The sequence below is a fragment of the Triturus cristatus genome, chromosome 2_2 (assembly GCF_964204655.1).
Source record: "Triturus cristatus chromosome 2_2, aTriCri1.1, whole genome shotgun sequence".
NCBI classification, from domain to species: Eukaryota; Metazoa; Chordata; class Amphibia; order Caudata; family Salamandridae; genus Triturus; species Triturus cristatus.
This window is the reverse complement of record NC_140582.1, coordinates 218,127,592-218,271,770: the sequence shown is the minus strand read 5'-3', so window position 1 is coordinate 218,271,770 and position 144,179 is coordinate 218,127,592. Positions and strand designations below refer to the sequence as shown.

At 46.9% G+C, this 144,179-nt stretch overlaps 1 protein-coding gene across 1 annotated transcript; it reads right to left on the bottom strand.

The window, feature by feature from the left end:
• Positions 1-45,417: 45,417 nt before the first annotated feature.
• Positions 45,418-118,506, bottom strand: LOC146862065 (uncharacterized). The gene is made up of 5 exons (XM_085643216.1): positions 118,400-118,506; positions 73,628-73,675; positions 60,996-61,049; positions 45,909-45,989; positions 45,418-45,551 (listed from the first exon to the last, which is right to left on the bottom strand). The coding sequence occupies exons 1-5, from the start codon at positions 118,452-118,454 to the stop codon at positions 45,460-45,462; spliced, it is 330 nt and encodes a 109-aa protein (XP_085499342.1). The 5' UTR covers positions 118,455-118,506; the 3' UTR covers positions 45,418-45,459.
• Between the last annotated feature and the right edge of the window lie 25,673 nt (positions 118,507-144,179).

Below are 144,179 nucleotides of genomic sequence, written 5' to 3'. Positions count from 1 at the left end.
TACAATAACCTATCTTTCACATTCAGCGCTGGACCATTAGACTAAGTTCACTCGTGACACCTGTGAGTGTGAATACAAATCGTGTAGAGCTGAGCCAGAGACTCAGTTTACTTAGAAACAATCAAAATGATGACAACACTGTCAGTATTAAATTACTTGTTTAAGCATCCAATTCTATTTCCTTGTAAATTTTTTTATAGATATACTAAGTACTAACCAACATTTTATGGGGTAAGAAAAGAGTAGAAGCATCATTAATATCAAATTAAATGGAAATGGTATGAGGGTTAATTTTCCAATCTTGGAACGGTACCATTGCGCTGTCGTAATCAAACAGCAGTTAATATGGCATGCCTCGCATCCAATTGACAAGACTCCACATGGCACTTTTACTGATGCCCGAACTTGTGGAAGCCTTTTTGTAGTTTTGCCGACCAGTATTTGCACACAGGGTGCAAATACTGATCCCTTGGTAAAATATATCTAAGTCCAAATACCGCTTTTTTTCTTTCAGTGAATAGATGCAAACTTTGGATTGAATTTTCAATAATTGTCAAGAAAATCAGAACAAGTGCAGCCAAAAGACTGATTCTGATCACCCTTGGTGCCCCTATTATTAGTGTTAACTTCAGATGACTGACATATTTTTGTATAAAAGCTGAATATATGATAGAGAATGACTGTAGCCCCTATCAAGCAACAGATACAGCCTATTACCCACCTTTTCTCCATCTTGTTCCTTCACCCAGAGGACTTTTTTGAATGGAATACACAAAGTTGCCCACCAGAGATGAGCGCCTGCGTCTACCTAGTGACATGCAGGCAACTGCCTCCGCAGTGCATTCTGGTAAAAGTGTAATGCATGCACAGCATCTTATCTGAGGAGTGAAAATGTGCTCCTGTCTAAATGGTTGGTGTTCAGCTGGCAAATACTAAGGGGCTTATTTATGAGCCCCTTGCGCCGTCGGTACGTCACATTGCGTGACGCACCAGCGGCGCAACCTGCTACGTGAAATTTACAAGCGAATGTAAAGCCACCCTGCGTGGCTTTACATGTGCTTGTAAATATCGCTCCATGTCACACAACCCGTTGCGTGTTAGTGGTGTGACATGGATGTTTCTGTGGGTGTTTCCACGCAACACCCATGTCCACTGATGCATTCCCAGATTTACGAGCAATTGTAAACCTGAAAATGTGTCAGAACGCTACGCCACTCCCAAGGAGGGCGTAGCGAGACGCAACGAGGAGAATGTTTTTCATTTCTCCTTGTTTTTTCCTCTTTTAAGGCGTGATGAATTCTACAGCACGCATTCAAAGAGGAAATCGCCTCAAGTGATTTTTGTTGTGCAGGAAGGTGCCCCTCCCTGCACAAAAACAATCTCACCACGAAGCAGGCATCCTTGCACCACAGCGCAAGGGTGCCTGCGCATGGCAGCAGTTTGTGCGCCAGCGCAGAGAAAGGCACAGAGATGCGACATATTGCTGTAAATATGTCTCATCCCTGTGCCTCAAAACTAACGCAGCGTGGTGCAGCAAATTAATTTGAGGCACCGCAGTGCGTTCGTTTCTCATTAAATAAGCCCCTAAGTATAAAAGCTGGAGCAGATAGCTCCCTTTGCAAAGTGAAGACCTCTTTTTGCTCAGCCTGTAAGACATTGGGCTGTTGGTTGGCTGGAGTGGCAGCCCTGTACAAGCAGCAACCACAGTCCTTGTCAGGGTGAGGCACAAGCCAACCCCAAATTAACTTGTGCACAACTCTCTAGTAGCTTGGCACAGAGCAGTCAGGCTTAACTTAGAGGCAACATGTAAAGTATTTGTGCAACACTTCAAACAGTAATACAGTGAAAAACACCACACAAAAGGGACCCCACACCAAGTTAGAAAAATGTATCCTTCTTTAATAAATAAAACAAGACCAAAACGACAAAAATCCAATTAGTAAAACTGGGGATATGCAATTTCAAATATTGTAGTGATAATAGCGCCAAAAAGCACAAAGCGCTAACTGTGTATATCTGGCCCCGCTAGCCCACAACAAAGTCACAATTTCAGGCCTGCTGGTCCTTGTAGCAGGCCGACTACAAGAACTCAGGCCCGCTGAACAGAGTACCTTAAATCTCAGTTTGCCGAGCGTTGTGAGCATCTGCATCAAAGATGCGTCACGCAGCCAAAGCGATGCATTGGTACCGAGGTGTGGCGAGGCTGCAATGCAAGGGCTTTTGTCATCATTGAGCATCCTGTTGATGGGGCTTGCGATGCGAAATCTGATGTCAAGGATACGGTACACAGTCGGGTGATGCATTGGTTCCGAGGTGCTGTGAGAGTGCAATGCGGGGTCTGATATCAACATCGAGGCTGCTGTCGAAGAGGGATTGGAGGGCTGCACTGAGGATGCGATGCAGAGGTGATGTGGGGCTTTGCGATGGGTCCAATTCCATGAAGCAGTGGCAATGCATCGGTTCTGCTTGGGTTTGCGCTGTGCAACAGATCCAGAGGGGCTGGCAGAGCACCTTAGGCCCACTTCCAAGGGTAAAGGACTGGGGTGGCACCACTTGGCAGGATAGACTCACAGATGCCAGAGCCAAGGTGCAGGTGTAAGGTTGTTGGAAGCCTGTTATGTTCCTGAGGCTTCAGATCATGACAACTAGTTCTTAGAGTCACTGTGGGTTCAGGGTTCAGCGATGCAGGTCCAGTCCTTCTCACCCAGGCAAACTGGCAGCAGGTCCGCACAGCCGGGCATTGGCCATCCTCTGGTGCTTCCTGAACATGGAGCTGCCTGCTCCCAATTTCCTCCAGTCTAAGACTAAGCTTGATACCTGCTGAGCCTCAGCTGGCCTACACTGCTGCTGACTTTACCTGTGGGGAAGCCCTCAGCCAGCCCAAAAATGTTTTATACTGTGTATGAACATACATGGAGACACTGAGCTCCAAGAAGCCTTTTGTTGCTTCTTAAAAGATCAGAAATCAGCATCCAGTGCAGGCGAGCTAAATGATGATCCGGCTTAGGGTGAACACTTCCTCCATTTGCCCACATTTAGTTTTTCACCTTTGTAGGACCCCGTCACTTGTACCTTGCTCGGTACCTATTGATTTTCGCCTGGCATCGCATTGAATGCAGGCCCACTAGTACCTCAGTGGCCTGGGTGTTATAAATGTGTCTATGAGTCACAGCAGCTTCTTCCCGCAGCCTACTTTACTGAGCAGGTGTAAGAAACTGGCTCTATATATACTGCATCAAGGTGAGGTACAGTGTGTATAGAGTCCAAGGGTCTCCAGAGGTTTGGCAGAGGTTAAAGTTAGAACAAACCTTACTCTTTAAAGTGGTAGCTTGGTCGAGCAGTAAGGCAGTATCAGAGGACAGTGTTAAGCATTTGATGTACACACTCAGTCAGCAAATGAATTCACACACTCAAGAACTGAACTCTAGGCCAATTGATTTGTATACAAAAATATTCTGTTGTTTTATTTCTAGAACCAAGCAAGCTTGGTACAGGTAAGCATATAATTACTTTGCAGTCGTAAATTACTTGTATGTACACAGTTCAAAATTGCAGTATGACTTGTACTGGTTTTGGTTACAGTTTTAAGTGAGCAGTTTTGCAACACATTGCAGGTATAATACATTCAAATGAATGGGCTTTTAAGTAAAATGCAGATAATTACTTTTCAGATTACTTTTGCTAATACAGGATTGGAACCTGGATTCAGCCCTGGGACATTTCCTGAAAACAGTTGAGTAAATGCGTTTTAGTTAGAGGTACGATTTTTAAAGAATATTATTGTATTTCAAAAGTTGACACAAAAACATTTTCACATAGAATCACCAATGTTATCCTATGGGAGAAAATTCACTTAGTAGGTAAGTTACTTTTGTGTTACTTATGTAATCCAGTGCTGGACTCCAAGATTCAGCACTGGGACATCTTCTTAAAACAGGTAAGTAATTACGTTTTTTTAGTTTGTACGATTTTTAAAGGATATTCTTGTATTTCAAAAGTTGACAGAAACTTTTTCACAGAGGACCCCCAATGTTATCCTATGGAAGGAAATTCAATTCACAGGTAAGTTACTTTTTAGTTACTTTTCTTACTCAGTGTTGGACACCTGGGTTCAGCACTGGGACCTTTCCTGCAAACAGTTGAGATAATTCGGTTAGGTTATTTGTGCGATTTTTAAAGAATATTCTTGGTTTTCAAAAGTCGACACTTAGAAACTTTTTGGGAGACAAGGTGTCAATGTTATCCTATGAGGAAAAACAGGTTATCGGTTTCGAGGTAAGTATTCGGTCTTTGAAGTTAGGGTTCTGGGGCAAGACTCAGGGGTCTCCCAGGGTCAGTGATGCACTGTTGTTGCACCCCCAGTGGCAGTAGTGTGGCCGGGTGCAGAGTGTTGAGGCCCATTGTTATCCTATGGAGGATAGGGGGGCTCTGGTTGGTGGCTGCTGGCAAGCAGGCCACGGGGTTGAGGGAGCAGAGCTCCTAGGGTTAAGCTCAGGGCAAGTTGGGGACCAAGTTAGCACCAATGGGGCACCCTCAGCGGCACTAGGGCGGCCGGGTACAGGATGCTGTTTTAAGGTCGGGTGCCCTGTTGTTTTCAAAGGGGATTTTCGGTTTTGGTTTTCAGCTGCAGGCTCGGTCCAGGAAGACATCCGGGAGGAACCAACAGCTGGGCAGGTAAGTTGGAGGGCTCGGGGATGTAGGTGCACCTCGGGTTCTTTTCTCCAGGGTGCAGGGCGGCTGGATGCAGGGGTGTCTTTTGAGGTCAGATTTCACCTTACCGGGCCACTCCCGGTTGTGGGGGGTCTCTGTGCAGAGGCTGCAGGCGACGTCGGGGAGTCCTGGAGGGGTCAACCCATGGTGAACTCGGACTCTGGAGCACTGGGGGACCTCGCTGGGACCGGTGGGCCACTCGGACTCGGGCCGTATGCGAGGGGTGCAGTGGTAGTTCCAGGCGTCGAGTTTCTTTGTCCTCAGCAGGCTCAGAGTCTGTTTTCGGGGTTTCTTTTGAACAGGGCTGCTGTTCACAGGAGATGCAGTCTTCTTTTTAAGGCAGTCAGTCCTCCCAGGGGTTCTGGAGGTCGCTAGCTGCAGGACAAGGTCGCTAGCCGCAGGATCTCTGGAAACTGCAGACAGGCCGGTAGGGCTGGGGCCAAGTCAGTTGTTCTCTGCAGTCTCCTCTGCTGGGCGTCTTCTTTCATCCTTTTTCTTCTTAGGTTGCGGGAATCTGCCTTCTTGGTTCAGGGCTGCCCCCTAAATACTGTATTTAGGGGCGTTTTAGGGTCTTGAGGTCAGTAGCCAATGGGCTACTGACCTTAGGGTGACGACACCCTTGGTATGCTCACCCCACGTGGGAGAGTGGGCACAATCCCTAGTCCTGATTGGGGAGTGCCTGCCATTATGGTGAGCACTGGAGAGGGGGCATCACCTCATCTGCCCCACCTGAGGGGTGGATTGGCAGAGGTGGGCACACTTCCTGGGCTGGCTAGTTGTTCCCGCCCATCTTCCCGCCGAAAGGGAGGGGAGACAGGGAGGGGGCCTGCTCCTGCTAGCAGGGTAGGCTAGGGGTCGCATTACAAAGGCTGCAAGGCCTTTGAAGCTGCCCTGCCACAGATGGCTCTTCTTGGCCTGGGGGAGGTGTGAACACACCCGCCCAGGAAAGGCTTTGTTTCTGGCCTCAGGGAGCAAAGGCTTCCACCCAAGGGGTCCAGAAACATGTCTCGTGGTGGCAGGCTGGTGTGTACCAGTCAGGGAACCCACCAGAGGCTGGTCGTTTTTTAGGGGGCATCTCTGAGATGCCCTCTGTGTGCATTTTTCATTACATTCCACACTGGCATCAGTGTGGGTTTAATGGGCTGAGAAGTTTGATACCAAACTTCTCAGTTTTCAGTGTAGCCATTATGGTGCTGTGGAGTTCGTAATGACAAGCTCCCAGCACCATATACTATTAATGGCAGCACTGCACTTACAATGCCTAAGAATGGGCTTAGACACTGTAGGGGTACAGGGCTCATGCACCTGTGCCCTCACCACTGGCATAGGGCACCCAGCTAGAGGGGTGACTGATCTATGCCAGGGCAGTGGGTTGTAGGCATGGCACACAGGGATCTGTGCCATGTCGACTCTTTACTTTGTTCTGCACCAAAACACGCCGCCTGCAAAGGCAGTATGTGTGTGTAAAGGTACAGGGCCTCTAAAGGTGGCACAATAAGTGCTTCAGCTCTTAGAGGTCTTCCCTGGTCACAGTGCCCTGGGTACCTGTGGTACCATTTACCAGGGGCTGAGCTGTGGCCAGAGATGCCAATTGGGTTAGTTTTGGGGAAAGAACACAGGCCCTGGGAACCTGATTGGCAGGGACCCTGGGCACACCAAGAAAAAGTGTATCAGTGGTCTGGCAAAAAGTTGGGGGGTTACTGCAACAGAAACCCACTTTCCTACAGAGGGTTCTAGTCTCTGGCTGACTTGCCCACTAGCCACATCCCAAAGTTTGAAGAGCCCCAGCATGGTTTTGGTATGTGCCCATTGTGTCAGACGGCCCACACTGCAATTTCCATTGAGGGCAGAGCCCTGTCTTCTCCATTTCAGTACCAAGATCTGTTCTTTCTGATGTGGAGCCTTTGGCTGGGTCTCTTCAGCACATACGCGTCAGAGGCTATTCATGTGTAATGGTATCATAGAAACTTTATTTTCTTTGTAAATATTTTTATTGGCATTTCTTATCATGTATAAAACGTTCACATGTACAATTACAGAATGTGATATCAAAGCAATTACAATGTATATATGTATATAATATCTGTCCATTTGGGCAGTGGGCCCTATATGAAATGTACACCACCCGTGCGGAAAATGAGCTATGAGTCGAACCATGCATTCCAGCAATACAATTTCTATGCGGTGTGTGAGGCACATAGCGCAAACATTACGGCTCTACCCAGTCCAACGTTTGAATGTGCCCATGTCGTACCTATCTCCGATCCCTGAGGCCAGTCTTGACAGCCAAAGGCCAGGTATCTGTGGTCTAAGCTAATGTAACCTATGTCTGTATGCCTTTGCAAGAAGAAAACATTAAAATAAACGTAAATAAGCAAGAGCAAAACCAATCCTGTCGGTCACTGTCTCTATTACTACTATGCTGCATGCAGGAGGGGGAATTTTCGGTCATCATCTTTGGCCTGGTCTGGTGGAGTCACCCATCTGCTGTCGGGGTCGAGCCCAGTCAAGATTGATATCAATCAGCTATATCTACAGTGGATGGGGAGGTGGGGAGGGGGAACAGAAGGGAGGGGGGCCAAGGGGGGGCAAGCAACCCGAGAGCGCTTCCTCAAGAGGTGGACGTCAGTCAAGGAGAGCGAGCGGCTGGGGACAGCCTGGGTCCAGGTCAGGAATCAAGTCGACACGCCCCCTGCATTCACCTGCCCCCTCACTGTACATTCTCATGAGGTCCACTATGTTAATGGTATCATAGAAACTTAACATAGAACAGTGAGATAAAGCTTGTTTCTGGGGCAAATAACCTAAAACCGCAAACACCCAGAAGCTTGAGTTTACCATGACAGAATTATGTCATCTTTCCCCTCTGCTTGCACCCTTCATATTATGTATTATTTACTTCTTTTTTTATTAGATTTTTATATATTGCTACATGTCGCTTGGGCCACTTCAGGCACTGGAACAAAAAGAATAAAAACAGACGTGGAAGAATCTGAATGCTGCAGGAATATAGTCCAGCCAAATTTGTTGGGTGGGCCTACTTCTGACATTCTTATCTCTCTCCCATGCTGGAACTGAGATTAGTTAATTGCCTGAAAGGTCTGTTTTTAGGAGATACATGAATTAAGGTAATTAGGTCCCTGAACTACCTGGGATCTTCTGCAATACTCCGGGGCATATTTATGTAGGTTTTGCATCGCCCTTCGCCACGTAAGGGGGTGCAAGGGTGATGCAAAACCTAAGTAGGATTTATCAAACCATGCAAGGCCACCTTGTGTGGCCCTGCATGGCTAGATAAATCCAGAGTAACGCAACTCAGGGCAAATCACTGCGTTGCGTTACTCTGCTCTGAGAAGGCGTTCCATGGGTTGAGGGTGGGTGTTCCCACACATCCACCCATGGATTTGATGCATTTCCAGATTTACCGATACTGGCAATCCTGGGATTGCTGCAAATTGCTATGCCTTTCCAGGTGAGAATATATCTTTATTTCTCCTCGTTACTTCCTCTTTGTATGTGTGCTGCAGACGGTGTGTTGAAAGAGGAAAACAATCCTGCTTACAATGCAGGCACATTTGCACCATTGTGCAAGGGAGCCCACATTGGCACTAGGTCGCACAATGTGTGTCAGCACTGGGAAAAGACAGGCATGCTCTGTATTATGTTATATAAGGCTAATTCCTGCCCGTTTCTCATTCGCGCAGCACAGCAAGGTGAGTTGCTGCACTGCGTGATTTTTTCATAACTATGAGCCACTATTTCTTGCATGGACCTTGATGCATGAAATGAATCTAGAAAGAATGCAGATTCCTGACTTGAGCATAATGTCGAGACTGTTTCTGAAGATAGCTAGGACCTTTGCCCCAATATGCTTTGTGCCCAATGCAAAGTGTTTTGATTGTGAATTGAACTGGAGGCACTGCACAGCTTTCATGGCTGGCTTAATAAGGTCACATGGACATATTTATGAAGTGCAGGCAAGCTCTGGCTGTCTTAATTTTTCACTCTTTGCAAAATTATGTTTTTGGGAAAACCAGTGTAGACCACGTTACAGCAGTCCAACCAATACCGAACTGGAACTTGAGTTAACTCAATTTGGTAATTATACTTCCAGAGCTAAAGGACTTTCTGGGGATGGAGAGTTGGAAGTTAGTTTGTAGACCCTTAACAAAATCATTAGTTTGTATAATGCTGTTCATGTCTAAATCTAAAAGATTAGTGGAATGGCCAAATGTGGGTGGCTCTCATTTTACTGCTCCTATGAGTAGGGCTTCATTCTTTGTTGGGTTTAAAGGCAACTTTACTTCATTCAAAATTAACCACAAACACCCGTTGACTGCTCTTAGAGAAGCCTGGGTCAAAGATCTGGGGGACATAGATGACGAGGACTGGCAGGAGGCGCTTCAGAGCCCTAGAGAGGTTGCCATGCACTCACCTAGTGCAGCTCAAGATCCTTCAGCACACTCACCTTTATTCTTGGGGTAGGGCACTCACGGCGTTGTGTGTAAGAGGATGAGGGGAGGAGGGGACCTTTATGCACATACTGTGGGGCTGTCCTGAGGTGTCCCGATACTGGCGGGACGTCATGGAGATTATGTCAGAGGTGGTGGAAAGCCTGTTCCACTAGAACCAACATGGCTTTCATTAATGATTCGAGGTGATGCGGACTGCTCCAGATACGTGGGACTCTGTCGGCGGGTGTGGCGAAGCGTAATATTGCCAGGAGTTGGGGTCACCTTCACCCCTGCAGGTAGAGGAGTGAAACGAGATCTTGATTGGTGCCAGAGGGCTGAAGAGACCGTGTACAAAAGTAGGGGATGTGTGATAAAATGGGAAAAAGTGTGACTATTGTGGCGAAGGTATAGAGGGCTGGGAGCGGGGAACTAGTGGTGTGACGGGAGATAGCACACCTACCCGATTTATTCATGAATGTGTTGTCCCTGATTTTCTGTGTTCGATAACTGATGTACTTCTGGCAATGCTTTTGTATGGTATGGTCTCTCGAGCTTTGTTAATAAATAAAAAAAGATAAAAAATTAACCACAAACAAAGCACTCCCCTATTCTAGCCTGCTTGTCCATGCTATGCTATACACAGATGTGAATCTGGGTGTGGTCTGCCTACATTTGTAAAGATGATCTAATACTAAAGCCAGAGGGAGAAGAGTGGAGGTGAAGGGGAGGACCCCTGAGGAATTCCGCCATACACTTTAAGAGAGGATGATATAGATGTTGCCAATTGGGCTTTTTAACTTTGCTTGTGCAGGACAGATCAAATTCACTCTAGGATAGTCCCTAATAATCTAGCCCACTCCTTCAGTGTATTCAATAGAATGATATGGCCTGCTGTACTGAAGGCAACTGATTGGGTGACTTGAAGGCCTCATCTGAAATTATTTAGCTTTAAATCTGTGCCACTGAGAAGTTTTGAAGCCAGATTGCTGATCGATTTGAGTGAGGTTCTGCTTCACATATTCTCAAAATAGTCTGTACAAAATGTTGCTATGGTAGGGGAAGCTTAGCTGCCGCTCCTCCGATATGGCAGAGGAGCGCCCACCCCCCTCCCCCCCAACCCCCCCGCCAGCTGCCTCAAAACAACAGGAAAATACAAATAAAACAATAACAAACACATTTTATTATCATTTCCTTTCCTAGTGAGTCTTTGGGGGTGTGGCCATGGGGGGTGACAGAAGGAGTTGTTAAAGATTGCAGAAATTGCTGTTAGCCTGAGCGAAAAGCCATTTTGTTCCTGGCTGCCATTTTAGTTAGCCATGTGCTTTCTCCCTCTTCCAGAGCCTTGCACATGCTCAGAAAGACCTGTAGCTGCCAGAATACACCTGCCTTAGACTGTAACTGTAAGGCTGTTCTAACTGATGTCAGCAACTCATTACTACTCCTACTTGTTGACTGTGCATTTTCTGTATGACCATCTATGTGTATAACTCTTCTCATGTGCACTTGTACCGCCTCCTTTTGAGCCCCTGTGTAGTTATAAAAGGCCCTTGTTCTCTGCACTCCTTAGACTGTCTCCTACAGTGGCCTGAGGGTACTGTATGCCGCAGTCTCCCTCAAGTGAGGTTAATAAATATTTCTCTTTGATATTACAGCTTCCGTGCCAATCTCTTCTTTGTTGGTTTAAAGGACCAGGTGTATCAGTGAACCCCTAAAAAGGTTTTTATTTCTGCAAATGGCGCCCGAACGTGGACCTCATCGGAGAAGCGGCTATCCAAGGGAGTGGTCTTGACAAGAGACAGGAATCTACTGAGAAGGACAGGACAGGAATCTATTGAGGAGGTACCCTGTGCATGGATTCTTTGTCTTTGCAGACCAATGTGGTTCTGTTTTCCCTGCTCTGGTCCTCTAGGTGTTAGCCGCTCCCGACAGACCTTATTTGGCGTGAGTATTCTGAAATGACCGTTAGGTCACTCAGAACTTGGCAGTGAGAGGTTGGAGATTTGTGCTTGGTAAGGTCGTCGACATTTGTTTGCTTGTTTGGCCAACATTTTGACTTGTTTGGAAATATGCAAATTGCAATTTGTATAGGCAGGTAATGAGAAACTTTGAAAACTTGAACGGCACACTTTGAGTTAAGTGATACTTTGTGTATAATATTGTATATCTTACAATATTCTTGGCATGCCTGTTTCAAGCGCACTTCGTAGAATGTGCTGCTTTCTTGGAGGTACCAATGTGAATCTTGAAAGTACTCAGCTCACTCCCCCCAGAGGGGATACCTAAGTAGGTTTAGGTATATTAAAAAATTGTATTTCTTCCCTGGTGACTAGTACCCCATGGAACTAAATATGTACATAAAAAAGGATCCTGGTCTGTGCACTTAGTAACATTCATAAGTGGTGATATGCAGAGCGCTTTTTGAGTGTTCTGCCAGCCAAAACTGGCAAGTTTGGTGTATTTTGGCTTCTTGAACATGGAACAGTCTTTGGGCTGTTTTGGTGCAGTCTTTTAAACTACTTTTGAGAAGCTTTTCTTGTAAATATGTCTTACAATTAGTACTTACAAATGGTTTGGTTTGAGCACAGTCTGTGGGCTGTCTCTTGTTCTTGTCCTAAGTGTTGATTTGTGGGTTGATTGTGTGTTTGAATGTCTATGTGGTTTGTGGTTTGACATCAGTGGTACTTGCGTGAGTAAGTAGCGATTGCGCTCTTTGTGTAAGAATGGCTAGCCTTAAGCGTGCTGTATTGTGTGTTCTGAGTGAATGACCCCCTTCTGAAAATGTCTGGAATGAGCTCAATGTGTTTTTTGTCATCATTTTGTTATGCAAATTTCATTGAAAGAATTACATTAAAAATTCCAGAAATGAATTATGTAACATATGCTAAATAGCTGCACGCTATCATTAAAATTGAAAGAGTAAGAAACTATACATGTGTGCAAATTGCCACAATGCTAAAGATAAATTAGAGTTCACATTCAATAGGAATAAAATAGGCTTCATAGAAAGGAAGAAAAAACAAAATTGTGTGCTTTACACACCTAGGACTCAATATAAAATGTTACAGCATTCTCCTTAGATACATTGTATTAGATATTAATAGGAATTCACATTATCTGAGTAATTAGTTGCTGGTTAAATAAAAGCGCATCTTTTGTAGAAACATTGAGAACGATAGATTTTGATTGGCTTGCAATGCCTGAGTTTTAAAATAGACTGTGACCGTGCTTACATTTCCTGCACCAGAAAAAGAACTTTCCTTTTTCTTTTTGTCCTCATCTCACCATTTCAGCCTCTGCGGATCCTATAAGCCGCTATAACGATCTGTGGGCCTCCCGGCTTACCACATTCGCTTGGTCCCCCGACCGATCCCTTTTTCATAAGGGAGCTTGGTGTAATCATTGGACCAGTTATATTAGTCTTAAGTTACGACCCCAACTCATAAGTGGATGCCAGATGTTAGATGGCTTATCCTCTGCAGTTTCATATCCCAGTCGGGCCATAGCAAACGTAACTTTAAGCCAGTCCTCCCTTTTCGGTGATTGGGGGTCTTTCCATTTCTTACAAATCTCTCTCCGAGCTAATAGAACCAAATATAGTAATAGACCTCTATGTGTCTGTGAAACTGCTTGACAAATAATACCGTCATCTCCAAAGAAAACAAATGGCATGTTAACAACAATATTGATCTTAAAAATATCTCGGAGAGAGTCACCAACCTCCTTCCAGAAGATTTCCAGTTCCGGACACTCAAAAAAGACATGTAGATCGCTAGCCAAAGTTAGCAGGCATCTCGGGCACTTAGGAGGGGGGGCTGAGACAAACTTGGCTATCTTTGCTGGGGTATAATACAGTCTGTTAATAACAAAAAAAATATTCTTTTTTAAACTAGCAGGTTTAACATGCTTATATAATACCTTCAAAGAGGGCTCTCTCTTTTTTCAGATCTTTACAAAGAGGATTTGGCACCACCCTTGAGCTCTATACAATTATGGCTGAGCAATAAATTGTTGCCCTCTCTGTCAGAGGAGAGTAGGAACAGGTTAGATGCTCCATTTACTCTGGAGGAAATAACCAAGCAAATTAAAAAATCTAAGAACAAAAAAGCGGCAGGTCCGGATTCACTTACGAGTGAAGTGTATAAACACGTTGCAGAAGAGCTGATCCCTGTATTGGGTACTATTTTTAACTCAGTTTACTGTCCTATGGGCAGGGTCCCTGAGTCTTGGTAACAGGCAACAATCTTTCTGATCTTGAAACCAGGCAAGGACCCTTTAAAAGCGGACTCATATCGTCCAATCTCCCTGCTGAATGCCGATTATAAGATTTTTATGAGCATATTAGCGGGGAGATTGGCGAAGTTGGTCCCAAAGTTGGTCCATACAGATCAGAAGGGTTTTGTTGCAGGAACCAGGAGCAGACACAACTGTTAATAGGTAACATCGACTTGGCCATTCAGAGAACCGATCCTTTGGCTGTAGTTGCCTTGGACGCGGCTAGGGCATCTGACAGAGTCTGCTGGGTGTACCTTTGGGAAGTATTGGAGACAATGGGATTTGGACCCATTTTTATCCAAACACTACGGAATTGTTATCAGGGAGCTTCAGCTCGGATCCTTCTAAATGGATTATTGACTTCAAGTTTTAATATTCAGAGGGGAACCAGGCAGGGATGTCCGATGTCGCCTCTTTTATTTAATATCTATATAGAACCACTGGCACAAGCCATTAGGTTGGATGATTCAATCTATCCCTTTAGGTCTGAACATTATAGCTGTAAGATAGCCTTGTATGCTGACGACCTAATACTATATACAAGCGATCCCGAGGTGGCTATTCCCAGGGTAGGGGCGCTTTTGACTGGTTTCGGAGCCCTGTCTGGTTATTCAGTCAATAGATCAAAGACAGAAGTAATGTGTTGGAATCTAGATCGATGGACAGGAACAGTTAGTACAGAATTTAGATACTTAGGGATTTATATTGTTAAAGCTTTGGAAATGATTCCCCAGATAAATCTCAACAGGGTTACCAAAGAAATAGATCGCCTCTTTAGTCGATGGAGGAATCTTCCCTTAACCATTTACGGGAAAATCAATTTAGTAAAGATGCTCATTCTCCCTAAGATTTCCTATCTATTTTCTACTATACCTCTTACTTTTTCAAATAAGAGTATTAGTAAGGTGCAGAGTATGCAGACTCAGTAAAAGGGGGTTGGCCCTTCCCGATATTAGACTGTATGCGGTAGCTTTCCAGTTTAAAAGCATCCGGAAGCTACTCATGAAACCAGAGGAGTCAGACTGGGGCAGGCTGCTGGGGGAGATGGTGAGAGCTGAAGGAGGGGAAGGGGGCCAGGCTTTTTTATATAAGTTTGGTGCTCCAAAATTCTTTAAGCGAATTCGCCTGGAGGTTTTGAGGGCAGCCTTGGAGTTGTGGTATAAGGTCAGACTTAGATGGGGGATAGGATATTATTCTGACCTTGCCCCCATTTGGGATACGCCCGGAACACCGGGCTGCCTCAGAGACAGTTTGGCATCTCCTATGAAGAGGGCCGGTATTAACACCTGGTCTGAGCTGGCAGACTTCGAGGGGATTCACCCCTGGGAATATCTGAGAACTAGGATTGGAGCTGGATTTTCTAGATTTAAATATCTGCAGTTAGTGTCCTGGTTCAATGCAGAAAAAGGGGAAGTTAGAGGAAACTTGGAAGTTGAAAGGTTGTGTCAATCTCTCCACCCATTGAGGAAGAAAATCTCAATATGGTATAATCATTTATTAGAAGCGGAAGATCTGGAGATTCCTTCTTCAGAGATGGTGTGGACCCAAACCTCCCTTGGTCCCTCAATAGAATCCCTTTTTGAAAAAGAGCTTTCAAACAGCTGTGTTTAAACTATCTCACTGAGAAGAAGCTGTCTGACACAACAAACAGAGATTAAAACTTTTTCAGAACATTACAATATATAGAAAAGGTTTTTTTCCTGAGAAAGGTGTAGAAATTGACGCCTGCTGGTCAGAGTACAGCTGAGTCAATAACACATGGCTATTCCTGGTCACAAGCCACAAGGAAAAATGCTGGGTCAACTAGATCTTAAGTTAGTGCAAACATGGTATAAAGGCGTGCATTAAAGACTGCTGATTTTAAAAGTTAAAAAAGACAGTTTCATTATTTTGGATAACAGAGAAAAAGATTAAAGGAAGGGATTTTCTTTCTTATTGCCTTTTTAATAAGCACATCTGTGGTTCGGATGTTAAATGATAACTGTCCTTTTAAAAGTGGCGCAGGCAAATTCATGTTTCAGTAAAACTTCTGTGCTTGGAGTTATAAAAAAATGCATTTAAAGGCAAACGGAAAGGAATGAGGCGTGTTTTTCATATGTTGAAACATCAAAAGGGTTGGTGATAATTATTTAAAAAAAAAAAATGTGACTATATGAAAAAAGAAATTATTAAAAATAATTGCACTAAATTTGTTTTTCTTTGTAATGTCTAATAATCATACTGTAAAAAATATATAGCTCCTAGCATCAAAGTTTAAATTTGAAAAGTGCTTTACAACAATGGGGGGAGTAAAATGTAAACTTTCACTTTACACAGGCGTCTAAAAACTCATTTTTTAAGGGTGTACCATATACATTTCTGATCCCCCACCCCTGGGATATCTAGGGAACACCCTGGGTGTCCCTAATATGCTAAAACATTGTAGGTTATCCAGTTTTAAGTGCCCCTAGCACCAAAGTCGAATTTGGGCAAAATTTACTTTTTAAAAGCAGTTCTGCCACTCAGGGCAGTTTTCAAACTGATCTCAGGCTTCAGTAATGCACACATGCAAGTATAGAACAAGCAGCTGACCTCTAAACTGCTAGACAGCACACCACACACTGCACACAAATGAAAAGAAGTATAAAGAAACCAGCAGAAGTTATTATCCTACCTTTAAAATTGATAAACCACAGGTACGGAACAGGACTGCCTTTCAGCTGTGATTCTTCAGAGTTGCTTTGAATTGGAAAGACCGCATGGAATAGCCTTATTGACAGGGGACAACAGGTTTAGAAACTGACCAGCCCAACTTAACGTGAAATTTCCACGCAGGGAGCCACTGTGACAGTCCTTATTCTCACATTGTAGGGTAAAGCACTACAGATCTGTTTTTGGTAACATTAGCTACAGGAAATATTGTATATTCTGTTAGGAGCACATGGGGATATCACTGTTTTCTTGAGACATAATACAAGTGTAGGAGATATGCAGGTTGGGTTTATCCTATTGAATAACATTATCAAGGGATAGCAGCGTTTGTAGGTCATATGCAGAGAATAGCTCTGCCATGTATATAGCACTAATGCTTTTAGTTTAAAGATTACTGTGCAAGGGCTACAATAAGGAGGCAATGAAATGCAGTATGCATTCATGCACCCTCATGTTACACTAGTACAATTGCTAAAGGAATTGGTAGTTGGTTATTAATGTTTTCTAGCTAGTTCAATGTGCTATTTACCTCCTACAAGTTTGTTTGTGCCCAGCTGCCAAACATAGGGGTAGATAGTGTAGACAGAAGTTAACTTGTTTCAGGTTTCCTACTGTCGAAATGGGGGAATGGAGGTTAGCTCCTGGGCAAATTAAGGGTAAGCAAATTTATGTTTTCTCTCTCTTTTTCTCACTCTCTTTTGAGCCTGTCTAAGCTGTCTACAAAACGGCCATGATAATTTTTAATTGGCTACTCAGTAATACTGTTTTAAAATTGTTAGCATAAATAAAATGAAGAAAAAAAATATGCCATGTTACTGCTCATCCTGTCTAATGAAATTATGAAAGGATGAGTAGTCTAGATTGCTGTTCCCTTATTTGACCTTTAAGGGGAAACTATATGTTATTCTCATGCTACATACAGTTTTGCAAGGGCATTGTTAGTCTTTTATTAGTTAGTCTGTGTAATTGAGCTGACAGCCCTTATTAGAGCTGGTGAATAGGGTTTTTATTGTAACTTATGTTTATCTGCTGCTCAGCCAGAATGAGTGTGGCGTGGAATGTTGGATGGATGGAATGTTGGATGTCTGTGAGTGTCAGTTGGGTATGGGCTGAGCAGCAGGACAGTTGCTCCTGGTGGGGTTTCCTCATTTATACATGTAACAACTTAATAAAAGAACCTAACTAATTTACGCTAGAAGCCCAGAACTTCATTTGGATTACAACATTTCGGCGACGATTTAGAAGAAGAATCCACGTGTGCCACCTAAAGGAACTTAAAGAAAAAAGTGAAACTTGACTGAAACAGAAAAGAGATGTCCAAGCTTGTTGGAAAACTGAAACCTGACAGGTACAGAAAATAGAAGCCAAGGAAACCACAAGGTAAAATACTTTTTACGGAAATTAAAAGTATGTGTGTAACGCTGTCTGGCACCCAAACCCCACCAGTGACCCTGCCATCGGTCGCCCTAAAAACCCATGTGTGCCAGATCTTGTTGTGTTAATCTAGGACAAATTACAAGTTACAGCGTTAATGGTATTATGCTAATCGGGGGCATAGATCGAGCCCCGTTGTGGAGAACTCACCATGTATCAGTGTGAGACACTGTAATGATACACACCTTAAGAAGTGTGTTCGGGAGCAGTGATCGAGCCCCGGTGTAACTGTTGAGACCTACTGTTCAAAAAAAAAAAAGTCTCTGGTGTGAAGTGCTGACCACGTAATGGTGTAGGGTACTGTGGGATTACACACTGTGAAATATGATGATCGGGGTCAAAGATCGGGCCCCGGTGTGAAGTGTTGACAATGCAGTGTGAGGTGATTGATAACCACACCTTGAATCGGGGGCAAGGATCAGGTCCCAGTGTGAGGTGACCATGAGGAGTGTTGTTCGGGGGCAGAGATCGGGCTCCGGTGTCGGCTGATGGAATTTGTTTGAGACGATTTTAAATCCTTTAATTGGCAAAGATGAAATGATACTATGATTCCTGCTCTGTCGTAATTAAGACTAAAGGCGGTGACTGTTTTTGGACAATTTAGTTAAGCTTTCTGGCGATTCACACAGTATTATTATTTTTTTTTTAAATGATGACAGTTTAAACTCGTTGCAACGATTTCAGCTCGTGCTCACCCACCTTTGAATCAGCGCGAGCCCGGTATTCTCTTCAAGCATTGTTCTTCAACTTTCATGTTTTAATACATGTACGTGCTGACAACCACCCGGCTTTGCGTAATGATTGTGCTGTCATCTTGTTATTGCCTGAAGCACACAAAACTTAATAGTGTTATTCGTTTTTATGTGTCCTCCGTGCTGCACCCCTTGCATTAGTCTTCATTACTCAATGGTATTTTCAGTAAGACTTCGTTTGTAACCTAATAGAACAGTCAGACAACAAGAAAGACAGTGATTATTATTGTTATTATTATTATTTTTTTTCGTGTAACATGCAACAGTATTTGTGAATGACTATCATTTTTCTCAGCGTGCCTACAATTTATTGTTATTTTTTCAATGTGTTTGGAGATCTTCGTTTAACCTTTCTGCCGATGTATGCTAACCACATTATAGTTATGGGCAATAGGGTTTATTGAAAGTCGCTAGTACATTGCTGTGTGAACATGGTCAGCACGCCTGATGCAACGAGAATGGTGACTGAGAGCATGTTTAAAAAAAAAAGGGAAAAAAGGGGCATAGACCCAGAAGAAGTTGAAACAGGACAGCGGTCCCAGTATTGGAAACTGGTCTGAGAGACCATTTTGGAGACAATTTCCTCGAATTTGAAACACAGCGAAGAGCTAAAAAAAAAAACGGGGCAAAAGCCCGTGTTAGGGACAAAGGTCCCAGAACTTGATCCACAACAGGGACAAGGATCCCAGAAGCAAAAGATTGTTGTGTATGAGTTGGTGTGAGTTGTTAGGCCACTCATTGGTTCGAGTTGTGTATGAGATGGCTGTGTTTTGGTTAAGTCACTCATTACTAAGTATTGGTTGTTGATTGATAGTATGTGAATAAGTCACCCATTGACTTAGTGCTTGAATTTGAACCACAACGGAGAGCCATGTCCCATAATTGGAATTGGGGAGGGACACAGGTCCTAGAATTTTGAAACACTGTTAATGCTGTGTACGAAGTGGTTGTTAACTGTTGGGCCACTCATCGGTTTGAGTCGTGTATGAGATGGCTGTGTTCTGTTAAGTCACTTATTTTTAGGTCTCGCCTGGCGAACGCAGCGCGAAGCGCTGCTGTCGCCAGCGAGACCTATTGTTGCTGATTTGCCTCGGAAGTGGGACAGGAGATGGGCACGCGCAGGCTCTTGGCGGATTTGAGTTGGTGTACGCGCTTACAGCCACGCGGCGTGCACATTTCCTGTCCCCCTTCCCTCGCAAGTCAGCATGCAGTTTCACTTTCGTGAACATTCACTCGTTAAAAACGCAGCATTTGTTGGTGGACGCATGATTTACTGGCTTTCTCGTTAACGAACAACAACAGTATGCACACGTAAAATATGCGCTCAGTAGCTTTTCCTATGCGTGTACGACTAGCTTTCTCAGTACAAATAGCGATGATGTAATATTAGCATGCGGTAGGCTATGGCGCATTCGTAAACACGTGCTACTGGCTTTCTCTGTAAACAAACACCAAAGATACTACGCGCCAGTTTTGTTAAATAAACTTCGCAAAAAAGCACACAGTACCTTAATGCCCTTTAAGTTTGCAAACAAGGTGCTCCAAGTATATTCGCGCAGTATTATTTACTATTTATAAAAGTTGCCTACTAATCTATTTCTCCCTCTTTATAAACATACACAATGCTACTTCGGTACAGTTTATCACATGTAACATTTCACTTTTGCAGGAAAAACAACATATTTATATAATGCTCTACTACTACTTATCAGTTCCAGCCCAAGTATTAGAAACTCATACTATCGCAATAGATTACAAAAGGAAATACAGGCAGACCGTATTTTCGTATCCGTGCCTACCAACAGTCACTCTTCTACAACTAGAGATATTATCCAACCATCACAACCATATACAAAACAATACAATACTTAGTTAAAGCATACCACACATTGCATGCCGTTTATTATATATTTTAAAATAATCCGCTATTAAGCCTGTTCGCAATACATAAAATACCTTTTTAGACTTTACAGACTAAAAAAAGACTAACACTGTTTACACCGTTGATATACTAAATGTCACTATTAATTATACTGAATAGGTCGCCTCTAAAACGTCCTAATAAAAATACGCTAGGAATGTATAACAATTAAATGCCACAAACTAGACATTCATACATTAATATTGAAAAGCTTACACTTTTGGCGCCATTAAAATATTAATCTCCCAGCTGCTCTGCTCCTCGCAGACTGGTAACATACCACATTGTGCACGTGTATGGCATCGTTAGCAAAACGCCATGACCAGAACTGTGAACGAGCACGGAAGCCAAGTACTAGCACGTTCGTTTTTTTTTCCGCAGCATGCGTCTAGCAGTGTTGCGCAACTTTATCAGTAGACGATAACACACACACACTGCATTGGCATAACACATCTTAGCAGCCATCACAGTAAGATGGGGCACTTACGCTATAGAAATTTGTTGTGGGAGCAAAAAATAAGGCTGCGCCTACAAAGGAGCGTCAACAGTATTTGCTGATAAAAAATTGCTCCTATACGTACAGTCTCACCAAGTTTCCGTTTAAATAAATTATGTACACATGCCAAAGAACATCTAAAAGCCTACACGTCTTCTGTACCTTTATGTGTCACCCCTACAATAGTGCACTTCAACATCCCTCGCAGCTGTCACACTACGAAGAAGCACTGTTGCTATTGCTACCTATTACTTTAAGTCCAGGGAGACAAGCCATACCTTTTTTTTTTTTAAAAAACCTTTATTTTAAATCAGTGACACAGCTATTCAGCCGACAACCCGGAGGTCCGGCAGCTTTAGAGACTCAACACATGCTTGCGTCCACATTTTACTGACAGGAGAGTCAAAGGTTCTGTTTTGAATAAACATAAATCCAACCCTAAACACAAACAAGGCGATAAGTACCATAAGCACCAAAAGAGGTTCCCATCAGGGGGGACGAGCCCCATTCCGTCCAACAGACACAGGTCTATAGTAAGGGAAAGGAGGGAAAGGCAGAGACTCAAGAAAACAAACACATATCAGCAAGAAATTCAAAGCCAGAAAGAAAGCTAAGGGGAAAGCTGCTCCTCAGGCGGGTCCGGGTCTGGGGGCAGGCATATGTCCCCTCTGTACTGGTTCCATTGCCCCCATACAGAGTGCCATTTCCGAGGGCGCCCTCGAGCACAATAAGCTGTCTTCTCCCTAAACATGCTCCAGTCCATGTTTTCCATCCACGCTGTCAATGTAGGAGGCCTATTGGAGCCCCACAGCCGAGCAATATCGCGCTTGGCTACCATGTTCCCTAGGGTCACCCACTGAGTCTGTGCCGCGTTGTGGTCAGTAGGACTCCAGACATTCAGGAGACAACATCGCGCCTCAGGCTGCATGACAATTCCCGTCACCTCCCCCATCACCTCGTGGACTCGCCTCCAAAACTCCATAATCGCACCGCATTCCCAAATAATATGTAGGAAGGTACCCACCATACCACAGCCTCTCTTACATAAGCCCTCCTCAGAGAAACCCATGTGGACCAACCTGGGCCCCGTCACATAGACCCTATGGAGTATTTTAAGCTGCACCAGCCGCAGGCGCGCGGGGATAGCGACCTCTTTGGGAGAAGAAACTGCATACTGCCAATCCTCATCATCTAGTTCAAGGCCATCCCTGGTCCATTGATCGCGCAACCCTAGAAGAATATCCGCCCGAACATTAATAAGTTTCTTATAAATGAGCGAAATCGTGCTCTCTGGCATATGACCATCCAGGATCCGGTCCTCCAACGGAGAGGACTCGGGCACCTTCTCCCCTTCTACAAGGACTGACCGCAAGGCGTGGCGCACTTGAGCATATCGGAAGAACTCCGTGCTCCCCAGCTCGTATTCCTTCTGCAACTCCTCGAATGACTTTATCCTACCCTTAACCAAAAGGTCTCCAACCCTAGATATGCCGATCAGGTCCCATTTCTCGAACCCTTTTGTATGCCAAAGCTTCCCCAGAATATCGGAGTCAAACAGAGGGGTGGCAAGGGTAAGCTTACCCTTCCAGCCCAGCGAGTCCGTCGCCACCTTCCATACATGAACGGCCACTCTGGTGGGCCCTGTAAGGGTAAAGTCCGACGACTTCGAGTACAACGCTCTGTGGTAATTACCCCCACGGAGCAACCATCGGTCCATGGCGAAGCCGGGGCTCAGCGCCGGACCATATACACCATGGTTAATCGCGCTCAACTGGGTGGCCCAGTAATAACGTCGAATGTCTGGAAGCGCGATACCACCGTCGTACCACGGAAGCGTCAACTTAGCGATCGCTATACGCGGACGCCCGTCCCACAAGAGCGCGCGCTGGTGGCTCTCGACCTCACGGAAATAGCTGGCCGGGACCAAGTCAAGGGTATTCTGCAGAGCATAGAGGAAACGGGGAAGGGACATCATTTTGAACAGTGCGGCACGGCCAAGGAGGGAAAGCGGCAATCGCCGCCAGCCCGCCACATCCCGCCGCAGACGCGCCAAGGGAGGGAGAAAATTCTTCTCGTAGCGCAAAATGGGGTCGGTGGAAATATAGATCTCCAAATACAAAAAGCCCTGCTGGGCTATCTGGATCGAGCAGTTGCGGGGGACAGGCGGGACATCCCCACACAGGACATACAAGTATGACTTCCCCCAATTAATGACTAGGCCCGAGTTTCTACCGAAAGATGTCAAGACGTCACAAACCACTATCAGAGATTTCTTGGGCGAGGCAAGGTATAGCAGAATATCATCGGCGTAGAGTGAAATACGGTCTTCGTGGTCAGGCGACCAACGAATCCCACGTATATCCGGGTGCCACCGTATCCACGCCGCCAACGGCTCAAGAGCAAGGGCGAACAGCAACGGCGACAGGGGACAACCCTGCCGGGTGCCTCTCCCGAGCTCGAACGGTGCCGAAGCCCGCCCGTTCACCACGACGCTTGCAAGAGGCCCCTCATAGAGCAGCCTCACCCATCCCACAAATCCAGGCCCGAAGCCGAACTTGGCTAGCACATCCCACAGGTATGCCCACTCCACCGTGTCAAAGGCCATCGTGGCATCGAGGGACGCTACAATAGCCGGCTCTCGCATCGTGCCCGTCCTAGCAATCACTCCATGGAGGCGTCTAAGATTTAGTGCAGTGTTACGGTGCGGGATAAAGCCCGACTGATCCGGGTGGATCAAGTCGCCAAGCACCCGGACCAGGCGGTTAGCGAGAATCTTTGCAAGGATTTTCGGCTCGGCGTTAAGAAGTGAGATCGGCCGATAGGAGCCACACTTATCCCGGGGCTTTCCGTCTTTATGTATTACCACAATCGTCGCCAGCCGTTGATCGAGCGGAAGAAACCCATTCCCCCGCTCCTCCACGAACATGGCGCGCAGGTGAGGAGCCAACTTATCCGAACAAAGCTTGTACAGCTCTATCGGCAGACCATTTGGGCCCGAAGCCTTACCGGAGCGCAACGCACGGATAGCACCCGCCACTTCGTCTACAGTGATATCACCATCGAGGTCCTCCCTATCAATGGCAGAAAGGCAGGGCAGAGCGATGTCACGCAGAAGATCACACGAGTCCTCAGTCGGCCTATCCGAGACCGAGGTGTATACCGTACGAAAGTAGTCCGAGAAACACCGAACTATACCGTCGGGATCAGTGACAACCTCTCCCCCATCCGTCAACAACTCCGGCACCACACGATTAACACGCTCCTTTTTATCCAGCCATGCCAGCAATTTCCCGGCCTTATCACCAACGTCATACAATCGACCCTGCTGCTCACTGTTGAGGGTCTTGGCGGCGTTTGTCACCAGATCCCTATATTCCAATTGCTTCAGACTCAAATTATGCAGTGTGGACGTCGCAACATCCCCCTCCAAGGCCACCTCTAAAGCCGCTATCTCGTCCTCTACTTGTATCACCTCGGCGTCTCTCCGCCGCTTGGCGGCCACTACCAAGGCCAAGGCCTCCCCTCGCAGTACAGTCTTAGAAGCTTCCCACAAGGACACCGCGGATTCAACTGAGCCCTGATTATCTCGAAAATAGTGGTCAACTGTCTTCAGCAACGCGCTGCGCAGCTTGGGGTCACGAAAGTACCAGGGGTTAATGGGAGCCACCCTGCCCCCCACCACCCGGCCAATGTCCAGACGGGCCCACACCGGTGAATGATCAGATATGCCCCGTGCCATGTGCCTAGCCTCAGATACCAAAGAGGCGTGTGCCGCCAGAGTGAGCAAATAATCAATCCGAGAGAGACTCCCGTGGGCCCCGGAATGAAAAGTATATTGTCTCTGAGTGGGGTGCCGCAGCCTCCAACAATCTACCAGACCAAAAGTATCAATAAAGTCGGGAAGCCACTTCTGAGCACCCCCGGTGTCTCTGGGCGGGTACCTGTCGAGCATTCCAGAACCAACCGCATTGAAGTCTCCTCCCACCACTAGCATCCCTTCGGGGAGTTCCAACAAGGCCTTGCCCAGATCAGCAAACGTGGAGGCCTGCAGGGCAGGAGGGACATAAACAGAAACCAATACCAACGTTCTGCCCTCCCACCTCCCCGCCACGGCCACAAAGCGCCCCCTATCATCAGCAATGGTGGAGTCAACCTCAAATGGTAGGGAAGCTCTGACAAGTATGCCCGCACCCCTGGATCCCGAGGAAAACCCTGAGTGAGCAATGAATTTATAGCCCTTTCTGTTAAGTGCATAACACATATTCCCTATAAGGTGGGTCTCCTGCAGGAGGACCACATCTGGCGAGGTACGTTTAAAAAATTGCAGGACTATCCCCCGTTTAATACGATCCCCTAAGCCATTAACATTCCAGCTAATTATGTTTAAGCCCCTATCCCCCATCCCTGAACACAAAGAGACCTCCCCCCCCCCCCCCCGGAGAACCACAATCGGACAATTCTGACAGTCATTGGTACGCCTTGCAAGAAAAAAACAACAACCCCAAACAACAACCCCAACATCCTGAATCCCCCCCCACCCTGCACCCCTGCGTCAGCTTACAAAGCCCCCCCAACTTGCAGTGTGCCTGTCGCCCTATCAAAAACAAATCTACAAAAAGTACCCCAAGGGAGGAAAGAGCCCCTATCTTCCCCCCGACGCCCTCCCATTACTGCAATAAGGTGCGAGTCACTGTCCGGGGCTGAATCAAAACAGGCCGACACCGGAGGTATCACTTCTGTCCATCACGGTCGCCTTCCGCCCCATCCACGCTGTCCCGGCCGGGCTGTCGCCGAGGGAGTGCATCCAACCAGTCCCCTGCCATGTCCGGTGATTCGAAGAAGAAAGTCCGATCCTCATATACCACACACAGCCTGGCGGGGAAAAGCATGGCATACTTCAGGTCCATATCCCTGAGCCGCCGCTTCACCCCCAGGAAACTTTGCCTCTGTTTCTGCACCATCTGGGTGAAGTCAGGGTAAAAGCTCACAGAGGCATTCTGAAAAGGCACCGGGCCTGTCACCCTCGATGCTTGCAGGATAGCGTCCCGATCTCGAAAATGGAAGATCCGGGCGACAATCGGCCGCGAGGGTCTCCCACCTTAGGCCGTCCGCCAGGCACTCGGTGAGCCCGCTCCACCGCAAAAAACTTGCCGAGGCCCTTAGGCGCAAGATGATTCACCACCAAGTCCTCGACGAGTAAATCCACAGAGAGCTCCTCTGAAGTTTCCGGGACCCCAATAATGCGCACATTGTTGCGCCGGGCCCGACCTTCAAAGTCTTCGAGCCGGCGGGCGGAGAGGTCATTCGCGGTCCGTAACTTGCGAACCTCGGCCTGAAGCTCCGAGACATCGTCCGCGAGGCCAGTGGTCTGGAGGTCCAGGGACTTGACCCGCTCGTTGGTTTTGCCCAGATCCGCGCGAATCAAGTTGACATCAACCAAGATCATATCCACCTTGTGCGCCAGGGTCTCGAACTGCCGGCCAATCGAAGATTGCATCCCATCTATCGCCCCCTTGATATCCTGCAATGATAACTCCGAGGCCGGGGATGAATCGGCCTTCTGTGCTTCCAGCGACTGTCCCGATCCACCAGGCGACCCCTTCTGCCGGGCATAACGATCCATATTATTGGATTGGGTATAGCCGCCTCGCCTGGTAGTCTTAGACTTCGACCTGTCCGCCTCTGATTTGGTCGACATCTCGAATAGCAGGACGGTCAGTCGCAAAAGGACGTCCCTCACTCCGCTAGAGGAAACAGGGTCAACTAGGACTTCAGCAGCTAGTCAGGACCGTGTGGAGGTCTTCCAGACAATAGAGGGCCTGCACGGAGCACTCCCCACCCTGAGCAAACAAAGGGCGGGAAAGTGAAAGTGCAGCGGCGTCCGTCCGTCAGTTCACTCCTCCCAAGGCCGTTGTTGTTCAATTAGTGGCCGGGCATCCTGCCACCGCAAGCTCCTGGCATCCTTCGGGGGTAGGCCGCAATCTTCCGCCGCGCACAACTCCGGTCCCCGGTGGGCGATCTTAGCCCGGATAACGTCAGTCGCCCCAGCTGTGACTCATCTGCAGGATGCCGTGCATGAAAATCAGGATTTAGGCCAGGATGATTGCAGGAGGGCGCGAGGGTAGCGGGAGCTCAAGGCTCACGCGGCCATCTTGGTCAAGCGCTAGGCTCCTCCTCCTTCGCCATACCTTTTGTTAATGAAATGTTGCTCCCATGCGCACAGTCTCTCCAACTGCCGTTTAATTAAATAATGCCCACACAACAAAAACCCTTTCAGCCATCACAGTAGGAGGGGACTCTTACACTATAGAAACCCGTTCTCAAAGCCGGAAAAAAAACCTGCGCCTACGAAGGAGCGTTGTTAGTTTTATAAGATGCCCTAATAAATCAAAAGTAATTCATGGCATTTAATTGGACACCGTGAATAAACAGAGCACATTCTATTTTATTTAATAAGCCGCTGTAAAAAATATTGCCGTGGCTCAAGCAGCTTGAGGAGTGACTCCTTTACAAAATATTAAAAGAGCGTACAGGTTGCTTTAGAGACCCTGAACCTCTTTCAAAGCTACATTAAGGAGAGATAACCAATATGCAGCATAAAAGCTGCAAGTGGGGGGCTCTCTCCACTAACCTTTAACCAGTCAGACATAAAACTGCAAAGTTTCACTAACCTCACAGAAGAAGCGCCCTCTAGTCTGTGTCAAAGCCAAGCCCCGTATTACTGACTTCTTTATCTCTGTGAGCTACAGTTACATATTTACAATTAAATCTAGGGGGTAATACTTTGCTAGCACCCCGCGCGATTGGCCGAGCAGAGCCGATGCAAGCACGCGGCCGGCGCCATAATTATAAGCAGTGCTCAGCCTCCCGTGGCAGCCTCCTTTGCAATGCAATAGGTCTTGCATTTGCGAGAGTTGGAGCTATTGGCATTGTAAATGACAATGCCTTTTATTTATGCGTTTGAAAACCTGCAAGCGGTGCCTAAACAAGCACTTATAGTCCTTGCTTATGAGAAGCAAGGCTGGCAGTCTCCTTTACTGCAAGCCTTGCTTCTCGTAAGCAAGGACTATGCATACAAAGTGCATGTTTATGCGCCGCTTGCAGGTTTTCAAACGCATAAATAAAAGGCATTGTCATTTACAATGCCAATAGCTCCAACTCTCGCAAATGCGAGACCTATTGCATTGCAAATGCTTGTTAGGTATTGTTTGTTGTATAATGTGGGTGAATGTGACACCCATTGTCTTAGTGTTTGAGTTTTGGGTAAGTGAGAGTAGTAGTTTTATTGGATGTGTGTGTAGAAGTGTTATGAGGGTGATCGTTTACTGACCTGCGGTGCGCACGTTGTTTCCTGATATATATATATATATTGTTTTAAGGTTTGTTCCCTGTATGTTGCTCGGCGTACCGGTCTGGCCAACTGGTGTGATCTATGCCATATGGGTTTTGGTGTATGATGTAGGATGGTGGTTTAATTCAGGAAGTGATGTGATACTTTGGTCAGAATGGAATGTTGTGTTAAATCTTCAGGATAGTTTCCGTGCGAGTTGTGATGTAGTATGGTGTGAAAGAATGTTCTTTTAATTATTCACTGTATGCGAGATGAGGTGTAGTTTGGTGTGATAGGATGTTTCTTTTATGTGAGTTTGATGAGATGTGGTATGGTGTGACAGGTTGTGATGTGAGATGTTTATATTGTATTGCATTTTTTTTATTATTAGTGCATTGTATTCAATTTCTTGACTATATGTTATTTGCCATATTGTCATTATTTTAATTGTTTCATCTAATCTATTTCACAATGCATTTATTCCCCGTAAAGAAGGGAGATATGTTGTAACTTATGTTTATCTGCTGCTCAGCCAGAATGAGTGTGGCATGGAATGTTGGATGTCTGTGAGTGTCAGTTGGGTATGGGCTGAGCAGCAGGACTGTTGCTCCTGGTGGGGTTTCCTCATTTATACATGTAACAACTTAATAAAAGAACCTAACTAATTTACGCTAGAAGTCCAGAACTTCATTTGGATTACAACAGTTTTTTCCTTTGAAAATGATGTTGCATATTCTAGATCATGAAAAGTAGAATGCAGGAAAGACGCCCATGTGATCCTCAGCAAACATTTTTGAAGGAAAATATTGTTTTATAGGAGTTTGTTTGTTACAACATGTTCTGTTGGAGAAATTTATGTACCCACACAGCTGGATTATTTTCATTGCAATTGAATGCAGCCGAGCTGGGGAGGGGCCTTATACAGCAGAAACACCCACACTGTTTTCTGCAAAATATTTCAAAGCAGAACTATTTTGTTAGTGTTAAATGAAGATAGGTGTAAAAACGAAATGGCCAAAAAAAGTCAAGATTTTCACAATGAAATGGAAAAGCAAACAACTTTGCAAACTTTGAAATTTTACAGTTTATTTTGTCCTTTGCAAAAGTTTCAAAAGCAATGTCTGTCCCCGAGCGCACCCTCAGTTTTCGTCATTCTCTCTAGTCTTCCCAAGCTCGTAGACAGGCAAATTATTTCCGGTTCGGCACGAGCCGATGGACGAAACTGAAAGGTGAGGGCTCGGTGTTAAAGATGGTAAACGCTCTGCGAATCGGTGTACAACTAATGTTTCATTTTTTGCAATGATAGTCAGAGCCCCAATTTAATTAAATTACTAATGTCAAATCATTAATGGACCCGCTTCTCCTTTGGTGCGTCCCTCCTCTCAGATTAATGGCTGGGAACCTCGCCATAAATAAAAATCTATCATTTTAAAAGTCACTCCATAACGAGGCTGCTCTTTACTTAATGAACTGTGAGATTTCAGACAACCCCGACCTGCTGTATACAATACCCACTGATCACTCAGGAGAGAAGAGATCTCCTGGGCTGGTTCAACCTTGCGGGGCTACATGATGGTCCAGCTTCACTGGCCCAGCTCGATTCGGGTCTCAATATTTGACTGTGTCTAACTGTTGTACTGCTCTGCGCATACTCCTACATTTACTAGTAAACCAGGAGTTAGCCCCAATTTATCAGAGCGGACAAACTTCATTTGCAGGAGGTGAGCCTGTCTTTTGTTTGCGGTTTCTCCTTGTTTCTACAGGCACCACTTTCACGTGGGAAACAGGCACATTTCTACTAATGAAACCTGCACTGAGAAAAGAGTGGAGCAAATTAATTTGGAGAAATTTCACTGACCTTTTCCTAAAGGAATGGAACAAACAGGCTACACAGCAAGAATTCTTAAAGTAAGCATTGGCAAAGTCAATAGGTCAGGGTTTAATATGTTAGCACACTGGAATCTAGTTAAGACAGGATCATCAGCTCCTAACCAAGCACTCCAACCCAATCTCGCGGAAGAAATCTGGTGCAGTTACTTTAAAGATCTGTATGCCTCTAACGCACCAATAGCGAATAAACCCTCCCCTTGCTCCTATGCCCGCCTACTTACCATTCCGGGGCCGGCTGAGATGTGCACCCTCAGTGAGGTTAGAGTGGCTCTTAGCAAAGTATTGCCTAATAAAGCCCCCGGCTTAGATAAGATCCCAGGAGACCTTTTCAAAAGCGAACCTGATATCTGGGTCCCATATCTCTATGGCCTTTTTAATGCAATCTTAGGTGGAATGCCGTTACCATCTACATGGGCCGGAGCCGAGATAATACCAATCCACAAAAAGGGCTCCCCACTCGATCCGGCTAATTATAGGCCTATTAGCCTAATCGATGTAGCTCAGAAGATCTTCGCTCGCATCCTCTTAGGGAGACTCCAGACCTGGATGGTGGATTCTAACATTTTGACTCCTCTACAAGTGGGCTTTAGAGCCAAGATGTCAACTGTGGACCAATTGTTTAGGCTGCAAATGATCCACTTGAAAACTATTATTCTAGAAGGGGGCAGTCTTTATCTCACGTTCGTTGATTTAAAGTCTGCCTTCGATATGGTGGACCGAAGTCAGCTTTGGGAGCTATTAAAGGAGATGGGAGTACCCCTGTATCTTTGCGACCTACTAGAGCGACTCCACAAAGACACCTTTGCCAGGGTCAGGTTCGGATTAAAGGGAGAACTCACGCACCCATTTGGGGTTGAAAAGGGAGTAAGGCAGGGGTCTGTCCTAGCCCCAACCCTTTTTGCCCTATTTTTAAATGGGCTCGTTGAGGATATTCTGGCCCTAAGAGACATAGATGCCCCCAAGTTGGCAGGTAGGAAAATTCCTGCATTAATGTTTGCAGACGACACCTTGCTCCTCTCCAGGACTCCCATGGGGATGGGAAGAGTCCTGGACGGTTTTGCATCCTTTTGCAGGAAAAGGAATTTAGTTATTAATGTAAGTAAAACTAAATATATGGTGTTCCATGCAGATACCACTAACCATCCTACCCCTAAACTGCACGGCCAGCCGTTAGAACGGGTCACTACATTTGATTATCTGGGCTAGAACCTTAATAATAAAATGACCTGGGGCCCCCAGATCTCTAAAGTAAATTTAAAACTTGTCCAACTAACCGGGGGCATCTCTAAGATGCTCAAAAATAGCCACCAAAAATTGATCAGCCCACTTGTAGAGATCTATAAAACCCAGGCCAGGGGTGTTGCAGCTTATGGAGCAGAATTATGGGGCCATACCCCCTCCCAGATTTTAGTTAAGTCAGAAAACAATTTTTTTAGAAACATATTTGCACTCCCAATGAGTACTCCTATGCAGCCACTTAGGATGGACTTAGGCATCCAACCGATTACGGATATGGTTGCCTCTAGACCAGTAATGTATTGGCGCCGCCTATGGAGTACTCCTGAATTGATACATTTTCAGGAGGAATTGAAGTCTATTTTGTTGATCCCAATGGCAGGTGCCATCCCTTGGCTAGCTTACATAAAGAAATTACTAAGGGAGATAGGGAGAGAAGACCTCTGGCTCTCTCCTGAGCATGCATGCCTTTCTCTTTCAAAGAGATCTTTGGCAAAAATTCTGGAGGAACGAAACCTGACCCACCTTGTTCAATCTGCTTCTACAGCAAATTTGACCTCTGCTTTTCTTGAGGTCAAAATTAGCTACAAATTTGAGCCTGTAATAGATTTGATCTATCTAGTTATGGCCAAGAAACTCTTTCTACAATTTAGGCATGGCTCCCTCCCGCTCTTTTCGAGAACAAATAAGCGGCCTGGTTCAGTTTGGCAACCCTGCCCTGGTTGTGGTGCTTCTGAAGAAACTGAGGCACACGTTATTTTTTTGTGTCCGGCATACATAACACCACGCAGAATATGGATAATCCAACTAGCTAAGAATATAGGGGCTAGACATTGTATGGAACTTCATAGGTTGCTAAAGTATGACACTTCCCCTTTATATGTTACTGTGATTGCCAAATTTGTCTTCTCAATGTGGCTAATTAGAAGAAAATTGTTACCCCACTAAGGCAACTTGGGTGTTATTACTCTTATTTTATTAACCGTTCTTATCCTATGTAATGATGAACGTGTTTTATTGACTAATGTTTTACTGATTTTAATAACTGTTGATATTATATCATGTCTTTTTATGTACTTTTATGGATAAAAGCCGAAATAAAGTTTTCTGACTGAATGACTGACATTAGAGTGAGACACACAGGAGGATGCCAGCTGGACGGGGTAGGGAGTTATTCATTCAGCTCAATGCATGCACTCCAGTGGAGGTGGAAGGATACAAGCAAACCGCAAATGTCATTAGGTGGGATAGATGAGAGGTTGATAATTCACAGAGCTGACCCACGGCATGATTGACAAAGTCTCAAACCAGTGGCTGAAAGAGGTAGACCCAATGCTCACTCTGAGGGCCTAATTTACTAGATTTTGGTGGAAGGCAGCACTGCAAGGTATCTTGCTGCGCTGCCCTGCGTCAAAATCAGAGTGCAGGAATGCACTGTATACATGAGATGTAGTGCATTCCTGTTCTTTCCCACAGTGCTGGTGCAGTATGGGCTGCCATGCACCAACACAGGCACCCGTCCGTGCACCATGGTGCAGGGGTGCCTGCGTTGCGCGGCTGATTGATTTTGTGCAGGAAGGGACACCTTTCTCCACAAAATCAAACAATTGATTCTGCAGCAGACATAGTAAGAGGAAACAAGCATTGGCATAGCCAATAGGTCTCGCTTTCTGACCTTATAAGTGTTTAGTTATCCAGCACATTATCCCCGGTGCAACAACATCAACTGTTGCATGGCTAAACACTTATAAGGTCCCAAAGGCGAGACCTATTGGCTATGCCAATGCTTGTTTTATTTTGCCGTTCCACGACCACTATGCCAGCCCCCAGCCCCCAGCCCCCCCGCCTGCCTGGCCAATTGGCGACATTACCGGCCGCCACTGGGAAGATTGAGTCTGAGAAATAATTTGACAGAACTTCGGGCCTACCATAGAAGCTCTTTAGGAAGGAGTGCTGATTTCATTTTTCAGGGAGTTGGGGAAACTGTAATAATTATGGGCTGATTGTAAGTCAAGTGGAATATATCTCCATCATACTACATCATCCAAGTTGACCAGGTGCGTATTCTCACCAGGGAACCCCAACTCTGTGTTTCTCCGACATTCCTCCTGTTCAAAAGAGGAGGAATTTCTATTCCGAAATGTGTATGGAATCAAGACAAAACATGTAAAAAAAGGGCACAGTAGTTTCATGACCCTCCTGTTAGTCCCTATGCTGGAACAAAAAAAAATATATTTGCATGCTGCAGGGGTTGTAATACTGCTTGGAAAAGGCAATTGCTGTCCTGATATTCTCTTCCCCCTGCACCATCCAACTTGCAATCGGACCCTTAGAAGTGAAGTGTTTTTTTTTTGTTGAAACGTTTTTTTATTGTTTTCCAAATCAACAACTCAACAAACATCCCCCTGCCTCCACCCGTCCAGGAAGTACCACATATATATCATCAAGACCAATTATCCAGGAGAAGGAACAACCTTCCCACCCAGTCCCCTACCCCCCCCCTCCCCCACCCCACGTCAGTGTGCCCCCGTCCCCTACCCCTCTTCCGATGTGCCCCTCCTCCCTAATAAATAAGATACAGGAGCCCAACCTCTCCCTAAGCAAACAGAGCCTTCCCTCATGCCGAGCCAAGGTGCTGGCGGCCAGGGTCCACCGCTACTCCCCTTCTACTCCCCGCTACCTCCTGCCTGTCAGATGTGCTCTCCTCTTCCCCAGCATCAGACATCAACCCCTGAAGGTCCACCACCAATGCTTCCCATGCCCGGGCCGTCGCTAGCGCCTTCTCATCATCCCTCCGAAGGGCCAATTGCACCCGGAGCGTACCCTCAGCCTCCGCCCATCGCGCCAACGCCGCCCTCCATCGCAGGAAGCTAGGCCCCCCCCGGGATTTCCAGTGCATGGTCAGTTCCCTCTTGGCCATTATCAACCCCAGATCATAAAACTTGCTAGTAACCTTCGTACGGCGAGTGTGGGGAAACCAAAGCAACAAACACGCCCCCATGTCCGGGGCAATGGAGCGGTCCGTCACCTGGTTCAAACAATCCACAACATCACCCCAGTAGTCACCTAACTGCGTGCAGGACCAAAACATGTGCCGGAAAGTCCGCGCCCTCTCCCCCACACTGCGGACACTGAGAGTGTACCCCCCGAAATATCGCAAGATCTTGGCCGGCGTCAGATACGCCCTGTGCAACGTAAAAAACTGGACCAACTGAAACCGGGCATTCCTCGTTCCCTTCCAGGCCCTCCGTACCAGCGTGGACCACGTGGACTCGGGGATCGCCTTCTCAAGGTCCGTTTCCCACTTCTCCCTCAGGGCGCCCAGAGGGTGCAATCCCTCCATCGACAGCCGGCGATAGAGGCAAGTAATGGCCCTGGTCGTCCCCGCCGCCATCACTACATACTGGCAACCCACGGCGGTCTGCGGCTCCGAAAGCCCCATATTCCAATGTTTCTGAAGGATCACCACAAGGGCCGCATGAAGCAGGAAGTCCCCTCGCGGGAGCCCATAAGAGTCATGCAAGTCCTGGAAAGGCAACAGCACTCCCTCTCTAAATAAGTCTCCCACCATCTGCACACCCAGCTCCTCCCAAACCGCTAGCCCAGACCAATCTCCCCCATGCGGGAACGCCGCTTAGAAGTGAAGTGTTGATTATGTTTTTAAAATCTGCTGCAAGTTTTGGGAGACTATTTTTGATGAAAGCAGTTCGTCCTGGATGTTCTAGGAGGTTCAAGGCACTGATTTTCTTGGCTAGATTTCTCACTTCTTCCTTCATCGTGGGTTTAAAGGATGAGGCAGATGATTGGAGAGGACGGAGAAGATGGGGAGGAATAGACTAGTCAGGTGACGCTGATTTGTTGTTAATGGAGGAGTCACAAATATTTGAATTATTGGACTTGCACTTCAAGAAGTCTAGCAGATTTTTGCAAACTGTGTGGGCTAGCTTTCAACACAACATGGTTGGATACTGCTTGAAAGATGATAACAATTTCCCTTGTCTGGTCTAAGCCTCAATTATATGTTTAGTAAAGTGAACCTTATGTGCAATATTAAAAGGGCTTGTGGACCACTAAGTAGAAAGTATTTTTTGGTGGGTGGATTGCAATTCCCTGTGTTCTCAAATAATTATAAACAACACACCATTTGCTGTCAGTTAGCGATTGCAGACAGAATAGTGGTGATGCACTGATGCCATCTGGAACCCAGGGACATCTCCTAGATATGGAAGTGCTAAGAGAGGAGGTTAAAGAGAAGCTGTTTTTGGATTATGTCTATTAAAGGTGACTCTCACCTTCGGTTGGTGCAAAAGCCTTTTATTCAAAGCAACACTGGTGACAAGGGTGGGATATTTTTACACATTAATTGAGTATAAAGGATGATTTGCAGAAGGGAAGGTGTATTTGGGGATCAAAGTTGACAACATTGTGGGCTGACCTCACCACAGAGAATTGAGGGTGTACCTTGATCCTAACACAGACAACCAAGTATGTATATGCAAAGCAGTGGCGTAACGAAACTTGTGGGGGCCCCCCATGCTATGGACCAGTAAGGAGCTCATAGGCCCGTTCACCATGCCGGGGGAGACCTCCTGGAGCTCGGGCCCTCCGTACCCTTGAGGCTGTGGGGAGTATTGTTACGCCACTGCTCGAACCAGGCTCCAGCAGGAAACTTGGCTCTAGCTCAATTTTTAGACCTCTTAGACTCTGGACCCAAAACAATCTGAGATTTAATGTGGCTTCTAAGATTTATTGTTGCTTCTGCCAGCAGCCACGATGTAGCTCCACGTGCAATTAGGTGATTTGCACATGGCTAGGTACAAACGGAGGTGGCATGGTGAGCAAAAGAATGATGGGTTGGAGTGCTACCCCAAACGATTGCAAATTGTAGCATTCCTTCCATCACCTTTTTTGTTTTTGATGTACTGCCCTAAGTGGCACGGTTTTGCCCAGACGTAGGTCCCATGCTCACTGTGTCACTGGAACCAAGCTATACCCAACTGATGAGCACATAACTAGTGGAAACCGGTCCTGGGTTGCTTGTGTACCAGTTCAGGGAGGACCTGGCCTGTCAGTTCGGGCTGGCCTGTTCCCATAAGGATCAGGGTCCTGACTGATTTGCATATGGCTGGGTCCAAACTGAGGTGGCTGGTCAGCAAAAGAACTATGGCTTAGGATGCTACCTCGAGCGACTGCCAGTAGTTAAACAAATTGCAAGCATTCCTTCCATCACCTTTTGTGTGCTTGATTTAACTTTTATGTTTGACAAAGAATTAAAGACACAGTAATGACGTTAAATGTAAAACAAAATAGGCAATACCCATCTAGCAGCTGAATGAAACCAGAAACCTGGGATCAATCATGACTTCCCTGCTACTCCAAATTGTGTGATCCTAGGAAAATATTTTACTTTACGAAGCCTTCTTTTTCTTCATTATTACATATGAGAGCACCTTCAAGTGTCTGAGTTTAGAATATGCTCTGTACAAAATAATATAAATCAAGGAATATAGGGTACAGGTGATAATTGACTTGCCTCATAGTTTACTTGTGGCATTATCATCAAGAGGAGGGTGGCATGAATGTTTTTTAGTTCATCACTTTTTTAATTTTTTTATATTCAACTTTTTATTAAATTTAAAGGACCATCCATCACATTACACAGCTGTTCGCCTACAACCTTAATGGCCGGCAGCAAAAGTCAGAACATTCAAAGGCAGCTACTGTGAAACAATGAGGATCGTCTACCCCCCACATCGCAGGCCCAGGTATAAGTGTCAATCACTAAGGCATCTCTCCGCCCACCAGGCTGTGTGCCCTGCTTGATCCCATGTCGGAGACGCCAGTTGAACCAAGTGTGGCGTTGCCAAATTGGCTACTGCTTAGTAGAGGTCATCAGGCAAGACTAGCGGGGTACCTGTAGATCTATTCATTTCGTCCCATGGCTAGGTTGGGAATGCTGTTATACGAGTTTAAGTAACATACATTACAGTCGCATCTGACATTGCGTCCCAACTATCGACAGTAGCCCACGTGGGCTGCGTATGAGTGACCCACTTGCATTTCCTCAACCAGACGTTATTAGGAGTGGGCCTTTTTGAGCTATTTATATCATCCAATACTTGTTCTATATATATTCACTAGCAGTTATGCAGGACTTACAGTGTCTTGTGAGACACAACAACCAGCAGGCAGTGCATAATATAACGAAGATGGGGGGAGGGCATAACCACTCTGCGATGATGCAACATTGCTGTAGTATCTATCCACTCTATCCTAAGTCGTAGTTTAACAAGAAAAACAACCAACCAATAGGTAGGGGGTGAGGGCGGGAGGAAAGGAGGGGGACATTAGGGAGGGGTAGACCGACTTGGCGGGGGGGCAAGGAATTGTAAGTCGCCACAACCGCTATCTAGTTCCCTTTTTCAAACCCAGAGGCACTCCCCCGAGAGAACCCGTGTTTACATGATGCAGCAAGGGATAGTGACCCTGGTCTGTTCGGCTAGAGTTAGCGGCTCCCTGACAGTGATAGTGATTGCTCTGTGGATCTCCAAAACCCCCCCGGATCAGTATGGCACACCACATCATCAAATGACTTTAAGGCCCGGAGCCGCGGCGGTTGCAATCTAGCATGCTCCAGCCTCCCCAGATGGTCTACCAGAGGATTCCATAGTTTCCGAAACTTAGTGTCTCGGAATTGAAGGCATGCCGTGAGCAGCTCCATTGCCACCACATGCCACAAACGGGTGAACCACACATTTACAGAGGGTGTCTCTGCCTTCTTCCAATACAGTGCCACCGTTAGCTTTGCCGCACCCAGCATGTGAAGGCTTAGGTGCCAATCCCGGCCCGTCATAGCTCGCAGAGCCGCTGGTCTAAGGCCCAAAAGGATCGTAAGCGGGTCCTCCGGTAAGGGATACCCCAAAGTTCATCACTTTTAATAAATACGATGCACTAAGGTGAAACACTTTTGCACGTTAAAGAAACACACTGATTTTGAATTTTGGAGACACTTTAGCATTCATATTTGAACATATTCTTTTAATGTTTTATTTAGTGATTTCAACATTTAATGTAACAAAACATTAAACATATCCCAGGACAATGCATTGCACTATAGTAGAGAAAGAATTCAGTAGAGAATATAAGCAGCTGATCAGGTTGGCGAAGCAGACAATAGCAGTCTGAAAAAGTCACAGCCAAGCAGACCAACGCCACAGTACCCTGGCAGACACAATAGCACATTAATGTAAGTCTGGCGCCGAAATTCTGTCCGGGCACCTATTGACCTCAGCTGAGGCATTGAAGTTCAGTCTGGACCCTGCTTCTGCTAATGATCGCAGCGCACAACAAGTGTAGTGCCAGTAGGTATTCACGCAGGATATTCCATATGTCTCATGGCCTGCTCGCAAGTGGGAGCAGGACGTAATAAGTGTCTGGTTTTTCCATACAGTGTGATAGGTCGCATAGCCACGTTTTTACAGTGGATGCTGTTTCTTCCCCTATTTCCAGGCAACCTTCCTCTTTGCCATCAACGGCGCAAAAGACGCATACCTGCGTGCCGTCCGTTGTATATTTATTGTGCATTGCATTAGGGCTAGTTTGGGGGGTGGTTTCGCTTCCAGGTCAATCATTTCGGATAGAGCCTGGAATATCTTAGTCTAGTAATTAGCTATGGGCGGGCATAGACATTCACTACCACTACAAGGAATTCGTCCGCAGCCCCCAAGCAAGCAGTTTAAGTGGTACACCCGGTACAGAAACTTATTGGGGCAGATTTACAAGCCCTGTGCGCCACTTTTGCGCCGCCGTTGCGTCACTTTTGTGACACAGCGACGGCGCAAAGCTAGCGCCATGCTGCGACAGATTTACAATGAGAGGCATCTAGGGAGATGCGTCACGTTGTAAAGCCCTGCGCCACATTAAACCTGCGTCAGGTTTAATGTATGCAGGGTGGGCGTTACGTCGGAAAAAGCCTCGGAAAAGTGACGCAGTGAAATCTACGAGATTTCACGCAGTCACTTTTCCGACGCTGGTGCGTCGAATCCTTACGCCTGCTTCAAGCAGGCGTAAGGCGTGACGCACCATGTTAGGGATAGGGCAGGTTGGAACAGTGCTGGAGTAGCGTCGCGCTTGCGACACAACTTCAGCACTGCGCCAACCTTACGCCAGCAGATGTGTCACGCATCTGCTTGTCCTTGCGCCATGATGCACCGCATTGTAAATGCGGCACATCTGCAGTGGCGCAAGGACAAACTTGCGTGACGCATCTTCCCTGGCGCATCCCTGCTGATTTGCAGGGATGCGCCAGGGAACGTAAATCTGCCCCGTTGTGTATAAGACGGAGCCGTCCGTTGGGGCTAAGGCTCTAGCCTGCATTAACAGAATATCCATTCCTAATTGCATAGTTGTACATATCTGTTGCGTGATTTCTTTGCCAAATATTTTAAGAGCTCGGCTCGTGCATAGGGTTTTAGGGCAAACCCAGACCATTAGCTCGCTTGGCTCTCCCTGGTAACCTGTTTGCTTCCTCACCTTTACGACAGTGCAACTGGACTGATAAGGAAGGGGAGAGTGGGGATTGCAGGGGCCTAGAATGTGAAAGAAAAACAAAGCCACTTCAATCCTCAAATGGTTTTAGAAAACACTCTGAATGGGGCTGACTGTCAGGTCTCAGCTTCAGCCCACTCCAGTCCGTGGCAACGTAAGAATCCTGTGTGCCTGTCTACTGAACCTGCAGCAGTCCGGGCGGTGGCACACGAAAAGGTGGGGTGAGGGGAGGTGAGGCCAGCAAGACCAAATAGAATCCTTTGAGCGCAACGCCCATTCGGCTGATAGGTTTTTAAGTGCCCTGGGTCAGGTGTCGTGAGTGGCATAACACATAGCTGCCAAAGTTTCCGATTGCTATGTGTGACATTTGTATAATTTCAGTGCAATTATGAGTGACATTTCAACAACTATGAGTGACACCTTCTCGCGAGCAAAATCAAGCAATGAAGATGAGGGAAACATACATACATGTATCAGAAATTGCACTCATTTGAGGAATGAGAAACTCTAAGAAGATCTTAAAACGACTGCAAAGCACCAGAAATGGAACGGCACTTAGGTGTGAATGTGCGAGGTGCCCTGCTTCTAAGCACCTCCCGTCACTGACCCCACAGAACCTCCAGCCCTCTGCCTCCATGCCTCTCACAATCCTAAGGGAACACCTGGGTTGCAGGCACAGAGAGCAGGTGCAGCCTCTTACTACAGGTGTAAATGTGTGAGGCGCTCTGCTTCTTAGCACCTAACACCAATGATCCATGGCCCTCTCCAGCCCTCCTTGAGTTCTGAGGCACTCTCTCCACCCTACCATGCCTCGTGGATGCCGCTGCAGACAGGCATGGACATTGATTGGGCAACAAGTAGCACTAAGCAGCTGAGGTACACAGGTCACTCACGGCAGGCAGCATTATTCTAAAAAACGACCCCTCGACTCAGTGACACCAAAAATAATTACAACATACCCCCTGCACAGATCACACCGCAGCAGGGCTTTCACATAAATCTACACAATGCTGTGCTGATGACGCTGCTGAAAGTAATGTGTTATGTGAGACTGATTGTCGACCGGTCGGGTCCGTCACCACTGAACAGAAGCACTGCAAATCACGTCAACCTTTACATTGATGCATTACCTCCATTTCATTGAAACATGCTCACACAGCTCCCTTAGTTTAGTATCAACTGAACTGCAACTGACGGAATTGGATATGCACATTTGACTGTTGTGGTCCATGGATTTCACTTCAGTTTTGTGAACTCAGTATTCGCTTGAACCGGTGTGGCCCAATTAAAATGATTTAGTAAATGCTGTGTGACTTCAACGTACTTATGTCACCAACTGAGGGATCGCTCCACTCCGGGACTCCTCAAAAATTGTATGTAACTAACACTGCAGCCAGACAGATTAGGATCAGAATATAAAAGTGACGGGCACTGGGTAAATGCAGAGCTGAATTTCTGTGCATTCTTGATGGTTTGAGCGTGGGGTCGTGTAAGGACACAGCAGCAAGGACTGCCATGCTAAGAACCTAGAAAGAGTCCACTGAAGATCCCCGGGCATGGCATGAGAAGAGCCCGAGTGGGGGCCTTACTGTTTTACCTGAGGGACCAGCATATTCTGTGCTCACAGTGAACAATGATTGCCGGCACACAGGGCCGGAGATGAGTGAGTCCTCGGACTCTGTGGCCCTGTGTCTTCTCAAGGCACAAGAAGAGGTGTGTGGGGCAAGCCCTGGAGCATATGTGTGTGAGAGAGAGAGAGAGAGAGAGAGAGAGAGAGAGAGAGAGAGAGAGAGAAAAATGTAAGGGCAGGGAAGCAGCCTGACATCGGACACAGTGCAGCACTAGTGCCAGGCTCAGGTCGTGATGATTCCAACACCTGCCCCCCGTGATAATCATTTCCTTTTAAAATGCCGCTAGCCTTAGTCCAGGCTGACTGTCCCTGTTGTGAGTTCTGATGGGCCTGGCCGCCGGCTAATGAACGAACCTTACTGTTCAGTGAGTGTGACAGATGACTCCTACTCGCACTGTGACTGACATTAACTCAAACAAGTTGTAAAACGGCATATTACGAAAAATGAAGACTTCAGACCTGGCGCACAAAATTCCATTTCCCCAGCCGAAAGGTTAGTGAGAAAAATTGATTAATCCTGTTCCTAGAACTGGAACCATTTCCTTGGGGCCAGGCGGTCAACTCCTCTTATACTTTTTCACTGTATATGGTTTTCAGATTAACTTGGTTGGTACGCTAAATAATTAATACACAGCTTTGATTTTTTTTAGTACACTACTTACCCAGGACAAACATTGAAGAGAGTGAAAAATATCAGCACAGTAAGGAGACAGGAGGCGTGCGGGAAAGGAGAGACTGAGTCCCACGACGTTCACTCCACTGCACTCTGCCTCAGCCGGGCTCGGCAAAATCACATTCACAGCAAGCGGTGGCCATCATAAGCCCCACAGCATGGGGGGCCCTGCAAGCAGACAGCAGCTATGAGATAGTTGAGCGCCACCCGCCAACCAGTAAGTGCCCACGGTGACGGCCTTCCTCTCAAACTTCTCACGGTGCTCTGGCAGCAGGAGGACATGACGTCCCACACAGCTCCATCCGACAAATCGAATCAAACAACCTAACTGGGCCCAGCCCTGGAGTCATGATGTCTGACTCGTGGCCTCACAGCGCCAGGCGGGGAATCTTCACATAAATAAGATACATTGTGTTGTTGCACTAAATGACTATGAGCCTGCCGGCAGCACCTTAGCTTAGCTGGAAGCCCCCAAGCCTGCAGAGCAGCATGCACACACCACAGGTTGCGCACTGCTACCTGATACTTGGCAGGGCTGATAAAAAAACGTAAGTGCCCCCCACCCCCCTGCAGGAATCAGATATGCTGCTCACACTCACTTCAGTAGGGGCTGAGGGGCCCCTCCAGTATTGGTACGCATGGGGGCCCCCTGCACCGCGGGGGCTGCGGGGGCCTTTGTTACACCCCTGATGCAAAGTTGTTATGGATGTCAGCACCTCGCAGCCCCCCCCTCGTTTTCTTTGTGGCGCTGCTCAGTGCGCCTACAAGAGGGCGACCTCAAGGATTCAGCTACTGATTTGTGCCCCCAGACTCATGCTAAGGTGCAAACTGTGCTGAGCAACTAGTTGGGTGTGTCTGCATTTAAAGGGCAGTGTTGTGCAAGAAGGCACTGTGGCCTGAAACATTTTGTGGCTCCATGTTCAGTGGTCAAGTTCTGCCCTGCCACACTCCAGAGGAAGAAACTTCAGCAAGGAAGCTATCTTAGGTGTGGCCAAGAGTTGCTCCCTGCCTTGTACCAGTGAAAGAGTCTTCAATAAGGCAGAATGCCTGGCTATAAAAGAAAACTGCATCTGCTGGAAGTTGTCAGTTGTTAGGAATCCCAGCCAGTGGTAGGCATCTTACTTGCTCACCTGAACCTGCTCCTGCATTTCTTCAGAAGACTGGAAAGATAGGACATCGGAAGCTTTATTTAAAAGGAAAAGCGCTCAGGAAGAGTGGTATGTGGATTTTCATAGACTTTGGCATTTTCTAAAGTTTTGGCAGATCCTCCACACCCTTATTCCAGGAAAACATTGGCTACATGCATGGTTCTTAACTTTTGGGGACAGTTTCTTGAGACAAAGAAATACATTGCTTTGAGATAAAGGATTTGGCGTCTTCATGTTTCTTTGTTTTGGAGAGAATTTTAAACCGCATTTTTTACTTGATAGCCAGTGAAGGAACCGGCTCTTAGCAACCCAAAAGACTTTTGATGATCATATACTTAATGCCCTAAATGTTTTAGGAAGTCATTTAAAAGAGGTCAAAGGTGAACACTAATGTCATTGTTATTAAAGTAATACATTTGAAGATTGCAAGTGTTATGACAGGAGTGTGTATTAACATTGTTGTTAATTTAAAGGGTCTCAACTCCGAAACAACAACTCACCTCTCCTACTCTCAGCATTCTTACTGGAGGGTTCAGCTCTCCTCTTCCTCTCATCCAGTAGGTTAAGGACCTTAGTCGTCTGAGGTAGGAGAATTTACTTACCTTATTAGAGCCGTTAGATGTATACTGATAGCAATCTTGAATATCTAAGTCTAACCTCTCTCCAACTATTGCAGGTGCAATTCCCTGTAGTCACCTTCCTAACCCATCCCCCTTCGCCTTGTTGTGGTTTGCCTTTGAGTTCATCTGTGGCTACCACATCAAGGGAAGGGCAGTGCCAGGTACTAATCTGCTCTAGCGTAAGTATACCAGGGTCAAGAAAACAGTTTGTGAAGATTTTCCTAAACAATGTGTTTTGTCCCAAACTAGGATGTTTGAAGTACTATGTACATAAAATCAAAATTTTAAAAACAGCAAAAAACTTGGTAACAAAATTTTGAAGGATACTCTTGAATGTGCAGAAAGATGTGAAACAAAAATTGTCAAGGCTGTGTGAGGAAGGAACAGTAGTACCAGTAGAGGCAACAGAGTGGCTAGCTCCTGTACTTGTAGCTCGAAAGGCAAGTGGGAACATAAGACTGTGTGTAGATCTCAGGAGGTTAAATAGAGAAGTTGTAGTAGACAAGTTTGATAGAAATGTTCTCTATGGTGTCAGAAGCTAGAAATTATGCCAGTCTTGACCTAGCATCTGCATACCATCACATTAGTTGACAGAAACACATTGGCCCAAAGGTTTCCTGTGACTCCTATGGAAAATGCCTTTACGATGAGCCTTCACTTCCACCAGGAGGGTTGATGAGTTTCAAGCTGTGAACAAATAGTACTATATCTTTCATGATAACAAGATTCTACTATGTACTGTTTCCGATCTTAAAGTACAATACTACCCTGATCCTCAGTCTAGTGATCTCATGTCTTACCCTAAAAGAACAAAATCTGTCAGACACTGAGCCTATAGTTTTAATAATTAAAGTTTTCTTCCATTTGGCAGAGCAAAGCGGTCTCTATTTGTTACTGCGCCTCAGAGAGATAAGTACGCTCTCTAGTATTTCATGCTTGTTTAATTTTTTGCCGTCAGAGTTTCATTTTGTCCTTTATTCTGCTACCTAATCATCCTGTAATTCCCCCTTCTTAAGACACTTAATAATGTTCATTAATGTTTTGAAGACTTAAACAAAACAAACAGACAAATATCGCTTGTTCAAACCCCTGCTGGATCCAGCGACAAGACGTAACTCACAACACTGTTATTCTATTAGAAAACAAATCTGCACTGCATCCCTATAATTGATGGCTGTCACATCTAATTAACAACAAACCAAACAGAGGTGTAGCTATCATCAGGGTAGCCCACTGTAGCAGAATCATGCCTGCCTTTTTCATAGTGAAACAAAGGTCAGAGGGGCCTAATTTATTTTCTGTTTAGGAGCGTATTGACAACCTTGCTTCCCTCTGACAGCAAAAAAACACTGGCTCTTATTACCAGACTTCACATGTGCCCATGTTGTTGCTTCAGCAGATGGCAGCATAATCTATAGTATTAAAGGTTGGCTGTTCATTTTATTGATATTTTATATGAAAATATTACAGGCACTTGTACATACTTTTCAAGGAATTGCACACCATCTCCTTCAAAAAAGTCATGCCTTAAAATATTATACATAGGTTAACAAGAGTTGGTCTGAAGTGCACTACACAGTTGACATTGTGTTTATTTACATGTTGTTGAGTTCGGATTATGGCAAATACAAAAGCAAGGGCAATGTTGTTGTTTTCTAGAAACGCCCGTCAATGTTGAAGCATTTGGTAGTACAATTTCCAAAGCGAAGTACACAGCGCACCTCTGAGACTTTTCTTTTCATTACACCTGCACAATGAAGACAACAAAACAGGTTTAACCTTACTCAACCAGGTTCTGCTTGTGTCATCACAGAACAGAAGCGCTTACATTTTCCAAACGATATCAAAACATGGCATGTTACATGTAGCCAATTAAGTGTAACACCAAGCCTGCTAGATATTTTTGCAGGCCTGTGTCAAAAACGTGATACAGGATCCCAGTAGGTGTTTCTTCCATTTTTGTTAGGTGACATGAGCATCTGATTCCAAATAAAGAAAAACATGTGTCCTCAATGAAAAGACAAAACTAGACAGCACCGAAATTTAACACACTCAAGTAATATAGTCAATTAAGCAGTGAAAGTAGAATATTTGCAGTTCTTACTTGCTCGTTGAGAGCCAGTCTTAGTGATAAGGATTTTTGTACATCTGTCCAATTCAGGAAAACATCCTTTGCTTACACATTCTGTGGAGAAAAAAAGATCAGAATGATGCAATTATCATTTAGATGTGCTGTATTTGGGGCTGTTTCCCTGAAAGGCATGGCAAACAGGTAAAGCTCTTGAAATAAACAAAGCCTTGTGCCAAAACCATCAACATACACCAAAATTATAAACCGGTCATGTGACATGCAACATTGAGCATCCAAAGCTAAGATAACTGTTTTTGCCTTTCCTTATATATCTGTGGCTGTATATTTGTAATGGATAGCCCTCCGCCATGGTCTGGGAGTGCCCGCCTCTAGTGGGCGCCTGGATCCAGGTAATGGAGCATATCTTTCCAGTGATTGATGTACAGCTTCCTCTGGAGCCACTATTTTGTCTATTGGGGATCACTAAACGTATGAAACGCTATAAGTATTACTTGAAAATGGCGGACTTAGCATTAGCATTTTGTTTTAAGTTTTAAAAGATGAGTTTTTTGAAAATATAACACGATAGAACATCAAAGTATCAAGTAACATGACATTGCAATCTATTACAAAAAGTAGTATCAATAGCATATAGGCAGGTAATCATACAAGAAAAGAAAACTTTATGGCCGGAATAAAAAAGAGTGAACCGACTAATAGCTATGTTTTGGTAAGCAGCTCAGCCGCCTGAAGTCTCGGTATAGCTTAGGGTAACATATAAATGGGCAATTGCAGAGGCAAGTGCTATATCGTCTGCCTACAATGGGTGTGGGGCTGCGGGCAGCATCAAGCTCTGGGACACATATAGGCTGAAGCTCTTTGACAAATTGCATCCCTCTTCCCCCGATACGTTCCCATCTTTGTCTGTTCAGGGGGCTGTTGATCTCAAGTACCTATCCCTGGCCGTACTTTCCTTCCCTCTTGAGATGTAACTGCTGAACTGTTGCGTGCACTAGGGTGCTGCTCTCCATACACAAAACAAAATAAAATCCCTCACCATCCCCAAAACGGCTCCTGAACGCTGTTAAAGTGTACTCTGTTTCCTGTAACCTAACTACTCTCTCTATGCCAATAGAGAGATACCTCCTGCCTACTAGCTAGTGTTATGTTTGTTCTTGTTGAAGACATTGTTAAACCAATGCGCACGCTTCGATCATCAGATCAAAACTGATCGCTGTTCCGCCAACAAAAAAAGCCCACTGGGGTTGTCGAAGCTTTACCTTCTGTGCCCCAAAGGCCTGGAATGAGCTCCCATTCCACCTGAGAAATGCAAAGAATCTGTTAAGCTTCAGAAAAGACTTGAAGACCTTGCTTTTTGATAAATAATCCCGTCTGCCCTGTTCTTGTCTAGAGAGAAGTGTTTCAGCAGCAGGACACCTTCGGGTAATCGTGCGCTTTAAAAATCTCCTTAACATAACATAACATAACATTGCTGATGTATAATGGTATTAGCTCCTTATATAAGGTTCGGATGTATCAGCTGATATATGGAACCCCAATTATTATAGTTCTCATAGACCCTTGCTTTCTTGTAAAGGTGGTTTGATTACATTCATCCTTCGATTCTCGCACCTGTTGCAGCCTATTATGTGTCTGTTTGTACCTTGCACATATCAATACAGAGATTTTTTTTTTTAATGGATAGCCCTCTGCCTGGATAAAGTAAAGGAACAGCAGTTCAAAATGTAAAGGCTAATTTATTGACGTGTGGTAGATGTTGATGGTGAAGATGTTCACACGTACACATTATATATCTTGATGAATAATCTGGTTTTATAAGAATTTTTATGTGCTTTTTTATACAGAGTTTAGAAGAGGTATGAAGGAAAGCATTTCCATACTCCGATATTGTGAGACCTCACTCAGGGAAAGCAATTGCAGCCGGATTCACATATGGCAGAGAAAACCAGTTGGGATTTTTCTGCCAAAGGATTACTCCTGCATTCAGAGCACATATCTGACTTCGTTAGAGTTTACAAAACATTCCAGGGGTACAATAGTTGTAGCACTCCTGGGTGCTCCTAAGACTAAAATGTGCAAATGCGGAATTTCCACCCCATATAAATTTCCACATACAGACGTTTGATAGAAATATGGGTTAAACCGTTTTAGGCCCTGATTACATGCTGTACAGTGCGGAATTCCAGTCTGCAGTTCTGCTCTGTACAATTGTAAGTCGGCACATGTTCGAGCACCGGTAATTCTAGCGCCTAAAATATCCTTTTTGGAAAGGGCTGCATTGCAGTCGGGGACCAGGGGCGTAACATAGGCACCTGCAGCCGCTGAGGCGCAGGAGGGGGGCAACCCTTCAGGGATCCCCAAACCCTTTAGTGGTGCTGTCGCCTCTCCCCCCTCATGGTCAATGAATATCTGTGAAATATGGGAGACTGAGGGGCCCCTGTTCACGCTCTGCAGGAGGGCCCATAATTTCATGTTCCGCCACTGCTGGAACCCATTTTCCAGCCCCTACCTGACCGTCGGACAAGGCATGTGTGGGACAGGCAGTGCTCCCCCCTCTCAGGCAACATCTTCTCTTGTCCTTTCCTGCCTTCACCTTTGACACTGGTAGAAGTTCGTAGGCAGGGAGTTTCAGAGTAGAAGTCCCTGCGTAGCCAGTGTAAGCAATGCCAAGCACTTTCCCCCGAAATTAGGGGCATATTATCAAGAAACGGCATTAAAATTATCGCCGCTTTAGCGGCAGAAAACTTCCTCTAAAGCGGCGATAATGGGCTTGATAATATGCCCTTGAGAATTCCCATAGAAGCCCATGTTCTGGTGTTCTTGGAATTCTCTGCGGCATATAATCAAGCCCATTATCGCCGCTTTAGCGGAAGTTTTCTGTCGCTAAAGCGGCGATAATTTTAACGCCGTGCTTGATAATATGCCCCTTAGATGGTGCAAGCAAACGGTAGAGCTCAATTTCCAAGTCTGTAGTGCTATTTGGCTACTCAGTGAAGCATATATTAGGGGAGAGGGTGTGGTGTAACGACCAGAGCTGCCGACTTCGGAGCTGGGAATCCAGGTTGAAGTCTCGGCGTCGGCTCAACATCCTGCGATTCTAGGCAAATCACGCAATCTTGCCATGGCCAAGGACAGCGCCTAGAGACTCTCACGGGTTATTAGCTGCGCTATACAAATCCAAGTATTTTTATTATATTAGTTGCATGAAGACAAGCACTGCTTGTAGAAATGTGGACTCCCACTAGACTGCGTGGTGTGGTGGACCTTCTAAACTCAGGGCAGGAGAGAAAGACAGGGGGTGATATATAATCTCTGAAGGGGGGACCAAAACTGGGACCCAGTGAAGTTCTTAGTGAGCTGGACTGGGAATAATATATTTGGAACAATGACACGCAGGTGAAATCTTTTTTTTATTTTTACTTGTTTTTTTATTAGAAGTGGTATAGCCCACATCAGGACATCGTTGTACACATGCTGGTATCACAAAGAAGAAAGTATCACCGTCTACTACAGCCTTCAGTCAAAAGAAAAGCAATTGGAAGATTTACCCGCACCACTGAAATTTTGCCACATTCTCCTCTTTCTTCTGTTTGACAGCTCAACCCTCTGTGGCCGTGAGTGTGTGTCAGGCTGGTAATGCCACCAGTGACAGATTGGATGGCTCTTTAGGCCTCACACTTTGGAACTTGTTGTGTAACAGGTCTGTATATTGCCATACCAAGAAGCAACACCATCTGGGAATCTTTCATGAAAAGTGTTGCATCGCTAGTTGAAAACAGCGATGCAACACTTTTCAAAGCACCCTCTTTGCGACACCATGGATGCGCCATATTTACAGTACGGCGCTTCATGTCGCGAGGATTGACCAGATATGTCAGGAATCCTGACGTATCTGGTGGTGCAGTAATGACGCATTGCTGCGGTGTGACGCAAAACAGACACAACTCCAGCAATGTGGGCGAGTCCCATGTAAAAGGGCCTTACGTCTGCTGTGAAGCAGGCGTAAGGATTTGACGTAGTGAACTCGTAGAAGTGGCGCAATTAAATCTCATAGATTTCACTGCGCCCAATGACTACTATGTCTTTGTGCTCTTTCCCAGAGCTTTCGATGGAGGAGTTTAATAAAATTGTGGCGAAAGTCAAATCTGGCTCTCCTAGTGATCCTCTTCGGCCTGCCCAATTTAGAGATTCAGCATTACTTTGTCTTCCTCCCCTGCGTGATCTTGTCAATCTATCTTTGACGTCTGGTTCTGTCCCTGCTAGCTGGAAACAGGCTCAGGTGATGCCTATTTTGAAAAAACCTGCCCTGGATCCATTAAAGCTGGAGAACTATCGCCCTCTATCTCTGCTCCCATGGGTCGCAAAACTGACTGAGGTTCATGTTAATGCCATTTTATCTAATCATCTTCATTGCGCTCACATTTTGGACCCCTCGCAGAATGGCTTTCGACCCGGCCATAGTACTGAGACTGCGTTGCTCTTTATGGTTGAGCACCTGCGTACTCTGGTCGACTCGGGTCAAACGGCGGCACTGGTGCTTCTCGATCTCAGTGCCGCTTTCGACACCGTCTCCCACGCCATTCTAATACACCGTCTGGGTGAGGCTGGTGTCGATAACGTGGCACTCGAGTGGTTTCGATCGTTTTTATCTGGTCGCATGTTTAGGGTTGTTACCCCTCCTTTTCAGTCTCAACCCTATCCTATCACTCAGGGTGTGCCGCAAGGGTGAGCTCTGAGCCCCACACTTTTCAATTTCTATGTGCAGCCGCTGGCTGCTGTCGCCAAGAGTTGGAACCTGACTATGGTGTCCTATGCTGACGACACGCAGCTGGCGGTTGCATTAAGTGGGGCGTCTGACCTTGAGGTTGCTGAGTTCCGCGAGGGACTGAGCTCAGTGGCCCGTTGGATGACAGATAATTGCCTGCAATTGAACGCTAAAAAAAACGAAGTGCTGATTGTCGGCAAGCAGAGTCATCTATGGGGTGATCATTGGTGGCCACCCGAGCTTGGTTCAACTCCTCTTCCTGTCACCGAGGTTAAGAACCTTGGGGTCTGGTTGGACTACAAACTCAGTTTTGCCTGTCATACCAAGAAAACCGCTGCCACGTGTTTTGGGATTCTACGTAGGCTCAGACCTATCTTTAAATTCTTTGATGCTCCAACCAGACAGCTTATTGTTCAAGCTACGATTTTGTCTAGTTTGGACTATGCGAGCTCTCTTTTGTTGGGGGCTAATTTGGCGGAACTTTCTAGACTTCAACGCGTTCAAAATGCTGCCGCCAGGGCTCTGGTGGGCTTACCGCGATTTTGCTCGGCCAAAAATACCATTGTCAAACTTCATTGGCTCCCTGTCGCTCAGAGGATTAAGTTTAAATCTCTGTGCCTTGTGTTTAAAATTCTGAAGCACTCTTCTCCTCAGATTCTGGAGCACTTTATTCTGCCTTATGTTCCCTCGCGCTCTATAAGATCCTCGGGTCTTCACTTGGTCACAGTCCAGCGCTTTAAGAGAGCTAGGTCTGGCGGCCGCTCCTTTAGAGTACTTGCTGCCGGGCTCTGGAACTCTCTTCCTGTCCATGTCCGTGCAATTAATGAACTTTTTGCCTTTAGGAAGGCTGTTAAAACCTTCCTTTTTCCTCTGGATTCTTAGTGCTGCTGTGTTCTTGTCTGTGGTATTACTTGTGTCCGGTATTTTGTCCTTTATAGCACCGGGACGCCCCTTTGCTGGGGCAGCTGTGCGCTTTATAAATCCGGATAACATAACATAACATAACATAACTTCTGTGAGCCCTTTTTTTTTTAACGGAGGAATGCCCAGCCTGTATTCATTATACCTGACGCAGGGGTGCCTAGATGCGTCACTTTGTAAATATGGCACAGTTTGGCAAATTTTTTACGCTGTCGCAGCACCACAAAAAGTGACGCAACAGCGGTGTAATGCCATCATAAATAAGGGCTTGTTTCCAGTACAAATAAGACCAGTCTTACATAGAACCTCACCAAGTGTTAGCAAATGACTGGAAGCAGAGCTTTTGATTGGCAGGGACAGACTAGCTACTCTTTCTGATGTACACCTTTTCTGGGTACACATCTTTCTAAGGTATTTGTGCGCTGTGACACATTTTTGTCATTCATTCATTAAACCACAGATCATACATTGTGGTTAGCCTGCAAAAGAGATCCAATGAGAAGGTAGTAGAAGCCTCTGAGGACAGAAGACCGTGAGCCCTTAAATTGTTTGGTGAGAAAGTGTGGCCTGAAAGAACTGCTTGAAGCTCAGCTGACAAAGACACACAAGGCTATATTAACAAGCATTTGCAATGCAATAGGTCTCGTATTTTCAAGAGTTTAAGCTATTGGCATTGTAAATGTCAATGCATTTTATCTATCTGTTGAGAAAATGAACATAGAAATAAAAGGCATTGTAATTTAGAATGCCAATAGCTTAAACTCTCGACCTCGACCTCAGTGAGGTGGTGGGGGCAGGCAAGTGGGAGGGGTGAGATGGTGTTGGGCATGGCACAGGAGATCCGGGAGTACGGAGTACTAGCCAATGGTAGCCGCATGCCTTTATGTGCAAAATGCACGCCTCCCCACTCCAGGCATGTGGCTGCCATCGGCTAGTACTCAGATAAAAAAAAGATGGAGAGCGCTATAGGGAAAGAGGACCACTGTGGCAAAGTAAACTAGCATTGGCATAGCCAATAGGTCTCGCCTTTGGGACCTTAGAAGTGTTTAGCCCTGCAACAGTTGATGTTGTTGCACCAAGGATATTGTGCTGCATAACTAAATACTTATAAGGTCCTAAAAGCAAGACCTACTGCTATGCCAATGCTTGTTCAATCAATGTTTGTAGGATCTGAACAGCAGCAGCAGCACCGCCCCCTCCTGTCAGAGCCGAGCGCAGGAACAACAGAGCACATGGCTGGCAGCACACAATGAGCCGCGTGCACACATGTTAACCTCTGGAGCACGCACGGCGAAGGGCAGTGCACGAGCACATGTGCGTCTGTTCAAATGAGGATGGGGTGCTTATAATTTACTCAGCCACCTCGCTGTTTTTAAAGAGACAGACTAAAACGTTTTTTAGACTAGGCACACTGCCTTTTAAATAAGGTCGGTTGATATGCGTGTTCGAGGACACATTTTTGACACGTGGTAACTTTCTCGAGAGTAGGTGCATCTTAAAGCCGCAAAGATATATCAAGTTATTGCTGATTGGGCATATTGTTTACTTGCTGCAAACGTCCTTGTTGGTATGAAGTATTTGTTCCTTTTTTTCCGATTCCTAATAGGTTGTTTTGTATTTGTTATCTTATTTCTTGCTTTCTTGTACCCTTGCTGATCCCTTTGGGGCAACTCTGCGCTGAATAAAATCCGCAAAATAAACATTATTGAGCGTGGGTTCTAACACATCCGCCAAAATTCACTTGTTCTTTGCAAAGCGTTGTTTTGCTTTTAGGGAGGGGGGAGACTGTGTGTCAGTGGGCTGTCGCGCGAACCACAGAGGTAGTAAATGAAACAGGCAGTTAGTTGCCTTACTTTCTTTAACTTTCATTCCGAGAATGGAGCAAATGTTCTGTTTCTCGCTCACACCCATGTGTCAACTCTCAGCAAGCAAAACTATACATATAAAGAATACTATGTTCAGTTATAAAAAATAAAAATAAAAAGTTGAAGGCAAGGCCGAGCCCGAGACAGAAGTTGGTAAACACATGACGCCTTCCCGGCCAGGAATGCCAGCGATGCAGACAAAGAGCCCTGCGCACCTTAAAGTTAACGAAATTTGTCACCGACCCCCAGATGTTCTCCTAGCACACAATGAATGCTCGGCAGCTTCCTGGCATTGTAACCAGCCTCAAACCCACTCCCTGGCACTCAAACACAACTCACCTTGCCTAGCTTTCATCCTGCTCCGGACTTCAAAACTTTTCCCGGTCGGAAGGAACATAGAAACAGCGCGGACAAAGTTTAACTCACTGGAATGCGCCTGGCTTTGAAGAGGTTTCGTGCAGGCTTGTGGCGGAGCAGCAGGTGCCCTCTGCCAGGTCTCTGGGGTGCCCTGCTGTCGGTGCCCTGCTGTCGGTGCCTGCTGCACGGCAGTGGCGGGTCTCCTCTCAGGGCATCACATGTTGCGAGCAGCACCCCTCGGTCTCAGCCAGAATCTCTACCACTGTTCCCCTGGCTGTCAAAGGGTGGCACCGGTCTGGGGGCACATGGACATGCAGCAGCGCGCACACACCAGCCCCGGAGAGACGCCGCAGCTCCAGACTCCGGGGTTGCTTTATTTTGTTTCCCTCTTGTTTGACAGCTGCCCTCTACTTCGCCTCCTTTCCCTGGCACGGTGAAACCGGATGAGTGCGCCCACCCCATGGAGGAGGGGAGAGCGCAGACAAGAAAGCAGAGGATGTTTCAGGCAGAAATGCAAAGAAGAAAAAAAAAAAAAGCTCTTTAAACCAGTAACAATGTTACAAGCGCGGCCGAAACGGACCGCGCTTGTGCAATTGAAGCTGCCCGCGATAACAATAAACAAGCATTGGCCGCTAAAGCACTTAATGAGCCATGACGGCTGGTAGATAAGAAAGGCAGATGGCGGCTGGAGCCAAAGCTATGGAGAAGGGAGTGGGGAGTGGGAGCTGAGGAGCCATTAGATGCCAGCTGTGCATGTGCATGTGATCGTGCACTCAAGCTTTAGGCCAGCCAAAAGACTGTGGGTAGCACTTTGAAAATCCCACTTACAAAATATCTCGCACAGAGCAGCGCAAGCGCTAGCTCAGACGAGACCTAAAAAAGCATGCAAAGATTTGGTATTCCAGCAGGCATCTCACATTACTCTTAGATCCAGTAATCAGGAGAAAATGTATGGGATACACGGCCAACCACTGGAATAGCAATGCCATTCTACAGAGAATAATGGAGGAAGAGACTTCCTACAAAAGTGTAAGTTACTACAGAAGTGTAAGTTACTACAGAAGTGTAAGTTACTACAGGAGTGGTTTGTGAATGCTGAAAAGCAATAAACATACTCAAAAGTGTACGTTTCTACAAAAGTGCAGTTTGTGAATAGCACTTTGTAGTCAGTTTTGTAGTACTACTTCAATACTAGAAAACGTGCTACAAAGTGCAGTTTGTAAATCAGATCCTTTGTCAGGAACTTTGGGGTCATAACTGATCCTGATCTTTATCAGGCTGCCCACATTTCTAGCGTATCTGAAGCATATGTCTTCATCTTTGAGTTGCTAGGCATGTGGCAGTCTATTTAAACTTTGCTGTTAGTAATGTATTTCCTCACTTGCTCCTTGCACTTCAGCAACTCTCTCTACCAGGGCCTGTCTGAACAGGCATTGGATCAGCTGTGCCTGTCAGATATTTTTGATGGGTCAGGTGGAAAATGTCATGCCCTTACCACATGTCACAAACACCTAGCTCTAAGCCAAAAACAAGCATTTGCAAAGCCAATTGGTCTGCTTGTAATGAATGTGCTTTGTATCAAGTGCTGCAACTGTGGATGAAGTTAGTGAAACATCAGAATACAATTTTATAATTTTAATAACGTACAACATGTAAGCATAGCCATAAGAACACATCAATTCTTTTGGGAATAAATGGTCCCATGATTTCCAGTGTTTCTGGGAATTACCATGTTTTCCTCCTAAGTGCTCCCCTGCTATAGGACATTGTGCAGTATCTCCTGTCAAGCAGCTCCTTTCGACGTCTAGACACATGGCTCACATTAGTCACCTAAAGTGACAACAATATGCAAAACCCCAGATGTACACAGTTTACTACCAGATTGGGCCTAGAAGCATCAAACAAGAAGGGTATGGACAGATATTCCTTCACCATAGGCTGAATTGGGGCCCCATTGGAGGGCTGGGGCCCCCCTGGAGGGCTGCCTTCACCCCCTGCGCTGCACAGACCTTTGTGGTGAAAACATGAGGAAGCTTTATGATGGGACAAAGTATAGTTTTTATGTTGTACTCTTATAAATGATGTTATGCAGTTTTTTCTTACACTCACATGACGGTATGCTCTACATGTAGTGCTGTGCACTGCTCTGTCAGCTTACAGTCTGCTGTGATATGTTATTCTGTGCTGGGCTATGTTATGGTGTTTTCTGTTATGTTGTGACACGACATGCTATGATGTGTTATGGTTTGTTAGGTTGGGTTCTGCATTGATATGCTGTGGTATGTAATGTTGTATTGTGTTATGTTTACCATGATGTGCTCTGCTGTGTTATATCATTATATTTAGGGTGTGTTGGGTGCTATACTGTGTATTCCAAAAGGGTATTTAATTTTATTCTGTGTCATGTGTTGCTATGCTGTGTTATGTTAGGGTGTTTTATTTTGTACTGTTCACTGCTATGTTGTAGTCGGCTATGTTGTATCATGCTGTGCTGTGTGTTACGATATTATGTTGTGTCATATTGTGTTTTGCTGTGTGATGTTAGGGCATATTATGGCGGATTTTGTTGTGCTACATTGTGTTGTGTTATGTTGTGTCACCGTGTCAGCCAATTAAATATATCAAAGGCCTTCAGTAGTTTTTCATTACAGGCTACACGTCAAATCTCACCTACAGTCTAACAAAATGATTACTTGATGCTACATCACCAAAACCTAAAGGAAACACAAGTGAGATTCCATAACCATAATCAAAATTCTATGGTCTTGTTTGACAGCTCTTCCAAGCAACAGCAAAGCATGAAATCCACATGAAAGACAATGGGTTCTGGAGACTGAGCCAAAGTCCACACATCTTCCTCCCTTTGTACTTAAAAAAAAAGATTTGAGGACATGATGTTTTCTTGAGAGCTAAAGCTGCTTGTAGCTGGACCTAAAGAAATGTCATAGGGGAAACAGGAAGCATAGCAGCTCCAGCATCTGGTATCATCTTGTGGTTTTAGCCAGGTTAGCTGCCTCGTCGTTAATAAACAGGGAAGGTTTGCTTCAAAATATATACAGAGAAGTTACAGAATGAGAGCAGAGCCCTGGAAATGTGCAAGGCCTCTGAATGAATGCTGTTTCATCCAGGCCAGAAACCATATTGCAGGTTGTGAAGGAGGCCACTGGCTGCAAGGTGGGGAAAAAGGGGGCTGGTTTAGAGAGTGGTGGACAAGGTACTGTCTCACAAATGCGATGGAGTACCTTGTCAGCCAAACCCTCAGTCTGCCCGCCTCATTTAGTAACAGACAGGCCGTAGCTTTCTGTCAACAGATCTCCCATTGGCCATGCAACAGAAAGCTTCCTCCGACAACCCAATGAAATTGGGCGTGTTGGAGGAAGGCATTTCCCTGACTTTCCAATTTAGGGTGTATGGTGTGTTGTCTTTTTTTCTCTCCCTCAAAGAGACAGAAAAAAATAATATTGACTCCCCACACCCTGGAAAAAAATGCCCAGGTGTGAGGGTAATTTGGGGCATATTTACAAGAAAAGTGATGGAAGTCGGTCTTAGCCTTCTTGGCTTAACCCCTTCGCTGCTGCGGACATTCCGCTGCAGCGCTGGGGGGGGCAGGGGGGCAGCGCGGCGGGCCTGTGCTCATGACGGAGCCGCTCCGTCATGAGCCACAGTTGAGCTGTGCTCATGACGGAACGGTTCCGTCATGACTCCGCCCATTTGCGTTGTCCCCTCGCACAGGCGGGGAAACAGCGCCGCGCAGGCGGAGCGGCCGCCAACAGGATTGTCATGACGGAACCGTTCCGTCATGAGCACACGCCAACCGTGGCTCATGACGGAACGGTTCCGTCATGAGCAGGGAAGGGGTTAATGCACTGCTCTTCCACTTTTGAAATGCAGGCCTGCACCGTATTTACAACAATACGGTGCAGCCCTGCATTTCATCCTGCGCTGGCGCTAATTACAGCTGCATAGCGCTAATGCAGGCACCCTTGCACCATAGTGCAAGGGTGCCTGCGTTGAGGGAATGATTGTTGGTGTGCAGGAAGGTGCCCCTTCCTGCACATAAACAATCATGCATGGCGTTTTGCTTTTTTTGTTATTTTTTATTTAGAAGATTTTATTGTTTCATTTGCATTCATACAATTGTCTACAATTGGCGATTACAATACTCAATACAGTTGTTTTGTCTAGTGCTACATATATCTCATAAATCGTGCGATGGTTCTGGCAATACAGACAATGCATCATCTTCAGAGGTCCCCTTGTAAAATAAATCTTGCCAAATTTTCCACTATTTACAGAAACATAGATAATAATATAGCGATATTGCGCCTCGCTCACGAGTATGATACTAACTTACAACCTTAATGTTGGGGGGATATCGTCCACACTGTGTGTAAAAAACCTGCTTCAGGGTAATGACAACGTTGACAATCAGCTGAATCCCTAAGGCCATATCGACATAGTCTCTCGGGTGTATAGTAGACGCGGTTAAAGTATTTAAAGTGTATGAGTCTAGGCCTGACATTAAGGGAGATTTCACTAGTTTTCGCGCAGCAATATTGCCATGTTTCACCGTCTATGTGACCCCAAGTTTTCGCTGCCAATCTACTCTTGCGCGACACATAGGAGGGTGCTTAGTTCCTGCGCATGTGCATAAAGCCTGGGCACCAATCTTTTTGGGATATCCAGGCGGATCAGAAGGGACAGAGCAGGGATTTCCAAAGGTTCCCTCTATTCGTCACTTAGAAGCTGCTTTAACGCACTACGTACTCGAAAATATTGAAATTTAGTTGGAGGTGTCTGCTCAGGGAGTTCTTGAGTGGCGGTGTCCCATCTCTTTATGATCCCTTGCTGGAAGAGATCCCCCATTTTGTAAATGCCTAAGGTGTGTAGCGCTTTGATAACAGCCTTTTCCTTACCAACTACAAACCATGAGCACCACTCTAATAGGATATGGGAGGAATACAGTAGTGAACCTGCTTGTTGTGTCAAAACTCTGTGCCACACTTGTGTAGTAGGACGTAGCAAGCCAAGTGTGCTATGCTGTCTGTTTGATTCTCTAAAGATAGTCTGGGTCAGAGTATGTGGCAGAGCTGCAGCCCGTTCCACCTGCAAATGTGGTAAATTGTGTGGCCCTTGTAGCCAATAGTGGGCACGTGAACATGACGCTGCATTATAGTACTGTTCTAAGTCCGGGGCGTTTAGGCCTCCCATATCGTAAGGACTTGCCATTTAACCCTAGGTTGTTTCCCTGCCCAAGCCAATTTAATCATTAACGAACGGAGGTTGTTAAAAAAGGATTGTGGCAAAGACATAGGGATGTTTAAAAAGAGAAACAAGAATCGAGGCAAAACTAACATTTTCATTGGAGCTATCCTTCCTGTTACTGATAGTGGTAACTTGATCCATCATTCTATGTCATTTTCTGATTTATGAATAGCTTGTCCGTAATTTTCCAACATTACAACAGTGGGATCGGTGTGGATCATAATGCCTAGGTATCAGGTAGGTTCTGTCTTCCATTGCAGGGGGAACTCCAGTTCTGGCGGTGTAGTCACCAGGGACGTGGGGAAAATGATAGATTTGCTCCAATTAATCCGGAGGCTGGCTAGAGCTCCAAACTGGACCACTTCTGTCATAATCAAGGCCAGGTTAGTCTTGGGCTCATGCACAAATAGCAACGTGTCATCGGCGTAAGTGGAAATAATAAACTGAAGTCCAGGAAATCGTAAACCCCTTTGCGCATGGTACTCCCTCAAGGCACATGCCAGGGGTTCCGCTACTATGACATATAATAGGGGGGATAGGGGACATCCCTGAGAGTACCACGCTCTAAGTTAAAGGGAGCGGGGATATGGTTATTTACTCGTACTCTGGCAGGCGGAGCATTGTAAAGTAACGCTACTAGGAGTAAGAACATTTTGCTGTTTTTATGTGTGCTGCACAATGCAGCACACATAGAAACCGCAAAAATGATGAGAAACAAAGCATTTCTCCTTGTTGCGCCATATTAAGACCAAGGGGCATATTTACAAGCCCTTATCGCCACAGGAACCTCACTTTTTTCGACATTCCTGTGGCGATAAGGGCTTTGTCTTATTTACAAGGCAGCGTTAAGCCACTTAACGTGGCTTAACACTGCCTCGTAAATAAGGCCCCCTTTCACTCTATGCTTAGCGTGAAAGGGGAGGGCAATGGGTGTTGCTGTGGGCGTTCCACCGCAACACCCATTGATTTTGATGCTGCCCCATATTTACTAGAGTGGTGTAAATATGGGGCAGCGCTAAAACAAAGACCAGGGAAAACCTGGTTTTACCCTGGCAAAACGAGGAGAAATGTTTAATTTCTCCTTGTTTTTGCGTTGTGCAGCACACATCGAAACAGCAAAACGCCAATGATTGTTTATGTGCAGGAAGGTGTCCCCTGCTGCATATCAATAAACATTTAAAAAAATGACGTTTTGCAACTTCTATGTGTGCAGCACACATAGGAGTTACAAAATGCCATTTAAAGATTGTTTATGTGTAGAAAGGGACACCTTCCTGCACATAAACAATCTCCCCCTGCAACGCAGGCACACCCTTGCACTATGGTGCAAGGGTGCCTGCATTGGCGCTAGGCAGCTACATTTAGCGCCAGCCCTGGGGGAAACGCAGGGTTGCACCATATTCTTGTAAATATGATGCAGCCCTGCGTTTCTGAAGTGACCGAGCATGTTGTTAGCCTTCTTGGCTTAACAACACGCTTCGCCACTTTACTAGTAAATATGCCCCAAAGTCTGCAGCTTCATCTGAGGAACTTAGACAGGCTTCTTTAGAGGGCATTGGAATACCCCTTATTTTGCAGTGATGCATGGACAGAGATCGGTTGGCCTCAGTATATGCATAAATGGATAACTCTACCAAGACTGGGCACATCACAGTGTAGCCTTCTTCTTGACACAATAAGCTTTATGTGGTAAATGGTGAAAATGTTAGTGCTTTGTAATTTTGTGATTACGGTGCTAACATTTGAGGGCCAGACTACAGCATCTGTCTGGAGTTAAAAAATATCATAAGAGGAATATCAATATTCAGCCCATGAAGTCCGGCTGTTCCTGCTGATACCAGAAAATGCCTATATTAATAAATCAACAAGAAATTGAAAATGAAATATTAATAGAATTCAGAGAAGTGAAATGTAAAAAGAACTTACTATGCCTCAACTCCTCTTCACTGTTCAGCAGTACAGATTTCTTGGTAAAGAATGCTGCATATAAAAGAGCAAAGAATTGTTGAGAAAATATCAAAGGCATATTTTCTTTGAAAAGGCAATTTAGTATAACATGTGAGCGTTCTTTAGAAGATTCATAATTCCGACGTATGGCAATGCACCAGGCGAGTCAAGTAGAAAGAACTGTTCAGTGCACATCCAAACACCATACCTCTTGGACACAGTTTGGAGAACCACAAAAAATAAAATCAACCCAAGCATGACCACCCAACCTTAGTTTCAGCAGCCTTCTACCTCCTAAAAGTCTCTGTTAGTTGTTCACTGAATATTTGGCAGATTTAGGGTTTCCAACACAGAGTTGTGAAGATGTGACAGCTGAAGGTTCGGTTTATAAACATATGCTTCATTCATTAGGAGCTGGCATTTTGCAACCTTAGCTCACGCTTATATATTTTCCCATGTGTTACCTTGAGCCAGGTGAAATGCAGTGCACTGGTGTCAAGTTAGATCAACATTTTTGGATGATGAGCCAACATTTAGACCAACAAGTGAAGAATCTAATTTTAACATGCATCAGGGAGTGCAGCTATTTCTGCCAATTTACACTGGCATCATTGTGATCTCTTTGTTCCAGTCCATTCTGTGATGTACCTAATCCATTAAAAGGCATCTGTATTCATGCTAAATGTTGCCAAAACTTCTCATTTGAATTGTTTAATAGATATTGCAATGTATATTAAGCATGGGCATTCCCTACAATTTTTAAAACTTTCATTCTTGATTTCTTTTTTAAAACTGTTGCCACAATATTCAATTCATCCATGGTGCTTGTGCCATGAGGGAAGAATGGATCATCCAGCGAAGGGCAGGTTAGGACAGAAGCTATCCCAGAGGCAGGCCCAGAAAACCTACCTTTTAGCCCTACCCCCACATAGATGGGCTGGCCTAGTATGGGGTAAGGAATGGTTGGTCAGCAAGTGCTCTGGACTGCATCCCATCCCAGCAGGAGGTGTATTAGAGAAATATCTGAATCCGATGAAGACCTTAACATCTTTCAGATAGAGAAAATCCTTAGCACTACGAGTGATCCTGGCATCTTCAACACGGTCACCTAGCAAGCTCATTTTGACAACAAAGAGCTTGTGGCCATCTGGAGTTGGTCATTTTTTATCTCTATCTTAATTCTGTCTGCAAGAGGCTAAGGGCGCAGGGTCAGAGTATTCCACCTGGATTGACACAGAGTAGGTACACAGTCACATTGACTGATACACACTGACAAACACATGCAGCACTCTAGATATTGGGCTCCACCCAAACAACCTATAAATCAACAAATATCCTCATGCTACCAACTACTGTCTACAATGCACAGGCTCCTATTCATGATGAAGTCCTCAGAACCTGGGTGAGAAGTTAGCAAACCAAATGATGGTTGGAGGCAGACCATATAATATGCATAATATATCATAACTGTAGGAATGGATTTAAACAGGGGTGTATCCTGAAACCACTAGTTTTTGCAGTTTATATTAAAGTTTCCTTGTAGTTTTGAAAGAGGTTACAATGATGCCACCTAAACTAGATTAGATTACAGTACAGGTACTTTGCTATGCCATGGCATTCTAAATAAAGATCAAACATAACTAGGATTACATTGTGCAGTAAAGATATGCCATGTACTATGGGGTTAATTACTTGATAATGAATGTGGGAAAAGCTTAAGTTATGGCAAAAAGGAGAATGTACACAACATGTATTTATAAAGTCAAACATTCTCCCTTTGGATGCTCAATTACACATACACGACCTCATGCACTCATTCAAACACCTCCTTTTCGTATCATATTTGATAACACCCCAAATCCCACTCAAGTTCAGTGCGACGATTGTGTGAAATTGGTAGGATCTTTAATGTTGTATCCACCAGCAAATAATTACAGTTAAATCATATCATTTAGCAGCACATGCAACAGTTACATTGTGTCAATGCATAATCCCCCTAATACATTTTGTCTAAAACATTGAATGTTGGCACATAATATACAGTACTTTAACATACAATCATCAATTAAAAACAATGTCAAAGCAAATTACAATTACAAATTAAACATTAAAAATGGGAGAACATACAGACAACAGCATGAGTCTTTATAAAAGCTAATCTATTCCAATCATTTTTCTGGATGCCTGATCATCCATATTATCATCTATTGCAAACTGGTGTTTACCAGATTTAGGACTAATCGATACGTCAACGCGTTTCAGTGGTTAAAAAAAGACAGGACCACCTTCTTCAGGACACATGACTCTCTTCCACATACAAGACATAAAATTGGGCATCAGCTGTGTAAGGAATAGACCCAAAATTACAGCAAGAAAACAGAAATTTTATTATATATGCATAATAAATAACCTCCATCCCACTGGCGATCTGTACAATCTAACCAAACCAAGGCATCACGAAATTAAATACAGGGGTCACCATAAAAAATACTTGTGGAACACAAGCATGCTCCCATTTGCAATACAGGCCCACCAATCATCCTTCGTCAAGGCCTGTTGTCAACCATCTCCATCCGTATCACTCAGTCCTCCCCATTCCATTCTGTCATCGACAGACATACATCTGTTAGACCTGCCAGCTGTATGAGTATTGATCTCGGTTTGTTCTTATTTAATAACCAAATCCCACTGAACTCAATAGCTAACCGTCTCATCGAGTTTCACGCCAAGGTATGGAAAAAGGGCCTGAAACAAAAAGGATATAGAGGCACTTTTCTTTTAACCTTATTGGCTCTACTCTTACTCTCAATTTTCAAAATCTATCAGGCTTGTATTATATCATGGCCTACCCTATGAACATATTCAAATCATCCACCTTCTTCACTGTATGAATGGGCCGGGGCACAAACTGCAGCCGAGTGCCGTTAGAATCTGACGAATTCCCAGGTTTATGAATCCTTGTAAATCTGTGAATGTGTCAGAATCCAAGGGTGTTGCTTGGGAACACCCACAGCAACACCCATGGGACCCCCTTTCACACATAGTAATGAGTGAAAGGGGGCCACATGTACAAGGCCATGAAAATCCACACAGGGTGGCTTTGCGTGGCCTTGTAAATATGGCTCAGCATTGTGTGCCACTGAAGTGTCAAAAAAAGTGACACTCCAATGGCGCAGGGGCATTGTAAATATGCCCCTAAATGTGGTAATGTGGTATTGCTGCCTCGGATGACTTTGAATAGTAAGCTGTTTTGAACTACGGAAATTCAGCCAACGAGACATAAATGTAACCAGTAGGATTAAGTAAATTAGTTAGAATACGAGCTCGAGCATATAAAAGGACTATATCAATTTGATAATGCCAATATGTCCCACTTTATTGTATGGCTTAGAGCAGTGATCTTCAAACTTGAAATGCCAGGCCCCATTTGCACAAAATATTTTTGTATCAGGCCTCTCTCAATCTTTGGCAGATGGGGAGGATGGATGGTGATGTGGTGATGAAAGTCACTGGTCCAGCAAAGATACAGGGACAATAGGAATACAGAACTGAACTCTTTTCTTCATCTCATTCCTCTATTATGTTCTGTGACTACTCATAGCACCTCAGTCCCTTGTAGATGGCACTCACGGTCCACTCTCTGGCTATGGCACCATCATGAGTCAATTCAAGCTCTTGACCCACTCCTACAAAGTCCTCCATGACCAAGGACCCACGTACATGAACCACCACCTGAACTTCCACCTACCTCCTAAGAACCTCCGCTCCGCTCATCTCGCTCTCGCACAGATACCACGCATCTGACGCTGCCGCATTGCAGGGCGCTCCTTCTCCCACCTCACCACCAAGTCTTGGAACGTCCATCCCCTCCACCTCTGTACTTTCATCCTCACTCACCCACGTCAGGAAGGGACTCAAGACCTGGCTCTTCGACTGACACCAAAGCATAGCACCTGGATACCCTCTCAGGTGAGAAGTAGCCCTATATAAGTACAGCTTGATTGATTGATGAGAAAGAGTGCACCTCTATTAATACTGCCTACACCACCGCCCAAATTTCACACACTGCACCTCTCTTCCCATCAATGCCCACCTCTCCTGTCACTGTGACCTTTTCCACTTCTGTCATCACTTGGCCCTTTCCTGTTAGTGTTCACTCCTCCCGTCACTGTTCTCCTCTGTCCTGTAACAGGTGCCCCCTTCCATCAGTATCCACCTCTGCAGTCACTGACTACCTCCCCTCTCATTGTGCTCCTCTCTTGTTGCGGCCATTCTCTGTTGCCACTGCTCCTCTTTCTAAAAAGTTAACACTTCTCCCTTCAGTGTCCACCATTCACGTACTTTCCACTCCCTCCATCACTGTCTACCACCTTTATCAGTGCCACCTTCCGTCAGTGTCAATCTTTACCGTCACTCCCGCCCACCCCATAATGGCCCAACTAGTCCATCACTGCCCATGTCCCTTGTCAATATCCTCCTGTCAATGTCTGCCTATTACTACTAGCATCTCCTGTGAAACCTCACGTCACGAGCTCGCCTTCACTTTCCCTCTCCTATCACTTACTATACGCCCCTCCTACGTCTTTCCTGTATTGTCACCACCCACCTCCACATTACAGCCCCTTGCATCTGCCAATATACCACTCTTATTGCTTCACACTACTCCTCTCACCTCCTCCTCCCTGTCATAACCCACTCTCCTGACACTGCTCACTTGTTGGTACCTCTGAAACTTTGGTAGTATGCCGGGGAAGAGGTGGTCCTATTTTTCTTACATTTAATTCATGAAAGGCTAAATACGGAAAGCGATCTGAAGAATTTTAGTCTGACAAACAGAAAAAAATATATGCAATACGCTTTTCAATAGAACACAAGAAATATATGCATTGCCAAACAAAAGAAGCAAGCTAAATATTTGAAGTTGGATCACCAAGAAGAGGGGTGTTTAAAAAAAGGCCAAAACGAATGTTCTTTGCTACTTTTTAATTTCTATAAATCCTACATTTGCAATTAAAAATATATTGTTATGCAAAGGAACCAAACCGTGTAAGGGACTTTAGAAGACACGGTTACCCTCTACTTTTGAGTATTTAGCTTACAACATCTTTCCATACAGTGTTTCGCAAAGTACCTATATCTGAGTACTTTAATTAATATGAATTATGGATAATGGCTAGTGGAAAATTACATTAAAAAATCTCTTCTAGAAAAAGTTCCAATCCTATGGCCTGTACAAGTGTGGTCTTGTGCATCACCATCACCTGATTAATAAATGTAGTAATTGGCAACGCTAAACACTAGTGGTTTTTAAACTCTGAGGTTGGTTCCCAGAGGGGTATTGAGTGAATGTTCGAGTAGGGCCGAGACGCTGGGAAAACACTTAAGGGCATTTTTACCAAAAGGTTATGCAGCGCAGCAAGCCACCTTGCTGCGCTGCGTAATAGGGAAGAAATGCCCCGTATTTACCATAATACAATGCATTCCTGTCTTTTGCTGGTGCAGAATGTGCAGCCTAGAGCCAATGCAGGGACCCTTGCCCTGCGTTGTAGGCAGGATTGTTTTTGTGCAATAAGGTCACCTTCCTGCACAAAAACAATCCCCCTGAGGTATTTTTCTCTTTCCATTCGTGCAGAATGAAGCACACGTAGGAAGATGAAACAAGAATTTTTACTGCAATAGATCTTGCATTTATGATAGCTTGAGCTATTGGCATTGTAAATGACAATGCCTTTTATTTATGTGTTGTTTTTAAAACAGATAAATAAAAGGCATTGTCATTTACAACGCCAATAGCTTAAACTTTTGCAAATGCAAGACGTATTACATTGCGAAAGCGTGCTTTAAAAATAATAAAATAGTGTTAGGAGAGAGAGTGTCCAACAGCAGGCAGGACAAAGCCATTTGAGAAAATAGTGTTCAGAGGCTGTGATTAAAGCCTACCAAGTAACAATACGCTCAGAGGCTGTAATTAAAACCTACCGAGTAACAACACAAGTAACAGGGGGTGTCGCCATGGGAGGTTACAAAATGAGACAAGGTGGTACTAAGGAGGGACTACTAAGCCTTTTGATCAATGAACAGCCACTGTTTATAGTGGACAATGACACAAGCCAATGAAAAATGTGGACGGAGCTTCAAGTCCATACCTGCATACAACATGCTCTGCAGAGCAACGCATGCGCTGCCCAGGCCCGACCTAAAAACGAGGAGGAATAAAGATGTTTCTTCCCGTTACACCTTTCCTGGAAATGCGTAGCAGTTTTACACTTTCCCAGGTCTATCAGTAAGGGTAAATCTGGGAATGCAACAAAATCCATTTGTGTTACAACAGCCAGTCTAGTTACAGAAAGAGAAAATGTGACCATATCACCTCGTTAATGAGCTCACTCAGTTGGTTAATACTAGAAACTAGCCTACATCACGCACATGTAAGAATCCCTACAAATGTGTCCGGCAAACTAAACATCTCAGGCATGTAATGCTGTCTGATAAGCGTGCTGATACATTTACTTGAAATTCAGGTATTTAAAAAATAAACACAGTAAAAACAATTTTTGCGCTAGCCCATGTTTACTGACTTTAGTAAATATAGGTTTATATCAAACTGCAAGGGAATGCCCATGCTCCACCAGTGTAATATAAAGCAAGGCAGCGCTACGTGCAGAATTGATTACTATTTTTTTTTACAAAGCCACACATGACTTTGCAAATTCCAAAATAGATTTTCCATCTGGGCTGCACCAAATAAGTGACGCATTCCCAAAGCAAATTTTTAGTATATTTCGGCCACTGTGTAACCAAATATATTAAAGCTGCAGAATTAGAAAATGAATCTGAAGAGGAAGGTGAACAGCTACACGAGCCTTCATGGTCAGAGAGTTAAGGACCATGACCCCAATATCATGCTGAACTCCTCCGGCACTGATGTCGTTTAGTGGGATATCTTTGTCATTGGGTGGAAGCGGCTTAGTGAGGAACTTGATTTTGTCTACTCAACGAGGCCACATTTACCATTGTCTTCATCCTGGAGATCTGTGTGTTGCTCCTTCTGTATAAAGTTGATTACTTTCAATTAGTAACCAGAATAGAATGGTAGGAGCTGGCCAGCACCCTGAGAATTCTCCCTTTGAAGGTTATGTCTAATGTTGGTGGCCCTGCCAGGGAGCATCCCATGTCTGCCAGTTCCTCTGGTGTGCAGACGTGCCCTGTCGTGCTGGACTGTTGTTTGGCACTGCTCCTTTTTATGTTCCGGTGTATGAGCTTGGTTGTTACAAACAATTATGTGATGATCATCCGGAGAGGGGCCTTGGTTTGGTCCACATGTAGGGAGCTGGGACTACATGTTTTGATGGGGGCACAAGATGCGTGCTTCCACATCTAAGTGCTTGCCCTCCACACAGTTGTGATCATTTACTCTATTTATCTATCTGCCTGAGCTTGAACTTTCAGGGGCAAACGCATGACACTGTAATGCTATTAAGGTGCCTTAGGTAACTAGATAATTTATGGTGTTTTCTTTGGCAATAGCAGAGATGGGAGAAGGACAGTCATTAACGTACAAGGATTTTTAGATCTTGCTTGATAGTGCAACTGTCACCTGACCTTTTAACCTCCACCAATATTATTCTACAGTTCTTTGCTTCCACACAAATACATATCCATTCCTATTATAGCTACTTGTAATTCTTCCCATTACCATACAACATTCCTTTAAAGCCAGACTTACTGGCATTGCCAATGTTTGCCTATGGTCTGGCTTGACAGCGCAGCTGTTGCCAGAAAATTATGTGAGCGGCTTTGGCTCCGCTCACATGTTTGAAGCCAGGAGTACATGTATTGATTGGGCAGAAGTTGTGGGCTTCCAGAAAAAGTGCTTGCCCTCCATGCAGTTGTGACGATTCTGTTTATTTATCCAGCTGCCTCAGCTTGAACTTTCAGGGGCACACACATGACGTCAGAATGCTATAAAAGTGTTTTAAAATAAAATAGATGATTTTTATTGTTTATCTCTGGCAGCACCATAAATGGGAGGAGGGCAGTCATTAACCTACTTGGATTTTGTGATCTGGCTTGACAGTACAACTACCACCGACCTTTTAACCTACACCAATATTATTCTACAGTTCTTTGCTTCCACACAAATACATATCTATTCCTATGCTATTTACCTGTACTGCTTCACATTACCATACAACATTCCTTTAAAATCGGATCTATTGGCATGCTAATGCTTGTTATATGATATCAACCCCCTTTCTTTCAGTTCTAACTAAAAGCAGCTTTTCTTTTCAGCCACAAAGCTGCATTAACCCCTTGCCTCACTGAAGTAGAAAGAACGCACTATCATATGTATATTCTCTGGTTGATAGGGCTTGCTTGCCCCAGGGGAGGTGAGGGGTGGAGCCTGTGAGAGGCATAGGGTAAAAGCAGGCGGTGAGATGGACCGCTAACGGAGTGCTAATAGCATCAGCTGCAGGGCAATAACGGTTGTTAATTATCTCTCTTGTTATGCGCCCTGGCCTGCAGCTCCCGCCACAGGGCGGTTCGGATTAAACATCCATTTTAGATAAAGAACCACAAGGGAGCATATGTCATATTGTTTTAATAGATTCCAGAAGCTTTCAAGCTATATAAGTAGAGTTTAGCCACACAGCAAGCAATATATCCTGCCAGTTATGCAATTGTGAACGTGTTCTTAAAACACAAAAATTCAGTTGAAATTATTGCTTTTAGCAACACTTTTTCAAAATAATTTTTCTTTAACAACATTTATTTTTCCTTATTGTGCTTTTTTCTTACACTCAACTGAATGACCAAGACCAAAACTCAACTTCAAGTTTAGCTGTTCATGCTTCTGTTCAGGACATGATTACACACAGAAGTGTAACTTAACATTACAGAACACACATTTTGTGAATTCTGGACACGTAGGGCCAGATGTATCAAACAGTTTTACCCATTCTGTGTCTATGGGAAAATGTGTTCGTACATCTAGCCCATAAAGCTGGATTATTATAGAATATGAGCTCACGGAAGGGTTTTGTAGTGGGGAACCATTTAAATCCATGGTGGGCTCTATTCGATACTTGAATTTCAGCGTTTATCTCCCTATACTTGATGTAACTGATCAGGGGATCACTAATCTCCCGATGCTCACCAATTCTGTATTATTTAGGTTGAGATCACAAATCCTTGTACCCTCAGTCAGAGTCCAGAGAGCCTTCTCCATTTGTCCCGTACATTACTAAGCAATTTTAATAGGTTTTAATAATGTTCACAATCGTCATTTGTTATGATCGATCATCAGTTGTATGTCAGAATATCGTTGACAAAAATATAGTCTTACATTAATATAGTTTTCTTTTTTTTTTTTTTTTTTGAAAACCTTTATTTCGAAATTCAGGACACAGCTATTCAGCCGACAGCCCGAAGGTTCGGCAGCATTGCAAGTTAGATACAGTGATGTGTCCCCAATACAGTTCAAAGAGTAATGCAAAGGTCCAATTTTAAATAAACACAGAAAAAACACACAACAAACACCAGCAAGGCAGAACATTGAAAGCCCATGACGAAAGCCCCCAGGGGAGGCCGGACCCCACTCATCTACTAAGTATAAGACTGTGTGCGGAGGAAGAAGGGGAACAGCAGAGGCCCAGAACGGTTACTAAAACCAAACTGTGCTGGAAAGTAGGTCAGGGGGAAAGCTGTTCCTCGGGAGGTTCCAGTTCCGGGGCAAGACATATTCCCCCCCTGTATTGGTTCCACCGCCCCCAGATGGCATGCCACTTCCGGGGGCGACCTCTAGAGCAGTAGACCGTCTTCTCCCTAAACATGCTCCAATCCATGTTCTCCTTCCACGCGGTCAGTGTAGGGGGTCCCGAGGAGCCCCATAATCGCGCGATATCCCTTTTAGCTACCATGTTACCCAGAGTCACCCATTGGGTCTGCGCCTCATCGAGGTCAGTGGGCCCCCAGACGTTCAGGAGGCAGCACCGCGCCTCCGGCTGTACCACAATGCCCGTCACCTCCCCCATAACTGCATGGACTCTCCTCCAGAACTCCACAATGACACCACATTCCCAAATGATGTGCAGGAAAGTACCCACCATACCACATCCCCTTCTGCACAGGCCGTCCTCCGAGAATCCCATGTGGACCAGCCTTGGCCCCGTCACATACACCCGGTGCAGTATTTTAAGCTGCACCAGCCTCAGACGCGACGGGATCGCAACCTCCTTAGGCGAAGAAACCGCTGACTGCCAGTCCTCATTATCCAACTCAAGGCCATCCCTGGTCCACTGTTCTCTCAGCCCCAATAGCAAGTCTGCCCGGACGTTTATCAACTTCTTATATATGAGCGAAATCGTGCTCTCGGGCATATGACCATCAAGGACTCGGTCCTCAAGGGGAGAGGACTCCGGCACCTTCTCACCCTCCACGAGGACTGATCGGAGGGCGTGACGCAGCTGGATATACCTAAAATACTCTGAGGGCCCTAGCTCAAACTCAGTCTGCAACTCCTCGAAGGACTTCACCCTCCCCTTATGCAGCACATCTCCCACCTTGGATATACCTATCAGATCCCACTTATCAAAGCCCTTCGTATGCCAGAGTCTTCCCAATCTTTCCGATTCAAACAATGGGTAATATAGTTTTCTTAAGATCAATTGCTAAAATATTATCCTATTGGATGCAGATATTTAATATTGATTCCAATGGGGTGAACAATATGTGGGACTCAATATTTTTGTCAGACAATATTTAGTCCTTAATACTCTGGTACCATGCCCAATCAGCATTAGTTTCAACAACCCAATGTCAAACCATGTAGTCCAAAACTTGGTCACTGCTGCTCACCGAGGCTTACCATCCGAATGTTTATGAATCTCCAATAGGAAAGTTTTTTCAGGTCATCACCATGCCTGGGTCCCTTGACCTAGCAGTAAGAAGTAAATACAAAAATCTATTTCTGCCACAACTCAACTATAGACACTTCTTCAATAAGAAATCTTCGGGTCATGTGCGGATTTCCAACACATCGACACCCTAGGTTTAGTCAGTACCTCTCCTAATTTGTTGATTTACAGCATTCTGAAAGGCCCAGTAGGGAAGCCTGAGGCCAATTTGTAATGTCTGGCAGTAATTCCCATAACAACAATGGCCAGATCTCTTATTCCAAAAAGTGTGACCCATGAGGTTTTACCAATGTGTCCAACCTTGCCACTTTCTTTAGTTGAGCAGCTATATAGTGTAATTAGAATCAGGCACACCTTAACAGAGTCCCCAATCGGTTAGCTGAAGTCGGAGTTTTCCCAAACCTATACTGTCTTGTCATCCGTCCACGTCAGTCCAGATATCAGGGAATTAAACTCCTCGAAGAAAATTTGCATCAAGGTAATCAATATATTTAGAAGAAAGAGAGTGGTTGGAAGAGACACACTATCTTGGTAAGAATCACTCTTCCATCACCGATAATAGTAGACTGCTCCAGAACTGCTCTGAGGGTAAGATGCAATAAAAACTCACCCGGCGCAGTGCAGCAACCAAAGTTGGATGCTGATTTCTCTTTTTTAATGCTAGCCTCAACACAGCATAATTCTTTTGGGTGCAAAGTCCTGTCTACAAGAGTACTGAGTAGATAGGGCTTTGTGTAAAAAACCATGGATGGTTGCATGGAAATGCCCATGTACCACCCTTGATACGCCCACTTGAGGTAAATCAATGCAAAGCAGCAGTGGTGATACTCTGTGTTATTTATGGGATACTTTCCAGCAAAAATAAAGTTTTGCCCTGGAAAGTAAATCAAAGCAAAATCCCAAGTAAACATTTTGCACCGGGTTGCGTCACTTTTGTGACCACATCAGAAATTACTCACCATCAAATTCCTGTCTGTGATTTCCCAGTTCCAGGAATTCAGATGTTTTAAAGCATCGAAGTTAACACTGACATTGAAAGTCTGTACATGCAGGCAAAGCTGTTGGTGCACTACTGCTAAGTACCAGAAGCTCAGACCACCAGGTAACTCACACAGAAGCTTTGTTTCTCCTTTACTTCTGCATCCCTTCAGCTTGTAATCTGTCAATCCACTATGGAGGTTTCTGATGTGTTAGTTAAATCGAAACAATCTCGAGGAACAAGCCGGGTGGGATCTAAAATGGCTATTACCTAAAAACCAAATAGTAGAGTTACACATCTGCCTGTGCAGTATGAATGTAAAGAACAAAAAAGGAAAAAAGAAAACTAATTATTATACAAAACTATTTGTTACATTTGCAGCGGCGGGCTGCACAGGTAAGCGTGGTGACGCAGGGCGCTGTAGGGGAGGAAATCGACAGACGACGAAATAGGTATTATATATTTACTTGATTACACCTATTCCGTCGTCTGTCTACTTCCCCCCCTTCGACCATGCCCCGCCCCACCACGTTTACCTGAGTCGGCCGCGGCTGTACATTTGAACGCGACATAACTGTAGGCCTAATTGAAACAGGTGGCGGTGACATAACTGGAATGTCGCCTTTGTGTTGTGTCAATATTTATTTTTTCAGACATAACTCCTATGTTTACAGAACAGCTGACAATGAAACAATAGGGTAGAACAAAATCTTTACCTCGCCTTAACTTGGGTTGTCTTTCATTTGTTAATGCATCCCCAGGATCTGGACACAAGATGGAAAGATGTTATTTAGTAAGACAACCTTGAAACATATTATTTAGTAACACGACCTTGAAATTTAAGGATACAAACACATGTGGTATTGTGAGATGTCTGTTGTTTATGTCATATTGAAATAGTTTTGAGGTAAGGAAAAATGCTTAGGATTAGGGCCAGTGGAAGGATTTGTGCTGCCCTAAACAAAGTGATATTTTCCCTATTGGTAACACCATAGTGCTCGCCTAGAACTGCCTTGCTGTAGAACGTAGGACTGGCCGTGATTTAAACAAGCATTGGCATAGCCAATAGATCGCCCCTTTGGGACCTAATAAGTGTAGCTAAACAGCAAATACACGCAGAGCTTGCTCTGGTTACTGTTCTGTTTAGAAAATGTACGTTATCAGCAGGAAGAGAGCTCCAAAACATATTATCATTACTAATTTTGTGTACCAATAGATGTTAATGCCACATAACACACACTGTCTTTAAAATGAACTGAATACCAGTGCCTTGGCTTATATTGACATCTGTTATTTACATGACTAAAACAATTGCAAAAATCAGCAGAGCAGTAGGTTTAAAAAAACATAAGATATCTGTGATACTAAAATGTCCGACTTGACCTAGCACATAGCATTAACCTTTAACATTCCATGTCATTCCAGTACTTCCACACACACACATCACCATACATACATTTTAAAATTACACAATATGGGATGTGTTGGGGTCTGATTCCCCAAACAGAGCCCTGCTCTACACACACTAAGCACTGCTGCATCAATACCCAGAGAAGCCTGCCACTGTCCATGCATTCCTCTGCATCTATCACGCTGCATAGAGAAACGAGGCAGTTCCAGACAACGAAAACACATGTGCAGACGCATTTGAAGTAACTGCCTCAATGTGATGCTAAAGACACAGCAGCCATGGGCTGAGCCAACCTGAAGGCCATTCCGCGGGCGACTGGCGGGAAGGGGTTGCCTTAGATGCCACAAGCACTGGAACTTCAATGAGTGGAGTCGAAGAGCTGTGCAGAAGGCCAACCTATCCACCTGAGGGCCTGGACCACCGCTAGAAGCTAGATTGAGTCAGGGTGGGGCTGCAGATGATGACAACCATACGCAGTGAACTTCCCAACAGTGTTGCCTGATCTTTTCACAACTTTAAAGCCCAAAAGCAACCAAATAGTAACCCAAAGTAGCCCAATGATACCACCACATTGACTTGTGTATCTTGACCACAATATTCAACATTTTGTTCTCTGTGATTTCACATTTTTAGCATGGCGATCCTGGGGAAGCAACAAACAACAGTGGAGGAGTTGTACTGTGCCGTGCAGAGCGCGGCGCTCAGCTCTGCTCCTTAAATGTGAAGTTAAAGCAGCGCAGTTTATAAATAAATAAAGGCACGCATAAAATCTTTTTACAATTAAGAACAGATGCTTTGGAGTGGCAAGCAGGAGGTTTTGTTGGAAGGCATGGGGAGATTAAGGTAACTAGCTCTGGATGCAGTGCCATGCACCCACGAGTGGCGAGGAGGCGACAGAAAAATAAAGTAGTACACTAGAAGAAAACACAAGTTAACTAGTGAAAGGATGCATGTAGCAGGGGCGGTCCCTAAGGCGGTAACGAAACAGACGCAAGGCAGGATAAATGAACACTTTTCACCAATGAAAGCAATAGATTTTTTAAAGATAGACCAAGCAACCAATCAAAAAGCGGGTGCGTGTTTAAAGCCCACAGAGGGATTACAGCATGCCTCTCAGCTCAAACTAAAAAGCATAGTAATTCTTAGGTCTCGCCTACAAACAGCTTTAGCTGTCATCATCAAAGACCTATTGTGGCTGAAATCTTAAAATATTCACATGTGGTAGGCTTTCCGTCAGCCCCTTTTAACCTGATTAAGTGGCTTTCTTGTTTCTTTTGCCTGCTTTTTATTCAACGACTTTCCTCTTCTTTACTGTTTTCTGATTATATTACTTATGTCCTTCCACTACTTGCATTTCGGTAATTTTATCTTCTAGCATTCCATCAGAGTGATAGTATTTTCTTGCTTTTTACTTGCTGCTGAGTTTATTTTTTATTTTTAAGCCCACCCTGCCATTGCTCCTCCTCTCTCCTGCTCATGTCGCTCAGTGGCACTGACATTCCTCCCTGCCCCCACCCGCTCCTCCATTGTCCTCCCACCTCTTCTCAACATGTTTGTTTTCTTTCTTTGGAAGACACAGAAGCCACAATTTGCTGCTCCAATGCTCCTTCCCAAATGAGTGCTTTCTCACACATTTTTTTGTACATTTATTGCCCCAAGATAAGCATCCTCCTTCTTGGAATGGTAAATATAAAAATCAAAAGGGTGGGCGCATCACGCCGAATACACATGCATGTGTGGTGATGCTTGTGCGTGTATACAGAAATTTGGGGGTGGGAAAGTGTGGACAACACCTCAGTAGTACTTGGAAATAGTAGAAGGTTGAGTACTGAGTACCAAAATTTACTGGGGGTCATGATTTAATTAGTAACACTGAGCAGATGCCTGTGCGTTATCATTACTTATCATAAAAACAAGCAATGGCAAAGCCAATCTCACTTTCTAAAAGCAAAGAGGACCTATTGGCTTTGCCAATGTTGTTCAGTCTCACACCCCAGTCCTCCATGGGCTTGTTAGTGTACTGAACACATAGGAACCTTATTTGGTGCCAGTTCAAGCTGCACAGCCACGTCGCTGAATGAATCCAATCAATCAAATGCTTACTACATTATTCTTCTTTGAATCCATATTTAACTCGATTTCTTTTACACCTATATGTTCAACTATTTTCAATTCATTATACTCATTCCAATGCGAAGTAATTCACATAAACACTAGAGTTGTGATGGTTTCCAAATGTCACGTCTTTATAAAATTACCCAATGCATTTTGGGAATGATCCCTTCATCAGGGGTATCTAAAATGTAATAATTAGTGACCATTAGCATTGTTGTTACACATCAAAATCAGTGAAAAATAAGTACAAAATAATAACTCAATAAATTGTACTCTAAGTATCTTCTATAAGTAAATTATGCATGATGAGTTTATAATCAACTACTGATAGACCGCAAAAAGCTGTTTACAAAATTAAATTGAAACAGTATTCCCATTGAATAACCTTCAACATTTTTTACTGCTATAAAACGAGACCTATTTCACAGGGCTGAACGCCTCTCGTATTTGCTTTACTTCCTTTTTTCACCAGTATTCATGGGTGCAATCTCACGGTTTATAGACAGCAAACAGAATAAGGTTCCTATGTGTTCTGTTACAATATAGCGCTATTGGGCGGAGCGCGAATCGAGCATGCACGCTTTCACAGTTCTGAAGTAGTCAAGCTTTCTAATAAATTGGGATGATGTTAAAAGTTGTGAATCTCACCTCCCATGTTGTTTATTGCAAGACTTTGCCGTCCATAAACCGTGAGATTGCACCCATAAATGCTGGTGAAAAAAGAAAGTAAAGCAACAATGGGATTAAAAGGATATGTATAAATGATGATTTACACAGGAGTTGGGTTTCCGGTCATGACCCACCATGATGAGCATGTGAACGAAATTGACACTTGGATGAATTTAAAGCTGTTATCACAATCATGAACATTAATTGTGTTATAAAAACAAAAGAATCATGTAGAACCAATAAATGTGTAATGTTGGGATTTGAATGTTGTGCTGATTTATTATTTTAACAAACATTGGGTTCTGCATTTCGAACTGGGGTGTGGTGAGAATAGTGAGTAGAAAGATCTGCCCTGAGGGATTTTGGGACATGTAGTATTTTTTCACAAAAAAAAGTGAGATCGCGGGTGAGCACGGAATCCGAGAGTCCGTTGTTTAGTTCAGTTGTAACTTCTGAGCACTAATACACATAACTAAGCACCTGGGGCAGTCAGGGAATGGAGATAAGTAGGTGTATGAGCTGGAAGCAGTAGATTGTATCATCATGAAGAGGGAGACGAGTGCTTTGGCGCTCCTGAGGATGTCCAAGAGACGAACCATGCAAGAACACGTATGTTTTAAAAGAGCCGGCATCAAACGAGTTTGGGTTGTTATATAATGGGTGTTAACGCACAGATGTCACGGTAAGCATATTTAAGACGCAGTTAGTTTAAGGGATTAAGGGAATGAGGAAGTGCATACAAGAGTCGTTCAGCCCAGTGAAATAGGTCTCGTTTTATAGCAGTAAAAAATGTTGAAGGTTAGTCAATGGGAAAACTGTTTCAATTTAATTTTGTAAAAATCCTTTTGCGGTCTATCAGTAGTTGATTATAAACTCAGCATGCATAATTTACTTATAGAAGATACTTAAAGTACAATTTATTGAGTCATTATTTTGTACTTATTTTTCACTGATTTTGATGTGTAACGACAATGCTAATGGTCACTAATTATTACATTTTAAATACCCCTGATGAAGGGATCATTCCCGAAATGCATTGGGTAATTTTAATAAAGACGTGACATTTGGAAACTATCACAACTCTGTGGTGTTTATGTGAATTACATTGCATTGGAATGAGTATAATGAATTGAAAATAGTTGAACATATAGGTGAAAAAGAAATTGAGTTAAATATGGATTAAAAGAAGAATAAAGTAGTAACCACTTGATTGATTGGATTGATTCAGAGACGCGGCTGTGCAGCTTGAATTGGCACCTAATAAGGTTCCTATGTGTTCTGTTACAAAATAGCACTAATGGGTGGAGTGCGAATCGAGCATGCACGCTTTCACAGTTCTGAAGTAGTCAAGCCTATAATAAATTGGGATGATGTTAAAAGGTGTGCATCTCACCACCCGCGTTGTTTATAGCTTGTTAGTGAACTCACACAGTCAGTGGGTCACACGCTCTTTCATCTTCCTCCCTTCCATAATTCCCTACTGGCAATACTCCTGATGTATTCCTAATCTTAGAAAACCACAAAACAGATTAATCCTAGTGCCCAACTACAGTGATAGCCCACTCTTTCTTAGTCTGCAATTCCATAACATAACATTACATACCATAACATAAATTTGTAAAGTGCACATTCGTCCCTTGGGGCAACTTGCCAATAATTAACAGATATGTATTAGTACCCAACTCCACAGTATTCATTTTATCAACCTCTGAAGGAAGAAAGGCTAGGCGGTCACACCAGGATTCAAATCAGTGACCATAAGGTCAGCTACATATTCCTGGCGTGGATACATTAATCCATTGAACCATCAGTCCCTTGCAAATGAGTCAACAAAGTCCATACCCATTTCACCCCCATGAAATTATGGTCATACACTACAAATAGAGAAAAACAATGTGGTTCAATGACCACTTCTTCATATTCAGGGTTACCACCAACTTCTAGAGTATAAATGGTGAGCATGTTACAGCCAGTTCAACAAGTCAGTATACATAAACAACTAAATAGCAATTATATACGGTGTTAAAAAAACAGTACTGCACCCAAAAATAACCACATAACAATCCAATTTATTGTTTCAGCTTCCAGCCGTACAATAATAAATAAATACAAAAAATAATCATTTTAGCGTTCCATGAAAAAGATGTTAAACCTCCGAGGTGAGCTAAACATTCACACAAATGCACCAACAAAACAAGACCTTGATAATAAAAGGTCAAATATCTGCCTGAGTATTTTACCTGACCAGTTGAATCTCCTCTGACTACAAAGAAGAAGGAAAGATCAGATATGTGCTATACACAAACCTCTAGACAAACCTGGCCCCACCTACCTGAGTCCACTGGCTTCATTATCCTAGCCACATGGGATCTGTGATCAACCAGTGCATCCCAACCCATTCAGGGCCTCATTTATGAGGCCCTATCGGCCCTTTTGCGCTGCCAGAACGTCACTTGTTTGACGTTCCGGTGGCACAAAGTGCCACCGCATATTAATAAGATCACATAAAGCCACTTTACGTGCCTTTTCATGGCCTTATACATATGTGCCCCTTTCACGCAGAAAACTGCCATTCCTGTTTGGCCCAGCCATATGCAAATCAGTCTTGACCCTGTGCCCAATGGGAACAGTCCAGCCCGAACTGCCAGGCCAGGTCCTTCCTGGACTGGGAAACAAGCATCCTAGGACCGGTTTCGGGGTTTCACCCCTCATCAGCCAGGATAGTTTTACTCCAGTGGCATGGAGAGCACGGGACCCACGTCTGGGTATACCCGTCCTACTCAGGGTGACAAATGCAAAAAGAACAGTTGATGGACAGAATGCAGAACAATGTCATACATTCACCCCAGTACAGCCTAAATCCATCCTTTTTTAGTTCACCATGCCATTCCAGCTTGGACCCAGCCATATGCAAATCAGTCTTGACCCTGCGCCCAATGGGAACAGTCCAGCCCAAACTGCCAGACCAGGTCCTCCCTGTACTGGTAACAAGCATCTTAGGACCGGTTACGGGGTTTCACACCTCATCAGCCAGGATAGCTTGACTCCAGTGGCACTGGAGAGCACAGGACCCACGTCTGGGCATACCATCCCACTCGGGGTGACAAATACAAAAAGAACAATTGATGGACAGAATGCAGAACAATGTCATACATTCACTCCAGTACAGAGATCCGGGCCTAAATTCACCGTTTTTTAGCTCAACATGCCACCCCAGTTTAGACCTGGCCATATGCAAACCAGTCTTGACCCTGAGCCTCATGGGAACAGTCCAGCCCGAACTGCCAAGCCAGGTCCTCCCTGGACCGGAAACAAGCATCCTAGGACCGGTTTTGGGGTTTCACACCTCATCAGCCAGGATAGCTTGACTCCAGCACAAAAACTAATGTTACTGTTCTTGTTAAGTGCAGTAAAGGTTTCAGTAATTTGAACGTGATCTCAACCTGTACCAGCTATGGCACAGAACAGTCAGGCTTATTGTAAAAAATGTGAAAAGCATTTAGAAGTACCAAAACCATTAAAAAGTCAAAAACACACCACAATAAAAATCCCACTCCAATTTATAACAATAGAGAATATTTTAATGATAAAAAGGACAGCATAACAACAAAAATACAGTAAGTGGAACAGGAGATATGAATTTTTAAAGTTTTAAATAAAAAGAGATCCAAAAAGCACCTAATGACAAAGCGTAGTTATTGATCACACTAGACTGGAAAAAAGTCAAAAGTTAAGGCCAACCACGGTTGATTGCTGGTTGGATACAAGAACTGGGTTGTCCCGGTCAAAGAGTTACTTCCTTTTCTTAGAAACAGTTATGGACATCGACAAATCGTCAATGGGTTCATTGGCTGCGAAAGCAGCAGGCTGAAACTGAAGCAGGGCTTAACGGAGTACAGTAGGACAGTGTCCCAATACAGTCCTCATGAAGGGGGAAAGGCTCCAAGCAGGAGAAGCTCATGATTCATGCCAAAAAGAGCCTCAATGTTGATTGGATGTCAGTTGTTGACAGTCGGTTATCGACACCTCTCTAGAGCTTGGGGTTTCTCAGCGGAGCAAGGCTGCAGGCTGGAGCCAGCAATGGATTCAAACTCATCAATGCAACTTTGACATCAGTTCACTTGAAGAAAATTTGTCAAGAAGCCTCTACTTTTAAGGTTAGACAGGAGGAGTATCACTCTGCGCCAGCCAAGAATTCCAGGACTTAAGAAACAGCACTTGGGGGTCAAGACTCACGCCAGGGGAATCCTGCAGCAGGGTCCACGGCTGGTCCAATTTAAACTGGTAAGCTGGGCTCCTTCAGGAAAAAGGGCTTCTTGCAGATTTTGTGTCCCTGTAGCTTAACAAGAGTTCAGTCAAATGCCCTTAGAGTCAACTTTTTTGTCCTAGTTACAAGTGGGAGCAGGTCCAGTCATTAGGGTTCTCCTCACAGGTCTCAACAGCAGGTGCAGTCCTTTCTCTGTCTTTCATAGGTTCAGTAGTTTTCTGGGTACATGGGGGTGCCACATTAATGACTGGAACTAGCTTAGGGGTGCGGGGTGACTCCAAGCCCCTCCCTAACCAATAGGGGAAATGTTCCCAGGGGCAACCCTATCCACTTTTGCAGCAGTTCCTGTTTGCCTAGCTGCAAAGAATACAAGACTGCACTTCTCCACGGAAAACAAACATACATAGCAAAGCCTTTCTTCACCCACGCAGAGCTCTCTGTGCCCACCCCTAGGTGAGGTTATGGTAATGAGCTACCTCCTCAGGTCACTCTAAACCAGTTTGGGGCAGCTCCCCCTCCCACTGGGTTTAGAGGCTGGGTGACTAGGAAAACAATCTGCCAGTGACAGGGTAGTCGTCCTTTGAAACTCAGGAAGGGTATGGTCACATGTTCCAGGCCATCCTATTTAAGGAAGAAAGATGCCCTCCCACATCCAAATCCCTTTGTCAACTGTCTGGGAGCAATACATATCTCATTCCAGGGGAGCCATCACGGAGTCATGTTACAACTGGACACTGGCAGGAAAAGACTTTTGGTTTTGAGCAGGCAACATACACTTTCTAAGAGTTTCTATTCCTTAACAGTAATATAAAATTTGACTTTACTATTATATAGGATTTTAAATTAATATGAACATGAGTCCTTGAACCATTTCTTTTTTGTTTAAACAAATGTTATTGAGTTTGTGGAGGTCAATACAGGATTTCCATACGAGGATGGACTTGTAGATCATAACATTTGTATATAGGAGAGAAATTACAGTCCACATCTTATCCAGTATCGTAGGTTTGCACACATTAAACAAAAACAACAGCATTCAACTAATTGTGAATCTGCTTCTAGTCACTTGCATATATCTCATGTCCTTGAACCATTTCTGATCTTTCCAAACCAAATTTAGCACTAATTAAATGTAATACGGTAAACCAGTTAGCCTGTGAGCGAGCCAGTTTTGCCGCAGTGACTAATGAGCATTTAAGGGCTATTTTAGGGGTGACCTATAAGTATAAAAAAAGGTTTAAGCCTTTCAAAATATTCATTTAGACTGGTTGACATGGCAGTTTAAAAACAGCACAGCCAATTTGCATGGGAAGGCTGGAGCCATGTTTTACATTTTCACTGTAGTAGTGGTACAATAAGTTTGCAGTCCACTAGTGACATTTAACTTACTAGCCATTGGAACACTTGGTACCACATGCTAGGAACTTATAGGTAAGTTGAATATGCCAATCAGGGATTGTAGCTAATTCTGCATGTTTGTAGTACTTGTCATGGGTCCTGGTTAGCAGGTTCCCCATGCACCAAGTCAAAACACCAGCAGCATTAGGCCAAAAAAAATGGATGTGAACATGCAAAATGAGGCATTTGCTTGCAGTCCCTAGGTTATTCCACTCACTAAATGGACAGATGTCCTCTAAACCTTGCTCCTTCCTGAAGCCCCTCAAACACTCTCTATTTGCAATCATGAAGGAGATGCTTTACTAAGAGTCACACAACACTACACAGCACAAGGACCAGCTGCAAGGAGAGAACTAGGAATTTTAGTCTAGCGTCATATTTGCAACATGTAATGTGAAAATGACGCTGCGGATAGAACCTAGTGTGATATAGCATTGCACTACTATCCAGGGGCTAATAAGCTGTATCTTACATGACTTTTCTGCACAATGATTTGGCTGTCTCTCCTGGGAGAGTAGGGAGCAAAACTTGCAGCAATTAATTGACAAGACGATAACCAATATCATCTGTGGCAGACTAGATACCCCTCAAGGTCATCTGAGGACCAGAGACATTATGTTATGATAGGTTATCTTAATTGGATTTATATAGGGCATGGCTACCATGCAGGTTTTCCCAGTGCTATGGTAAAAACAGGTCTGGCAACACATCAAAAGACTATTCCTATTCCAGGAGGTTTGGAACAACCAGGTTTTCAACTTCTTCCAGAAAGTTAGAAGGGGGCGAAAAGCCCTCAGAACAGGGGGAGGGAGTTCGATAGTTTTGGGGCTAAAAAGAAAAAGGCTCAACCTCCTTGCCGATTCTAGGAACTGAAGCAAGGTCGAGATTACTTGACTGCAAGGATTGACTAGGTCTATATGATGACACCAGAGATCTAAGATAGATAGGGCCGGAGTTGGATAGACATTTATGCATGTAGCACAGTGCTTTAAACTGAACGCGGTGCTCAATTGGGAGCCAGTGAAGTTTACTTAGAAGACTCGCAGTTGGAAAGAAGAACTGTGGAGGAGGAGTAAGAGTCTAGCCGCCATGTTTTGTACAATCTGCAGTTGCCTGAGTAAACTCTTTTTGACGCTTAAATAGAGGATATTTCCATAATCTAGCCTGGAAATAACCAAGCCCTGGATGACCGTTCTTTGGGCATAGCTGGATAAACAGCCCAGTATTTTCTGGAGCCATCTTAGATTGCCAAAACAAGTGGCAGCCACCTTCCTGATTTGGTGACCCATGGAAAATTAATTGCCCAACTAAACTCCCAGGTTCTTGACCACAGGGACGGGGGTAGGAATGGTAACCATTACCTCCGGCCAAAGATGGAGACCCAAAAGATGGTGGTGGTTGCTCACCAGAAACAGCTCAGTTTTCTCCACCTTTAATATGAGGGAGTTAATGTTCATCCATGAAAAAACTTGTGTAAGACAACGGTTCAAGGCCGCTGCACTGTTATTCTCTTGGAATGACAAGGTAACAACAATCCGAGTGTCATCGGCATATGATAGGAGAGTCAGACCACACTTTTCCTCGATGTCTGCAAGTGACATTACATATAGGTTGAACAAGGTAGGACTTAAAGTTGAACCTTGAGGGACTCCAGGTGGTTAAAGGTGTGGCTTGGATGACTGTTGATGAGTGGATCTGAAAGACATGGTCTTGCAAAAAAGAGCTCATCCATGACAGGGCTGTGCCCTGCATTCCCATAACCTCTAATTTGTATGAAGTGTGTTGCGATTCACCGTATCAAAGGCAGCACTGAGGTCCAAAAGAATCAGTGCCGCAGTGCCACCATTATCTAATTGATGCCTAAGATAGCCCATAAATGCTACGAGGGCTGACTGTATTATGACCTGCTCTGAAGCCAGATTGAGTGGTGGAGCAGGCAATTAGTTTCTGTGAATGGCGCAAGCTGTTTGTTCACATTAGGATTCACAGTCAGTGTACATAGCGTAACGCCGTAACCCTTTAAACTAAAGACATTTTGGGTTCACATGTTATAATGATGTACACACTAGAGTAATATTTAGGTTCATACAATGGCTGCAGGGCATGCTAGAATCATCTGGCTTATTGTGGTGCCCTTTATTTTAACTGCTGCACATTTCCTACATCTAAATAAATGTCAATTTGTTCTAAGCAATATTTCCAGATGGGCCCTGAGTACAAAATGTCCTAAATGTTTGTGAAAGTGCTTGCAAGATTATGGCAGCATCTCACCATACAAGACAGAGGCAATCAACTTTGGTGTGCAGAAAGTATTTTGAGCTGAAAGTTGATACGAATGTGTTGGAAACCGGGCAACCGGGTTAGCAGTCACCAGGTTCCCAGCACAATGGTAGCTTGGCTCGAGCGGTTGGGGGTCAGGCACCGTGTTAAGCATACGTCACACCCTCACAATAACCATGCGTTCATCCGTTCCAAAAACGACACTACACCGTAAAAATTATGAAAGAAAGTAGTTTGTCTTTATCTTATTTTCTCTTAGTTGCAGGCTTCAAAACATACATACAATACCATAAGACTTTTCTTGAAAATAGCAGGTCAAATAAATAATACCACAGTGGGGTTTCAATAAATAGGATCAGGTCATAAATAAACACGGAATAAATATAGGTGCAATAAATACAGATGGCAAATAAATACAGTCAGGCAATAAATACAGTGCAGGAATAAATTAGTGGAAGACAATAAATAGAGCACCCTCAATAACTTAAATAACACAATCAATGACAATTACAGTTCACAACCCTTTCACGAGGTAGTTTGGTTTTACTTTGCCCAAGTACAGCTTGTGGTCATTTGGATGACATGGGGGGGGGTGTCCCACCTAGATTGGTCAAGGCTGGGCCTGAACTGAGGTAGAATAAGGGTAACCTAAGGATCTGGTTCTCCCAAAATACACAACCCCTCACAGAGGTCACTGCACCAGTCTCAGTTCACCCCTGGCACTCCCAGGCTGGTTCTAACACCCCTCTAGCCCCTAGAATGGTCTTTTAGGGCTCCACGGGGCCTCAGACGCCCCCTCTACCACTTACTGCCCTTTTCACGATGATCGGCTCCGCTCGGCGCCGGGTCGACGTCGCTGGGCGGCTCCGGTTCGATGTCGCTGGGCGGCCTCGGTTCGGTGTCGCTGGGCGGCTCCGGATCGATGTCGCTGGGCTGTTCCGGATCGATGTCGCTGGGCGGCCTCGGCTCGATGTCGCTGGGCTGCTCCGGCTCGATGTCGCCTTCCGGCATCGCAGGGTCACTGTCTCCCCGCTTACGGGTGTCTCCGGAGTGCGACCTCCACTCCCGACCTCCGGCGCGCTTCACCTCAGATTCCGGCGTCTCCGGAGTGCGATCTCCACTCCCGACCTCCGGCGCGCTTCACCTCGATCTCCGGCGACTCCGGAGTGCGATCTCCACTCCCGACCTCCGGCGCGCTTCACCTCGACCTCAGGTGACTCCTTACTCGACCTCCGGTGCCTCTCCACGACCTCCGTCGGCGCCCTCTCTCGACCTCTGACGGCTCCGGGTACGACGTCTGCTTTCTGTCAGCGCTGCTTCTCCACCTCAGGCCTCAGGTCTCCAGGCTTCTCGATGTCAGGACTTCAGGAGGACACCGCTAAACAGGTCAGGAGCTTGCTGGTCTTCTTCTTTAAGGCCTCTTCACAATATTTAGGTCCTTAAGATGGTTTTTCTGGTCTTGGTCCCACACACGGCTCTAGGCTGGGCTTGGTCAGTAGGGAATAGCATCAAGGGTGGGTTTCTGGACCCCACTCCAAGCACTGGTTTCCACCCCTGCTGCCTTACTCCGACCTCCTTCTGAACTGGTCCTCTCTCCTCTCTAGTCAGATGCCAACTGCCAACCAAGATGGCCTCTCAACATTCTAAACTGCCTCCCTCTGTCCCAGGGTTCTAGAATGTTGCAGAAGGTTCTAGAAACCTCTAGTGTGTTCTGGTGATGTCACAGGTGACAATGGATGGCCACCATTTTGTGTCTCAGGCCCTCATACAGAAGTTCCAGGGGTAGGGAAAATGGCTCCCTGATCCTGCATCAACACTAAAAAGTCTGGTGGTTCCCAAAAAGGAAAAATTATAACAGGGTTTGAGGCAAAAGTGGGACAAAATAAATAATGATGAGGAGGGACCACCCCAAAGGGCTGACAGGTCTAACACGCGTCCCCCCCCAGCTGAAAGTGGGGAGAGCTACCCAACCCCTTGGGAGTTCTCATCACTAAGGCGGAAATACCTTGAGAGACCGTCTGCATTGGCGTGGTCCACTCCAGGCCGATGTTCCACCTGAAAGTCCATTCCCTGTAGGGAGATAGACCACCTTAGCAACTTGGGATTCTCCCCCTTCATCTGCATCAGCCAACGAAGGGGTCTGTGGTCGGTCTGAACTAGGAAGTGCGAGCCAAACAGGTATGGCCGCAACTTCTTCAGAGCCCATACCACTGCAAAGGCTTCACGCTCTATTGCACTCCACTTCTGTTCCCTGGGAAGTAGTCTCCGGGATAGGAAGACCACTGGTTGATCCAGACCCTCTTCATTGAGTTGCGATAACACTGCCCCAATGCCATGTTCCGATGCATCCGTCTGGACAATGAACTCCTTGGAAAAATCTGGGGCCCTTAAGACCGGGGCCTCGCACATGGCTTGCTTCAGTTTCACAAAGGCCTGCTGACAAGCCTCCGTCCAGACTACCCGTCGAGGTTGCTTCTTGGACGTGAGCTCCGTGAGGGGGGCCACAATGGTACCGTACCCCTTCACGAAGCGGCGGTAATATCCGGTGAGGCCCAGAAAAGCTCGGACCTCAGTCTGAGTCTTGGGGGGTTCCCAGGCCATGATTGCCTCGATTTTCGCCTGGAGGGGTTGCACCGCTCCCCTACCCACCAAGTGTCCAAGGTACACTACCGACCCCTGCCCGATCTGGCATTTACTGGCCTTGATCATTAACCCAGCGTGTTTCAGGGCCTGGAGAACAGTTTGCAGGTGATGCAAGTGATCCTCCCAGCTGTTACTGAAGACGGCAATGTCGTCCAGATAAGCAGCAGAGAAACTCTCCATTCCGGTGAGGATCTGGTTCACCAGACGCTGAAACGTGGCAGGTGCGTTCTTGAGCCCAAAGGGCATCACGCAGAACTGGTAGTGGCCCTTGGGCGTGGAGAAGGCTGACCTTTCCTTATCTCCATCAGTCAGAGAGATCTGCCAGTACCCGGAAGTAAGGTCAAAGGTACTCAAATATTGGGCAGCTCCCAGCCGGTCAATCAGTTCATCCGCCCTCGGGATCGGATGAGCATCAGTCTTGGTTACTGAATTTAGTCCCCGGTAGTCCACACAGAACCTCAGTTCCGGTTGGGCACCCGGTGGTGCAGCTTTTGGTACTAATACCACCGGACTGGACCAGGGGCTGCTGGAAGGTTCAATCACTCCTAGCTCCAGCATCTTAGTGACTTCACTGTGAATGCTGGCCTTCACCTTGTCTGTCATCCGGTAGATCTTTGACTTCACAGGTGGGCTGTCTCCTGTGTCCACGTCATGGACGCACAGGTGAGTCCTACCCGGAACAAGGGAGAACAACGAAGAGTACTGCCCTAGGACCTGGCGGCAGTCCTCCTGCTGTTCAGGAGTTAGGGACGGGGAGAGAATCACTCCCTCCACCAACCCATCCTTTTCTTGAGACGCAAATAAGTCGGGGAGAGGCTCGCTTTCCACGTCCTCTGCTCCATCAGTCACCATCAGCAATATGACTTCGGGCCTCTCATGGTGGGGTTTGAGGCGGTTGGCATGCAGCACCCGTAGGGGCTGACGAGGGGTCTTCAGGTCCACCAAGTAGGTAGTCTTACCCTTCTTCTCCAACACCTCAAAGGGTCCTGACCAGCGATCCTGGAGGGCGCTAAGCTCTCCTGGTTCGATCACCCACACCTTCTGGCCAGGCTCCAACTCCACCGGGTGAGCATTGTGGTCATACCACGCCTTCATCACTGCTTGGCTGGCTTCCAAGTTGTCAGAAGCTTGCTTCCACAACTTAGCCATTTGGCTCCGGTAGGCCAGCATGTAGCTCACCACGTCCTGGGGAAGCTTTCTGGGAGTTCTTTCCCATCCGTCTCTCACCAGGCTGAGAGGTCCACGCACAGGGTGCCCATACAAAAGCTCGAAGGGGCTGAAGCCCACTCCCTTCTGTGGCACTTCCCTGTAAGAAAACAATAGACAGGGTAGGAGGACGTCTCATTTCCTCCGCAGGCTTTCAGGCAGACTTCTGATCATGCCTTTCAAGGTTTTATTGAACCTCTCCACCAGACCATTGGTCTGGGGGTGATAAGGAGTGGTGAACCGGTAGGTCACTCCACACTCCTTCCACATCGCCCGCATATATGCTGACATGAAGTTGGTCCCCCTGTCGGACACAACTTCCTTGGGAAAACCCACTCGGGTAAAGATTCCCATCAGGGCCCTAGCCACAACAGGTGCAGTAATGGTCCTCAGAGGTATGGCCTCTGGGTACCGTGTGGCATGATCCACCAGAACCAGGATAAACCTGTGACCAGCTGTAGTAGGCGGATCTAACGGACCCACAATGTCGATGCCCACCCTTTCAAAGGGGGTGCTAACGACAGGAAGTGGTTCCAGGGGAGCTTTCAGCTTCACCCCTGTTTTCCCATTGGCTTGACAAGACACGCACGTCCGGCAGTAGGTGTCGGACGACACTTTCATTTGAGGCCAATAAAAGTGTGTGACAAGCCGGGCAAAGGTCTTGTCTTGCCCCAGGTGTCCTGCCAAGGGGATCTCATGAGCCAATTCCAGAAGGAAGGCTCGGTAACGTTGAGGGACAACCAAGGCCCGTGACGATCCGTGCATGGGTGCCTTGGGTTCACTGTAGAGGAGGCCATCCTCCCAGTAAATATTATAGTTCCCCTCAACGTTCCCTGCTGCCTGGGCTTCGGCCTGTCGCCTCAGTCCCTCAAGGGTAGGACACTCCCTCTGGCCCTTGCAGAATTCCTCCCTGGTCGGCCCTCCCTCCACGTGCCACTCGGCCGGGATGGGTAGGTTCTCCAGTTCGGTAACATCCCCCTCCGCGGACTCCTGGTCCACCACCTCCGGTGGCCTATCCGTCACACGGGGCGCAGATGCCGAGGCAGGCTCCTCCTGTCCTCGGTTCTTCCCTTGATTGGCAGCCGGCGGTGCCTTTGTTTCAGGCTCCCGCCTAAGCGAACTCCCTCTCCGGGTAGTCGCAGACCTTGTGCTGACACAGGCCCAGTCAGGTGTACCCAGCATCTCAGCATGAGTCCGGTATTCCACCTCCTTCCAAGCATTATGCTCCATGTCATTCCCCAGCAGACAATCGACTGGCACGGCAGGGCTTACGGCAACTCGAAGTGACCCTGCAACCCCTTCCCATTCAAATGGAACCTCGGCCACCGGATAGTGGCCCATTCTGCCGTCAGCCATCGCGGCAGGGTGGAGTACATGGGGAATCACCTGCTCTGGAGACACCAGTTGGCTACGTACCATAGTCATACTGGCTCCTGTGTCTCTCAGAGCCTCCCCTCTTTGGCCGTTGATGGTGACCCATTGCCCATACTTTGTGGTATTTGCGGGCACCTGGATCTTAGGAACCATCTCCCGTTCTCCCAGGGACACTAAAGTGACACCCGCCCACTCCCTTCCCTTATCTAAGGGCATCTCCTCCCCGAGCACTACACTAGCTACTCCGGGGGCCTTTCCTCCGATGGGAGGGGGTGGTCTTTTTGGGCACTTCACATCTCCCTTATAGTGTCCGACACCACCGCACTCGTAGCAATGGACAACCCTTGGCTGCTGACTCTGGCCAGGATTAGGGTTTCTGGGTGGGTTAGCCCTAGGGGTGAATCCTGTTCCCTTCCCTTGGAAACTATTTTGGGGGCCTTTAGAGAACTCCGTTTTCTTTTCCCCTCCCTCTTTCTTCTGGGGGGCGCCCTGTCCGGTCTTTTGAGAGTCCCCTCCAGTCCCCCTTGTGGACACCCGGGTACTAGCCCAAATGTCCGCCTCCTCAGCAAGCTTCCGGGGATTGGTCAGCTTGCTATCCACCAGGTTTGACGCAGTTCAGGGAAACATTTTTCGAGCAGGTGTTCCTTCAACATCAAATCAAACAACCCCTCGTAGTCCCTCACCTCACTGCCCTGTATCCAACCTTCCAATGCCTTCTTTGCATAGTCCAGGAAATCCACCCAATTCTGTGTGCCCAGTTTGTGGCTACCCCGGAACTTCTGTCTATACTTCTCGGGTGTTAGTCCAAACTTCCTCACGAGCGCCACTTTCATGGTGGGGTAGTGGGTCTGCTCATCCTACTCCAGGGCCAATAATGTATCCCTACCAGCTGGAGGCATGTATTTATACAATCCCCCTCCCCAATACTTCTCTGGAACCCCATGGACTCTTAATGAGATCTCATAGGCCGCTAGCCACTTGGCGATATCATCACCCGCACTATAGCTAGCTACTATGTCTTTCGGCAAATAGGGTTTGGATTCCCTGGTGATTTCTCTTTCTTCGCTGCCACCACTAGGAACAGGGTGTGCCCCGACCCGTAGGATCTGGAGATCTATCTCCCTGAGCCTCAACTCGTGAGCCATCCTCCGTTCCTCTTTTTCTTTCTCCAGCTTCGCCAAATCCCATGTGAGCTGTCTTTTCTCCCTCCGGTCAGTGAATTCTGCTTCTAATAAGCCGTTGCTAGAGACACTGCTGCCCTTCCTTGAAAGTGTTCTGGGCCCTGCTACTAGGTTCCCCACCTCAGGTTGGTACAAACCAGCCTCCTCGCTGTCAGGCTCTCCATCCCTGTCCTCCTTCTCAACCTTACTTTCTCGTCGTGCCTCCCCCCAAGCCCTTAAGCTGGTCTGGAGCTCACCCTTCTTTGCACCTTGGGGACAAAACACCCCCTCCCGCTCACAAAACTCCCTGAGTTGGGCCACAGTGTAAGTTTCCACATCCTCCAATACAAACTCCATTTTGCCCACTCAGGATAGAAGACAGTTGCTTACAGAAGCTATGCAGGGGGGTACCTTTTGTAATACCTCCTCCCACCACCAGAAGTAAATTTGGAAAAAACAAAACTCAAAATTAGGAAGTCCGCTTGGAGAAAACTCCCGGTGTAGGCCTATGGGCTACCCACAGTTATTGTCGAGTAGACGCAAGCACAGCTCTATCCCACCACTGAACACCAATTTTATGTTGGAAACCGGGCAACCGGGTTAGCAGTCACCAGGTTCCCAGCACAATGGTAGCTTGGCTCGAGCGGTTGGGGGTCAGGCACCGTGTTAAGCGTACGTCACACCCTCACAATAACCATGCGTTCATCCGTTCCAAAAACGACACTACACCGTAAAAATTATGAAAGAAAGTAGTTTGTCTTTATCTTATTTTCTCTTAGTTGCAGGTTTCAAAACATACATACAATACCATAAGACTTTTCTTGAAAATAGCAGGTCAAATAAATAATACCACAGTGGGGTTTCAATAAATAGGATCAGGTCATAAATAAACACGGAATAAATATAGGTGCAATAAATACAGATGGCAAATAAATACAGTCAGGCAATAAATACAGTGCAGGAATAAATTAGTGGAAGACAATAAATAGAGCACCCTCAATAACTTAAATAACACAATCAATGACAATTACAGTTCACAACCCTTTCACGAGGTAGTTTGGTTTTACTTTGCCCAAGTACAGCTTGTGGTCATTTGGATGACATGGGGGGGGTGTCCCACCTAGATTGGTCAAGGCTGGGCCTGAACTGAGGTAGAATAAGGGTAACCTAAGGATCTGGTTCTACCAAAATACACAACCCCTCACAGAGGTCACTGCACCAGTCTCAGTTCACCCCTGGCACTCCCAGGCTGGTTCTAACACCCCTCTAGCCCCTAGAATGGTCTTTTAGGGCTCCACGGGGCTTGAGACGCCCCCTCTACCACTTACTGCCCTTTTCACGATGATCGGCTCCGCTCGGCGCCGGGTCGACGACGCTGGGCGGCTCCGGTTCGATGTCGCTGGGCGGCCTCGGTTCGGTGTCGCTGGGCGGCTCCGGATCGATGTCGCTGGGCTGTTCCGGATCGATGTCGCTGGGCGCCCCGGCTCGATGTCGCTGGGCTGCTCCGGCTCGATGTCGCCTTCCGGCGTCGCAGGGTCACGGTCTCCCCGCTTCCGGGTGTCTCCGGAGTGCGACCTCCACTCCCGACCTCCGGCGCGCTTCACCTCAGATTCCGGCGTCTCCGGAGTGCGACCTCCACTCCCGACCTCCGGCGCGCTTCACCTCGATCTCCGGCGACTCCGGAGTGCGATCTCCACTCCCGACCTCCGGCGCGCTTCACCTCGACCTCAGGTGACTCCTTACTCGACCTCCGGTGCCTCTCCACGACCTCCGTCGGCGCCCTCTCTCGACCTCTGACGGCTCCGGGTACGACATCTGCTTTCTGACAGCGCCGCTTCTCCACCTCAGGCCTCAGGTCTCCAGGCTTCTCGACGTCAGGACTCCAGGAGGACACCGCTAAACAGGTCAGGAGCTTGCTGGTCTTCTTCTTTAAGGCCTCTTCACAATATTTAGGTCCTTAAGATGGTTTTTCTGGTCTTGGTCCCACACAGGGCTCTAGGCTGGGCTTGGTCAGTAGGGAATAGCATCAAGGGTGGGTTTCTGGACCCCACTCCAAGCACTGGTTTCCACCCCTGCTGCCTTACTCCGACCTCCTTCTGAACTGGTCCTCTCTCCTCTCTAGTCAGATGCCAACTGCCAACCAAGATGGCCTCTCAACATTCTAAACTGCCTCCCTCTGTCCCAGGGTTCTAGAATGTTGCAGAAGGTTCTAGAAACCTCTAGTGTGTTCTGGTGATGTCACAGGTGACAATGGGTGGCCACCATTTTGTGTCTCAGGCCCTCAGACAGAAGTTCCAGGGGTAGGGAAAATGGCTCCCTGATCCTGCATTAACACTAAAAAGTCTGGTAGTTCCCAAAAAGGAAAAATTATAACAGGGTTTGAGGCAAAAGTGGGACAAAATAAATAATGATGAGGAGGGACCACCCCAAAGGGCTGACAGGTCTAACAGAATGCTATGCCAATATCGTTTTGTAGTTCGGAGTTAGCTGCCGAAGTGCATAAAAAATGGTATGGGAAGTGTGACTGTGAGTGCATTGGGGATGGGTTTAGTGAGCTTCGGGCGGGATCAAAGGTGTGGCTACAAAGACCAAACTATTCCGTAACTATTTTGTGGTTCTATTATCTTCTGTTAACTGCTTGTAAAATTAAACAAGGCCTAAATTAACTATAAATGCATGTTAAAATAATCATTGAGAGATGCATTATTTAATATTGTGAAGTCTCTATTTCTTATTGCGATCCCTACAGATGTCTGTGTCTGTAACCAGAGAACCACATAATTTCATTCTAATTGGTGCTTTAGGGCATAGGGACTTGTGTGATTTTTTGTCTTATGAGGTCTAAGCATGTAACAGAAAGCACTGTGAATATGAATGTTATTATTTTAAACTTGTGTGAAGCGTTTTTTCTAAACATATATTTTTGTGTAATGAATAATTAATGGGAATAAGTTTTTTTTTGATCCAATACACAAATGAAGAGTTAACATGATTATAGTTGAAACAAGTTTAATATGATGCATGAGAATGTTTGTTTTTAATATGACTTAGTCAAGCCACACTTATGTGAAAACTCCATCACGGATAAAAATGGATTCTGTTTCTGTCATTCACTCCTGTATCCACCCCATCCTGTCCCTCTGTGCATCTTCTCTTATCACAAGCGCTGTAGAGCGAAGACAGCTGATGAAATGGTTTATACCTACAGTTACAGATGTAAAGCTTTCAATTAATAGTCTAGCGTTCCTGGTATGTTGCGTCATCCCGCTGTAGTACCGCTGCGTAGACGGGTCTAATCCACATGTGTGAGGTGATATTGTTGAAATGTTTCATATTTTGTGCGAACGAAAGATGCTGGATGCTTCCTTAAAATGGGACAGTGCTCATGTGTTAAGGTAATGACATTCACAATTCTGATTTGCAGAGCTATTACTTACTACCACACCATGAAATAGATGTTTTACAAATTTATTATGCAAGAATTGTGTATAAGAACACCTAGATTTGAGGGTAACCCACAGGAGACTTTCCTAGTCTACTGAGGATGCTGTCCTGCTCTTTTCTGATTTTACTGCTCATCCGGGACACAGACTGATTTATAATGTTTGACTATTCTGTATAGCTCTACATTTTGAACCTTTATGGCATTTATTCTGTACTGCTTGTTTTTGAGATTTTTGTAATAAATCATTTATCTTTTCTTTGATCTAGAACTCAATTATTGAGTGGTCCAAGTTATTTGTTTTTGCTACTCGTATAAATTGATGTTGGGAAGGATGCCTTTTTGAGCAGGTTCTTAAAGTGGGAGAAACAAAAGAGGTAAAGTTTTGGGGTCTTCAAATTTTGGGGTGTCCTGAATATTGGGCTACAGTTTTGTTCCCAAGCTTGCATTACATACATTATAAGATAGGCTGCAACACAGTGTGCAAAAAGATTTAAGTTTAAGATAAAAAAAGTACTTCTAAAATGTAGAATTGATTAATATGTAGAATTTACCTAGTGCAAATATATTTTATAACTGTCCACTAAAACCACACAATCCACAGCTCAGCTGGTCACAGTTCAATACCTCACAAAAAGAATATGTCTTCGTTGTCATCACTAAGCTTCAAGTGAATCCATCAAATAAAGTCAATTCTGGCTTCCAAGCAACCTTTGTATTTGCAGATTAATTAAATGTGCACATTTAAATGTCTTTCAGGCAGCGGGCACCCTGGCAAAAAAGCTTGTTTCTTGTTTAGCTGTCTGTCTCTCCCTTCCACTATAGCAGAGGTATCACAAATGTCAAAAGTAACCTTCCTGGGATTGTTGATTTTTAACAGAAGGTAGGGGCACTGTTTTTGCCAAATCAAAAATGTATGGGCACGTCGTGCCCCTTAGATCCTGCCCACTTCAGTCTCTGTTCGGAGCACCAACCCCTTACTGCCTATGCAACTAGACTAACAGAGTGTGAACAGGGCAAACACACATTGGCCAGGTGAGAGCTACTAAAATAGTGTGACCTGACCTTCAATTACAACCTAAATCCAACTAAAACCAGGTACAAACGAGGGGCAAGCAAAATATTAAGTGTTATTTCCATGAGTAAGATGTGTACTTATCGCAAAACTATACATTATATAAGACTTATGCTTGGACAGTTGTCTTCAAGTTGAAATGTGTATCTCAAGTTCAAATCTCATGCAAGCCACCACGGTGTCACCTTTGTCCATTTGCTCAACAGTTAGCGTTGCAATAAAATAGTTTTGTTAGCGCAAGAGTGGTCAATTGCATTTTTGGAACACAAATCTTGATATATCTTGTGCGGCACAATTTTTCCCCCGTTGGTTTTCACACCGCACTATGAGAATGTGAGATTAAACTGTGTTGATGTTTATTCTATGAGACTAAGTTCCCATTTTGTATTTGAGCTCCAACCCTATTATCACCACCTAGAGTGAGCATTGACTGCTAAACAAGTTACCACCAAAGAGTCAAAACCACAAGATGAGTCCATGGCTCTAACTTTGAAGGGCAGTGCCACCTACACCCTGGGACATCCGTGGTAAAAAAGGGAACCCACTATGGATATTGTGCCATAACCAATTGGAGCCTGAGGACTAGGGTAAAAGGCCTCACAGTGACAATGACGTATACAAAAAAGTGATGGGTGGAATCCTTGAATTAATCTCCACCACTGATAATTACTTGAGCTGTCTCCCAATACATCGTTATTTTGTACTACTTGCACCTCAGTTTGAACTCACCCACAGTGCTTAATTTGAGCTGGTGGTTTCCGGTGCTCAGCACCAGGACTTAATTGATAACACCGTGCTTGTGACAGTCCGCCACAAGGTGGCGCTGTCTGGATATGACCACAACAACAGGCAATTTATAATTCAATCTACATTAAAAATTACTATTACCTGCCGCCCACACTATTCTTACAGCTTTGGGGGCCTCAAATATTCTGAATTGTCACACCTGTAGGAGTGTGATGGTTAGTAGTAGTGTTGTTATTATCATTGGCAGCATACCAGAAGCAATGGGTGGTGCAAGCTGCAGTGGCCTCCGGGCGAAGCCCTGGCACTTATATTTTTTTTACAAACTAAGCACTGCCCAGCCACATGCAAATCAGTCTTGGCCCTGCTCAAAAAGCAACAGTCCAGCTCGAACTACCAGCCCAGGTCCTCCATGATCCAAAACACAAGTAACACAAGACGCGTTTTATCCTGAGTGAGGCTCTTGACAACGGCCATTTGCAGGTGTTGCAAGTACCCACACTGGGCCCGATTCACAGAACTAATCTGAGACAAAATACTAAACTTACTACTTTTGGTATTCACAGAATGCACTTACTACTTTTGGTTAAACTTACTACTTTTGGTATTCACAGAAGGCATTTAGTAGTAGTAAAGTTAGTTTACTACTACTAAATGCCTTCTGTGAATACCAAAAGTAGTAAGTTTAACCAAAAGTAGTAAGATTAACCAAAAGTAGTAAGTGCATTCTGTGAATACCAAAAGTAGTAAGTTTAGGATTTTGTCTCAGATTATTTCTGTGAATCGGGCCCACTGTGACTGAATTGATGAAAAGAATGAAAATCACGGCTGGGCACACTGTTAATCCCTTCGATGCTCATGACGGAGCGGTTCCGTCATGAGCATCGGTTGGGCTGTGCTTATGACGGAACCGCTCCGTCATGAGCACAGCCCCTGGGGGAAGCGCTGGCGCTCCCCCCTGGGGAATCGATCCTGCCCCCACAGAGGGGGATGGCAGCGGAAGAGTTTCCGCTGCCACCCCCGAGCCCCCCCACGCTTCCCCATGACGTCAGCGCGCACAGCGCGCGCCGACGTCATCAGGAAGCGTTGGACGCGCTGAAATTCATTTCTTCCAGCGCGTCCAGCGGAGCAGGTAGGTTTTTCGCTCCGGTGTGGCGGGGGGGGGGGGGGGAATTGGGATGCCTTGAGGCATCGGGGGAGAGGAAAGAGTATTTCCTCTCCCCTGATGTCTCAATGCTGGGCATTCCTGCTCCACGATCGCGCACAGCGTCGCGATCGTGGAGCAGGGATGCCCCACTAGACACCAGGGATGTGTTTTTGTGTGTTAGGAAGCGACCCCTTAGGCAAGGGTCGCTTCCTGGGGGTGATTATTGTTGCTAAGACTTTTCTGCCCCCCCGGGGGCAGATCATTTTTTTATTTAGCCGTTTCTGCTCCCAGGGGGGGCAGAAAAGCCCACTAGACACCAGGGATGTATTTTTTAGTGTTAGGAAGCGACCCCTTGGGCAAGGGTCGCCTCCTGGGGGCGAAACATTTAATTCAGACTTTTCTGCCCCCCCCGGGGGCAGATCGGTCGCATAAGTCGCCGTTTCCGCTCCCAGGGGGGGCAGAAAAGCCCACTAGACACCAGGGATGTCTTTTCTAGTTTTAGGAAGCGACCCCTTGGGCAAGGGTTGCTTCCAGGGGGCCAAAAATTTTATTAAGACTTTTCTGCCCCCCCTGGGGGCAGATCGGTTGATTATGTAGCCGTTTCTGCTCCCAGGGGGGGCATAAAAGCCCACTAGACACCAGGGATGGTATTTTTTGAGTAAAGGAAGCGATCCCTTGGGCAGGGGTCGCTTCCTGGGGGCCCAATTATTTATCAAGACTTTTCTGCCCCCCTGGGGGCAGATAGGTCTTGTGTGTAGCCGTTTCTGGTCCCGGGGGGGCAGAAAAGCCCACTAGACAACAGGGAATTAGTTTAAATAAAAATGGAAGTGACCCCTTGGGCAAGGGTTGCTTCCAGTGGGCAATTTTTTATATGATGTATTTGGACCCCCCGCCCACGACAGATTAGCCTTTTTTTTTACAATGTAAATGTGTTTGATTTCTCTGCATGATTTGTTTTTGCAAACGGTGTAATAATAGCAGTATGTTTGGTTTTTGAGTGTCAAAAACTTTTTGCATTGGTGCTCGATGTGTATTTTGTTGTCTTGTGAGTAATTTGTTTTTTTTTCTTCTTTCTAGTTGGATATCATTGGTTTTTGCTGTGTCACTGCAGAGTAGGTTCTGGTGAGTGCAGCTGTCTCTTGTAATTGAATTGTATAGTTTTTGAGTACATTGATCTTTGTGATAAAGGTACACATTTCTTTACTTACTTGGTTTGCACATTGTTGGTTGTTGTTGACTTGTTTGTGCAGTCTTCTATATTAGTAAGTATAATGGCTAGCCGCTGGATTACTGCTCAGCAGGTTGTTGGTTTGCTGTTTGAGTCTTCCTCTGACCATGGTTCAGAGACTGACTCTGCATCTGAGGGAGAGGAGGCAGGGGACGATTCTGGCAGTGAGTTTTCTCTCCATATGGAGTCATCGGATGATGAAGATACTCTTAGTGCGGATGAAGTGCCTGTGTTAGAGGAGGAGACTGATGTACCGATAGTGCGGTAAGAGGCATCTGGGCTGCAGCCTGGGTCTGCAAGGCTTCCCGTTGGTGTAGTGCGGCAAGAGGCATCTGGGCTGCAGGCTGGGGCTGCAAGGCTTCCCTTTGAAAGTGATGACCTCTGGGTTGCCCCGGCATGGTGCAACCGGCATTGCCAGAGTTTACTGGTGTTCCAGGGTGTAGAGTGAATACTGAAAACTTTTTGCGGACTCCCACAAATCTTGAAGAGATGAAGAAGTTCTTGGGTTTAACTTTTTTGATGGGCTTGCTAAGGAAGCCATCAATGTCTTCATATTGGTCTAGCAGTCCCTTGATGGCAACGTCTATTTTTCCGGCAGTCATGAGTCGTGACAGGTATTTGCTTCTGCTTCGGATGATGCATTTTGTTGATAATGGTTTAGCGTTGCCACGAGATCACCCTGAGTGTGACCGTCTTTTTAAGATTAGGCCTGTCCTTGATCACTTTGTTGATCGATTTTCTGAGATTTATGCTCCTGGGAAAGAAATTGCAGTGGATGAGTCTTTGGTGTTGTTCAAGGGCCACTTGGTTTTTAGGCAATACATTCCTAGTAAGAGGGCACGCTATGGAATAAAGCTGTATATGCTGTGTGACAGTAGGACTGGATATGTCTCTAATTTCAGGGTGTACACCGGTAAGGAATCCAGGATTAACCTCCCTGGTTGTCCGTCCACTTTTGGAGTGACTGAGGAAATTGTTTGGGAACTTGGTAGAGGATTTTTTAACAAAGGCCACCATTTATATGTAGATAACTTCTACACTGGTGTGCGGTTGTTCAGGGAATTGGCCAAAGTGGACACTCTTGCTTGTGGCACAATCCGCTCTAACCGTAAAGGTTTCCCGACAGAACTTGTTTGTCAAAAGCTTGTGCGGGGACAGTGCAGTGCGTTGCGTTGCCAGGAGCTTCTTGCTGTGAAGTTTTCAGACAGGAGAGATGTCTACATGCTGACTACCATCCATGATGAAAGCACTGCACCTGTGACTGTTTGGGGTCAGGTCGCTGAAGCGCGCAAACCTGTGTGCATTTTAGACTATAATAGGCACATGGGTGGTGTTGACAGAGTAGATCAGAGGTTGGAACCTTACACTGCTCTTCGTAAGGCTTACATTTGGTACAAGAAGTTGGCTATCCATCTTTTCCACTTGGCAATGTTTAATGCTTATGTTGTGTTCCAGGATTCTTGCCCTGAGTCAAAGATGACTTTTGCTAAGTTTCAGGAGTCTGTAATAGGCAGCCTTGTTGTAGTGGAACAGGCAAGTGTTCCTAGAGTTGGAGTGGTGGAGGAAGTTGCTAGATTGAGAGATCGCCACTTTCCTGATCACACTCCTCCCACACCCTCAAAAGATTTTCCCAGTAGGAGATGTAGAGTCTGTTGGCGAAGAGGTATGCGGAAGGAGATTCGTATGTACTGCCCAGACTGTCTTTCTCAACCTGGACTGTGTGTCCCTGCTTGTTTTAGAGCATACCACAAGCAAAATAATTTTTGGGAGCATTCATGAGTGGTAAAGTGAACTGCCTGGTCTGTATTCTTTGGAAAATTTGATTCTGTTTCAAGGTTGGTGTTAGTGCAATGTATTTAGTTGCTGATTTTGTGTTTGAAGATTTGTATCTATTTGCGATTTGTTTGTGTTTTTATTTTTTTCTAAAAAAATCCTAAATGTGATGGCGGTGTGTGTAGGCTGGCGCTTGGCTGTTGGTGTGTGTGGACTGGCACTTGGTTGGTGGTGTGCGTGGAATGGAGCTTGGCTGGCGGTGTGCGTGGACTGGCGGTGTGCATGGACTGGCGGTGTGCATGGACTGGTGATTGGCTGGTGGTGTGCGTGGACTGGAGCTTGGCTGGCGGTGTGCGTGGAATGGTGCTTGGCTGGCAGTGTGGGTGGACTGGTACTTGGCTGGCGGTGTGCGTGGACTGGTGGTGTGTGCGGACTGGTGCTTGGCTGGTGGTGTCCGTGGACTGGAGCTTGGCTGGCGGTGTGCCTGGACTGGCGATTGGCTGGCGGTGTGCCTGGACTGGCGCTTGGCTAGCGGTGTGCGTGGACTGGTGTTTGGCTAGCGGTGTGCGTGGACTGGCGCTCTGCTAGCGGTGTGTGTGGACTGGCGCTCGGCTGGCTGTGTGTGAGTAGTGACTTTCTGCTGGTCACTACACACACTGCTAGCTGAGTGCCACTCCACGCAATCCATCAGCCTGTGTAGTTGCTGTGTCAGGATTGTGGGCGTGTGAAAGTGATGGGCCCTTGAATGGCGCTGTGTGCTGGTGTGAGTTTTGTTATGTGATGGGCCCGCGGCTGGCGGTGTGAATGGTTTTGTATGTCTCACACGTATGAAAGGTGTATGAATGGCCTGTAAAGAGGTTGGTGCCTTGTCGTGGCTTTACAGCTCACGAGCTGTGAGTCAATGGTTCAGTTTCTCGCCCTTTCAATTATTAACAGTGCATTTAATTTTTGTGAAATCACTTGCTAATACAATTGTATCTACTGAACCATCACTCACCCTCGTGCCAAATCCAACCAGTATGTGAGTGTGCTTGAGGATTAGATGGCTGTGCAGTAATATTTGTCTTTCTGAAGCAGGGTGTACCTTGTCCCTTTTTGTGAATTTTGTAATGTGTTGCTTTTGTGCCTGGTGGTGCGAATGATCTTGTTTGTATCACATATGAAAGGTGTGTGAATGGCCTGTAAAGTGGTTGGTGCCTTGACGTGGCTTTACAGCTCACGAGCTGCGAGTCATTGGTTTGGTTTTTTGTGAATTTGCCTGCCGCGGGTACTTGGGCCTCCCACACAAGTGAGGCACCATTTTTACCGGGAGACCTGGGGGAACGCTGGGTGGTGGTAAATTTGTGTGAGCCCAGTGATGCCAGAACTTTCCCACACCAAAATGTGTGAAAAAAGTGATTTTTTCAGCTAAAATTGAGGTTTGCAGGGGATTCTGGGTAAGGAAACGTTGGGTGATCCATGCAAGGCATACCTCCCTGGAAGCCGCCGGGTGTCTAGTTTTCAGAAATGCGTGGATTTGGTAGGTTTCCCTAGATGGCCGTTGAGCACCGGGCCAAAAACCCAAGTGACCCCCTTGCAAAACCAGGTGGTTTTGCGATAGGCCATTTTGATGTCGCCTCACTACGTTTTGGGCCCTTGCCTGCCGCGGGTACTTGGGCCTCCCACACAAGTGAGGCACCATTTTTACCAGGAGACCTGGGGGAACGCTGGGTGGTTTTAAATTTGTGTGAGCCCGGTGATGCCACAACTTTCCCACTCCAAAATGTGTGAAAAAGGTGATTTTTTCAGCTAAAATTGCGTTTTGGGCCCTTGCCTGCCGCGGGTACTTGGGCCTCCCACACAAGTGAGGCACCATTTTTACCGGGAGACCTGGGGGAACGCTGGGTGGTTTTAAATTTGTGTGAGCCCAGTGATGCCAGAACTTTCCCACACCAAAATGTGTGAAAAAAGTGATTTTTTCAGCTAAAATTGAGGTTTGCAGGGGATTCTGGGTAAGGAAACGTTGGGGGGTCCACGCAAGCCATACCTCCCTGGAAGCCGCCGGGTGTCTGGTTTTCAGAAATGCATGGGTTTGGTAGGTTTCCCTAGATGGCCGCTGAGCACCGGACAAAAAACCCAAGTGACCCCCCCTTGCAAAACCAGGTGGTTTTGCGATAGGCCATTTTGATGTCGCCTCACTACGTTTTGGGCCCTTGCCTGCCGCGGGTACTTGGGCCTCCCACACAAGTGAGGCACCATTTTTACCGGGAGACCTGGGGGAACGCTGGGTGGTGGTAAATTTGTGTGAGCCCGGTGATGCCACAACTTTCCCACTCCAAAATGTGTGAAAAAAGTGATTTTTTCAGCTAATATTGAGGTTTGCAGGGGATTCTGGGTAAGGAAACGTTGGGGGATCCACGCAAGCCATACCTCCCTGGAAGCCGCCGGGTGTCTAGTTTTCAGAAATGCATGGGTTTGGTAGGTTTCCCTGTGTGCCGGCAGAACTAGGGTTCAAAAACTACAGCTAGTCACTTTGCCAAAAAAGGGTCATTTTTCACTGCAAAATTGAGGTGTGACCATGTTGCGTTTTGCGCCGTTTCCTGTCGCGGGCACTAGGCCGACCCGCACAAGTGAGGTACCATTTTTCTCGTAGGACTTTGGGGAACGCGGGGTGGGTGGAAATTTGTGGATCCACGCAGATTCCAGAACTTTCCATCACAGAAATGTGGGGAAAATGTGTTTTTTTGTCAATATTTTATGTTTGCAAGGGATTCTGGGTAACAGACCATGGTGGGAGGCACTCAAGTCACCCCATCCTGGATTCCCCTTGGTGTCTAGTTTTCAAAAATGTATAGGTTTGCTAGGTTTCCCTTGGTGCCGGCAGGGCTAGGGTTAAAAAACTACAGCTAGTCACTTTGCCAAAAAAGGGTCATTTTTCACTGCAAAATTGAGGTGTGACCACGTTGCGTTTTGCGCCGTTTCATGTCGTGGGCACTAGGCCGACCCACACAAGTGAGGTACCATTTTTCTCGTAGGACTTTAGGGAACGCGGGGTGCGTGGAAATTTGTGGATCCACGCAGATTCCAGAACTTTCCATCACAGAAATGTGGGGAAAATGTGTTTTTTTTGTCAATTTTTTACGTTTGCAAAGGATTCTGGGTAACAGACCATGGTGGGAGGCACTCAAGTCACCCCATCCTGGATTCCCCTGGGTGTCTAGTTTTCAAAAATATAGGTTTGCTGGGTTTACCTAGGTGCCGGCAGAGCTAGGGTTAAAAAACTACAGCTAGTCACTTTGCCAAAAAAGGGTGATTTTTCACTGCAAAATTGAGGTGTAACAACGTTGCGTTTTGCGCCGTTCCCTGTCGCGGGCACTAGGCCGACCCGCACAAGTGAGGTACCATTTTTCTTGTAGGACTTTGGGGAACGCGGGGTGGGTGGAAATTTGTGGATCCACGCAGATTCCAGAACTTTCCATCACAGAAATGTGGGGAAAATGTGTTTTTTTGTCAATATTTTATGTTTGCAAGGGATTCTGGGTAACAGACCATGGTGGGAGGCACTCAAGTCACCCCATCCTGGATTCCCCTTGCTGTCTAGTTTTCAAAAATGTATAGGTTTGCTAGGTTTCCCTTGGTGCCGGCAGGGCTAGGGTTAAAAAACTACAGCTAGTCACTTTGCCAAAAAAGGGTCATTTTTCACTGCAAAATTGAGGTGTGACCACGTTGCGTTTTGCGCCGTTTCATGTCGTGGGCACTAGGCCGACCCACACAAGTGAGGTACCATTTTTCTCGTAGGACTTTAGGGAACGCGGGGTGCGTGGAAATTTGTGGATCCACGCAGATTCCAGAACTTTCCATCACAGAAATGTGGGGAAAATGTGTTTTTTTTGTCAATTTTTTACGTTTGCAAAGGATTCTGGGTAACAGACCATGGTGGGAGGCACTCAAGTCACCCCATCCTGGATTCCCCTGGGTGTCTAGTTTTCAAAAATATAGGTTTGCTGGGTTTACCTAGGTGCCGGCAGAGCTAGGGTTAAAAAACTACAGCTAGTCACTTTGCCAAAAAAGGGTGATTTTTCACTGCAAAATTGAGGTGTAACAACGTTGCGTTTTGCGCCGTTCCCTGTCGCGGGCACTAGGCCGACCCGCACAAGTGAGGTACCATTTTTCTTGTAGGACTTTGGGGAACGCGGGGTGGGTGGAAATTTGTGGATCCACGCAGATTCCAGAACTTTCCATCACAGAAATGTGGGGAAAATGTGTTTTTTTGTCAATATTTTACGTTTGCAAGGGATTCTGGGTAACAGACCATGGTGGGAGGCACTCAAGTCACCCCATCCTGGATTCCCCTTGGTGTCTAGTTTTCAAAAATGTATAGGTTTGCTAGGTTTCCCTAGGTGCCGGCAGGGCTAGGGTTCAAAAACTACAGCTAGTCACTTTGCCAAAAAAGGGTCATTTTTCACTGCAAAATTGAGGTGTGACCACGTTGCGTTTTGCGCCGTTTCCTGTCGCGGGCACTAGGCCGACCCACACAAGTGAGGTACCATTTTTCTCGTAGGACTTTAGGGAACGCGGGGTGCGTGGAAATTTGTGGATCCACACAGATTCCAGAACTTTCCACCACAGAAATATGGGGAAAATGTGTTTTTTTTGTCAATTTTTTACGTTTGCAAGGGATTCTGGGTAACAGACCATGGTGGGAGGCACTCAAGTCACCCCATCCTGGATTCCCCTGGGTGTCTAGTTTTCAAAAATGTATAGGTTTGCTAGGTTTTCCTAGGTGCCGGCAGGGCTAGAGTTAAAAAACTACAGCTAGTCACTTTGCCAAAAAAGGGTCATTTTTCACTGCAAAATTGAGGTGTAACCACGTTGCGCTTTGCGCCGTTTCCTGTCGCGGGCACTAGGCCGACCCGCACAAGTGAGGTACCATTTTTCTCGTAGGACTTTGGGGAATGTGGGGTGGGTGGAAATTTGTGGATCCACGCAGATTCCGGAACTTTCCATCACAGAAATGTGGGTAAAATGTGTTTTTTTTGTCAATTTTTTACGTTTGCAAGGGATTCTGGGTAACAGACCATGGTGGGAGGCACTCAAGTCACCCCATCCTGGATTCCCCTGGGTGTCTAGTTTTCAAAAATGTATATGTTTGCTAGGTTTCCTGTTGGACTTGGCCCTTCTGGCAGGTTCACCCCTGAACTTTTTTGCTTTTTACTGGTGACTTGGTGTGGTGATTTTTTGGTTTCTACGCACTTTCCCTGTGTCCCAGGGTAAAGTGCGTGCGCGCTCTGAGTGCATGTGGTGAGATAGGCCTGCCCTCCCATAGGAATGCATGGGGAATGTATGTGTCCCTAGTAGTTCCTGATGCGTGGGGTGTGCAGGCCCGAGTTTGGTATGTGCGGACTCGTGGGAGTGAATGCTGCACGATGATGTGTGCGGCGTGCATGTACCTAGTGTGGAAGTGCCACTTCTAGAGGTGGGCACTTCTGTGTGCAGTGTGTCTGTCGCGTGATTGGCTGGTCATGTCATGTGACGGGCTAGGGATTCCCCAGAGTCAGGATGAGTCACCCAGTGGTGAATGGGGAGATCAGCAGCTAGATGGGTGGGAGGAGTACACCTGGGTCCTGAATAGGACAGGGTTTTCCACACACAATGCTGGCTCCGCCCCCTGTGGTGCGACTGACGACTCTAGCCCTGCCAGTGAATAGAGTGAGGGGCTGAGCACATCAAGGGTGCTCCCCAACCAGCTGCGACTGGTTTTCCCCCTCACCCTGAACCCAGAACAAAGGGGTTTGCTGTATAAAAATGGGGCTGTGTCCCCACAGAAACTGTTCTCTGCCAGATCCTACCTGAGGGGGGCTGCTGCTGCTGGACCAGAGGACCGCCACTTGGACTACCTCCCTGCCTGGAGGCCCAGTGAGCTGGCTCTGGGTCCAGCCTTGCCCCCCACCCCTGCCCTGCTGCATGCAGGGGAGAACTTTGCTGGACTTGGTGTCTGTGGGCATCCCTAAGCGCCTGGAAGCGCTTTTATTTTCCTTAGCGCTAGGAGCGCTTTATTTCTGAAAGCCGGTGCCCACCCGGCGTTTGCCCCGTATTTGCCGATTCTAGAGTCTCCTGGCAGGTGCCCACCCTGCCAGGGACATTGCCGTAACTGCTTGCGGGTGCCCACCCCGCTTATTTGCTTATTCTTACGGCGGGTGCCCACCCCGCCGTATACCGCATCTACGAGGGAGCCTACCCCTCTCATTGCCAAGATTGAAAATCACCGCCGCAGCCGTGCTCCCAGAGGAAGTCAGGCAGTTCGTGTTGGGACGGGGGCGTGGTTTAAGCAGGAAGCCGGCGGGAGCCTACCCCGTGCTCCTGCGTGTGCCCGGTGAGTGCCGCTGCTCTCTGCAGGACGTCCGGCTGAGAAAAGGAGCCGGGGGGTGTGCGGACCTGAGCGGGACTCCGGAGAAGCAGAGGGAAGAGCTCCGTATGCCGCCAGAGTCCTGGGAAGCCTTCTCCCCCAGCGGAATCGACCCGGTGAGTGAGGTGCCAGCGGCGCCGCAGTTGCGGGCCGCTCCAGTGGGGACCTGTTTTTACTGAGAGCGCCTCCTCGTTTTCAGTGAGCGCAGAGTACACTCCGACCTCGGGGGCATTTTGCTTAAGAGCCGTGAAGGCTCCAACGAACGGGGGCATTCCTTTTCTGTTACGAGCGGCCCCGGAAGGCAGTGGGCCCCTCTAACGTTGCCTCCCCCCCCCCACAGCTGTTCAGAGCCCACGAGGCTCCACCGAAGGGGGCAGCGATTGTCTTTTGAGCGCGAGGCACTCCAACGTGGGGATTGATTTGTCCAAGAGTCCAGAGGGACTCAGATTGCAGGGGGCATTTCTTTCGCACTCCGAGCGGCCCCGGAAGGCAGCGAGCCGCTCCCACGCATACGGGGGCATTTCTGTTGTGACTGAGTGGCCCCAGATGGCAGCGGGCCACTCCCACCTTGCCCCACAGAGTTGTTCAGAGCCACGAGGGCTCTAGGGGGGCATTTTGTGCATTTAGAGTCCAGGAGAGGCTCCAACCCCTGCCATCTTTGTTTTGAAGGCACCGTGGTGCCCAAGCTCACTTCCCCAGCTGCCCAGCACTTAGTGGGCAGCTGCGACGTTTAGGTTGTGGCCTCTGTGTTTTGGCTTGCGCAGCTTGCGCAGCCGTGCCCTGACTTTTCTGGACACAGGGCGTCCTTGCCCCGACAAGGCCAGTTGGCCTAGGGACTGCCACAGTGGTGGCTAATGCGAGTTTGGCGTTATTGTCTCCTTTCCTGCACCTCTGAATGTGTTTATGCGTCATGTGCTTTGCTTTACACCGCTGAATGTATTTTATGCATCATGTGTCTCCCTTGTTCTACACCTCTGAATGTGATGCATCATGTGTAAAGTGCGTTTACCCCTATAGATATTGTGATACTTAGGTGGTTGTTTTCTCCTAGTACAGGTGGTGCTAGTGAGGTCCTGATTCCCTGCGCAATATTTTCCTAAGGTGGTTAGGGTTGCGTAGGTGGTACTTACCTGATACCAGTAGTTACTGGTTGTGTGCTACATATGTTATTTTGTACTACAGTATTATTCCTATGTTCTAAAAAGTGCTAATTCCTGACAGTGGTCCAGGTGGCCCTGTCCCCTGTATATATAATCCCTTGTAAATTATGCCCGTGCCTGTTGGCACATTGTAGAGTGTGTGTTTTTATCTAATGTGTTGTGTATAATACAAAGGCTATTTTTATAGAATACCTTGTGTGGAGTTTCTTTTGTGGTGGGCCTTGGGTGTTGTTGCTGGGTGCGCGCGCAAACGCTTTACACATCGCCTCAGGGATAAGCCTGTCTGCTCGTGCCAAGCTACCAAGGGGGTGAGCAGGGGTTATCTTTGGCGTGTAACTTCCTTGCCCTGACTAGAGTGGTGGTTTCTGCCTGACTATGGCGCAAGCCTTAGCCAACCAGAAATCCCATTTCTAACATTTCCCTAGGTGCCGGCAGGGTTAGGGTTAAAAAACTACAGCTAGTCACTTTGCCAAAAAAGGGTTATTTTTCACTGCAAAATTGAGGTGTGACCACGTTGCGTTTTGCGCCGTTTCCTGTCGCGGGCACTAGGCCGACCCGCACAAGTGAGGTACCATTTTTCTCGTAGGACTTTGGGGAACGCGGGGTGGGTGGAAATTTGTGGCTCCACACAGATTCCAGAACTTTCCATCAGAGAAATGTGGGGAAAATGTGTTTTTTTGTCAATATTTTACGTTTGCAAGGGATTCTGGGTAACAGACCATGGTGGGAGGCACTCAAGTCACCCCATCCTGGATTCCCCTTGGTGTCTAGTTTTCAAAAATGTATAGGTTTGCTAGGTTTCCCTTGGTGCCGGCAGGGCTAGGGTTCAAAAACTACAGCTAGTCACTTTGCCAAAAAGGGTCATTTTTCACTGCAAATTTGAGGTGTGACCACGTTGCGTTTTGTGCCGTTTCATGTCGTGGGCACTAGGCCGACCCGCACAAGTGAGGTACCATTTTTCTCGTAGGACTTTAGGGAACACGGGGTGCATGGAAATTTGGGGATCCACGCAGATTCCAGAACTTTCCACCACAGAAATGTAGGGAAAATGTGTTTTTTTTGTCAATTTTTTACGTTTGCAAGGGATTCTGGGTAACAGACCATGGTGGGAGGCACTCAAGTCACCCCATCCTGGATTCCCCTGGGTGTCTAGTTTTCAAAAATGTATAGGTTTGCTAGGTTTTCCTAGGTGCCGGCAGGGCTAGAGTTAAAAAACTACAGCTAGTCACTTTGCCAAAAAAGGGTTATTTTTCACTGCAAAATTGAGGTGTAACCACGTTGCGCTTTGCGCCGTTTCCTGTCGCGGGCACTAGGCCGACCCGCACAAGTGAGGTACCATTTTTCTCGTAGGACTTTGGGGAATGTGGGGTGGGTGGAAATTTGTGGATCCACGCAGATTCCGGAACTTTCCATCACAGAAATGTGGGTAAAATGTGTTTTTTTTGTCAATTTTTTACGTTTGCAAGGGATTCTGGGTAACAGACCATGGTGGGAGGCACTCAAGTCACCCCATCCTGGATTCCCCTGGGTGTCTAGTTTTCAAAAATGTATATGTTTGCTAGGTTTCCTGTTGGACTTGGCCCTTCTGGCAGGTTCACCCCTGAACTTTTTTGCTTTTTACTGGTGACTTGGTGTGGTGATTTTTTGGTTTCTACGCACTTTCCCTGTGTCCCAGGGTAAAGTGCGTGCGCGCTCTGAGTGCATGTGGTGAGATAGGCCTGCCCTCCCATAGGAATGCATGGGGAATGTATGTGTCCCTAGTAGTTCCTGATGCGTGGGGTGTGCAGGCCCGAGTTTGGTATGTGCGGACTCGTGGGAGTGAATGCTGCACGATGATGTGTGCGGCGTGCATGTACCTAGTGTGGAAGTGCCACTTCTAGAGGTGGGCACTTCTGTGTGCAGTGTGTCTGTCGCGTGATTGGCTGGTCATGTCATGTGACGGGCTAGGGATTCCCCAGAGTCAGGATGAGTCACCCAGTGGTGAATGGGGAGATCAGCAGCTAGATGGGTGGGAGGAGTACACCTGGGTCCTGAATAGGACAGGGTTTTCCACACACAATGCTGGCTCCGCCCCCTGTGGTGCGACTGACGACTCTAGCCCTGCCAGTGAATAGAGTGAGGGGCTGAGCACATCAAGGGTGCTCCCCAACCAGCTGCGACTGGTTTTCCCCCTCACCCTGAACCCAGAACAAAGGGGTTTGCTGTATAAAAATGGGGCTGTGTCCCCACAGAAACTGTTCTCTGCCAGATCCTACCTGAGGGGGGCTGCTGCTGCTGGACCAGAGGACCGCCACTTGGACTACCTCCCTGCCTGGAGGCCCAGTGAGCTGGCTCTGGGTCCAGCCTTGCCCCCCACCCCTGCCCTGCTGCATGCAGGGGAGAACTTTGCTGGACTTGGTGTCTGTGGGCATCCCTAAGCGCCTGGAAGCGCTTTTATTTTCCTTAGCGCTAGGAGCGCTTTATTTCTGAAAGCCGGTGCCCACCCGGCGTTTGCCCCGTATTTTCCGATTCTAGAGTCTCCTGGCAGGTGCCCACCCTGCCAGGGACATTGCCGTAACTGCTTGCGGGTGCCCACCCCGCTTATTTGCTTATTCTTACGGCGGGTGCCCACCCCGCCGTATACCGCATCTACGAGGGAGCCTACCCCTCTCATTGCCAAGATTGAAAATCACCGCCGCAGCCGTGCTCCCAGAGGAAGTCAGGCAGTTCGTGTTGGGACGGGGGCGTGGTTTAAGCAGGAAGCCGGCGGGAGCCTACCCCGTGCTCCTGCGTGTGCCCGGTGAGTGCCGCTGCTCTCTGCAGGACGTCCGGCTGAGAAAAGGAGCCGGGGGGTGTGCGGACCTGAGCGGGACTCCGGAGAAGCAGAGGGAAGAGCTCCGTATGCCGCCAGAGTCCTGGGAAGCCTTCTCCCCCAGCGGAATCGACCCGGTGAGTGAGGGGCCAGCGGCGCCGCAGTTGCGGGCCGCTCCAGTGGGGACCTGTTTTTACTGAGAGCGCCTCCTCGTTTTCAGTGAGCGCAGAGTACACTCCGACCTCGGGGGCATTTTGCTTAAGAGCCGTGAAGGCTCCAACGAACGGGGGCATTCCTTTTCTGTTACGAGCGGCCCCGGAAGGCAGTGGGCCCCTCTAACGTTGCCTCCCCCCCCCCACAGCTGTTCAGAGCCCACGAGGCTCCACCGAAGGGGGCAGCGATTGTCTTTTGAGCGCGAGGCACTCCAACGTGGGGATTGATTTGTCCAAGAGTCCAGAGGGACTCAGATTGCAGGGGGCATTTCTTTCGCACTCCGAGCGGCCCCGGAAGGCAGCGAGCCGCTCCCACGCATACGGGGGCATTTCTGTTGTGACTGAGTGGCCCCAGATGGCAGCGGGCCACTCCCACCTTGCCCCACAGAGTTGTTCAGAGCCACGAGGGCTCTAGGGGGGCATTTTGTGCATTTAGAGTCCAGGAGAGGCTCCAACCCCTGCCATCTTTGTTTTGAAGGCACCGTGGTGCCCAAGCTCACTTCCCCAGCTGCCCAGCACTTAGTGGGCAGCTGCGACGTTTAGGTTGTGGCCTCTGTGTTTTGGCTTGCGCAGCTTGCGCAGCCGTGCCCTGACTTTTCTGGACACAGGGCGTCCTTGCCCCGACAAGGCCAGTTGGCCTAGGGACTGCCACAGTGGTGGCTAATGCGAGTTTGGCGTTATTGTCTCCTTTCCTGCACCTCTGAATGTGTTTATGCGTCATGTGCTTTGCTTTACACCGCTGAATGTATTTTATGCATCATGTGTCTCCCTTGTTCTACACCTCTGAATGTGATGCATCATGTGTAAAGTGCGTTTACCCCTATAGATATTGTGATACTTAGGTGGTTGTTTTCTCCTAGTACAGGTGGTGCTAGTGAGGTCCTGATTCCCTGCGCAATATTTTCCTAAGGTGGTTAGGGTTGCGTAGGTGGTACTTACCTGATACCAGTAGTTACTGGTTGTGTGCTACATATGTTATTTTGTACTACAGTATTATTCCTATGTTCTAAAAAGTGCTAATTCCTGACAGTGGTCCAGGTGGCCCTGTCCCCTGTATATATAATCCCTTGTAAATTATGCCCGTGCCTGTTGGCACATTGTAGAGTGTGTGTTTTTATCTAATGTGTTGTGTATAATACAAAGGCTATTTTTATAGAATACCTTGTGTGGAGTTTCTTTTGTGGTGGGCCTTGGGTGTTGTTGCTGGGTGCGCGCGCAAACGCTTTACACATCGCCTCAGGGATAAGCCTGTCTGCTCGTGCCAAGCTACCAAGGGGGTGAGCAGGGGTTATCTTTGGCGTGTAACTTCCTTGCCCTGACTAGAGTGGTGGTTTCTGCCTGACTATGGCGCAAGCCTTAGCCAACCACAAATCCCATTTCTAACATTTCCCTAGGTGCCGGCAGGGTTAGGGTTAAAAAACTACAGCTAGTCACTTTGCCAAAAAAGGGTTATTTTTCACTGCAAAATTGAGGTGTGACCACGTTGCGTTTTGCGCCGTTTCCTGTCGCGGGCACTAGGCCGACCCGCACAAGTGAGGTACCATTTTTCTCGTAGGACTTTGGGGAACGCGGGGTGGGTGGAAATTTGTGGCTCCACACAGATTCCAGAACTTTCCATCAGAGAAATGTGGGGAAAATGTGTTTTTTTGTCAATATTTTACGTTTGCAAGGGATTCTGGGTAACAGACCATGGTGGGAGGCACTCAAGTCACCCCATCCTGGATTCCCCTTGGTGTCTAGTTTTCAAAAATGTATAGGTTTGCTAGGTTTCCCTTGGTGCCGGCAGGGCTAGGGTTCAAAAACTACAGCTAGTCACTTTGCCAAAAAGGGTCATTTTTCACTGCAAATTTGAGGTGTGACCACGTTGCGTTTTGTGCCGTTTCATGTCGTGGGCACTAGGCCGACCCGCACAAGTGAGGTACCATTTTTCTCGTAGGACTTTAGGGAACACGGGGTGCATGGAAATTTGGGGATCCACGCAGATTCCAGAACTTTCCACCACAGAAATGTGGGGAAAATGTGTTTTTTTTGTCAATTTTTTACGTTTGCAAGGGATTCTGGGTAACAGACCATGGTGGGAGGCACTCAAGTCACCCCATCCTGGATTCCCCTTGGTGTCTAGTTTTCAAAAATGTATAGGTTTGCTAGGTTTCCCTAGGTGCCGGCAGGGCTAGGGTTCAAAAACTACAGCTAGTCACTTTGCCAAAAAAGGGACATTTTTCACTGCAAAATTGAGGTGTGACCACGTTGCGTTTTGCGCCGTTTCCTGTCGCGGGCACTAGGCCGACCCGCACAAGTGAGGTACCAGTTTTCTCATAGGACTTTAGGGAACGCGGGGTGCGTGGAAATTTGTGGATCCACACAGATTCCAGAACTTTCCACCACAGAAATGTGGGGAAAATTTGGTTTTTTTGTCAATTAGTTACGTTTGCAAGGGATTCAGGGTAACATACCATGGTGGGAGGCACTCAAGTCACCCCATCCTGGATTCCCCTGGGTGTCTAGTTTTCAAAAATGTATAGGTTTGCTAGGTTTTCCTAGGTGCCGGCAGGGCTAGAGTTCAAAAACTACAGCTAGTCACTTTGCCAAAAAAGGGTCATTTTTCACTGCAAAATTGAGGTGTAATCACGTTGCGTTTTGCGTCGTTTCCTGTCGCGGGCACTAGGCCGACCCGCACAAGTGAGGTACCATTTTTCTCGTAGGACTTTGGGGAATGCGGGGTGGGTGGAAATTTGTGGATCCACGCAGATTCCAGAACTTTCCATCACAGAAATGTGGGTAAAATGTGTTTTTTTTGTCAATTTTTTACGTTTGCAAGGGATTCTGGGTAACAGACCATGGTGGGAGGCACTCAAGTCACTCCATCCTGGATTCCCCTGGGTGTCTAGTTTTCAAAAATTATATGTTTGCTAGGTTTCCCTAGGTGCCGGCAGGGCTAGGGTTCAAAAACTACAGCTAGTCACTTTGCCAAAAAAGGGTTATTTTTCACTGCAAAATTGAGGTGTGACCACGTTGCGTTTTGCGCCGTTTCCTGTCGCGGGCACTAGGCCGACCCGCACAAGTGAGGTACCATTTTTCTCGTAGGACTTTGGAGAATGCGGGGTGGGTGGAAATTTGTGGATCCACGCAGATTCCAGAACTTTCCATCACAGAAATGTGGGGAAAATGTTCTTTTTTTGTCAATTTGTTACGTTTGCAAGGGATTCTGGGTAACAGACCATGGTGGGAGGCACTCAAGTCACCCCATCCTGGATTCCCCTGGGTGTCTAGTTTTCAAAAATGTATAGGTTTGCTAGGTTTCCCTAGGTGCCGGCAGGGCTAGGGTTCAAAAACTACAGCTAGTCACTTTGCCAAAAAAGGGTCATTTTTCACTGCAAAATTGAGGTGTGACCACGTTGCGTTTTGCGCCGTTTCCTGTCGCGGGCACTAGGCCGACCCGCACAAGTGAGGTACCATTTTTCTCGTAGGACTTTGGGGTACGCGGGGTGGGTGGAAATTTGTGGATCCACGCAGATTCCAGAACTTTCCATCACAGAAATGTGGGGAAAATGTGCTTTTTTTGTCAATTTTTTAATTTTGCAAGGGATTCTGGGTAACAGACCATGGTGGGAGGCACTCAAGACACCCCATCCTGGATTCCCCTGGGTGTCTAGTTTTCAAACATGTATAGGTTTGCTAGGTTTCCCTAGGTGCCGGCAGGGCTAGGGTTAAAAAACTACAGCTAGTCACTTTGCCAAAAAAGGGTCATTTTTCACTGCAAAATTGAGGTGTGACCACGTTGTGTTTTGCGCCATTTCCTGTCGCGGGCACTAGGCCGACCCGCACAAGTGAGGTACCATTTTTCTCGTAGGACTTTGGGGAACGCGGGGTGGGTGGAAATTTGTGGATCCACGCAGATTCCAGAACTTTCCATCACAAAAATATGGGGGAAATGTGTTTTTTTTGTCAATTTTTTATGTTTGCAAGGGATTCAGGGTAACAGACCATGGTGGGACGCACTCAAGTCACCCCATCCTGGATTCCCCTGGGTGTCTAGTTTTCAAAAATGTATAGGTATGCTAGGTTTCCCTAGGTGCCGGCAGAGCTAGGGTTCAAAAACAACAGCTAGACTCTTCGCAAAAAATGTGTACATTTTCAGTGTGAAAATGTGGTGTGTTCACCTTAGGTTTTGAGCCACTTCCTGTCGTGGGCACTATGCCTACCCACACAAGTGAGGTACCATTTTTATCGGGAGACTTAGGGTAGTTCAGATTTGTAAAGCAACTGTTATTACCTATTGATTTTTGATGCATTTCTCCCTTCCAAATGAAAGACATTGTGTAAAAAAAAAGTCATTTTGAAAAATGACCAATAATTGTCATGCAGGTATGAGTATTACCAATTTCGAAAATGTGCAAAGATGCACTGTTTCTAAACTCTGTAATTTGTTCCCATTTCAGAAATACATAGGTGTCTTTCATACCAATTTTTCCATGTATACATTTTCACACTATAATTGCTATATACCCGGAACTAAAAAAAAAAAACATTACAAAATGCTGCTCAGTTTTTTACTCTGGGTTCGTTGGGCTCTTGGTGAACCTACAAGTCCTATATATCCCCACAACCAGGAAGGTCCAGCGGATGTAACAGTACATTGCTTTCTAAGAGATGTCATAATTAGAAGAAGTTACAGGTGAAAACGTTGACACAAAAGGCTGCTTTTTTCAACTAATTTTTAATTTTTCCTATATTTAACTGTTAGTTTCTATAAAGAAACCTTGATGGATCTACACAAATGACCCCTTGCTGAATTCAGAATTTTGTCTACTTTTCAAAAATGTATAGCTTTCCAAGATCCATTATTGCTTTTCTACCCATTTCTACCATTATCTGGAAGGAGGTTGAAAGCACAAAAAATTGCAAAAATAGGGTATGTCCCAGAAAAATGTCAAAACTGTGTAAAAAAAGTTGGATTTCTGACAAAAATCTGTCATTCCCTAAAAGCTGGAGAAATGGTGATTTCAGCCCCACAAACCCTTTTTTGATATCATTTGCAGAGAAAAACCCAGACGCTTTCATTTGCAGCCACTTTTCCCCATTTTTCACAAAAAAAACTAAATGTTACTGTATTTTGACTAATTTCTGGGAACCCTCTAGGAGAATCCACAAACCCTGGGTACCTTTAGAATCCGCATGATGTTGGAAGAAAAGGACGCAAATTTGGCGTGGATACCTAATGTGGTCAAAAAGTTACAGGGGCCTATGCGCGCACTACCCCAAATAGCCCAAAAAAGGCTTAGCACAGGAGGGCAAAAGGCCCAGCAGCGAAGGGGTTAAACTATGGAAAATATAATCAAACCACAACACAAATAAAAGTGGGTTCCCAGGGTACCCGGTCAGGCGCGGCAATAAGGCATACATTTACTAAAGTTTTACACAGACACAAAAGTCAGTGTAAATGTACTTACCATTGTAAAAAACCCGCTTATAGCCTGCTATACTGAGTTGTGTCAACCTTTAGTAAATGCAGGTCTAATACTTCCCTGAATAGATCAATGGTTTTTAATAAAGTGCAAAATAAGTGAGCAAGAGATAGATGTTCTTACTATTAAAGGACTTTATAGGTTTGACACTTCGTTTTGCGTATAGTCTTGCTTAAAAAGAGTGTACGGACGATTAAGCGTTTGTTATACAGTAGAATGTAGGCGTAAAGGGGGGGAATAAGAGAGCACCTGTGATCTAGTGGCTAACCTACAGACCTTGGATCTTGAGGTCTATGCCACTTGACTGAAAGTTATGTGATTCTGGGTAAATCACTTAATCTGCCTCTCACAATAAAAATGTAAATACTTGAAGCATAATTCACATTTGTAAATGCCCACTAGAAGTACACTATTTTGCATCCTCTCCCAACAACCCCCATTATTGTACAGCGCTCTTAACTCTGGAACAAAGCATATGCTATAGAAATGCCAATGTACGTAATGGCTCACGTGGTCCTTCCCTTATCCATTAATTCACCCACTGGAAATACTTATTGTGGTTGTACAGAAATTGTGGAACTGGGTAGTTGACGCCTTTTTTATAGCACTTTCAGAGGCATGTAGGCTCATACATGGGCCAATGAAATATTTCATTGTGATGTTCCAATATTTGACTGAAGTCTGGCTGCCTTTATTTCCTATGATTGCAACGTGTAAGAGCAAATTAGTATGTTTTAATAATTCGTATAATGAAAAGCATGGACGGCTGTATCGTTCAAACTAAATCATATATTTATGGTACAATGAAACCGTTAGAGAAGGAATTACTGAGGACAGATATGTCCAACCTAAAAGAAATTATAGAATGCAAGGAATTAGAGAACATATTTTCACAACTCTGTCAAAATTACTTTTGTGGTGTCAAGCAGTACCACCCCATATGCTACAGCTGGAACAATATGAAGGGGTTTCAAGCAATATGGCTATTTTCCACGATAAGGTAAGTTGACACCTTCTGTGAATCCAAGAACGGCCAGCTACGCCTTTGATCATTATAAGGTCGAGAAATGTGGTAATGGTTACTGAGTTTAGAGATGGCGACATGAACTGTATCATTTTTAAAAAATCGTTTTTTTAAGATATAAAAATGTTTCATGTTTGTAACTAATAAATATAGTAACTTGAACACAGACGCAATTTGGTCCGTTCTTGTCGACAGAATGTGAACCATGTATGTTCGGGCACATTGACACATCTGTACAGTCAAAGGTCAGAACAGCAAAAGATATTGTGTGAACAATTACTTTTGTACAGTTTATTCGGGAAGAATCTTCCCTCGCCCCTCCCCCCAAACACACACACACACATCCGACAAATGGGGCCTAATTGAAATTCTGTCACATTAACACACGAGTTCGTCAAATAAAGTATCACCTATGCATATTGTTCTTTAAGCTAAATTTACTATGTTCCACTATCTAACGCGATGCTCCTACCCCTTCATTTATACTTGTTATAGAATTAGGCAAAATGAAGGACTTACCAGCGAAGGAGGAAAAGCACACTAGGACAGCTGTAAACAGTACCAGGGAGTTCATCTTTTCCACTGTGTTTTACTGCCTTTCCCCGCCTGAGCGCTGAGCTCTGCGCTTCAACCGAGGCAGCCAGCCTCTCCCGCCAATTTATACTGCACTCTGAGGAGAAGGTCGTGTCGAATGGCAGCGCGCTCGGGTTTAACCCTTTGGAGGTCGCCAGCTCTCCAGCCACAGGTACTGTTAATAAGCACATGTATAGCGCCCAAACTGCCACATGCCGTAGCAGCGCCTTTGGGTAATCTGGGTTGGACTGTGAATATCCATAATATGTGCGAGTTTCATGACGTGTTTTTTTAGCTGTACTATCATCGTTAGGGAAGCATGTCAGTTTTAATAGTAGAAGTACCTTTTTTTAATCTGGAGGTGAAAAAGATAGATAACCATCCATAAACACTTCCAGATTCCTGGCAGTCTTTACATAGTACGCGAACAACGTAACACTCCCTCCTCCCCCACTTCTGACCCCTTTTTCTGCCCGCGCCAGGCCCAAGAACTTTAGGAATCAGGTTATATTGTCCAAGACATAGACCTTTATTCATATCAAATCAGGTGACTCACCACAAACCATTACAAGATAAAAATATTCTCTTTGGATATATATCATTAATTCACTGCATCAGACTTTAGCGACATTAACATGTCAAAAGGCAGAAAGTCAATTAGGCATGACTACATTTAAACTTCCGCTTGGCCTTACACTAGAACTAGAATTTGGCCAACTCGGCCAAGCCACTCGGCTGCGCACATTGTGCCAGCAGGCCCCAACGTGCCACAGCAAGCAGTTGTATATTACGAACGAAAAGCATTGTACTTGGATATATCATTATTCACAGCTTCAGATTTTAGCGACATCCACATATCAAAGGCCTGAAGGAAATAAGGCAAGACATTACACTTGAACTACAGCATGGCCTTACCCTTAAATTTGGCCAACCCACTCAGCCAACAGTTCATTATTTGAAATCCAGGGCACCGCATAGCTTGAATTTGCCCGACTCACCCAGCTGCGCACATTGTGCCGGCAGGCCCCAACGTGCTGCTAACAGTTCATTACTTGAAATCCAGGGCACCGCATAACGCACCGGCCCTCCGGGGTACAATGATTTCCTTCCTTCTACCAGCCCCCCGGAAGAGGAGGCTCGGCTCCATGGCACGACTAAGGGCGCCCCTCCCCTAGGCTGGGGGGCACCTACTCAGGAGAGGGGCATTGTCAGAGTTCAGCAGGCCAGCAGCTCCAGGTCCAAGGGGACGAGGGCTCAACCAAGTGTTATATCCGAATTAGGCTTGAGGCAGTTTGTCGAAATCCAGGCTGCTATTGTCTTCTGGTCATTTACAATGTTAGAACGAGCCAGACCATTAGTATCAGTCAGCCTGAGGAAGACCTGCATCTCATCACAAACACATGGAGGAAAAATGGGGATCCTTAACGAATTGCGAAAGAGAGGCACATAGAGATTAAACAGTCTGGCTAATGGATTATCCCTGGGATACTCCAAACTATAAAAATGTAGACAGTGAGGGAGGAGGATTACAGATTGTCTCCAATCAATAAGAGAGAAGCAAATCCAATCAAGTTCACGTCCACTCACACTGCAAGCCTCCAGTCTGTTAAAAGTAAAGAGTGACAGACGGTGTCACATGCAGCTGACCGGGCAGGTAAAATCAGTGCAGCAATATGTCCTTGATCCAATATCAAGCGAGATTCATTTTGAATAGCCACTAGGGTAACTTCAGTGCCATGATGTGAGCAAAATTCAGTATGATGAGAGTTCAAGAGAATGTATTGATCTATAAAGTCAGCCAACTGTGTGTTAATAATTTTCTTTAACGACTTTTGACCAAAAAAGGCAACAAAGATATTGGGTGAGAATTGCTTAGCGTTAGAAGATCCTAAGAACTTTTTAAAATAATAGGAGCATGCAGGCTTGCTTCCACTGTATGGGTAAAATGCCAGATTTGAGGAAAGAGTTTATCAAATCACATAATGGTACTCTGACGTCAGAAAACATCAGGTGAAATAAGGGGGCTAGGCAAGGGGTAATTGGGGATCCAAACTTACTTGATGGCAGTGTCTGAAATAATAGCTGCGGGGAAACAGCTTAAAATTCAGATAGGCAGTGGTTGGGGTCCAGAGTAACTTCCAAAATGGATGCAGCAGTACTAGCCACAGAAGGGAAGCTCTAATAAAGTTTCTGAATGCTTTCATCAAAAAATAGTTAGAGAGGCAATTACAGAGCTCTTGAGGGGTTTTGGCTCCGAAAGGGTCGAATTAGCATTGGAGAATTCTTTAACACGTGTGAAAAAAGTCTCGAAAGAATTATTGCAATTTCAATAGAGTGATCAAGCTTGTCTCAGAGAAAGCGAAACAATAATTCGCTACACTTGAAGTGGTCTTGGTGAGATGGAGATTAGCCATTGGCCGGCTTCAGCCCATTAGACCCCAGCTAACACGCTGGCATGGGGGATATGCAAGAATAAATGGTGACAGAAGAGCTTTGTACCGGATGAGGCTGGTGAGGAGGGATGATTATTCCATTATGGATTCTCCAGGTACCAGGCAACCTTGAAGATGTGGCTACAGCAACAACCAAAATATACATTTGTAGTCATATACACTTAACTACTTGAAATGTCATATGGACCACGTTTTTCTTATTTATTTTTTTCTATTCCAAGCTTACATATCCTATTGTTCCAATTTATATTTAATTAATATATCTGTAAAATGTTAGACATGACACGTTGCTCTATTATGTTATAATCAAGAAGAGAGAGGAGAACCAAAGAGGCTAGACCGTTTCCCCAGTTTATATGTTAATAATCAATGAGAACTAGCTCTTGTATAAATTGTTTGTATGTCTGCGGGAGGGGGAAACCATTAGGTTTTTATGAAGGCCCTCACCCACCAACCTAGTTGGTGGCAAGCTTCATCATTGGGCCCCACCCGAGGTTCCGAGTGTACCTCAGGTGTGCTTCGACGCCAGATTACTGCGGAGCGGATTTTTTTGGTTCGTGAGGGTGCTGTGGGCGTGCTCTGAGTGAGGTTTAAAATACTGTCCTGGGTGTCCCAAGGACTGTTTTAATGGTGGGCCCCAGGCAGTCAATAAAAACAAAGGCTATCGGACGTGCACGGTAGGCTTATGGCCTCCGACGTCCTGTGCGGTCAACTAGTTTCAGCCAGGCCTTTTCTTCTACTGGCTTTCTTCAGGACCTTATATGTGTGGGGTGTTACAGGGGTTGTTATGAGTTTGTCAGTGCCCTGTGTGTAAAGCACACGCTACGGTGCTTATATGTGCAAGAGGTGTTTCCTCTCGGGTTGTACCTGTAGGGGGTAAAAAAAGGGGACAGACATAACATTTAAGTAAAGGCTCCTAGTAGTGGGCTAAAAGCTTATAGTGAGGCCGTACTAAGTGCCTAGAGGTGACCACGGACAAGGCGGTAGTGTTGGCGTCAGTGGCGGCCAGTGAAAGAGTGGCCGGTCTCACAATATGCGTTATTGTGTGTGAAATTAGGCCTATGAACTGTAACCAGTGTTGGTAAAAACAGTAAAGTGGAGTTGCTTACACCTGATTATAGCGAACAACTCAGCATGGAGCTCAGCCGGGGGCCAGGACCATGTGCACTCTAAATAGGGGGAAGAAAAGGAAAAAGGCTGTTGGGGGAGGTGGGTGATATGCACCCAACAAGGTAACGGTGAAAAGGATACACATACAGACACGGCCGGGGGCAGCATCAAAGGTGACTGTACCGTTAGCTTGGTCAAGTTCAGGTACTTACTGCGCAAAGTTGCTGGACCCTCAATGAACCTGTTGTCCGGGCAGAGGCTCCGTGAGAAATGAGCTTCAGTGTAGAGAGCGCTTAAATACCTGTGGGAAGGGACAGGTGTTGCTTGTTAGCTGGGTCAGGTGTTCTGGCCTGGGCACGAGTCATGGGGCGTATTCAGCTTCCTGTTGTCTCGAGGAGGTGCCTGTAGTAGAGGAAATGGAAGAAAGACTCGCATGCAGGTGTATGTAGCGCTCTCTCTAAATTATTTCCAAGGTGCAATTGGATGTCTAAGTTGCTAACATGCGTGTAAATGTGCGGATTATTTCGGGGAGTGCTAACCCATTAGGGGGAATCGCGCTCCATCTGTGCACTGCAAAGGGGGGGCACCCTCTCTATTTAAATAAATCCAAATGGTCGCACACTGCTGACCTACCTGCGTGTTACCCCAAAGAACTGTGGTCCCTGTAGTCAGCGTCGGCGGATACACCTATGCTCGTGTCGTGAGTGCAAGTGTGAATAGCGTTAGCCATCCCTGGACACGTGTTTCGAGGTAGTTGCCTCTCGTCAGCAGGGAGTAGGAAAGAGTGCAGGGTTGCTGTGTAGGCTGCTAAAATCATTATCAGGTATGTACCTCTCGTAGCAACGCAGGTGCGTAACCTGAGCCCGTCGACTCCCCGGCTCAAAGAGCCACTAAATAACTAAATCCAAATGGTCGCACACTGCTGACCTACCTGAGTGTTACCCCAAAGAACTGTGGTCCCTGTAGTCAGCGTCGGCGGATACACCTATGCTCGTGTCGTGAGTGCAAGTGTGAATAGCGTTAGACATCCCTGGACACGTGTTTCGAGGTAGTTGCCTCTTGTCAGCAGGGAGTAGGAAAGAGTGCAGGGTTGCTGTGTAGGCTGCTAAAATCATTATCAGGAATGTACCTCTCGTAGCAACGCAGGTGCGTAACCTGAGCCCGTCGACTCCCCGGCTCAAAGAGCCACTAAATAACTAAACCCAAATGGTCGCACACTGCTGACCTACCTGCGTGTTACCCCAAAGAACTGTGGTCCCTGTAGTCAGCGTCGGCGGATACACCTATGCTCGTGTCGTGAGTGCAAGTGTGAATAGCGTTAGCCATCCCTGGACACGTGTTTCGAGGTAGTTGCCTCTCGTCAGCAGGGAGTAGGAATGAGTGCAGGGTTGCTGTGTAGGCTGCTAAAATCATTATCAGGTATGTACCTCTCGTAGCAACGCAGGTGCGTAACCTGAGCCCGTCGACTCCCCGGCTCAAAGAGCCACTAAATAACTAAATCCAAATGGTCACACACTGCTGACCTACCTGCGTGTTACCCCAAAGAACTGTGGTCCCTGTAGTCAGCGTCGGCGGATACACCTATGCTCGTGTCGTGAGTGCAAGTGTGAATAGCGTTAGCCATCCCTGGACACGTGTTTCGAGGTAGTTGCCTCTCGTCAGCAGGCAGTAGGAAAGAGTGCAGGGTTGCTGTGTAGGCTGCTAAAATCATTATCAGGTATGTACCTCTCGTAGCAACGCAGGTGTGTAACCTGAGCCCGTCGACTCCCCGGCTCAAAGAGCCACTAAATAACTAAATCCAAATGGTCGCACACTGCTGACCTACCTGCGTGTTACCCCAAAGAACTGTGGTCCCGGTAGTCAGCGTCGGCGGATACACCTATGCTCGTGTCGTGAGTGCAAGTGTGAATAGCGTTAGCCATCCCTGGACACGTGTTTCGAGGTAGTTGCCTCTCGTCAGCAGGGAGTAGGAAAGAGTGCAGGGTTGCTGTGTAGGCTGCTAAAATCATTATCAGGTATGTACCTCTCGTAGCAACGCAGGTGCGTAACCTGAGCCCGTCGACTCCCCGGCTCAAAGAGCCACTAAATAACTAAATCCAAATGGTCGCACACTGCTGACCTACCTGCGTGTTACCCCAAAGAACTGTGGTCCCTGTAGTCAGCGTCGGCGGATACACCTATGCTCGTGTCGTGAGTGCAAGTGTGAATAGCGTTAGCCATCCCTGGACACGTGTTTCGAGGTAGTTGCCTCTCGTCAGCAGGGAGTAGGAAAGAGTGCAGGGTTGCTGTGTAGGCTGCTAAAATCATTATCAGGTATGTACCTCTCGTAGCAACGCATGTGCGTAACCTGAGCCCGTCGACTCCCCGGCTCAAAGAGCCACTAAATAACTAAATCCAAATGGTCGCACACTGCTGACCTACCTGCGTGTTACCCCAAAGAACTGTGGTCCCTGTAGTCAGCGTCGGCAGATACACCTATGCTTGTGTCGTGAGTGCAAGTGTGAATAGCGTTAGCCATCCCTGGACACGTGTTTCGAGGTAGTTGCCTCTCGTCAGCAGGGAGTAGGAAAGAGTGCAGGGTTGCTGTGTAGGCTGCTAAAATCATTATCAGGTATGTACCTCTCGTAGCAACGCAGGTGCGTAACCTGAGCCCGTCGACTCCCCGGCTCAAAGAGCCACTAAATAACTAAATCCAAATGGTCGCACACTGCTGACCTACCTGAGTGTTACCCCAAAGAACTGTGGTCCCTGTAGTCAGCGTCGGCGGATACACCTATGCTTGTGTCGTGAGTGCAAGTGTGAATAGCGTTAGACATCCCTGGACACGTGTTTCGAGGTAGTTGCCTCTCGTCAGCAGGGAGTAGGAAAGAGTGCAGGGTTGCTGTGTAGGCTGCTAAAATCATTATCAGGAATGTACCTCTCGTAGCAACGCAGGTGCGTAACCTGAGCCCGTCGACTCCCCGGCTCAAAGAGCCACTAAATAACTAAACCCAAATGGTCGCACACTGCTGACCTACCTGCGTGTTACCCCAAAGAACTGTGGTCCCTGTAGTCAGCGTCGGCGGATACACCTATGCTCGTGTCGTGAGTGCAAGTGTGAATAGCGTTAGCCATCCCTGGACACGTGTTTCGAGGTAGTTGCCTCTCGTCAGCAGGGAGTAGGAAAGAGTGCAGGGTTGCTGTGTAGGCTGCTAAAATCATTATCAGGTATGTACCTCTCGTAGCAACGCAGGTGCGTAACCTGAGCCCGTCGACTCCCCGGCTCAAAGAGCCACTAAATAACTAAATCCAAATGGTCACACACTGCTGACCTACCTGCGTGTTACCCCAAAGAACTGTGGTCCCTGTAGTCAGCGTCGGCGGATACACCTATGCTCGTGTCGTGAGTGCAAGTGTGAATAGCATTAGCCATCCCTGGACACGTGTTTCGAGGTAGTTGCCTCTCGTCAGCAGGCAGTAGGAAAGAGTGCAGGGTTGCTGTGTAGGCTGCTAAAATCATTATCAGGTATGTACCTCTCGTAGCAACGCAGGTGTGTAACCTGAGCCCGTCGACTCCCCGGCTCAAAGAGCCACTAAATAACTAAATCCAAATGGTCGCACACTGCTGACCTACCTGCGTGTTACCCCAAAGAACTGTGGTCCCGGTAGTCAGCGTCGGCGGATACACCTATGCTCGTGTCGTGAGTGCAAGTGTGAATAGCGTTAGCCATCCCTGGACACGTGTTTCGAGGTAGTTGCCTCTCGTCAGCAGGGAGTAGGAAAGAGTGCAGGGTTGCTGTGTAGGCTGCTAAAATCATTATCAGGTATGTACCTCTCGTAGCAACGCAGGTGCGTAACCTGAGCCCGTCGACTCCCCGGCTCAAAGAGCCACTAAATAACTAAATCCAAATGGTCGCACACTGCTGACCTACCTGCGTGTTACCCCAAAGAACTGTGGTCCCTGTAGTCAGCGTCGGCGGATACACCTATGCTCGTGTCGTGAGTGCAAGTGTGATTAGCGTTAGCCATCCCTGGACACGTGTTTCGAGGTAGTTGCCTCTCGTCAGCAGGGAGTAGGAAAGAGTGCAGGGTTGCTGTGTAGGCTGCTAAAATCATTATCAGGTATGTACCTCTCGTAGCAACGCAGGTGCGTAACCTGAGCCCGTCGACTCCCCGGCTCAAAGAGCCACTAAATAACTAAATCCAAATGGTCGCACACTGCTGACCTACCTGCGTGTTACCCCAAAGAACTGTGGTCCCTGTAGTCAGCGTCGGCGGATACACCTATGCTTGTGTCGTGAGTGCAAGTGTGAATAGCGTTAGCCATCCCTGGACACGTGTTTCGAGGTAGTTGCCTCTCGTCAGCAGGGAGTAGGAAAGAGTGCAGGGTTGCTGTGTAGGCTGCTAAAATAATTATCAGGTATGTACCTCTCGTAGCAACGCAGGTGCGTAACCTGAGCCCGTCAACTCCCCGGCTCAAAGAGCCACTAAATAACTAAATCCAAATGGTCGCACACTGCTGACCTACCTGCGTGTTACCCCAAAGAACTGTGGTCCCTGTAGTCAGTGTCGGCGGATACACCTATGCTCGTGTCGTGAGTGCAAGTGTGAATAGCGTTAGCCATCCCTGGACACGTGTTTCGAGGTAGTTGCCTCTCGTCAGCAGGGAGTAGGAAAGAGTGCAGGGTTGCTGTGTAGGCTGCTAAAATCATTATCAGGTATGTACCTCTCGTAGCAACGCAGGTGCGTAACCTGAGCCCGTCGACTCCCCGGCTCAAAGAGCCACTAAATAACTAAATCCAAATGGTCGCACACTGCTGACCTACCTGCGTGTTACCCCAAAGAACTGTGGTCCCTGTAGTCAGCGTCGGCGGATACACCTATGCTCGTGTCGTGAGTGCAAGTGTGAATAGCGTTAGCCATCCCTGGACACGTGTTTCGAGGTAGTTGCCTCTCGTCAGCAGGGAGTAGGAAAGAGTGCAGGGTTGCTGTGTAGGCTGCTAAAATCATTATCAGGTATGTACCTCTCGTAGCAACGCAGGTGCGTAATCTGAGCCCGTCGACTCCCCGGCTCAAAGAGCCACTAAATAACTAAATCCAAATGGTCGCACACTGCTGACCTACCTGCGTGTTACCCCAAAGAACTGTGGTCCCTGTAGTCAGCGTCGGCGGATACACCTATGCTCGTGTCGTGAGTGCAAGTGTGAATAGCGTTAGCCATCCCTGGACACGTGTTTCGAGGTAGTTGCCTCTCGTCAGCAGGGAGTAGGGAAGAGTGCAGGGTTGCTGTGTAGGCTGCTAAAATCATTATCAGGTATGTACCTCTCGTAGCAACGCAGGTGCGTAACCTGAGCCCGTCGACTCCCCGGCTCAAAGAGCCACTAAATAACTAAATCCAAATGGTCGCACACTGCTGACCTACCTGCGTGTTACCCCAAAGAACTGTGGTCCCTGTAGTCAGCGTCGGCGGATACACCTATGCTCGTGTCGTGAGTGCAAGTGTGAATAGCGTTAGCCATCCCTGGACACGTGTTTCGAGGTAGTTGCCTCTCGTCAGCAGGGAGTAGGAAAGAGTGCAGGGTTGCTGGGTAGGCTGCTAAAATCATTATCAGGTATGTACCTCTCGTAGCAACGCAGGTGCGTAACCTGAGCCCGTCGACTCCCCGGCTCAAAGAGCCACTAAATAACTAAATCCAAATGGTCGCACACTGCTGACCTACCTGAGTGTTACCCCAAAGAACTGTGGTCCCTGTAGTCAGCGTCGGCGGATACACCTATGCTCGTGTCGTGAGTGCAAGTGTGAATAGCGTTAGCCATCCCTGGACACGTGTTTCGAGGTAGTTGCCTCTCGTCAGCAGGGAGTAGGAAAGAGTGCAGGGTTGCTGTGTAGGCTGCTAAAATCATTATCAGGTATGTACCTCTCGTAGCAACGCAGGTGCGTAACCTGAGCCCGTCGACTCCCCGGCTCAAAGAGCCACTAAATAACTAAATCCAAATGGTCACACACTGCTGACCTACCTGCGTGTTACCCCAAAGAACTGTGGTCCCTGTAGTCAGCGTCGGCGGATACACCTATGCTCGTGTCGTGAGTGCAAGTGTGAATAGCATTAGCCATCCCTGGACACGTGTTTCGAGGTAGTTGCCTCTCGTCAGCAGGCAGTAGGAAAGAGTGCAGGGTTGCTGTGTAGGCTGCTAAAATCATTATCAGGTATGTACCTCTCGTAGCAACGCAGGTGTGTAACCTGAGCCCGTCGACTCCCCGGCTCAAAGAGCCACTAAATAACTAAATCCAAATGGTCGCACACTGCTGACCTACCTGCGTGTTACCCCAAAGAACTGTGGTCCCTGTAGTCAGCGTCGGCGGATACACCTATGCTCGTGTCGTGAGTGCAAGTGTGAATAGCGTTAGCCATCCCAGGACACGTGTTTCGAGGTAGTTGCCTCTCGTCAGCAGGGAGTAGAAAAGAGTGCAGGGTTGCTGTGTAGGCTGCTAAAATCATTATCAGGTATGTACCTCTCGTAGCAACGCAGGTGCGTAACCTGAGCCCGTCGACTCCCCGGCTCAAAGAGCCACTAAATAACTAAATCCAAATGGTTGCACACTGCTGACCTACCTGCGTGTTACCCCAAAGAACTGTGGTCCCTGTAGTCAGCGTCAGCGGATACACCTATGCTCGTGTCGTGAGTGCAAGTGTGAATAGCGTTAGCCATCCCTGGACACGTGTGTCGAGGTAGTTGCCTCTCGTCAGCAGGGAGTAGGAAAGAGTGCAGGGTTGCTGTGTAGGCTGCTAAAATCATTATCAGGTATGTACCTCTCGTAGCAACGCAGGTGCGTAACCTGAGCCCGTCGACTCCCCGGCTCAAAGAGCCACTAAATAACTAAATCCAAATGGTCGCACACTGCTGACCTACCTGCGTGTTACCCCAAAGAACTGTGGTCCCTGTAGTCAGCGTCGGCGGATACACCTATGCTCGTGTCGTGAGTGCAAGTGTGAATAGCGTTAGCCATCCCTGGACACGTGTTTCGAGGTAGTTGCCTCTCGTCAGCAGGGAGTAGGAAAGAGTGCAGGGTTGCTGTGTAGGCTGCTAAAATAATTATCAGGTATGTACCTCTCGTAGCAACGCAGGTGCGTAACCTGAGCCCGTCGACTCCCCGGCTCAAAGAGCCACTAAATAACTAAATCCAAATGGTCGCACACTGCTGACCTACCTGCGTGTTACCCCAAAGAACTGTGGTCCCTGTAGTCAGCGTCGGCGGATACACCTATGCTCGTGTCGTGAGTGCAAGTGTGAATAGCGTTAGCCATCCCTGGACACGTGTTTCGAGGTAGTTGCCTCTCGTCAGCAGGGAGTAGGAAAGAGTGCAGGGTTGCTGTGTAGGCTGCTAAAATCATTATCAGGTATGTACCTCTCGTAGCAACGCAGGTGCGTAACCTGAGCCCGTCGACTCCCCGGCTCAAAGAGCCACTAAATAACTAAATCCAAATGGTCGCACACTGCTGACCTACCTGCGTGTTACCCCAAAGAACTGTGGTCCCTGTAGTCAGCGTCGGCGGATACACCTATGCTCGTGTCGTGAGTGCAAGTGTGAATAGCGTTAGCCATCCCTGGACACGTGTTTCGAGGTAGTTGCCTCTCGTCAGCAGGGAGTAGGAAAGAGTGCAGGGTTGCTGTGTAGGCTGCTAAAATCATTATCAGGTATGTACCTCTCGTAGCAACGCAGGTGCGTAACCTGAGCCCGTCGACTCCCCGGCTCAAAGAGCCACTAAATAACTAAATCCAAATGGTCACACACTGCTGACCTACCTGCGTGTTACCCCAAAGAACTGTGGTCCCTGTAGTCAGCGTCGGCGGATACACCTATGCTCGTGTCGTGAGTGCAAGTGTGAATAGCATTAGCCATCCCTGGACACGTGTTTCGAGGTAGTTGCCTCTCGTCAGCAGGCAGTAGGAAAGAGTGCAGGGTTGCTGTGTAGGCTGCTAAAATCATTATCAGGTATGTACCTCTCGTAGCAACGCAGGTGTGTAACCTGAGCCCGTCGACTCCCCGGCTCAAAGAGCCACTAAATAACTAAATCCAAATGGTCGCACACTGCTGACCTACCTGCGTGTTACCCCAAAGAACTGTGGTCCCGGTAGTCAGCGTCGGCGGATACACCTATGCTCGTGTCGTGAGTGCAAGTGTGAATAGCGTTAGCCATCCCTGGACACGTGTTTCGAGGTAGTTGCCTCTCGTCAGCAGGGAGTAGGAAAGAGTGCAGGGTTGCTGTGTAGGCTGCTAAAATCATTATCAGGTATGTACCTCTCGTAGCAACGCAGGTGCGTAACCTGAGCCCGTCGACTCCCCGGCTCAAAGAGCCACTAAATAACTAAATCCAAATGGTCGCACACTGCTGACCTACCTGCGTGTTACCCCAAAGAACTGTGGTCCCTGTAGTCAGCGTCGGCGGATACACCTATGCTCGTGTCGTGAGTGCAAGTGTGATTAGCGTTAGCCATCCCTGGACACGTGTTTCGAGGTAGTTGCCTCTCGTCAGCAGGGAGTAGGAAAGAGTGCAGGGTTGCTGTGTAGGCTGCTAAAATCATTATCAGGTATGTACCTCTCGTAGCAACGCAGGTGCGTAACCTGAGCCCGTCGACTCCCCGGCTCAAAGAGCCACTAAATAACTAAATCCAAATGGTCGCACACTGCTGACCTACCTGCGTGTTACCCCAAAGAACTGTGGTCCCTGTAGTCAGCGTCGGCGGATACACCTATGCTTGTGTCGTGAGTGCAAGTGTGAATAGCGTTAGCCATCCCTGGACACGTGTTTCGAGGTAGTTGCCTCTCGTCAGCAGGGAGTAGGAAAGAGTGCAGGGTTGCTGTGTAGGCTGCTAAAATCATTATCAGGTATGTACCTCTCGTAGCAACGCAGGTGCGTAACCTGAGCCCGTCAACTCCCCGGCTCAAAGAGCCACTAAATAACTAAATCCAAATGGTCGCACACTGCTGACCTACCTGCGTGTTACCCCAAAGAACTGTGGTCCCTGTAGTCAGTGTCGGCGGATACACCTATGCTCGTGTCGTGAGTGCAAGTGTGAATAGCGTTAGCCATCCCTGGACACGTGTTTCGAGGTAGTTGCCTCTCATCAGCAGGGAGTAGGAAAGAGTGCAGGGTTGCTGTGTAGGCTGCTAAAATCATTATCAGGTATGTACCTCTCGTAGCAACGCAGGTGCGGAACCTGAGCCCGTCGACTCCCCGGCTCAAAGAGCCACTAAATAACTAAATCCAAATGGTCGCACACTGCTGACCTACCTGCGTGTTACCCCAAAGAACTGTGGTCCCTGTAGTCAGCGTCGGCGGATACACCTATGCTCGTGTCGTGAGTGCAAGTGTGAATAGCGTTAGCCATCCCTGGACACGTGTTTCGAGGTAGTTGCCTCTCGTCAGCAGGGAGTAGGAAAGAGTGCAGGGTTGCTGTGTAGGCTGCTAAAATCATTATCAGGTATGTACCTCTCGTAGCAACGCAGGTGCGTAATCTGAGCCCGTCGACTCCCCGGCTCAAAGAGCCACTAAATAACTAAATCCAAATGGTCGCACACTGCTGACCTACCTGCGTGTTACCCCAAAGAACTGTGGTCCCTGTAGTCAGCGTCGGCGGATACACCTATGCTCGTGTCGTGAGTGCAAGTGTGAATAGCGTTAGCCATCCCTGGACACGTGTTTCGAGGTAGTTGCCTCTCGTCAGCAGGGAGTAGGGAAGAGTGCAGGGTTGCTGTGTAGGCTGCTAAAATCATTATCAGGTATGTACCTCTCGTAGCAACGCAGGTGCGTAACCTGAGCCCGTCGACTCCCCGGCTCAAAGAGCCACTAAATAACTAAATCCAAATGGTCGCACACTGCTGACCTACCTGCGTGTTACCCCAAAGAACTGTGGTCCCTGTAGTCAGCGTCGGCGGATACACCTATGCTCGTGTCGTGAGTGCAAGTGTGAATAGCGTTAGCCATCCCTGGACACGTGTTTCGAGGTAGTTGCCTCTCGTCAGCAGGGAGTAGGAAAGAGTGCAGGGTTGCTGGGTAGGCTGCTAAAATCATTATCAGGTATGTACCTCTCGTAGCAACGCAGGTGCGTAACCTGAGCCCGTCGACTCCCCGGCTCAAAGAGCCACTAAATAACTAAATCCAAATGGTCGCACACTGCTGACCTACCTGAGTGTTACCCCAAAGAACTGTGGTCCCTGTAGTCAGCGTCGGCGGATACACCTATGCTCGTGTCGTGAGTGCAAGTGTGAATAGCGTTAGCCATCCCTGGACACGTGTTTCGAGGTAGTTGCCTCTCGTCAGCAGGGAGTAGGAAAGAGTGCAGGGTTGCTGTGTAGGCTGCTAAAATCATTATCAGGTATGTACCTCTCGTAGCAACGCAGGTGCGTAACCTGAGCCCGTCGACTCCCCGGCTCAAAGAGCCACTAAATAACTAAATCCAAATGGTCACACACTGCTGACCTACCTGCGTGTTACCCCAAAGAACTGTGGTCCCTGTAGTCAGCGTCGGCGGATACACCTATGCTCGTGTCGTGAGTGCAAGTGTGAATAGCATTAGCCATCCCTGGACACGTGTTTCGAGGTAGTTGCCTCTCGTCAGCAGGCAGTAGGAAAGAGTGCAGGGTTGCTGTGTAGGCTGCTAAAATCATTATCAGGTATGTACCTCTCGTAGCAACGCAGGTGTGTAACCTGAGCCCGTCGACTCCCCGGCTCAAAGAGCCACTAAATAACTAAATCCAAATGGTCGCACACTGCTGACCTACCTGCGTGTTACCCCAAAGAACTGTGGTCCCTGTAGTCAGCGTCGGCGGATACACCTATGCTCGTGTCGTGAGTGCAAGTGTGAATAGCGTTAGCCATCCCAGGACACGTGTTTCGAGGTAGTTGCCTCTCGTCAGCAGGGAGTAGGAAAGAGTGCAGGGTTGCTGTGTAGGCTGCTAAAATCATTATCAGGTATGTACCTCTCGTAGCAACGCAGGTGCGTAACCTGAGCCCGTCGACTCCCCGGCTCAAAGAGCCACTAAATAACTAAATCCAAATGGTTGCACACTGCTGACCTACCTGCGTGTTACCCCAAAGAACTGTGGTCCCTGTAGTCAGCGTCAGCGGATACACCTATGCTCGTGTCGTGAGTGCAAGTGTGAATAGCGTTAGCCATCCCTGGACACGTGTGTCGAGGTAGTTGCCTCTCGTCAGCAGGGAGTAGGAAAGAGTGCAGGGTTGCTGTGTAGGCTGCTAAAATCATTATCAGGTATGTACCTCTCGTAGCAACGCAGGTGCGTAACCTGAGCCCGTCGACTCCCCGGCTCAAAGAGCCACTAAATAACTAAATCCAAATGGTCGCACACTGCTGACCTACCTGCGTGTTACCCCAAAGAACTGTGGTCCCTGTAGTCAGCGTCGGCGGATACACCTATGCTCGTGTCGTGAGTGCAAGTGTGAATAGCGTTAGCCATCCCTGGACACGTGTTTCGAGGTAGTTGCCTCTCGTCAGCAGGGAGTAGGAAAGAGTGCAGGGTTGCTGTGTAGGCTGCTAAAATAATTATCAGGTATGTACCTCTCGTAGCAACGCAGGTGCGTAACCTGAGCCCGTCGACTCCCCGGCTCAAAGAGCCACTAAATAACTAAATCCAAATGGTCGCACACTGCTGACCTACCTGCGTGTTACCCCAAAGAACTGTGGTCCCTGTAGTCAGCGTCGGCGGATACACCTATGCTCGTGTCGTGAGTGCAAGTGTGAATAGCGTTAGCCATCCCTGGACACGTGTTTCGAGGTAGTTGCCTCTCGTCAGCAGGGAGTAGGAAAGAGTGCAGGGTTGCTGTGTAGGCTGCTAAAATCATTATCAGGTATGTACCTCTCGTAGCAACGCAGGTGCGTAACCTGAGCCCGTCAACTCCCCGGCTCAAAGAGCCACTAAATAACTAAATCCAAATGGTCGCACACTGCTGACCTACCTGCGTGTTACCCCAAAGAACTGTGGTCCCTGTAGTCAGCGTCAGCGGATACACCTATGCTCGTGTCGTGAGTGCAAGTGTGAATAGCGTTAGCCATCCCAGGACACGTGTTTCGAAGTAGTTGCCTCTCGTCAGCAGGGAGTAGGAAAGAGTGCAGGGTTGCTGTGTAGGCTGCTAAAATCATTATCAGGTATGTACCTCTCGTAGCAACGCAGGTGCGTAACCTGAGCCCGTCGACTCCCCGGCTCAAAGAGCCACTAAATAACTAAATCCAAATGGTTGCACACTGCTGACCTACCTGCGTGTTACCCCAAAGAACTGTGGTCCCTGTAGTCAGCGTCAGCGGATACACCTATGCTCGTGTCGTGAGTGCAAGTGTGAATAGCGTTAGCCATCCCTGGACACGTGTGTCGAGGTAGTTGCCTCTCGTCAGCAGGGAGTAGGAAAGAGTGCAGGGTTGCTGTGTAGGCTGCTAAAATCATTATCAGGTATGTACCTCTCGTAGCAACGCAGGTGCGTAACCTGAGCCCGTCGACTCCCCGGCTCAAAGAGCCACTAAATAACTAAATCCAAATGGTCGCACACTGCTGACCTACCTGCGTGTTACCCCAAAGAACTGTGGTCCCTGTAGTCAGCGTCGGCGGATACACCTATGCTCGTGTCGTGAGTGCAAGTGTGAATAGCGTTAGCCATCCCTGGACACGTGTTTCGAGGTAGTTGCCTCTCGTCAGCAGGGAGTAGGAAAGAGTGCAGGGTTGCTGTGTAGGCTGCTAAAATCATTATCAGGTATGTACCTCTCGTAGCAACGCAGGTGCGTAACCTGAGCCCGTCGACTCCCCGGCTCAAAGAGCCACTAAATAACTAAATCCAAATGGTCGCACACTGCTGACCTACCTGCGTGTTACCCCAAAGAACTGTGGTCCCTGTAGTCAGCGTCGGCGGATACACCTATGCTCGTGTCGTGAGTGCAAGTGTGAATAGCGTTAGCCATCCCTGGACACGTGTTTCGAGGTAGTTGCCTCTCGTCAGCAGGGAGTAGGAAAGAGTGCAGGGTTGCTGTGTAGGCTGCTAAAATCATTATCAGGTATGTACCTCTCGTAGCAACGCAGGTGCGTAACCTGAGCCCGTCAACTCCCCGGTTCAAAGAGCCACTAAATAACTAAATCCAAATGGTCGCACACTGCTGACCTACCTGCGTGTTACCCCAAAGAACTGTGGTCCCTGTAGTCAGCGTCAGCGGATACACCTATGCTCGTGTCGTGAGTGCAAGTGTGAATAGCGTTAGCCATCCCTGGACACGTGTTTCGAGGTAGTTGCCTCTCGTCAGCAGGGAGTAGGAAAGAGTGCAGGGTTGCTGTGTAGGCTGCTAAAATCATTATCAGGTATGTACCTCTCGTAGCAACGCAGGTGCGTAACCTGAGCCCGTCGACTCCCCGGCTCAAAGAGCCACTAAATAACTAAATCCAAATGGTCGCACACTGCTGACCTACCTGCGTGTTACCCCAAAGAACTGTGGTCCCTGTAGTCAGCGTCGGCGGATACACCTATGCTCGTGTCGTGAGTGCAAGTGTGAATAGCGTTAGCCATCCCTGGACACGTGTTTCGAGGTAGTTGCCTCTCGTCAGCAGGGAGTAGGAAAGAGTGCAGGGTTGCTGTGTAGGCTGCTAAAATCATTATCAGGTATGTACCTCTCGTAGCAACGCAGGTGCGTAACCTGAGCCCGTCGACTCCCCGGCTCAAAGAGCCACTAAATAACTAAATCCAAATGGTCGCACACTGCTGACCTACCTGCGTGTTACCCCAAAGAACTGTGGTCCCTGTAGTCAGCGTCGGCGGATACACCTATGCTCGTGTCGTGAGTGCAAGTGTGAATAGCGTTAGCCATCCCAGGACACGTGTTTCGAGGTAGTTGCCTCTCGTCAGCAGGGAGTAGGAAAGAGTGCAGGGTTGCTGTGTAGGCTGCTAAAATCATTATCAGGTATGTACCTCTCGTAGCAACGCAGGTGCGTATCCTGAGCCCGTCGACTCCCCGGCTCAAAGAGCCACTAAATAACTAAATCCAAATGGTTGCACACTGCTGACCTACCTGCGTGTTACCCCAAAGAACTGTGGTCCCTGTAGTCAGCGTCAGCGGATACACCTATGCTCGTGTCGTGAGTGCAAGTTTGAATAGCGTTAGCCATCCCTGGAGACGTGTTTCGAGGTAGTTGCCTCTCGTCAGCAGGGAGTAGGAAAGAGTGCAGGGTTGCTGTGTAGGCTGCTAAAATCATTATCAGGTATGTACCTCTCGTAGCAACGCAGGTGCGTAACCTGAGCCCGTCGACTCCCCGGCTCAAAGAGCCACTAAATAACTAAATCCAAATGGTCGCACACTGCTGACCTACCTGCGTGTTATCCCAAAGAACTGTGGTCCCTGTAGTCAGCGTCGGCGGATACACCTATGCTCGTGTCGTGAGTGCAAGTGTGAATAGCGTTAGCCATCCCTGGACACGTGTTTCGAGGTAGTTGCCTCTCGTCAGCAGGGAGTAGGAAAGAGTGCAGGGTTGCTGTGTAGGCTGCTAAAATCATTATCAGGTATGAACCTCTCGTAGCAACGCAGGTGTGTAACCTGAGCCCGTCGACTCCCCGGCTCAAAGAGCCACTAAATAACTAAATCCAAATGGTCGCACACTGCTGACCTACCTGCGTGTTACCCCAAAGAACTGTGGTCCCTGTAGTCAGCGTCAGCGGATACACCTATGCTCGTGTCGTGAGTGCAAGTGTGAATAGCGTTAGCCATCCCTGGACACGTGTTTCGAGGTAGTTGCCTCTCGTCAGCAGGGAGTAGGAAAGAGTGCAGGGTTGCTGTGTAGGCTGCTAAAATCATTATCAGGTAAGTACCTCTCGTAGCAACGCAGGTGCGTAACCTGAGCCCGTCGACTCCCCGGCTCAAAGAGCCACTAAATAACTAAATCCAAATGGTCGCACACTGCTGACCTACCTGCGTGTTACCCCAAAGAACTGTGGTCCCTGTAGTCAGCGTCGGCGGATACATCTATGTTCGTGTCGTGAGTGCAAGTGTGAATAGCGTTAGCCATCCCTGGACACGTGTTTCGAGGTAGTTGCCTCTCGTCAGCAGGGAGTAGGAAAGAGTGCAGGGTTGCTGTGTTAGCTGCTAAAATCATTATCAGGTATGTACCTCTCGTAGCAACGCAGGTGCGTAACCTGAGCCCGTCGACTCCCCGGCTCAAAGAGCCACTAAATAACTAAATCCAAATGGTCGCACACTGCTGACCTACCTGCGTGTTACCCCAAAGAACTGTGGTCCCTGTAGTCAGCGTCGGCGGATACACCTATGCTCGTGTCGTGAGTGCAAGTGTGAATAGCGTTAGCCATCCCTGGACACGTGTTTTGAGGTAGTTGCCTCTCGTCAGCAGGGAGTAGGAAAGAGTGCAGGGTTGCTGTGTAGGCTGCTAAAATCATTATCAGGTATGTACCTCTCGTAGCAACGCAGGTGCGTAACCTGAGCCCGTCGACTCCCCGGCTCAAAGAGCCACTAAATAACTAAATCCAAATGGTCGCACACTGCTGACCTACCTGCGTGTTACCCCAAAGAACTGTGGTCCCTGTAGTCAGCGTTGGCGGATACACCTATGCTCGTGTCGTGAGTGCAAGTGTGAATAGCGTTAGCCATCCCTGGACACGTGTTTCGAGGTAGTTGCCTCTCGTCAGCAGGGAGTAGGAAAGAGTGCAGGGTTGGTGTGGAGGCTGCTAAAATCATTATCAGGTATGTACCTCTCGTAGCAACGCAGGTGCGTAACCTGAGCCCGTCGACTCCCCGGCTCAAAGAGCCACTAAATAACTAAATCCAAATGGTCGCACACTGCTGACCTACCTGCGTGTTACCCCAAAGAACTGTGGTCCCTGTAGTCAGCGTCGGCGGATACACCTATGCTCGTGTCATGAGTGCAAGTGTGAATAGCGTTAGCCATCCCTGGACACGTGTTTCGAGGTAGTTGCCTCTCATCAGCAGGGAGTAGGAAAGAGTGCAGGGTTGCTGTGTAGGCTGCTAAAATCATTATCAGGTATGTACCTCTCGTAGCAACGCAGGTGCGTAACCTGAGCCCGTCGACTCCCCGGCTCAGGGACCACAATTCTTTGGGGCAACACGCTGGTAGGTGGAGCAGTGTGCGACCAATTGGACTTTTGTTAATATTCAGGCTCCTTGAGCCGGTGGGGCTGACGAGCTCATGGTTACGCACCTGCGCGCTACGAGAGGTACTTTACCTGAGAACACTTATTTTAGCAGCCTACACAGCAACCCTACACACTCACCTACTCCCTGCTGACGAGAGGCAACTACCTCGAAACACGTGTCCAGGGATGGCTAACGCTACACTTACCTGCACTCAAGACTCGGGCATAGGCGTACCCGCCGACACCGACTTCAGGGACCACAATTCTTTGGGGCAACACGCTGGTAGGTGGAGCAGTGTGCGACCAATTGGACTTTTGTTAATATTCAGGCTCCTTGAGCCGGTGGAGCTGACGAGCTCATGGTTACGCACCTGCGCGCTACGAGAGGTACTTTACCTGAGAACACTTATTTTAGCAGCCTACACAGCAACCCTACACACTCACCTACTCCCTGCTGACGAGAGGCAACTACCTCGAAACACGTGTCCAGGGATGGCTAACGCTACCCCTGCACTCAAGACTCGGGCATAGGCGTACCCGCCGACGCCGACTTCAGGGACCACAATTCTTTGGGGCAACACGCTGGTAGGTGGAGCAGTGTGCGACCAATTGGACTTTTGTTAATATTCAGGCTCCTTGAGCCGGTGGAGCTGACGAGCTCATGGTTACGCACCTGCGCGCTACGAGAGGTACTTTACCTGAGAACACTTATTTTAGCAGCCTACACAGCAACCCTACACACTCACCTACTCCCTGCTGACGAGAGGCAACTACCTCGAAACATGTGTCCAGTGTTGGCTAACGCTACACTTACCTGCACTCAAGACTCGGGCATAGGCGTACCCGCCGACGCCGACTTCAGGGACCACAATTCTTTGGGGCAACACGCTGGTAGGTGGAGCAGTGTGCGACCAATTGGACTTTTGTTAATATTCAGGCTCCTTGAGCCGGTGGAGCTGACGAGCTCATGGTTACGCACCTGCGCGCTACGAGAGGTACTTTACCTGAGAACACTTATTTTAGCAGCCTACACAGCAACCCTACACACTCACCTACTCCCTGCTGACGAGAGGCAACTACCTCGAAACACGTGTCCAGGGATGGCTAACGCTACACTTACCTGCACTCAAGACTCGAGCATAGGCGTACCCGCCGACGCCGACTTCAGGGACCACAATTCTTTGGGGCAACACGCTGGTAGGTGGAGCAGTGTGCGACCAATTGGACTTTTGTTAATATTCAGGCTCCTTGAGCCGGTGGAGCTGACGAGCTCATGGTTACGCACCTGCGCGCTACGAGAGGTACTTTACCTGAAAACACTTATTTTAGCAGCCTACACAGCAACCCTACACACTCACCTACTCCCTGCTGACGAGAGGCAACTACCTCGAAACACGTGTCCAGGGATGGCTAACGCTACCCCTGCACTCAAGACTCGGGCATAGGCGTACCCGCCGACGCCGACTTCAGGGACCACAATTCTTTGGGGCAACACGCTGGTAGGTGGAGCAGTGTGCGACCAATTGGACTTTTGTTAATATTCAGGCTCCTTGAGCCGGTGGAGCTGACGAGCTCATGGTTACGCACCTGCGCGCTACGAGAGGTACTTTACCTGAGAACACTTATTTTAGCAGCCTACACAGCAACCCTACACACTCACCTACTCCCTGCTGACGAGAGGCAACTACCTCGAAACATGTGTCCAGTGTTGGCTAACGCTACACTTACCTGCACTCAAGACTCGGGCATAGGCGTACCCGCCGACGCCGACTTCAGGGACCACAATTCTTTGGGGCAACACGCTGGTAGGTGGAGCAGTGTGCGACCAATTGGACTTTTGTTAATATTCAGGCTCCTTGAGCCGGTGGAGCTGACGAGCTCATGGTTACGCACCTGCGCGCTACGAGAGGTACTTTACCTGAGAACACTTATTTTAGCAGCCTACACAGCAACCCTACACACTCACCTACTCCCTGCTGACGAGAGGCAACTACCTCGAAACACGTGTCCAGGGATGGCTAACGCTACACTTACCTGCACTCAAGACTCGAGCATAGGCGTACCCGCCGACGCCGACTTCAGGGACCACAATTCTTTGGGGCAACACGCTGGTAGGTGGAGCAGTGTGCGACCAATTGGACTTTTGTTAATATTCAGGCTCCTTGAGCCGGTGGAGCTGACGAGCTCATGGTTACGCACCTGCGCGCTACGAGAGGTACTTTACCTGAGAACACTTATTTTAGCAGCCTACACAGCAACCCTACACACTCACCTACTCCCTGCTGACGAGAGGCAACTACCTCGAAACACGTGTCCAGGGATGGCTAACGCTACACTTACCTGCACTCAAGACTCGGGCATAGGCGTACCCGCCGACGCCGATTTCAGGGACCACAATTCTTTGGGGCAACACGCTGGTAGGTGGAGCAGTGTGCGACCAATTGGACTTTTGTTAATATTTAGGCTCCTTGAGCCGGTGGAGCTGACAAGCTCATGGTTACGCACCTGCGCGCTACGAGAGGTACTTTACCTGAGAACACTTATTTTAGCAGCCTACACAGCAACCCTACACACTCACCTACTCCCTGCTGACGAGAGGCAACTACCTCGAAACACGTGTCCAGGGATGGCTAACGCTACACTTACCTGCACTCAAGACTCGGGCATAGGCGTACCCGCCGACGCCGACTTCAGGGACCACAATTCTTTGGGGCAACACGCTGTTAGGTGGAGCAGTGTGCGACCAATTGGACTTTTGTTAATATTCAGGCTCCTTGAGCCGGTGGAGCTGACGAGCTCATGGTTACGCACCTGCGCGCTATGAGAGGTACTTTACCTGAGAACACTTTTTTAGCAGCCTACACAGCAATCCTACACACTCACCTACTCCCTGCTGACGAGAGGCAACTACCTCGAAACACGTCCAGGGATGGCTAACGCTACACTTACCTGCACTCAAGACTCGGGCATAGGCGTACCCGCCGACGCCGACTTCAGGGACCACAATTCTTTGGGGCAACACGCTGGTAGGTGGAGCAGTGTGCGACCAATTGGACTTTTCTCTCTATTTAAATGTAAGTGGCAACTAGGTGGGGCTAAGAAGGTAACGTGTGCTCATATGCAGGGATGTTGCTGCATATTGGCCCTGCTAAAAAATGGGGGTGATGAACCACCTGTGTGGGGCTCATGAGTATGTGTATGAAGGGTACACCGTGGGGTCATTATGGTCTCGTGTGGGTGTATACCCTGGCACAGTGTAGTGGGTCCAGGCAAGGCATCGAGTTTAGATGCCCTGCCGGCTGCAGTAAGGTTCACAGGGCATCAGTTGTCGGGATCTGATGTCGTCCCTTAGATTGAGAAGGGGGGGGCGGGGGGGCCTCATCTGCTGAGGCTGTTCCACGGAATATTATCATTCAGTCCCTCCGTGTGGGTGGACAATCTGTAGATCCAGCGTTGTTCTTTGGACAGTAGCTGCTTCTCATTGTCTGTAGGGTGGACAGGGATCTGTTCAATGACCGTCCATCTGAGGTCATTGGTGCTATGTCCAAACCTAAGGAAGTGGTCTGTGAGTTTGCTGATAGTCTTTTTGCAGCGAATCGTACTTCTGTGTTCAGTGATTCTGATGCGTATTTTTCTCGTGGTCATCCCCACGTAACGGAGCTGGCATGGGCATTCAATCAAGTACACTAGATAGTAGTAGTATTATTCTCAGTAGACTAGACTACTGCAACGCGCTGCTTCTGGGGGCTCCCAAGTCTCTGGTATCCAGGTTGCAGAGGATTCAAAACATGGCAGCCAAATTGGCCCTAGCTCGGCCACGCTCTGCGTCATCTTCGGCAGCATTATCCGAGCTTCACTGGCTGCCTGTCCAGCAGCGGATTCTTTTCAAGGCCGCATGCATTGTTTTCAGGGCGATGCATGGGCTGGGACCTTTGCCACTTCAAACCCTTTTCTCCTGGTATCAGGCCGCTAGACCCCTAAGATCCTCCTCGGCGTTCCTGATAAATGTTCCTAAATTTGTCAGAGTAAGGATGGGCGGCCGCGCGTTTAGCTTTGCAGCCGCCAAGTTGTGGAACACTCTTCCCTTGTCACTAAGGAGTAAGCAAGATCTAACTTCCTTTAAAAGAGATCTGAAGACCTATCTCTTTCCGAGAGCAATGTAGTGTGTTAGATCTGATGATTTGTTGAAGGTCAAGCGCCAGGATACCCTTGGGGTGGCAGTCGCGCTCTACAAGAACGTAATAATAATAAGATTGGTTGAATTACAGTTTGTGTGCTTACGTTGGTGCCATGTTTTTCCAGTTTCCAGATCGAGGGTTTTGGTATGTGTCGTGAGGTGGCAGATGCTGCAGTCACCACAGGGGTAGTGACCTGTGACTTTAGGGAGGTTCCACACTTGATGTAGTGTGGGGTTGGTGATGGTTTCCGTGGTTCTCGGCCGCGTGGAGATGAGTTGATCCCGTAGGCTGCTCGATTTTTTATAGGCGAAAAGGGGCAGGTCCCAGTCTTGTTTGCCTGTGTTGATGATTCTCCAATTTTTCTTGATGAGTTTAGCCACTGTATTGCAGATAAGGTTGTACGTGGTGACACAGGTCAATGGTGTTGTTGTTTCTTGACGGGTCGGTGTTTCCAGGCGGGCGTCTCTATTTTGGTTCTCTGCCCGTTTTTTGGTCCTGTGATAATCCTTGTTGGGTAACCCCGTTGTTGTAATCTGTGGGAGAGGTCTGTGGCCTGTGTTTTGTAGTCCTCCTTATTGCTGCAATTGCGCCTTATGCATAGAAATTGGCCATAGGGCAGGTTCTCCCTTAATGGTCGTGGGTGGAAACTTTCAAAGGCCAGTAGTGAATTTCTAGCCGTGGGTTTGTAATATTTGGTGGTTGACAGTTTACCATTGGCGGCCTTGATCAGTAGGTCCAGGAAAGGTAACTGGTCTTTGCTGCTGGTGTACGTGTAGCGGAGGTGGGGATCACGTGTGTTGAGCCAGGTCAGGAAGGTCTTCAAGGATTCCTCCGAGCCTTCCCATATCATGAGGACGTCATCAATGTATCGACGCCAGAAAAGTATTGATTCCGTGAACGGGTTGTTGGGCTCGAGGATGTGTGACTGTTCCAGGTGGTAGACGTATAGTCCTGCCACACTGGGAGCAAAAATACTGCCCATAGAAGTTCCGTTTGTTTGGAAATAGTATGTTCCCTCAAATTTGAGGGAACATACTATCTCCAAACAAACGGACCCACGGAATCAATACTTTCACAACCCGTTCACGGAATCAATACTTTTCTGGCGTCGATACATTGATGATGTCCTCATGATATGGGAAGGCTCGGAGGAATCCTTGAAGACCTTCCTGACCTGGCTCAACACACGTGATCCCCACCTACGCTTCACGTACACCAGCAGCAAAGACCAGTTACCTTTCCTGGACATACTGATCAAGGCCGCCAATGGTAAACTGTCAACCACCACATATTACAAACCCACGGCTAGAAATTCACTATTGCCCTTTGAAAGTTTCCACCCACGACCATTAAGGGAGAACCTGCCCTATGGCCAATTTCTACGCATAAGGCGCAATTGCAGCAATAAGGAGGACTACAACACACAAGCCACAGACCTCTCCCACAGATTACAACAACAGGGTTACCCAACAAGGATCATCAACAGGACCAAAAAACGGGCAAAGAACCAAAATAGAGACGCCCGCCTGGAAACACCGACCCGTCAAGAAACAACAACACCATTGACCTGTGTCACCACGTACAACCCTATCTCCAATATAGTGGCTAAAATCATCAAGAAAAATTGGAGAATCATCAACACGGGCAAACGAGACTGGGACCTGCCCCTTTTCGCCTATAAAAAAATCGAGCAGCCTACGGGATCAACTCATCTCCACGCGGCCGAGAACCACGGAAACCATCACCAACCCCACACTACATCAAGTGTGGAACCTCCCTAAAGTCACAGGTCACTACCCCTGTGGCGACTGCAGCATCTGCCACCTCACGACACATACCAAAACCCTCGATA

Bases quoted from the DNA above. Each gene is read 5' to 3' on its own strand.
- LOC146862065 (XM_085643216.1), bottom strand. From the start codon at position 118,454: ATGAACTCCCTGGTACTGTTTACAGCTGTCCTAGTGTGCTTTTCCTCC. The intron at 73,676-118,399 runs GTAAGTCCTTCA...TCTTGTGTCCAG, and splicing joins GTGCTTTTCCTCCTTCGCTG to ATCCTGGGGATGCATTAACA. The intron at 61,050-73,627 runs GTAAAGATTTTG...TTTTATATGCAG, and splicing joins ACAACCCAAGTTAAGGCGAG to CATTCTTTACCAAGAAATCT.